Genomic DNA, 144,179 nt, shown 5'->3' on the forward strand with positions numbered 1-144,179 from the left:
AGGATAAATGCACCTCTCACAGATTTCCCATCAGCACTTGACGTACACATTAAGTTGGCCTTCCATCAATATTTCCCTGAAGAGCCTGGAAGGTTGTCCGGAGTTGTTGCTGATCCCTATGTTCCTGCAAAACTTGGAGTGTTGTCCGAAGGCCATCGTGAGTCGGCCTTCCATCAGGGACACCTTGCTAAACCAGGAGGGTTGTCAGGAGGATCTACTGGCTTCTCTGCCCCTGCTTTTGGGTTGAACGCACCCATTTGGAGGTTCCTTGCTGCACCAAATGTACCTGTGGAGTACCCTCTGCCCACTGACAAGCCACCAGAGGTGGGTCACCTTGAGTCGCCATTTCATCAAGGCCTCCGGGAAGAGCCTGGAGGATCGTCCGGAGAACGCTCTTGAGAGGGGGGAGTAATGTCAGGATTGCCTAGACCTCCTGCCTAGCCATAGCTTCCTTGTCCACTGGGTGTGCTGCTGTCTTCTGTTGGCTCTTGGTTCCTCTGTCTGTCTGTCTTCTTGTTGCTCCTGTCTCTGTCCTTTATAGCTTGCTTCCTGTCTGTTGCTTTTGCTTTTGCTTGCTAGTCAGACTCCTACAGTATGCTCATGCCTGTCTTTGATCCTGACCTGTTTCCTGTACCTGTATTGTAGTCTGCTCACAGTAAAGGTCCTTGCTAGTAATCTGGCTTGTCCCTGGTTATTCCTGCTCCCCGGTCTCAGTCCCTGCTCCCTGTTCTTAGTCCCTGTCCTGCCCCGCCTGTCCTGTTCCAGTCTCCTCGTTGCCGACCTCTGCTTGTACCTAACTTCGCTGCCTGCCGCCTGCCTCGGACCCCTGCTTGTACTTGACTTCGCTGCCTGCCGCCTGCCTCGGACCTCTGCTTGTGACCCCTACTACGCTCGTGCTGTTCCGGCCACCGAGATCCTACCCGCCACAGGAGTCTCCCGTGACAACTACACAGTACTGTACGCACACAAGTATGAAATTGTCCGGGACTGACCACTGCCCGGATGGTAGAGTTTCAGAGCCCCTACGCATCACCCATAGTGGTGGTGAGGAAAAAGAACAGATCCGTACGACTGTGTGTCGACTATCGAACCCTGAACAATCGTACGATACCGGACCAGTACAACCTTCCTCGCATTGAAGAGATCCTGAATGCTCTGAACGGAAGCCAATGGTTCAGCGTGCTCGATCTACGATCCGGGTACTATCAGGTACCCATGAATGCAGAGGATCAGGAGAAAACAGCCTTCGTCTGTCCCCTGGGGTTCTACCAATTTACACGTATGCCCCAAGGTATATGTGGGGCCCCTGCTACCTTCCAACGACTGATGGAGAAGACTATCGGGGACATGAACCCTCGGGAGTGTCTCGTCTACCTGGATGACATCATTGTCTTCGGAAGGACCCTGTAAGAGCACGAAGAGAGACTGCTTAAAGTGATATACCATCTTGGGAAAGAAGGGTTGAAATTGTCCCTCGACAAGTGTCGGTTTTGTCACACCTCGGTGACCTACATGGGACACATCGTGTCTGCTCAAGGAATCACCACCGACCCAGCCAAAGTAGAAGCGGTCGTGAACTGGCCGCGTCCCGAGAATGTCACGGAACTACGATCCTTCCTGGGGTTCTGTGGGTATTACCGTCGCTTCGTGAAAGGGTACTCTAGTAGAGCTAAACCCCTGAACAATCTGTTGAAGATATACCCCGAAGATACTGGAAGGAAGACGGTATCGACCCGCCAACCGTTTGGTGATAAATGGACGTCTGAGTGTGAACAGGCCTTCCTGAAATTGAAGAAATGTCTGACCGAAGCGCCGGTGCTTGCGTATGCTGATCCTGAACAACCATACGTTCTGCATGTGGATGCCAGTCTCAATGGCCTATGTGCCGTCCTGCACCAGAAGCACCCCGAGGGCCTTCGGCCTGTAGCCTACATCAGCCGCAGTCTGACACCCAGTGAACAGAAATACCCCGTCCACAAGTTGGAGTTCCTGGCTCTCAAGTGGGCGATCACCGAGAAGCTCCACGATTACCTTTACGGTGTTACATTTGAGGTAAGGACGGATAACAATCCCCTCACGTACATCAATACCTCGGCCAAATTGGATGCAGCAGGACACCGATGGCTGGCAGCTCTGAACAATTACCGATTCTCCCTGAAGTATAAGCCGGGACCCTTGAATGTCGGGGCTGACGCCCTCTCCCGACAGCCAGGGCTAAGTGCTACTCAAGATGATGAGGAATGGGAAGAACTCCCAGGACCCAGGGTGCGAGCTATGTGTAGCACTGCCGCCATCGTCGATGATCAAGTGGCCTTCTCAGAATTATGGGTTGCGGATTCCTTGGGATGCCAGTCGCAGGCTGTCCCAGCCACCTACTGCGATCCAAAAGGGATGAACATAACTCATGACAAAGTGTTACGGTGGAAAGATCTGGTAGACTACCAAATACGAGATCCTGTCATTAGTATCATTAGGCAAGCTGTTGAAAAGAAGAATTCAGCCCTTCTGAAGCGTGCTCCCAAAGACTTGGTGGCCTCGCTCATGCGGAAAGTGGACAAATTCGAAATTGATAACTGCTTACTCTATCGGGTGGTGCAATACCACAACCACCCGGATAGACGACAACTAGTCCTCCCTAAGAACTTGCAATACATGGTGTTTAAGTCCGTACATGATGAGCATGGACATCTCGGTGTAGAGAAGAGCTTTGGGTTGGCCAGAGGCCGCTTTTTCTGGCCCAAGATGTGAGAGGCCGTAGAACGCCACTGTCGCCGTTGTACTCGGTGTATACAGCGCAAGACCCTGCCTACCAGAGCAGCACCCATGGGCCATCTGAAGAGTTCTGGCCCAATGGACCTTGTGTGTATGGACTTTCTGTGCATTGAGCCCGATAGCCGGGGAATATGCAACGTGCTGGTCATCACGGACCATTACACCCGGTATGCCCAGGCCTTCCCCACGAAAGATCAGAAAGCCATCACAGTGGCAAAAATATTATGGGAGAAGTACTTCGTGCACTACGTTCTTCCAAACTGCCTTCACTCAGACCAAGGTCGGGATTTTGAGAGCACTCTGATCCGAGAACTGCTCAAAATGCTGAACATCGCCAAATCACGAACGACCCCGTACCACCCAGAAGGAGATGCGTTGCCAGAACGATTTAATCGAACCTTACTGGACATGCTCGGAAATCTACAGAGTGCTCAGAAGACCGAATGGAGTCGACATGTGGAGGCCCTGGTGCATGCGTACAATTGTACCCGACACGAGTCAACTGGATTCTCCCCATACTTCCTCATGTTTGGGCGAGAGGCGAGACTGCCAGTGGATGTACGTCTTAGAGTCTCGACGGATGGGATACACAATGCTACCCATTTCAAATACGTGCAAAGACTTAAAGACCGTTTGCAGCAGGCCTATCAACAGGCTGAGAAGTCTACAGCTAAGCTGAACGCTGGCAATAAAAGGCGATACGATAATAAGGTCAAATATCGGGAGCTTCGTCCTGGGGACGCTGTGTTGCTTCGAAATCTGGGAGTCCCGGGAAAACACAAATTGGCCGACCGATGGAGAGACGGTGTATATGAAATAGAATCTCAGATGCCTGGCCTCCCGGTCTATCGCATCAAAGACACTGAAGGCCGGGTAAAGGTATGGCACCGTAACCACCTCCTCCCCATTCCACAAGTGGGAGATGAGGAAACGGAAATACTGGCCACACCGCTCAACGGTGAGTCCGACTTATCAGAGATGGGTCAAGAGACTGTCAATAACGAAACCCACTCTGAAACTCCTGAAGACCCTATGGAAGGACCCTCTCAAAAGGAACTACTCCACAGAAGGGGCATCTCCCGGAGGAGCTACGGGAAAGGGCCCGTAGGCCAACGCCTACTAAGGTGGCACCAACAGGCCAGCCTTTGGATGCACAGAGCCCGTGCTTTGTGCCAAACAGAGACTGTTCAGAGACATTTCTCCACTCAAGGGAAGATGCTGAGCCTCAGGACTGTGTTTATTACTCCCCCGAGGGAGTTGCAGAAGAACAGCTCCGCAGGAGCCAAAGAGTCAGTGTGACAGAGTCACTGACTCAGTAGGCTGTGACAGTGAATGGAGAGATGCTGCAGCCAGATCACTGAGTGTTAATCTCCTCAGACAGACAAAGCACAGCTGAGGACTGATTAAACAGGGGCTGAACTCATGAGTGAAACAAGTGCTTTAAAAAGCAGGAAGTTGCTCACACAAGGTGAGCTTGTTTTTCCACAGGAAGGTGGAGAGAACTCTCCCGGCTTGGAAGCCGTAGCAGCTGCTGCTGCTCTGGTCCCCAGTCCTGCGAGGAGCTTTGCTGCTGGGACCAGCTGGGACCCCAACCCAGGATAAAGATAAACATTGCTGCGAGGCTGGACACAGCCTGCTCCCCGGAACCGTGTTCCTGTTTGCTGTTTGGAGCTAAAACAGATAAGACTTTATTCTTATTATGCTTATTGGTTATCGTTTGTGTAGCATGTTTTGGGCATGACCAGATTAGCTGGCTGTCCTGTTAGTAAGGGCTCAAGAAGTGAGTTAGTGTCCCTAACGGGACTAGGCTTTAATTTGCAAGAAAGTAGTTTCTTAAAGGGACAGTGCACCCGTACTTATTTTGGTTGTGGCTAATAAACCACTAGTGTTTAAAGTTTCCCATCGTGTCAAGCGTCTTACTGACCCCGCCGCGAGGCTGTCCTACCACAGGCGGTGTCAGAAGTGGGATGTTACACCTCTGGGGGTCAGTAGATGAAGATGTGTTGAGACACTGAACTCAAGCGGAAAAAAAATTGATTTTTTGCTGAAGCATGGAAGTTACAGCTAGCAAGCGCTGAGTGTAAATTTTGCTCGCCGGGTATGAAAGGATTGCTGTGTAAAGCTAATGCCTTTTGCTGAAGTGAGTGAATTTGCAGCTAGCAAGTGCTGTGAGCAAAGTTTGCCCTGTCTGGTAAGAAAGAAAGTGAAAATGGATTTTTGCAAAGAAGTTGCCCTAAGAAGAACCCAGAAGGTTCAAATATTGTAAAGCAAGTACAAGTTACGTGTGTTGTGCAAAGTCTGCCTCGTCGGGTGTGGAAAAAAAAAACGGGGTTTTAAAATGGCCGCCGTCAAGTGTCAGTTTTTGCAATGTACATAACCATACAAAACAGTGTCCCTTCAGGCCATACGATGATGATGATGATGATGACTCGTATGTGGCCCCTGGAGGAGAGCCGTACCCACAGATGAATTTAGTATGCTGGGCCTGTCATAAAGTAGGTCACATGGAAGATGTGTGCCCCAAAATTTTCAAAGACAAACAGCTGCAAAAGCAAGCAACGCCCTATGAGTGCAAGCAAGATGTGGAAGCTGATACCAGTGAGCGTGTGCCCAGTACCACTGATATCTCTGGAGCTAATAAAGCAAAAAGAAAGAAGAAAAAGAAAACTGTTCCTCAAGTCACAGGGGAAGTGACCAAGCCACTTGAACCTGCGCTGTCAGGACATGCGTCAGAAAGGCGCCGAGATGTGCTGCAGACCGGAGTGACCGGCAGAATTGTCACAGGAACGGTGGCAAAGGAAAAGGAGGAGCAAAGGGAAGCTGAATCCTTGATCCAGGGAAAAGAGGCCTTAATTTCTGCACTCCAAACTGCCCAGCGTGATTATGATGTCTTGCAGGAACAATTGAATAGGGAGCGAGAAGCTAATGCCGAGGTACAGAGGTGTATACTCCCAGCTATACAAGAGTATGCGGCATTAAAGAAAACAGAGCATCTCTTGCGGAGTGAGTTGGAGGAGCTGACGACAAGTTTGAATAAGGCCAACACCGCAATTGCTAACATGGAATCAGAGAGAACAAGTCCTGACTGGAGACTATGCTATCAGATGTCCCAGAGAGATGTGCAAAACTTCATCAAAGACTTAGAAGTTTCTCACCAAGAATCTAGCACGCTCAAAACAGAGCTGGAGCTCTCACGCCAGGAGGGCCACAGTCTAAACACAGAGCTGGGTATGTTGAAGGAAACCCATGAGAATGCCCTGAGGGATTTAGAGACTGTAAAGAAGGAGAATGTAAGTCTGACGCAGAAAAATTCAGACTTGACTGATCAAATCAGTAGAGGTGATAAGAAGCTCCACCAAGCAGGAAAAGTGGAGAAGCAATTGATCCAGGAAAAGCTAGAGGTGCAGGAAGCACTGCAGAATGCAGAGAGGATGCAACGTGTCTCCCTGCAGCAGCACACACAGGCAACGCACTTATGGCAGAGCCAGCTGCAAGAGCTACATGCAAGTCTGCAAGCAGCCAAGGAGAAGCAGCGAGTGCTACAGGAATGGCTGAGTACCCAGTATGTCCCCACAGAACAGCATGAGGAACTAAGGGCCACGCTGTACGCCACAAGAGCATCGCTAGGGGCAGAGCTGGGTACTTTGAAGAAAGCCAAGGAAACGGTCCTAAGGGATATAGAGACTGTGAAAATGGAGAATATAAACCTGAAGGAAGAGGTTTTAAACCTGACTGGTCAGGTCAGTGATGGGACTGAGAAGCTTCACCAAGCGCAGAAAGTGAAGACACAATTGGCGCAAGAAAAAAATGAAGTACAGGCTGCTCTGCAGAATGCAGAAAAAGAATGCCTCGCCCTGGAGCAGCTGAAGATCACGTTGAGCGCCACAGAAGCATCGCTGGAGGCGGAGCTTAGAAGCCAGGTGACCCTGTGTGAGAGGGAACATGAGAAGGTCCAAAGACTGGAGCAAGAGCTGGAGAAGCAACTCCATCTCCATGAGTCAGTATGCCAAGGAGAAAGAAGCCTGGAAGACAGAAGCAACAGCGATACTGGCGACAAGAACTGCAGAGCTCAAAAAGATGGAGGAGGCGTTGATGCAAACCCAGAGTAAGCACCGGGAAGAGGTGAAGGCCCTGAGAGGGGACTGGCAGCATCAGATTGAAGAGCTGCAAACGCAGATGGCTGAGCACGAGATGCAGCGCGCCAAGACGGAGGAGGTGTCCGTCCGTCAGGTGGCCTGCCTGATGTTGCACCATGAAACTGAGATGGCTGATATCCACAAGCGGCTGGACTACACGACCAATGAGGGGGCCCGGCTACAGCTGGAGCTAGACAAGGTCCGGGAGGAGCACCAGCAGCTGCAGGTCCAGAATAAAGAAAGAGAGACAGATTTAAGCCTTGCTCTGAGTCTGCTAGGAGACGTAGAATCGCGACTCAATTCTAACGAAGATGAACTAGCAGCCGCACTGAGTGAAAGAAGAAAGGCAGAATGACTGCTTCAAGACCTGAGGAAGGACCTGGAGTCTGAGCGGGCTGGCCGCAGGATGGCGGAGAAACAAAAGTGTGACCTAGGCAAGGAGCTCGAGTCTCTAAAGTCTGAGCGGGACGCTACGTTGGACTCTACTGCTGCCCAGCAGGCAGTTTCTCAGATGAAGCTGGACGAAAAGCTTACAAGCCCAAGACAGACGTTTGGGTCACTGAAGCAGTCCAAGAAAAAGGTGGCGGTAAAGATAAAGTCAAAGGATGATGAAGGGGAGGCTGCACTGGAACATGTTTTACCAGAGCCCGCTGTCTATGCAGACTATCTCTTAAGTTATCTTCAAAACTCTGCTGTTCTCACAGAAGAACAAAAAGCGGATATGACACAAATTGAAGACATGCTGACTAAAGAATTTATAGGTCAGCAGCTGATTCTTATAGTCGGCTGTCTAGATACCAGTGAAGAAGGAGGCAGGAAACGCCTTCTTGCTGTCCTACAAGAGATGCTTGTGATACCTAATACACCAACTTCCCTTATAACGTGTCTAGTGGAATTATTGCTCCGTATTGTTAAAGATGATGACCGGAGAATTCAGATTGTGGCAGAAATAGTCTCTGAGCTGCGAGAGTCAATTGTTAGCGTGGATATACCAGCGGATGCCGCGAAATCAAGGAAATTACAGTTAAAGATTGCAGATTTAAGAGTGCAGCTTAACAAAGCCAAACAAGCCTTGGAGGACTCCATAGTTTTACAAGATTTCAGTCTTGCATCTGAATTAAAGGAGATAGTGAGGTACCAGTCCTCAGGCCCATATGGCCTGGTAATTACCCCAAAAAGGAAATGCGTAAATTGGAAGGCAAGAAAAAAAAAGGGGGAGGGAAGGGCCGACGTCAGACATTGGCGACAAAGATGCTGGTGCACGGGAATGGTGCACGGGCCGCTCCACAGGACAATGTTTCGCTGGGGAGAGGGATATGTGACAGAGTCACTGACTCAGTAGGCTGTGACAGTGAATGGAGAGATGCTGCAGCCAGATCACTGAGTGTTAATCTCCTCAGACAGAGAAAGCACAGCTGAGGACTGATTAAACAGGGGCTGAACTCATGAGTGAAACAAGTGCTTTAAAAAGCAGGAAGTTGCTCACACAAGGTGAGCTTGTTTTTCCACCGGAAGGTGGAGAGAACTCTCCCGGCTTGGAAGCCGTAGCAGCTGCTGCTGCTCTGGTCCCCAGTCCTGCGAGGAGCTTTTCTGCTGGGACCAGCTGGGACCCCAACCCAGGATAAAGATAAACATTGCTGCGAGGCTGGACACAGCCTGCTCCCCGGAACCGTGTTCCTGTTTGCTGTTTGGAGCTGAAACAGATAAGACTTTATTCTTATTATGCTTATTGGTTATCGTTTGTGTAGCATGTTTTGGGCATGACCAGATTAGCTGGCTGTCCTGTTAGTAAGGGCTCAAGAAGTGAGTTAGTGTCCCTAACGGGACTAGGCTTTAATTTGCAAGAAAGAAGTTTCTTAAAGGGACAGTGCACCCGTACTTATTTTGGTTGTGGCTAATAAACCACTAGTGTTTAAAGTTTCCCATCGTGTCAAGCGTCTTACTGACCCCGCCGCGAGGCCGTCCTACCACATCAGGTACCCTCCAAATCGGGTAACCTATGATCAAATTGGAGCACCCCATTATGAGGCTCAGCAGTGGTCTCGGAGCAAAATCCAATCTGTGATTGTGATGCTCACAGAATTATGCAACATCATATAAAGTCAATGCGAATGTGCGAAGTTATATTTTGAACTGCATTTTTATTATATAATTTCTGTACATGGTTGAGTTGTGTCCCAAGCGAGGACGTTGGGGTTTTTACCAGGGGGAGGATGTAGCCAGGTCTCCCTTTCAGTGCGCAACCCCCCCCCCCCCTCCGGTTACTCACAGCAGCCTCTCTTTGGGAGGCGTGGGGGTGTGTGCGAGCATAGCGCGCCTCTCTTAGGGATGCGACCGGTTGCCAGGGATGCGCGCGGGCTGTTGCTAGGGCCACGGTCGCGTTGCGAAGGTCCTGGCGGCTCGCGGTGCAGGGCGCCGCCATTGCAAGTTGCATTGCGCATGCGCAGGAGCCAGATGTGCCGGGAGGCCCACAGACAGGTCGTGCATGCGCAGTGATTAGCGCGGCAACCCGGACCAATAGGAAGAGGGCTCTTGGAGGGGACTACATGTCCCATGGGCCTCCGCCGCCCCACGTGACCCCAGGGAGCCAATAGGGCTACAGCATCTCCCTGCAGAGGAGAATAGATACATTTCGCAGGCTTTGAGCACGTTAGGCAGTTGGTGACCGGAGCAGCTAGGGGAAGGAGGTAGGGTGCAGGAGTCAGTGACTCCCTGCACTAGGCCAGCAGCCCCCTAGACCACAGATAGCCCTGAGTCACCAGTAGTGTTGTGTTGTTCAGGGACAGGCCCCAGGTTAGGGACCCTGCCCCTTATTATTATCCAGAGTCAGTTAGGGACACAGCGGACGCTGCGCGTCCATCCAGAGGTCTGGGCTCAGACCTTCGCTGTCGCTGCAGCAGCCACCCGGGTGGGATCGCCCCGGACGGTAGTTCCTGTGGTCAGCGGATCCTCTGTGAAGCTCCTTGGCAGGCCCGGGCACTGGAGTGCTCGGCAGGTAACCATCACCAAGTGCACCAACTAAACTCTATTATATTTACATGGGTCTAGTGGCTGCGCAGTCACACATATCAATCTCACGTGAAGGGACATATTGTGTGGGGGTTACTGGACACTGGGTGGGATCACCCGGTGAAAGGAGGTAGCGTCCTGCGAGATGCAGTAGTTAGTGTCTCCTCTAGAGAGGGACACCTGTTGATATATATATGCATAAGTATGGTTGCTACAGTAAAGTTATTGGTTGTTTTACATGCTGTGTGTGTGATATATATATATATATATTGTCCTGCGACGAACCACTCCCCCCTCCGGTGGGAGCCATCACAGGTGGAGGCGCTGCACCGAGTACGAGGTTACTCCTATTATTTGTACGTGCCCCAGGCTCCCCGTGGCGGAGGTTTAGGCCTCCTGTGAGCCTAACAGATAAAGCACCACACCTGGTAACATTAAGTTCCCCGCACACACATACTATATGCTATTGGGTGGGGGAATACCCGTTACAGCAGCAACAACCATGTCTGCCAGAAAAAGTCCATTAGGTACCCAAAGTCCGGTACGTACCCAAAGATGTACAGTACTTGCCATCTCAACATACAGAAAGACACCATTAACATGTTGAAGTTTGAGATGGAATATATGTTCTGTTCATATCAGTCATATCGCATTACAATGTGATGATGCATTTGAGTGATTGGGTCTAGTGATGATGTTGACTGATTATTGAGTGACTGTGGTGAGGATCCTGCTGGCTGACAGGCAGCAAACTCTTCGTGTAGGCTACAGTCTTTGTTGGATCACCAAGGCCCAGACTATTTTTATCCAGTCCTAGAGCTAAGGTCTGTACCTGAGCATTACTTTGCAACACAGTATGGTGAGTGCTGAAGACCACAGTCCCTCAACCCATCAGTGTGTACAAGAGCAAGAGGAGAGGGCACACCCAGCATCACCTGTTAGAGTTCTTGTGAGAATACCATCTGCTTTCTGAAGACTGCAAACAGGGAATGGATGCTGCCCTGGCTCTAGCAATGCTCATATTCACGTACGTCTGGGGAAAAATCGCAAACGTGCAGAAATGTGAGAAAAATATGTAAGTAAAACCCTTCGCAAAACTTTCACCAATATCCGAATTTCATGGGGGGAAAAATGAAAAAAATTGCTCAATGAACTAGAATACATTCGCAAATCTTGACTGATAATTGTAGAAAGGTATAAAGAACATGTTAATAATTGGGACTTCCCAAAGCGGGATATTCTTTGTCTCTACCCAGTACTAATTTACTTGAATTGACTATTAGCAGCAGGAAGAAGAATAGCCACAGAAATCGAGCCACCTAGCCATTCAGAAAATCCATCAAAAAAGCCTTCACAAGGTACTAATAATGTATTTAATCTCAATATTATTCAACACCAAGAAACAAATTTCAGGTTTCAATTAGCAAATTCACATGATTAAGGGAGTGTAAGAGAGACATTAAAGGAGCAGATATCCACTTTTTTGTTTTTGCATATATAGGAAGTAGGGGGTCTCCATAGCGGAACAGTGTACATTTAATCTCCAGAGAAGCCCATGCGTACCGAGATACGTACCGGGGGAGGTGATGCCGATACTGGTGCCCAGGGAAACAAGATGGAAGTTCTAATCTCCTGTCATGTGGGCCAATAGGAAGCCGCAATGTCATCCATGGTGGTTTCCTATTGGCCAGAGATTTGTCGGCCACTTTAGCCGTGACACCGGAGATTTCAATCTTCATGAAGTGCCGGCGACATCTCCACTGGCAGGTATCTCGGAAACTAGGGGTCCCGGAGCAGAAATTAATGCCGTTCAGCTCCGGAGACTCATCGGCTTCCTATATATGTGGGGGGGAAAACGGGGCCCCAGGGGAAACTGCTGCTTAAAGGCCTTTCCAGGAGTCTGAACCAGAATATGTCCGACTACTGTATTTTCCACAATAATCCCTTATTTATACCAATCAATGAATGAGAAGAATTGGAAGACATTCTCCATCTCTACTAATCAGTAACAAGAACATGTTAATGATTAGGACAGCCCAAAGCTGGATATCTGCAACAAAGGAACCATCCAGCGAGTTAAACAATTCCTCAAAACAGGCTTCAAAAAGTACTAGTTTATATACAACGTATTTATCATCTCAATATTATTCTACACTATGAAACACTCCATTTTTAATTAGCAAAGCCACAGGATTAATAGGCGTATTCAACTCAATTGGAGTTTTCGGCTAATGATTGTGTGATCGGCCGCTTCAGAGTATATTACATACCCCGCTAAGAAGTCAAACAAAATGTTTTTCATACAATAGGAATGACCATAGAAATACGTATTTAATTCATTAGAAATGTTCAGAGTAGCAGATTTATACCAATAGGAAATACAAACACAGAGTCAGTTCGCAGTAATTCAGTTTTTAGCTACTTTGCCAAAAGATACATGAATGCCTTTTTATGTCCGTGATGTCACGGAGCTGGTTTGCCCTCATTGGGCAAACCGCCCACGTGACCAGGCCGTCGCGTGAGGAAACTAATGTATTTGTTTCCCCGCGCATCGCGAGCGTCGGCGCTTCTGGTCGCACGCTCTAAAGGCAGCCTCATAGAGGCACATCATTTTGATCACACTTGCTCGCAATAACCATGGATGCAGCCTAAACCAGTATATTTCGGACTTTTTCTTAAAAAGAATCCATACTTTACCATATATCGATCAACTAAAGTCCCCACCAGTTTGTTAATCATGAACTTAAGTTCCTGCAAATCCAGTCAGGAACTTAACTGAAATAGCTCATTACTAGGACTACACTGACAAATGAACTTACAACGGCAACGTTATCATAATTACATTCTTTTGGTCATTTATTTCAAGAATGCACTAGTCGCATAATAATTTATTTTCTCATGGGGGAAGCTGTAATTTCGGTCACTTCCGCAGTTTAGAAAGAACTTTAAATATGTAACATAACCCACAGGTCTAATCCTGTAGTTGCCTCATTTAAATACGTCAAAAGCCTATTTGTTTGTATGGAAATGTGTAGAAAATATCAATTTCTTTCATATTCTGGGCACCAATAATGTTTTCCTATACTCTATTTGTAGCACCTGCAACTACGACACCTGATATTGCTCGAGAAATACAAAGTAAGGATAATTACACCATTTAATTTGTTATTTCTGTACTCATAACAACAATACAAATCTTTTCAATTTTCCTTCAAAAGTATGTGTCACACGGCACCGAGGGGGTTATTCTATATAGTCCGATGCTGCTGTCCAGCACATTTTTTGGCCACAAATCCCTATTGTCTGAATGGCCACATCGAACTCATAGAATAAGACTTTGCAATGTTCAGTCAGCACGGCTCTCCAACGTCAAAAGGCGCGCGTTGCCATGACAACGTGCCGCCACGGCGCGAAGTTGCCATGACAACAAGACGCCTTATGGCGCCAAGACATCACGTGACCTCCGTGGTCACGGCAATGCGGCGCCATTTGACGTTGCGCAGCCATGTTGATGGGATGTGCAGAGTGAGAACAAGCCGGCGCCGACCAGGAGATTTTCCAGGTAAACCCGTAGTCCGGAGATACGCGGATAAAACCCGTAGTCTCCGTGGCAACCCTGCCTGTGTCTGGGCTGCTGCTAGAACTGGAACTCAATAGGGAATTATGCTTCATTTACTGTTTCTATCGGTTTCCAATAATCAGACAGTGATCCAAGAATCACTATAAGCCCCTAGTTGCAAATCTATCAATAGATGAGTAAGACTACATAGTCCCAAAATCCAAATATCTCATGAGTAGGTACAGGCAGACTACACAGTATGATCCCAAACCATGGGCAACTGGGTATTGTAAAAAATGACTTTTTAATGATATACTCAATAAACAAAGACGATTGTTGTTTATTGTCGTTCTGTTATTCCCCTATATGCACCTGTATCTTACCTATGCAATATTATTATGGTGAGCGGGGATCAGTGTGTGTGTGTGTATGTCAGTCAGTTTGTGTGTGTGTCTGTGCCATTCAGTGTGTATGTGTCAGTCAGTGTGTGTGTGTCAGTCAGTCAGTGTGTCTGTGTGTCTCTCTGTATGGTGTGTGTGTTATTCTCAGGGTCCTCTCTCCTGACACTCTTTACCCCCTCCCCCCGGCGGAGCTGCAGACACAGCTGTATGTGCTGGTGCCTTCAGCTGAAGCAGCCCCCCGCAGCGGAGGTACGGAGACACGGGTGGGGGGGAGGGGTCTGTCTGAGTGCCCCGGAGCAGCCCCCTCTCTGTCCCCCGGCGGAGCTGTGTCCTGCTCGGCGGAGGTACGGGGACACGGGGGTGGTTGGCGGCTCACTGGGGAGTTGGGGGGGGGGGGGGACTGCACTGCTATGGGGACGCGGTGCTGCAGGGGATGTGGAGCTGCGGGCGTTACCGGACCAGCCCCCTCCCTCTCTCCTACCCCCGGCGGAGCCACAGTGCCCAGATTTCGGGAAGAGAGAGAGGTGTGTGTGTGTCCAGCGGTGACTCTTCCTGGTGGAAACTGGCAACACCGACGGCCTCTTCTGCCAGGAGTGATGTCACTTCCGTCACCACTGACTTCCGCCTCAACCAACTGCATCACGCTGCTAAAAAAGTCTCACTTCAAAAAAATAACTTTTTTTTGTGAACTAAAAATTATTATTATTCTCATATCACACCTATGTATTTTTTTTTCTCCAATTCAGGGTTGAAGCTTGAAGACCAAATAAAGAGCGAATATGAACCATTATATGTCAATCAAAGAGGATACTTTTGGAAGTACCTCCTCCTCTTCCTAATGTCGATCATTTTGGTAGCTGCAATAATTTCACTGCTGTGTTTCGGTTTCAGGGGCCCTAGTTTAAAATAAAAAACACATATAAATTTTCAAATAAAGATACTTATGCTTATAAATCTGGTTAGAAAAGTTAATCTAGTTTTCCCCCATATGAGATATCATTGGATGATATGACACTGGGGTTTTGTGTTTGCCTTCTTCTGGATCAATACGTATGTAACCCTGTTCCCCCCCCAAACTCCCCCCACCCCACCCCCTTCAATCTCATGTCGGGTACCCTAGGGGAAATGGTGTACTGGTTACTTGGGTGTATGTGGTGCAAACCTGCTGGCAACAGGGGGCCCTGAGTCTCCCGCGGTGGCAAGGGGGATGATATCAGGACTGGCTTTCGAGGTATGGCTGAGTCATACTCACTCTTGGTACAGCGCCTCTATCTCCAACAGGTCCTCAGCGTAGTAGGGAGGAATCTCTGATGGAGAACCTCTGTGTGCAACGCCTCCCTGAATGACTCCAGGCTCAGGCGAGAAGTGTTCTTTAGCAAAGATTTACTTTATTTCCTCCTCCACTGGCAGAGTGCCCATCATGCAGCCCGGTCACTTAGCCGCTCATCACAGGGCTGCCACCCGAAGGAAGTCCCTGGACACCACTCCTAGACACCACATGCTTGTTGTCCGACAAAGCCGGTAAAGGTATATCTGCAGGGGAGCGGCAGCAGGGCTCCAGGTTCTTGCTGGAGGCAAAGACCGCGACACGGTCCTTCTCTGGCACCACCACCATCAGCAGTCATCCCCACTCTCCTGGGTCAGTCTCCTTCTCCATTTTATTCTCCAACCTCAACGGGCCTGCTCCGGAATCCGACTCGGGAACCGGGTCATTCGGTGATGTACTCGAGCTTGAGACTGCAGACGTCTCAATCTTGTCTACCTCCATCAATGCCGCTGGAGAGCCAGCCGGCAGGACGAGGACAGGTAGAAATGACTCCACAGGCCATAGATAATGAATTCCGCCTGCAGTCATCTGGCAGTCGTGCTGATCTCTCTTCCCGTTAATCGGCATTTGAGACAGACACCGGAACGCCTCTCTAGCCCCCACCTCTACTACCAGGAGGCCTCCTGGCAGCTGCTAAGGGTTGATGTGAAACTCCGCCATATCGCGCTTAGTAGTTGCTCGGGTTAGCATGGGAACTCGACAATTCAATCTTGCTTGCTCTCCAGCTCTGTGCAACTGAAGGTGGGGAAGCTCACATCGGCTCCTCCTTCACTCAGGGTAGTGTGCTCTGGTTGGCTCTCACAGTGACCCCTCCCTCTGGGGGAGATTAAAGGAGGGTCACTCGGCTGCACATCAGGACTCATTCTTGCTTCTGAGCCAATCACAGCAAGGGGGCGTGGCCACAGCTTTTGAGCCACTTCTCATGCCAGGGCGGTGTTCTGATTTTCGCGCCAGACTCGGCCAAGTTTCTGCAACTACTTTTCTTGCAACCATTTCATGCGGTCCCCCAGTTTGGCATGAACCGCCATTTTGGATCACACTGCAGTCCATACTCACTACAGGTTCAACTTGCGTAGTTATCACCGTCGGGAGCTCAGGCACATCAATTGCAGGTTCACACATAATCACAATGTTATCACTGTCTGCTCCCTCTGGGGAACCCAGAAGATCCATGCAGGACAAATAGGGCGCGACTTACTCATAGCTTACTTGCAAAGGTCGACTCTGCATTTTGTACCTCCGTTGAGCACACAGCACGTGCGCTACTCAGGCTTGGCGCGAACCGCCATGTTGGATTCTCCGCACAGCGCGGTGCAACATCAAACATAGCCTCCATCTTAATTTCGCCTCTCTCACGTATGGTGCTCCCTGGGTGGGCAGTCGCCATCTTGTGGGGCGAACGGGTAGACCACTTAAGCGACGCTTAGCAGAACATGTATACAACATTAAAAGGGGTTTGGAGACACATAGTGTCTCCAACCACTTTAAATTAAAACATGATCAGAATCCAGCAGGGTTAATCTGTAAAGGAATTGAATGCCCAAAACAAAATTGGAGAGGGGGAGATAAAATAAACCTGATTTCCAGACGCGAAAGCTTCTGGATATATAACCTCAAAACCCTGACCCCAAGAGGTCTCAATATAGAGTTTGATCTGGCTTCATTTCTAAAAGATGGATAGATCAATTCAATATTGTCTGAATTCCTCCACCTCAAAATCTCTTTCCTCTGAGTTCTTTATAGATGTGATAGTGGGTATTTCCATGTGTAACATAGGTCAAGCAACCCCCTCCGAAATCATTCATTTTAATTAGCATGCACATTAACTATTTGTCTCTTGCTGTGTTAGTTTTGTGTAAATGCGGTTTTATTATCTTTTATTATTTGATGTATATGTATTAAGGATCACATTGATTGTACATTGATTATATGTGCAACATAATAAGCAGGGGTTTCCAATTTGGTTACATCCAATGGGAGCCTTGTGTTTATAATCCAATGGGTTTAAATAGCCCCTATTACCTCGGATACTCCATTGCCCCTGAGGAAGTGACGTCAGCAGTCACGAAACGCGCGTAGGGTGGAGTCTCTGTAGCAGTGATACGACGTTTACGTTCACGCATGCGCGGAGGAGAAGGGGAGCTTGGGCAGTGACGTCACCGGAGGGAGACGAGGCGCTCCGAGTCGCGGCCACGAAACCGGGACATACGCCGAATCTCACCTCCATCTGCAGCATCCCGGCATCCTGCCACGCAAGCGGACGGCACGTTGTATCACACACATAGGGACTATAGACATGTGAGTGCACTGTTTTATAGTCTTGTTTTTTATTGCATTAAATTGTGACGGTATCATACCATTGGCCCTATTTCCTTACTTTCCGGTATCACGCTGGTGAGAGGCTTCTTCATAAGTAGAGGAGTCATTTCGCCTGGCAGCATAACAGAATTAAGGCGACGGGGAAGAAGTGAAAGATACCTTTTGAGGCCCTCTTTTATCTATTTTTAAGTAAGTAGCTGGCAACGGTGGGGGAGTTGATGTTTGACCAGAAGTACTGCGCAATGGTTGTTCTGTCTTTTATAACAGATTCGATTCAACTACCTCTAAGGACCTCCAGTACGATTGGATTTCGGATTTAATATCCCTGTCATCAAGGACAAATGGACTTCTTTACTGTCAGGTTATATACCAGATAGTGCACCAAGGACATTCATGTTAATTGTATGTTTGTATTGTTTGTCACACATAATCACAATGTCATCACTGTCTGCTCCCTCTGGGGAACCCAGAAGATCCATGCAGGACAAATAGGGCGCGACTTACTCATAGCTTACTTGCAAAGGTCGACTCTGCATTTTGTACCTCCGTTGAGCACACAGCACGTGCGCTACTCAGGCTTGGCGCGAACCGCCATGTTGGATTCTCCGCACAGCGCGGTGCAACATCAAACATAGCCTCCATCTTAATTTCGCCTCTCTCACGTATGGTGCTCCCTGGGTGGGCAGTCGCCATCTTGGGGAAATAAAGTATTCCAGCTTGCACAACACTTCTGATGGGGTAAGGACACTGTAGGCGGACACTCACAGAGGTATGCAAGGGAGACTGATTATAGTGAAATTAAATAAGCCTTTTATTGCGCCTTTTCCTTAACATCAGGAAACCATCCAAACAAGGGGTAAACAAAGCTTCTATTCACTTGGGAGTATTTCTAGTGAAATACTATGCAGTTCACAACTCCCTTAGATAAGCATGTCTCCCAGCCCCAAACATATAGCATGAAATGAATAGATATAAAAAGTCTTATAAATGAAAGTCTTATCTGTTTGTAGGGGTTTGGAGGGAAAATCTTCTCTGTCCCTTGTTGCTCCCTTTTTCTCAGGGTTTGTGTAAGGAATCCACACCTCAGTTTACTGTTTGCCTTGCCTTACAGACAAGTGCAGCCCTGGGACACTGCTCCTGATATTTACTGCAGCTTCACCCTGGGTTCACTCATTAAAGCAATGCTGTCACACGCCCCTTCTGCTATTGGTTCACTGACCTTTAAAGACAGCCTTCCCACAATGCTCCCCTGCCGAGCATAGTCCTTCCTGGATGTCACAAGTGTTCTGCCACAAGCCCTTGGCTTGTCTGTTATTGTATTAACCTCTCTAGTTGTTATTCCCTAGTTCCTGAGGCCTGCTGCTAGTCTTCATGCAGGGGCCTGTATTTCCTGATTATCCTGTGTATCCTGAGGCCGGCTGCTAGTCTCATGCAGTGGTCTGTTCCTGTGCTGAAGCGGAGTACTCTTCATGTTAACTTCAGATCCCTGTTTCCTGAGGCCGGCTGCTAGTCGCACGCAGCGGTCTGTTCCTGTCTCCTGTGCTGAAGCGGAGGTCTCTCCAGTGTTGACTTCAGCTCCCTGTTTCCTGAGGCCTGCTATCCTTCTACTGCAGAGCCTATCTACTGGTTCCTGGGGCCTGCTGCTCATTCTGCATTGCAGAGGCCGTGTCCGGGTTTCCTGTGCTGAAGCGGAGGATTCTCCAGTGTGTACTTCAGCTTCCAGTTTCCCGAGGCCGGCTGTCCTTCCCTAGTAGAGGCCGGTCTACGAGTCCTGAGGTCTGTAGCTCTCTCTCTCCTTGTACAGACCCGCTCTGGACTCTTGCGCTGAAGCACTGGTTTACCAGTGCTGCCTGGCGGTGTGCCCACTCCGGTCTGCCTATCCCTTCCTGAGAGCAGTACCATGGGCCATGGTCGCCGCACGCGCAGAACCCACGCTCGCGCTCACGCTCCTAAGCTGAAGCGGGGAACTTCTGATTACCTGTTGCCGAACTCCTGCTTGAATAACGGTTACCCTGATCTCTCCTGTCCTGACCATGGCTTGTCCACTGATGATGCTACCTTCTCCAGTCCCGACCCTGCTACGTACGACTACGAACTGCGCAATCTGGATCAGCCTGCACGGTCTAAGTTGGTGCTTATACAACCCCACCTCAGCCACGCGGTCCGACCCAGGTTTGTGGCGAGCACAACCGTGACAGTTTGTCAGCATTCAGGTTTAGAAGTTTCCCCTGTGTCTTGAAAGCAGCTCTGCTGTTTCTTCTGGCAGGGCTCAAGACTGTTTGTCTCCAAGTTCAGCTCAGGTGTGAGCTAAGGAGTCTCACTTCCTGTCTCAAAAGTCAGGCTTTTCTAAGCAATCTAATCAGGCAGGTGGTGTTTGTTAATTGACTACCAGCAGTTAACCACCACACTGCTGGATTAGAGGCACATTACCTGAACAGGGACAACTCCCCTGTTACAGGCACACTCTCTTTAATGTATCTGCAGTGTAAGTTCAATGTACCTCAGGCTAGGCAAAACTCTCTCTGCTGTATACTGCACATGATAAACAGTCCAGTACAAGTGCTCTGTGGCTAATAGTCTGGTTACTGGCTAGAAGTACTTAGGATCTGCCCTGAAGTACTTAGAACGTCACCTACTGTTGGCTACACATAGCGCAGACCCTACCAGAAGTTCTTGACCCAAGTTAACCAGGCTACCCCCTTAGTATCATACAACTATCTGCCTCAAGGTGACTCTAGAACAGCTATAGCCCTTGTCTCCAGATCTATCTCACCCCTAAGGGGCATCTAGGGTGTGCTTTGCGAGTTTGCAGGCTCCTGACTACCCCTAGACTCCCTTCCTTCCTCAGCACTTGCCCTGGAAGCATACATTCTCTCTATCAGCTTTGCTTCGCTGAAAGCCTGTCCTGTTGATCTTACATCTCTCAGCAGCGCCTCCAAATGTAACCCTGTGCTGCGTACCACGCACGATACTGTAATTGTTGTGCTTTGAGTCCTATTGTGAGAAAAGCACATTCTGAAATAAAGTTAGTATTATTTTCTCATTGTATTCTTTGCTATAAGAAAAAGACCACCATGCGTTTTTCATTTTACCCATAATGGTTAACAATTTTTCCATCACTGAGGAGCTTCAGACATACACTGAAATATATTTCTTATTTATGTTGGCAGCAACAACCATGTCTGCCAGAAAACGTTAATTAGGTACCCAAAGTCCGGTAAGTACCCAAAGATGTACAGTACTTGCCATCTCAACATACAGAAAGACACCATTAACATGTTGGAGTTTGGAATAGTTGGTTCTTTGTTCGCAGCTTCACTCGAGTGGTCCGCCGACTGGCGCATCACCACGAGCTGTTGGTCACTGGAATCGCTAAGAGAGGGTGGAGGTAGAGACACCTTACCCTGTGATTCTGGAACCGAGTCTAGAACCGGGGTGCACGGACCCCCTGGAACATCTGCTACAGCATACTGACTCGGTGCGACAACCGCGTCGCAGCTGTCCATTTTGGTCAACGTATCTTGAAAATCTTGCTGTTCTAGAGCAGAATCTAGAACCGTGTTTAGAGCGCACGGGCCTTCCGAAACCTCCGTGGTTCGGGTAGAAAGGTTAATAGCATCGATTCTCCCAGTGGAGGGGCCCATTGCACCTTTCTCTACGGGTTCCGGCTCTAGAACCGGATCTGGAACTGCTGTTAGAGTGCTCAAGCCCACCGAAACTTCTGTGAGGGGGGTAGATTGATTACCTGCATTGACCGGTCCAGTTTTGAAGTCAACCGCTTCTTCCTTGGTGGGTTCCGTAGGCCGCAGCAGCACGGGCTTCAGTAACTGTGCCCTGCAGCAGGCACATTTGGGTTCCCAGGCCAATTCACAAAATCGGTAGTCACATTTGTTACAGACACATTGTATGCACCCCGTTCGCTCACATTTGCCACCTGGTATTCTATCAGTCGCTTCAAGGAGTCAAAGTCCATAGTACCAGACAAACTCAATAATTTTGGTAAGCACTGGCACAAAAGAAAGGATACGCTCCCTCCCTTTGTCTGCCAGACTCCATACAGCAGAGGGTGGGTTTCTCTGACTCCTGTACTTTCTTTAGTGGGAACGGCAGTTACTGGTTGAAGCTCACTGTGCTTGCTCCCCCTGGTGGAATTTAAAGGAGGGGCGACACACTCTTTCAAGTGTTTCTGGCACTCACATTGCGGGGGAGGGGCTCTGGGTTTCCTGCCAGTCCTGGACAGATGATTTTTGCAATACGTTTCTGTGCAGGCTGGCAGTCAGCAGCACATGTGCTCTCCTGATTTGGTGGGAGACGCCATTTTAGGTGGGATTCACTGGATGAGGGAGCCTCCATTTTGATCACAGTTCTGTTAATTTCACTAGGGCTCTTTGCGTATATAAGGGAGTAGCCTTCTGGTGGGGCCTCTGGGCCCTTCAATTTCCAAGGGGCCTTTTCCTGGCATATTTCCTGATCTACCGCCCATAGTATGGTACACCAGTAAAAGGTGGGGTCATACTTTTCTCCTATCGCTCGCACTTTGCCTAAGCCCTAGAAGTTTCCCTAGGGATTCCTGAAGCGCACTCCCCTCCTCATGCATGGGCACGTTCCCTACTGCTACCACGTGACTAGGCAGCGCTCCCATCCTGATGGCCCAGGCATGAACCTCCTGGCTTGTGGGTAGTAACATGGTGGACAATTCAGATGAACAATTTGACACAAAATAGAATAGGGCACCCCAGGTCTGATCTCAGCGGCACCTCCAAATGTAACGGGTATTCCCCCACCCCTAATCGCAGATGTGTGGCAGTGCTGCTCACGTATGTATAGTTGGTGCACTTATAGATACCTGCCCGGGTGTAAAGCTCTTCAAAAAGGGTCTGACGCAGGAACAGGAATCCGCCTCCGCGGTGTCCCACCTCCGTGTGAGGGGTCTCCCTCGTGGAGCGTCTCACCCGCAGAATGTCTCTTGCAGTACAGCCTGTCTGAGCCCAGACGCAGGCCACGATCACCGCATGCAACTGGCACCGGTGATATCACATAACACTGTACTGTAGAAAGCAACCCCCCCCCCTCGCACTGAAGGGGCCTTTCCTGAAACTGCCAAACTAACTGCTGTGGCTGCTCTGCAAAGCCACACTGTCTTTTCTTGTCAGAGCACACAGCACGGCAGCTGTGTCACTGACTAAACTGAATGCCAACAGGGCAAGGTCTCTACCTAAGGGGCCTTCCCTATGAACTTACCCACTAACCTAGTGGGGAGTGGGGCCTACCTGGGGCCTGGGGTTTCTCTGGTCTAGTACAGCAGAGCACTACTCTCTGTACACTACCTTCCCCAATCTCTTCCTGGATCCAACTGACTAGTGTGGTCTCTATGCAACATTGTATCCTCCAACAGGAGAAGATGCAAACTCTATTTGCTGTCTGGCTGCACGTGATGTGGGTGAAAGGGCAGTCCCCAGAGGATGCTGTGAGTTGTAGTCCGTTATGGCCGTCTTTAACATTAGGGCCGTGTGCACTAGTTCTGCAGCGCTTGTGCAACTCTGTAATGGCCGCCACTGCTCTCTTCTGCGAACTTGGGGAGTCCCTGCGCTATGGAGCGCCATCTCTGCCCCTTCGCGCTCACTATATTGGCCGCCGCCGCGCGCGGACATAACAAAGATGGCGGCGCCGTGCCTCTAACGCCACCGAGAGACGCACTCGCCCCCGCAACTGCCTTCTCACTGGTGAAGGTAAAGGGAAGAGGAACCGGGAACCGGGGAGCCAAAGGGGACCTGGCTACACATATATAGGAAGTAGGGGTTCTCCATAGCTGAACAGTGTACATTTAATCTCCAGAGAACCCCCTGCTTACCGAGATACTTACCGGGGAAGGTGATGCCGATACTGGTGCCCGGGGAAACAAGATGGAAGTTCTAATCTACTGTCATGTGGGCCAATAGGAAGCCGCAATTTCATCTGTGGTGGTTTCCTATTGGCCAGAGATTTGTCGGCCACTTTAGCCGTGACACCGGAGATTTCAATCTTCATGAAGTACCGGCGACATCTCTACTGGCAGGTATCTCGGAAACTAGGGGCCCCGGAGCTGAAATGAATGCCGTTCAGTTCCGTAGATTCATCGGCTTCCTATATATGTGGGGGGGAAATACGGGGCCCCAGGGGAAACTGCTGCTTAAAGGCCTTTCCAGGAGTCTGAACCAGAATATGTCCGACTACTGTATTTTCCACAATAATCCCTTATTTATACCAATCAATGAATGAGAAGAATTGGAAGACATTCTCCATCTCTACTAATCAGTAACAAGAACATGATTAGGACAGCCCAAAGCTGGATATCTGCAACAAAGGAACCATCCAGTCAGTTAAACAATTCCTCAAAACAGGCTTCAAAAAGTACTAGTTTTTGATGCCAGTACGGCAATGCGACTTCGAGACTGTATAAAGATTTGAAAACGCTGCTACAGGCCGAAATAAGGGAATTGACTAAAGAAGTGACAGGTCTGGGGGAGAGGACGGGAGCTCTGGAGGTGAAGATGGACCAATCCATAAAAGCCATAAAGCGGCAGGACAGAAAGGCGACAGACATGCAGGAGCAAATAAATGAGCTACGTGAAAGGCAACAAGATGCCGAAAACCGGGACAGGCGCAACAATATCCGGATCAGAGGAGTACCAGAAACGGTCCTGGTCTGCGAGGACTATATATCCCGGTGGATAGAAAGTCTACTCCCAGACACCCCGAAGGAGTACCTGTCCATGGACCGGTGCCACAGGGCCCTACGGGCTAAACCACTACAGTCTGAGCCTGAAAGAGATATTGTTGTGCGAATGCACCATTTCCGCACTAAGGAAGTGGTCCTGCATAAAACGAGGCCACTAACAACAGTGGAGTTTGAAGGGGATAGGCTGCTAATCTTTCAGGACCTGGCACCGGCCACACTCGCCAGGCGGCGAAATCTGATACCCATCACCAGGATCCTGAGAGACAAAGGAGTCCGGTACAGATGAACCTACCCCTTTGGCCTATTGGTGTCTCGTGGCGGCCAAGTGGTAGTGATGAAGGATCCAGACGAGGGACCCTCCTTCCTACACAAACTGGGGCTGGGGGAAGTCCCTAACGGTGCGAGCCCTGAGAAGACAACTCCAGACCCCTTACGGTCTCAAACCTCAAAGTCACCAAAAGCACAAAGAGAGAAGCAGTAAACAAAGCTTACAGAAAAGACATTAAAGTTCCATGTTATCACATCCTTCTGTTTCCCCAGTTTTTGAGTTGGGAAGCATCTTCACAAGTTCCTGGAGTTTCTGGACGTTTCCCCCCAAAAAAGCAACAGAGACGTAGCCGCGTGCCGACAACCCTATCTTTGTCAGCAATGTGAAACAAAAGACTACCCCTTTCTGAAAATAATGTCTACCCTTACCTTAGCCTGAAAGCATGGCCAGGGGAGGAAGATGGCAGCAGCGATGAACTAACCCTAGATCCACGATGACACGCAGAAGCTGGAAGACCCAGAGGCGGGAAACAGGAGCACGAGCACGGACGTCCATCTCGAGGTGAAGTGCGATCCAAAATGGCGGCGGACCGGAAGGACGTCACGGAATGGAGACATTGCAGCGGGCGCCATCTTGGAGGGGGCAAGGCAAGGGAGAAACAGAAGAGAGGCTGACGTCACAATGCGGCGACGGGTGGAAGGCCGCGGAGGTGGCCCAATAGCGCTGGAAAATAAGATAGGGTTGGGGGAAGGAGGGAACGAGGGGTGAACGGGGAGGAGAGAGAGGAGAGCTGCAAGGTAGGGGAGAGGAGGCGCAGAACGGGACAAGGGGTTGGGAGGACGCAGAGGGGAGGGAGGAGCCGGGGTGGCATAGCACGATGGGGGAGGTGCAAAAAGGGAGGGGAAGAAGAGGAGAGGAATAGGGGGAAAGGGGACAAGGCGCAAAACGGGGCGGAGAGGAGAGAACGCAGAACGAGGGGCGGGGGGGAGCGAAGGCGTAAGGGGGGGAATTGGGGGGGGAGACAAAAGAATATTAAGGACGGCATCAGCAGGGGTGAATAGGGGATATAGTAGAATTAGTTGGGTTAACAGGATAAGTAGGTGAGCGCGGGATAGGGTGAAGGAGGTTAGGTCGATCCGCAATAGTCATAAGAGAGGGGGGGGATAGAGGGGTGCATCAGTAGGACTTTAGCTAGGGAAGAGAAGTGCAGGAAGAGAAAGAGAGGTAGATACATAGGAATAGACGAGGGCCGCACAAGAGGCAATTTCAGAGTATCAAAGGTAGAGGAGCCAGAAATAGGGACGAATGTCACAAGCAGCGTACTCAGGGGGAGGAAAAGATTCCAGGTCAACGAAGAAGAAGTTAAAGGGTTTGATAGTTAGGGTTAGCAAGAGAGCGAGGCAGGAGCCTTGGGGAGGGTCAAGCCCCAACATTCGTATGGGCCAGAGGCTGGGGACGGAGAGCAAGGCTCTCCTGTTCATCAGCAAAGTCCTTTGGGCGGTAATATAGGAAGAGGAATCCAAAGGCAAGGAACTGGGCGCCAGCGGTGAAGTGGCAAGGCGTCGAGTGCGGTTAATTCTTGTTATGCAGTATATTTTGTTTCAGTGTTGTGTGTTGATGTACATGTGCCCCCAGGTTTTCCTCGTGTGTGTTCCACCCCTCCCCCCCATGTACCCACAGATGGCCAAGGAAGAAAGCCGGGAAAGAAGAGGGAGGTCGGTGCCGGGTCCCCGCAGGACACTCATCAAATTTCTTCAGAGCAGAGGTGACAAAAATAAAAATGAGTAAGGATATGGTGCTAATTTCACATAACGTTAACGGGTTCAACAGTCCAGGGAAAAGACGGTTAGCCTTCAAAGATTACAAACGTAAGGGCGCAGAAATACTGTCTCTGCAGGAAACACACTTTTCACGAAACAACACCCCGAAATTCCTAGACAAAGATTTCCGAATGAGTTTCTTAGAAACGGCACAGGTGAAAAAAGGGGGTGTGGCCATATTAGTACACAATAGATTACCGTTCATAGCAGACAGCACTTCCTCTGATAAAGAGGGTAGGTACATTATAGTAACGGGATCCATTCGTGACCACCCTATCACGATGGCAGCAATATACGCCCTGAGTGAAAACGCCTAGGATTTCTTGAACAAATTTTTCACGAAATTACATAAGGTAGCCAAAGGACATGTAATAGTGGCTGGAAACCTTAATAGGACACTCAGCCCAGACTTGGACAGATGCACTAAGACTAACTCAGCCCAAGAACAGGACTCACTAACAATAACTAAGGGAATGCAGGAATGTTAACTGCTAGATATTTGGAGGGAACAACATCAGGGTGTGAGGGAATACACGGTCTACTCGCATCCTCATGATAGATACAGCAGGATAGATTACTTCCTGGTCTCAAAGAGAATGGTCCCGGGGGTCTCTCGTACAGAGATACATGACATTTCATGGTCTGACCACGCATCTATAGAGCTGCGATGCACACTAATCCCTCTAGACAGACCTAGAGCGAATTGGAAACTAAATGAGATCTTATTGAAAATACCAGATTTGGAACAAGAGGTGGGAGAAAAAATGAAGTTGTATTTTGAAGAGAATAAAGGTAGTGTGGCGACAACCTCTACACTGTGGGAAGCTCATAAAGCCACCCTTAGGGGCGTGCTGATAAATTTGGCCGCCAAAAGGAAAAGGGAAAAGGAAAAGAAAATTAAAGAGTTGGAAAAGCAACTAGGGGAGCTTTCCACCAAACACAAAGAGCGGAAACAAAATCAAACGTTAAAACAATTATTAGACACTAAATCTAACTTAAATCTCCTTCTATCCTCCCAAGCGGAGGCAGAAATGACGTGGTCTGGCCGAAAGTATTATGAAAAGGCTAACAAGCCAGGTACGCTACTTGCCAATAAGCTCAAAAATAAGCTTCCAAATTATCATAATCACGCTATACGTACGCAGGGGGGTGACCTTACATCTAATCAGGGGCAGATTGTGGAGGAGTTCAGAGCGTACTACGAAAAACTCTACAATGGCGATAAAGTCACTCACAACCTTAAAACAAAAGAGGCATTAAAAACGTTCCTAAAAGAGGCAAATTTGCCCACATTGAGCAGAGGAGAGAGGGAAGCATTATAGGCAAACTTTACATATGATGAACTCTCTGAGGTAATTAAGTCACTGAAGTCAGCTAAAGCGCCAGGACCAGATGGTTTTTCTAATTTATATTACAAAAAATATCTCAAATTCCTGGCACCCCATATGTTAAACATGTTTAATGAAATATTAGCGGGGGCCTCCTTCCCAACGCAAATGCTACAGGCCTCTATATCATTGATCCATAAGCCTGGAAAGGACCCAGCAGACTGTAAGAACTACCGGCCCATATCCCTGATCAATTCAGATATCAAAATCTATTCCAAACTTATAGCAAACAGGGTGGGTAGTGTTCTTCCCAGGCTAATCCATGCGGATCAGGTAGGGTTTATCAGAGGCAGACAGGCGGCAGACAACACAAGGAGGATAATTGATTTGATTGATGTGGCTCAAAAGAAAAATATACCCTCCATGGCATTAAGTTTGGATGCTGAGAAAGCCTTTGATAGGATAGATTGGCCCTACCTAAAAGAAACGCTCGGGGCATTAGGTTTTGAAGAACGCCTATTAGGAGCCATCTTAGCGCTATACGAGGGCCCAACGGCAAGGGTGAAACATCAGGGCTTCCCCTCAGAAAAATTTAAAATTCGCAGCGGAACAAGGCAGGGTTGCCCTTTGTCCCCACTGCTGTTCGCCCTCTGCATAGAACCCCTGGCGGCACACATTCGGCACAGTCCAGACATAGCAGGAATCTCAGTGGAAGACCAGGTACATAAGGTTGCTTTATATGCGGATGATGTGATTTTAACATTATCAAAAACCCTCACCTCTCTGCCTAATGTTTTTGGAATTTTGGGTAAATTCAACCAAATCTCGGGATTCAAAATCAATCAGACCAAATCTGAAGCCCTCAACATAAGTCTACCCAAAGAGGTGGAAAAATTAATAGATATAAAAACTTTAATTTTAAGTGGCAAGCCTCCGCTATCAAATATTTAGGGGTTTACATCACAAGGGATTACAAAACACTTTACAAAGCTAATTACCCCAGATTGATTAAGACTTTGGGGGAGGATCTCAGGACGTCGATGAAGGGGGGGCATCTCCTGGATTGGGAGGATCCACAGCGTGAAGATGAATCTCCTCCCAAGGATGTTATATCTATTCCAAAGTTTGCCCATATCTATAGTACATGCGGACATCCTCTCCCTACAGTCACAAATTATGAAATTTATTTGGAATAAGAAAAGCCCAAGGATTGCAAAGAGTCTCCTGATGAGGCCTACTACGAAAGGGGGACTGGCAGTACCTTGCTTGTTAGCTTATTACAAGGCGGCCCAATTGTGCCAAATCGATCAATGGCACACAGATCCGAAATTAAAGAGGTGGGTGGAATTAGAGAAAAGTTGTTGTGCACCAACAGAGCTACAGAACTTAATCTGGCTCCCCAAAAGAGGACGAAGGAACATGAGGGTTTTGCTGCAGACCACAGTCAACTCCTTACGGATTTGGGAGGCCACTAAATTTAGTTGCAATCTCACCTCCAGGGAATCATTAATGAAGCTGATATTAGGCAATCCAGACTTCGCTCCAGGGATGAATAGAAAGAATTTATTAATCTGGATACAGTTGGGTATTACACAACTGCTAGATCTGGAGGGAAGGAAATGTATTAAAACATTTGAACAAATTAAATCCACAAAGGAGATACCCAACACGGAATTCTTTAGATACCTCCAGATCCGTGATTTCTATAACAAATTCCCAATTAGGCCAGCAAGAACAAATTTTGATCAGCTGTGTTCCATAGGAACGGACACAAGGGGACTCACTTCTCAAATGTACAGGGAAGTGATCTGTCCTGAGACCAAGGAGCAAATAAAACTCAGTTACATCAGACAGTGGGAAACAGACTTAGGGGAGACATTAGAGGACGAGGATTGGGACAGGATCCTGCAGGCTGCAGCCCGGAGCTCAATCTGCACCACATTAAAGGAGAACGCATATAAGGTCCTTATGCAGTGGTATTACACCCCAGCCAGATTAGCTAAATTTGTTAAGGGATACTCCCCGCTGTGCCCAAAGCAGTGCGGGGAAGTAGCAGATCTGAAACATATGCTGTGGTCTTGCCCAAAAGTGGTCCCGATTTGGGAACAAATTAGAGAATGGTTACAGAGGATGCTCGGTTTAGAGATCCCCCTGGACCCGTGGGTGTTCCTGCTGGGCAGACGGGTCCAGGGTCTGTCAAATGATATTTTTATCAAAAAATAATCTCGAATCTGACGACTGCCACAAAATGCGAGATTGCAGCATTGTGGAAGCAAAATGAATTACCAGTTATCCCCAAAATTAGGAATAGAATTTGGCATGTATGCCAGATGGAGCAATTGATGAGTTTAGTCAATGACACCGACTCAAACTTTCTAAAAGTCTGGATGCCTTGGTTGGCGCAAACAGATATCCCAGGGGTAGATAGCGCCGCAATATTACATTGATAGTAACAATTTGCGTTCTCCTCTGATAACACAGGATCGGACACCACATAGTTACGGACAGGTAGGTTCACCGACTACGATGATAGCTAGGACAGAGTAACAACGAGAAATAGGGGTGGAGTTGAAAGAAAGCCCTCGGGGGTCGCTGGCGGTGACCCGAGATCGGTGGACCAGAACCGAGAACCTCGCACAGATCCACCTAAGCCACCCTTCCCCACCTCCCCCCTCCCTTAGTGTGCCCCCCCCCATTGGGTCCTTTGTTTGGTATGTCTTGTAGGTCTTGTCCAGTGTTGTCTGTTGTTTACAATATTGGCCTTCGGTAGGAATGGCGTTTGAGATAAATTGTTGGTATGCAATATAATGGTTGGTGGCACAATGTATGCTTGTTACAAACCAAGAAAAAAAAAGTACTAGTTTATATATAACGTATTTATCATCTCAATATTATTCTACACTATGAAACACTCCATTTTTAATTAGCAAAGCCACAGGATTAATAGGCGTATTCAACTCAAGTCAATTGGAGTTTTCGGCTAATGATTGTGTGATCGGCCGCTTCAGAGTATATTACATACCCCGCTAAGAAGTCAAACAAAATGTTTTTACTGCAATAGGAATGACCATAGAAATATGTATTTAATTCATTAGAAATGTTCAGAGTAGCAGATTTATACCAATATGAAATACAAACACAGAGTCAGTTTGCAGTAATTCAGTTTTTAGCTACTTTGCCAAAAGATACATGAATGCCTTTTTATGTCACTCTAAGGACGTGTCCATGGTGCGAGAGCGCACGCTACCGTGCGCGTGATGCGCGACGCGTGCCTCCACCTGCAACGATCTGTGGCTTGGGTAGACGTGACGGGGAGGCATGTCGGGGGGCGTGGTGATGTCACGGAGCTTCGTGATGTCACAGAGCTGGTTTGCCCTCATTGGGCGGACTGCCCGCGTGACCAGGCCTCCACGCGAGGAAACGAATGTATTTGTTTCTCGGCGCATTGCGAGCGCCGGCGCTTCTGGTCACGCGCTCTAAAGGCAGTCTCATAGAGGCACATCATTGTGATCACACTTGCTCGCAATAACCATGGATGCAGCCTAAACCAGTATATTTCAGACTTTTTCTTAAAAAGAATCCATACTTTACCATATATCGATCAACTAAGGTCCCCCTTTATGTTGTGGTTATTTTGGGGGTTCAATATGAGCTTGCAGGTGTCCTGTATGTTTTACAATTCTTGTTTCTGTCTCTGGTTTTAAATATATATTGCCATGCTCAGTAGCACTCCTCTGTGACACATATGCTTACAGTATATATAATGTGACAACCACATCACTTTGAGGTCCCTTTGATCCCAAATAAGACCGGAAACACAGTACAGGCATACCCCGCATTAACGTACGCAATGGGACTGAAGCATGTATGTAAAGTGAAAATGTACTTAAAGTGAAGCACTGCCTTTTTCCCACTTATCGATGCATGTACTGTACTGCAATCGTCATATACGTGCATAACTGATGTAAATAACGCATGTGTAACAGGCTCTATAGTCTCCCCGCTTGCGCACAGCTTCGGTACAGGTAGGGAGCCAGTTTTGCTGTTCAGGATGTGCTGACAGGCGCATGCGCGAGCTGTCGTTTGCCTATTGAGCGATATGTACTTACTCGCGAGTGTACTTAAAGTGAGTGTACTTAAAGCGGGGTATGCCTGTACTTCTATTTACGTGGGGTTTATTTATAGGGGTTTAAGTAACATATTCGCAGGTCCACCGTCCCGTTAAGAAAACCAAACTAAAATAAAAAGCATAAATAAAAACCTATCCCGGTCAGGGATCTAACTTATTTCTTCAGCCCTGTTTACCAGGCAGCCAGCTAAGCCAGTTCCCACCCCAAAACATGCCCTGGCATAGGCAATAAAGAAACAGCATAGTCTTTTGTCATATTGTAGCAATAGAAAGGGTTTTGTTTATCTTAGTCCATCTGGCGATGTCCCTGCTTCAGCTTTACACTGCTTCAGCACGGCTCTCTTAGCAGCTTCTCTCACAATCTGCCAACTTCTTTAACCAGCCTCTGGTAGCTGGGGAGCCCCTTCTGTCTCCCTACTTCTCTGAGAGAAAAACGGTAAGTCTCTCTCACTGCCTCTCTGGGTTTCTGGGTCAGGCTCAGCCTGTGACCAAACACTTCCTTGTTTTTCAGGAGATCAGCCCAGGCTGATTAATTAGATTTCAGGTGTTCTTGACAACTCCAGGGAGGATTAACTCTTTCCAGCTCCTAGATGCCAGTGCTGGTATCACATATCCCTCCCCCCAGCGAAACATTGTCCTGTGAGCGACCTGTGCACTATTCCCGTGCAGCAACTTCTTTGTCAGACACGTCTGGCATCCACCTCTTCTTTTTCCTTGCCTTCCAATTGAAGAGTCTCTCCTTCGGGGCAAATACTGGGCCTTCTGACTGGTACTTCACTACCTCTTTATCATGTGCCGGCCGGAGTCTAGGGTTAAAGTTCCGCCTTTGTTGTGTCCCCCTTCTGCAAATGTTCCTGAGCATCCTGCTGTCTATTGGCTCTCTCTGTCAGGACTCTACGCCACTCTGTGACCTTGATCTGCAAATCCTGAAGATGCATCTCTGTCTTTTTCCTCTTGTGCTCAGAGTTTCCCTTACTCTGTAGAAGAGCCTTGACCGTGGTCAGCTCATTGCATACACTTGCCAGTGACTATTTGGCCTTCTCTTGTGAAGATAGCAACTCTGTTTTAGCGGTGATGGCTTTTTAACCTTTTTCCATCAGTGTACCTTCAGTGTTGGGTTCCACAATATTTATCTTTAGTACTTCAACTTGGTCGGGATTCTTATTAAACCTAAGTGCACCCCATGGCACCTCTCTTTTACCGTCAGCAGACTCATAGGCTTGAGCCTTTCTGTCTTGATTCTTTAACTTACTCTGTTGGGAGAGTCGCTGGACAATCTGTGCGGTCTTTCGCTTCTTACGATCACGGGCACACTTCCGTCTCATTTGCGACTGCCTCTTCAGTGACAGCCTTCCTGGCAAGGAATCCACTTTGGGTCCCATGGGTACTGCAGTACTACTGGCTTCTTACTGTGCTACTACATCGCACCTTGGTCTTCCCATTCCGTGCCTTATGGAAAGTAGACTGTAGCACTGCAACGGTATTGCAGTCACGCTTCCTGGTGTGCCTCACTTTCTTTCTCTCTACTGCCCTCTTTTCCATGGACTGCTTCTGTGACCCAAGTGTCTGTCTTAGGGTTGTAACCTCTTTCTCCAACTTCAGTTGAGGAACTTCCTGCTGGGCAGCATTAGAGTTCAATGTAGCATCCTGCTCAGTCTTCAGAGCCTCGAGCTCCTTCCCCAGGTCACGCTTTTGTTTCTCTGTCATCTTGTGGCCAGCACACTCAGACTCCAGGTCCTTACTCAAGTTTTGAAGCAGTCCTTCTGTATGTCTTTTCCCACTCAGTGCAGCTGCTAGTTCAGCTTCTTTGAAGTTGAGTCGCGATTCCACATCTATCAGCTGATCCAGAGCAAAGTTTAGCTCTGTTTCCTTTTCTCTATTCTTGACCTGCAGCTGCTGGTGCCCCCCCCCCCCCGGACCTTCTCCAGCTGCAGCCGAGCCCCCTCATTGGCTTTGTGGTCCAGCCACTTGTAGATATTGGCCATCTCTGTTTCATAGCGTAATGTCAGGCACGCCATCTGACAGACGGACACCTCCTCCCTCTCGGCGAGCTGTATCTTGCGCTCAGCAACCTGCGTTTGCAGCTCTTCAATTTGACCCTGCAAGTCCCCTCTCAGGCCCTTCACTTCTTCCCGGTGCTTGCTCTGAGTTTGTGTCAGCGCATCCTTCATATTTAGGAGCTCTGCAGATGTCATCACCAGGGTCGCTGCTGCTTCTGTTTTCCAGGCCTCTTTCTCCTTGGCGTACTGGCTCATGGGAATGGAGCAGCCTTCTCTGCTTCTCCAGCTCTTGCTCCAGGTTCTGGACCTTTTCCTGCTCCCACTCATACAGAGTCACCTGGCATCTAAGCCCTGCCTCCAGCGATGCTTTGGTGGCCTTCAGCTCCTCATGCTGCTCTGTGGGGACATACTGGGTACTCAGCCGTTCCTGTAGCACCTGTACTTGGCTAGCCGCCTGGATACTTTCTTCCTGCAGGACCCACTGCATCTCCTTGGCCGCCTGTAGCTGCGCACGCAGATCTTGCAGCAGGCTCTGCCTTGCTGCCTGTATTTCTAAAATTTCCTGGGACAATTGTTCCTTCATTTTTTCTACTTGGTGAAGCTTCTCCTTTCCTTCACTAGCCTGGTCAGACAAATCTAAATTTTCTTCTTTCAGACTTACATTCTTTTTCTTTACATTCTCTAAATCCCTCAGGGCATTCTCATGGGTTTCCTTCAACATACCCAGCTCTATGTTTAGACTGTGGCCCTCCTGGAGTGAGTGTTCCACCTCTGTGCTGAGAGCGTGAACCTCTTGTAGAGCCTTCCCGTATTTCTGTTTGAGGTTAACAATCAGTTTGTCCGATTTGTTCTGCTTTTCCTCCATGGTAGCAATTGAGGCGTTGGCATTTTCCAGACCAGTCGCCACCTCTTTTAACTCACTCCATAAGAGACAGTCTGTTTCCTTCAAAGCCGTGTACTCTTGTAAAGCTGGGAGTATACACCTCTGTAACTTGGCGTTCACTTCTCGCTCCTTCTTGTGACATTCTCGCTCCTTCACCAATCCCTGCCACAGGACTTCATAATCATGGTGGGCAGTTTGGAGTGCAGAAATTAAAGCCTCTTTATCCTGGATCAAGGATTCAGCATCCCTTTGCTCCTCAATTTCCTTTGCCACCGTTCCCATGACAATTTTGCCCGTCACTCCGGTCTGCAGCACATCTCGGTGCCTTTCTGATGCATATCCTGGTAGCGCAGGTTCAAGTGGCTCGGTCACGTCCTCGGTGACTTGAGGAACAGTTTTCTTTTTTCTTTTCGCTTTATTAGCTCCAGAGACATCAGTAGTACTGGGCACCCACTCACTGGTATCAGTTTCCACATCTTGCTTGCACTCTCAGGGTCTTGTTTGCTTTTGCAGCTGTTTGTCTTTGAACCAGGTGGTTCGGGGTCGGGCTAAGCTTGGTGGCCCATGCGTGGACCTCCTGCCTTGAGGGCACCCACATAGTGGAAAAGTAAATTGGACACTTTGCATGGGAAATAGGACAGGGCACCCCAGGTCTGAGATCTCAGCAGCGCCTCCAAATGTAACACCTTTCCCCCCCCCCCAATCGCAGATAGGGACCATGTGGGGAAAATACACTTGTGTTACTGGGTGTGGTGTGTTACCTGATAGGCTCACAGAAGGCCTGAACTTCCGCCACTGGGAGCCTGGGGTTACCTGATCATTCGTCGAACACAGCGCCTCCACCTGTAAGAGTTCCCACATGAGTGGGATGGTCCTCTTACAGGAACCACAATAATAAAACCTGCACACAGTGTAGGCTAATAACTGTTTACTATTGCTACTAATAATAACTTCGGTACCTGTACCACACAGAATAATGCATATTGCCATACACATGGACGTGCACCGGGTGCAACCATCAACATAGGTATTCCCCAAAGTACCTTATGTCCAAACCCCACCCACGTGTGTTGGAGATAGCGCTATCCCTGGACGTGTTGGTGCACTATTATAGATACCTGCCCGGGGCTCCAGCCCGCGGGTGCCGCTATACACTGAAGTGGATCCGCCTGATCCAACGTGATATCCTCCTACGCGAGGGGTGAATTCCAGCGTGGATAATATCACCACAGCTCCGCACCGTCTGTACCTTGACGGGGATCCGCCTGTAGCCAACAGGCCGCAGTCACTGCTTGACGTGGCCTCCGAGAAGATAGTCTCTTTATAACTCTGGGGGGTCTGAGCCCAAACCCAGTAATCAGGCTGCGCACTACTGAGAGGCTTCTAACTTAACCCAAACAGCTAAAGGGGCAGATCTCCTTCTCTAAGGCCTGTCCCTGAAGCAACCAACAAACTGGGGCAATGATAACCGTTATCTGGGGCCTCTGGGGGTTAACTAGGCCTAGTGCCAGGGGCTACTGCTCCCTGCACACACACCCTAACTCACCCAGCTCCCAGCTCCAACTGACACTCTGAAAAACCCACAAAATGTATCTTTTTCCCGGCTCCCGGGAATCCTTGAGCCTTATTGGCTGTTCTGGGGCACCTGGTGTCTTCCTCCCTAGGCCTCATGGGAATTGTAGTCCCGTGGAGGCCGCTATAACATTGGGGCCGCGTGCGCGATTCCACTGCGCATGCGCGACTTGATTATGGCCGCCGCAACTCCTGCACACCTTCTGCGCATGCGCAACCACTGCGCATGCGCGAGCAGACACAATGGCGGCCCCCGCTAGCCGGGTGCGCCGCAGAGCCTCGGAGCGCTCCCTGCTCTGGCCCCCACCCTTGCAAGCAGCCAGCGGGTCCTTCGCTGGCTCCGGCGGCACTCGCAACCGCGCTGCCCGCGAGGAGGGGATCTCGGGAAGCTCAAGGGGACCGGGGATACAACTACATAGTCCCAAAATCCAAATATCTCATGAGTAGGTACAGGCAGACTACACAGTATGATCCCAAACCATGGGCAACCGGGTATTGTAAAAAAACAACTAAATGGGTAAAAAATTACTTTTTAATGATATACTCAATAAACAAAGATGATTGTTGTTTATTGTAGTTCTGTTATTCCCCTATATGCACCTGTATCTTACCTATGCAATATTATTACGGTGAGCGGTGATCAGTGTGTGTGTGTGTGTATGTCAGTCAGTTTGTGTGTGTGTGTCTGTGCCAGTCAGTGTGTGTGTGTGTCAGTCAGTCAGTGTGTCTGTGTGTCTCTCTGTATGGTGTGTGTGTTATTCTCAGGGTCCTGCCCCCCCTCTCTCCTGACACTCTTTACCCCCTCCCCCCGGCGGAGCTGCAGACACAGCTGTATGTGCTGGTGCCTTCAGCTGAAGCAGCCCCCCGCAGTGGAGGTACTGAGACACGGGGTGGGGGGTCTGTCTGAGTGCCCCGGAGCAGCCCCCTCTCTGTCCCCCGGCGGAGCTGTGTCCTGCTCGGCGGAGGTACGGGGGCACGGGGGTGGTTGGCGGCTCACTGGGGAGTTGAGGGGGGAGGGCTGCAGTGCTATGGGGACGCGGTGCTGCAGGGGATGTGGAGCTGCGGGGGACGCAGTGCGCTCACCCCCCCCCTCCTCCCCGTTACCAGACCGGCCCCCTCCCTCTCTCCTCCCCCCGGCGTAGCCACAGTGCCCAGATTTCGGAGAGAGAGAGGTGTGTGTGTCCAGCGGTGACTCTTCCTGGTGGAAACTAGCAACACCGACGGCCTCTTCTGCCAGGAGTGATGTCACTTCCGTCACCACTGACTTCCGCCTCAACCAACTGCATCACGCTGCTAAAAAAGTCTCACTTCAAAAAAATAAGGTTTTTTTTGTGAACTAAAAATGATTATTATTCTCATTTCACACCTATGTATTTTTTTCCCCTCCAATTCAGGGTTGAAGCTTGAAGACCAATTAAAGAGAGAATATGAACCATTATATGTCAACCAAAAAGGACACTTTTGGAAGTACCTCCTCCTCTCCCTAATGTCGATCCTTTTGCTAGCTGCAATGCTTTCACTGCTGTGTTTCGGTTTCAGGGGCCAGCGTTCAAAATAAAAAACAAATCTACATTTTCAAATAAAGATATTTATGCTTATAAATCTGGTTAGAAAAGTTAATCTAGTTTTCCCCATATGAGATATCATTGGATGATATGACACTGGGGTTTTGTGTTTGCCTTCTTCTGGATCAATACGTATGTAACCCTGTCCCCCCCCCCCCTCCCAATCTCATGTCGGGTACCCTAGGGGAAATGGTGTACTGGTTACTTGGGTGTATGTGGTGCAAACCTGCTGGCAACAGGGGGCCCTGAGTCTCCCGCGGTGGCATGGGGGATGATATCAGGACTGGCTTTCGAGGTATGTCTGAGTAATACTCACTATTGGTACAGCGCCTTCATCTCCAACAGATCCCCAGCGTAGTAGGGAGGAATCTCTGAAGGAAAACCTCTGTGTGCAACTCCTCCCTGAATGACTCCAGGCTCAGATGAGAAGAGTTCTTTAGCAAAGATATATTTTATTTCCTCCTCCACTGGCAGAGTGCCCATCATGCAGCCCGGTCACTTAGCCGCTCATCACAGGGCTGTCACCCGAAGGAAGTCCCTGGACACCACTCCTAGTCAGTGCCCTAGAAACTGTCCTTGCTCTTCCCTTACTCCCTGGTGGAGTAAAAGGAATAGTCTCCCTCACCACTACCAGAGGGAGGGCCACAAAGCCTGCCAGAGCCCTGGCATCTTGCTGTGATCGACTATCCTCTCTCAGGGTGGAGAGGAACTCATAAAGTCAGGAAATCCTATGCAATAAGTAGTTCCAATAGGCACACCCATGTGTCACTGTAATTGTCCCCAGACCAAGTTTTAAGGGTACTGAGTACATTTGCAAATACATTTAAATACATTGTAGCCACCTGGCAACCCCTACGGGTGACTGGTTCTAGAAAGTGCGCTAACGCCGGGAGACCCACTGGATCAGTTAGCTGCAACTCTAGCACCACTAGGTTTGAATTCAGAAATAGACTTTGCAGCTTTTCCCTAATCCAATCATTCCAATCTGCAATATACACCAACAAATTAGAAGATGTCCCTGCATCTATTTATTATTTTTATAGACCTATATGCGATATGTTATGCCTTCCACACTGCTTTTATTTATAGTATATCCAATAGGAATCATCAGGACCATCAAGGTCAACTCCCGGGGTTAGGAGTTTTTATATTGTCACATTAAATAGTATTTATATATTCATTTAAAGCTATTTTTTTTTAATGTAACGCGTTGCATTTTAAAAAAAATTCATTCAAATGATTGTATCATATTTTGATATATTAGGAACGGCAGGTTATGTTATTTATAAGTTATTTAAGCAGACAGAACCACACTGTCAGGTGACTTTTTAGGCCTATATAAACCCAGTCAGAACAGCTAGTCTGCCTGCAGCCCATATTCAAAGTGGCCCATTATAAGTGGCATGACTACTGAACAACTGAAGTTTAAAAGGAAGTTCAAAAGAAGTGAGGAAGAAGTGGACACCCCATCTGGCCCTGATTCCTGCATTTGAACTACGCTGGAAAGGAGGTTATCATCAATACCAGACTGCATCATTACTGCTGTGATGCTGCCTTTACCATTTATATTTGCAGTGACTTCACTTCTTCTCAAATTATGCACTTCTTTTTACCAGCCTCCGTATGTCTCTAACTCCATTCATATATCTCCATCTCGCCTTCCTTCACCACTTCTCTGTTCACATGAACTCCTTTCTTACCTGCGTCCTCTGACACCACACAGCTATATCCCCTGCACTAAAAAACACCCTTACAAATCATCCTCACACATCCTCTTTCTTTCCATGCTTCTCCTCCTTGCTTCTGGGGATATCTCTCCCAATCCTGGTCCCTGTCTTATTCCTACATGCGCTCGTCCTCGCCTGCCAACTGCAACCTCTACTCCTTCTGGTGTCAACCCCTCCAACCTCATACCCATCCCCTGCCACCCTCCCCTCTCCCTTTCTTCTGTGCCCTTTGAATGCTCGCTCCCTCTCTAACAAGTTCCTCTCTGTACATGACTTCTTTCTCTCTCACTCCCTGCTTCTCTTTGCTATAACTGAGACCTGGCTCACTCAGTCTGACTCTGCTCTGGAAGCTGCCCTCTCCTACGGTGGCCTTTCCTTCTCCCACACTCCGCGCACTGATGGCAGGGGTGGAGGCGTGGGGCTCCTGCTCTCCTCTCTCTGTCGTTACCGAACCCTTCCTATTCCTCCCTCTCTTGCTTTTCCCTCCTTTGAGGCTCACACTGTCCAGATTTTCTCTCCTCTCCCTGTTCATGTGGCGGTCATCTATCGCCCACCTACCTCTACTCATCCCCCTTCTGCCTTTCTCTCTCACTTTGAATCCTGGCTCTCTTTCTTCCTCTCCTCAGACTCCCGTTCTTCTCCTTGGGGACTTCAATTGCCACATTGATGACCCCTCTCTCCCTTGGGCTTCCCGCTTTCTTTCTATAACCTCTTCTTTTGGCCTTCAACAGTGGACTGCAGCCAGCACCCACAAGGATGGCCACTACTTAGACCTGGTTTTCACTAAGAACTTCTCTCTCTCCGATTTCTCCATTTCCCCTTTTCCTCTCTCTGACCATCATCTCATCTCATTCTCTCTATCTCGCTTCTCCCCTTCTCCACCTCCATCTACACCCCGGTTCTGCAGAAACCTGCGCTCTATTCACTTACCTGACTTTGAGTCCACTTTACGCTCCTCCCTCTCCTCTCTCAGCTCTGCTACAGACCCCGACAACCTGGTCAGGAACTACAACTCTGTCTTGTCCTCCTCTCTTGATCTACATGCCCCACTTTCTCTCTGCCGCACTCGCCCTTCTAACCCTAGACCCTGGCTAAATTCCCACACACGCATGCTGCGTTCCTCCACTCGTTCCTCTGAACGCCTCTGGAGGAAGTCTCACACTCTCGCAGACTTCCTTCACTACAAATTTATGCTATCCTGCTTCAACTCTGCCCTCTCGCAAGCTAAACAAGCCTACTTTTCTGCACTAATCAACATGCACAAGTCTAACCCACGCCGACTGTTCTCTGTCTTTGATACTCTACTCAAACCACCCTCGGCTGCCTCTCCTTCCTCCATCTCCGCTCAGGACTTTGCTGACTATTTTAAGGAAAAGGTGGAATCCATACGTCCGAACATCCCCTCTGTTTCTTCTTCCCATCCTACACCTCTTCCTAACTCTCCTCCTGCCTTCCTTGACTCTTTTTCCACTGTCTCAGAGGAGGATGTGTCGCTGTTGATCGCCTCTTCTCCCTCTACCACTTGCCCTCTTGACCCCATTCCCTCCCATCTCCTAAAACCTCTTGCTCCTACTATAATCCCTACACTCGCACACATTTTTAACTCCTCCCTCTGCTCTGGAACCTTTCCATCCTCCTTCAAACATGCAACAGTCATACCATTACTCAAAAACAGCAAGCTTGACCCTACCTGTCTTTCTAACTATCGACCTGTCTCCCTCCTGCCTTTTGCCTCTAAACTCCTTGAACGTCTTGTATTCTCTCGCTTGCTCCATTTTCTCAACACCTATTCTCTCCTAGACCCTCTACAATCTGGCTTCCGCACTGCTCACTCCACGGAAACAGCCCTCACTAAAATAACTGACGACCTCCATGCTGCCAAAGACAGAGGTCATTACACTCTGCTCATATTACTCGACCTCTCTGCAGCATTTGACACCGTGGACCATCCTCTTCTCCTTCACATTCTCCATACTCTTGGTATTCGGAACAAAGCTCTATCCTGGATCTCATCTTACCTCTCCCATCGTACTTTCAGTGTCTCTTCTGCTAACACCTCCTCCTCCATTGATCTCTCTGTGGGGGTACCCCAGGGCTCTGTCCTGGGACCTCTTCTCTTTTCTCTGTACACACTCTCTCTAGGTGACCTAATAACATCTTTTGGGTTTAAATATCACCTCTATGCTGACGACACACAAATATACTTTTCAACACCTGACCTTACACCTGCTATACAGACCAAAGTTTCTGAATGTCTCTCTGCTATATCATCCTGGATGGCCCTCCGTCTCCTTAAACTCAACATGGCTAAAACAGAGCTCCTCATACTTCCTCCCAAACCTGGCCCTACTACCTCCTTCCACATTACTGTTGGAACTACGATCATCCACCCAGTAGCCCAAGCACGCTGCCTAGGGGTCACACTCGACTCCTCTCTCACATTCGCCCCTCACATTCAAAACATTTCTAAAACTTGTCGCTTTTTCCTCCGCAATATCACAAAGATACGCCCTTTCCTCTGTTGCTCGACTGCTAAAACTCTGACTCAGGCCCTCATTCTCTCCCGTCTTGATTACTGTAACCTCCTGCTGTCCGGCCTTCCTACCTCTCACCTGTCTCCCCTACAATCTATCCTAAACGCTGCTGCCAGAATCACTCTGCTCTTTCCTAGATCTGTCTCAGCATCTCCCCTCCTGAAATCCCTCTCCTGGCTTCCGATCAAATCCCGCATCTCACACTCCATTCTTCTCCTCACTTTTAAAGCTTTACACTCTTCTGCCCCTCCTTACATCTCAGCCCTAATTTCTCGCTATGCACCATCCCGACTCTTGCGTTCTGCTCAAGGATGTCTTCTTTCTACCCCCTTTTTATCTAAAGCCCTCTCCCGCCTTAAACCTTTTTCACTGACTGCCCCACACCTCTGGAATGCCCTTCCCCTCAGTACCCGACTAGCACCCTCTCTATCCACCTTTAAGACCCACGTTAAGACACACTTGCTTAAAGAAGCATACGAATAGCACTGTGGATATTCTGAACACATGATACATAAAGCTTGGCCCCCTGCAGACGCACTTACCAGAACTCCCTCCTCCTGTCTCTGTACGTTCTCCCTACCTACCAATTAGACTGTAAGCTCCTCGGGGCAGGGACTCCACTTCCTTAATGTTATGTCTGTATAAAGCACTTATTCCCATGATCTGTTATTTATATTATCTGTTATTTATTCGATTACCACATGTATTACTACTGTGAAGCGCTATGTACATTAATGGCGCTATATAAATAAAGACATACAATACTATACAATACAATAAGTGATCTGACCGTTGCGTCACCCCCCCCCCCTATTTTTATTATTAAAAAGAATAATAAAAAAGTATATAAAAATAATATATTATATATAAGGAGAGAGAGATATCTATATATATAAATATATAGAATATGATAATAATTCACCAAGCAACCAAGCATAGCTGTTGCTATGCAGCCTGTCACGTGGATGCTATGCAGTCTGTCACGTGGACGCTGTTGTTTTTGAATCAACGGAAGTCCCCGAGCGGCCATCTTACTACTCTCTTTGCACGCTTGTAACAAGACAGCGCCGCCGCGAATGCCCTCTACCTTTCCCACAGTGAACGTCCTGTCCTGAGCAGTAAAGATATAAATCACAGGGTATATCCACTTAGCGAAGATTGCGTACGCGCGAAACATAATCCCTCCTCTATAGGGTGTGGCAAAATGTCAGACAGGTTGTGAGATCACCGAGTCGGTACATGACGAGTTAAAGTCTTGAAACTTGGAGGGCAGCAGTAGCGAGCGGCTCGTTGGTCTAGGGGTATGATTCTCGCTTCGGGTGCGAGAGGTCCCGGGTTCAAATCCCGGACGAGCCCTCTTTTTTCCCCCCCTCCATCTTCTTTTTTTTTAGCTGTGGATTCATTGCAATGAATGTCATTTACGTACGTCATTTCATTGTATCTCATTTAACTGTTTAGTAAATTGGTGCATTAGTCATGAATTCCATTTTAATGTCCTTGCCTCTTACTCCAATCGTTTTATTTCCTGGATTATTCACTAAAGATTTGCAGTACATATAGCATGGCACTAACTTCTTTTTTTTTATAGCTGTTTCATTATAAAGTGACATTATTCTTACAATGTATTCTTATTTATTTTATCTATTTATATATTTATTTATATATGCTTAATCATTTGTGTCTGTTTTTCTTCTTAATTCATACACTTCCTTTCCATATTACATTTATTTTTTCTTTTACCTCCTGTTATTTTGGCGATATATATATATATATATAAAAAAAAAAAAAAATAGGGCTCGTCCGGGATTTGAACCCGGGACCTCTCGCACCCTAAGCGAGAATCATACCCCTAGACCAACGAGCCGCTTCATACACATCATCGCTCTTTTACTATGTGACGTGTCTGCGGATATAACTGTGCGCGGCAGGGACCTGTGCTCTGACACGAAGCCCCTCCCACTCCTGACATCATGGGCAGTTACTCAAACCCCCCTCCGCCCCTAAACGCTGTTGCGTCATACCCGCCGGCTGCTCTGTATTGGTCGCGCAGCCTCGACCAATGAGCGCTGTGATCTTCCCCCCCGCGCGAGCCAATGGCGCGTTCGCAAGTTCCCTACGTCAAGGAGATGTGATCGACAGGAGCCCTCCCCACCAATCGTCTCCCGCTGCGTCACCAAGGCGGTTCTCGGCCCTAGCCAATGCGCAGGCGTCGTTCCTGAGGGAGAGGGTGTGAGGAGAATGCTCGCGCAGTGAGGATGGCCGCGGTTCGGTGCTGGCGGCGGTGCTGGGTGATAGTGGCGGTGTTGTGCTCGGGTGAGTGTATTCTCCCCCGGCGGCGGGCGGCTCCCGGCGTGTGGCCCCGTGTGATATGAGACTCCGCGCCTCGCGGGTTTCTCCCAGCGCGGCCGGGCCTCACGGGCCCCTTAATAAGATGGCGGCCTGCGGCTCCGCTTGTCTAGCTGGGTGTCAGCGCGAATACACCGCGCTAATACAGCGGGGCCCGCAGTCCCTGCAACTTCTGCGCTAATATAGCGGGGCCCGCAGTCCCTGCAACCTCTGCGCTGCGCTAATGCAGCGGGGCCCGCAGTCCCTGCAACCTCTGCGCTGCGCTAATGCAGCGGGGCCCGAAGTCCCTGCAACCTCTGCACTGCCAAAGCGGGCTGCGCTAATAACACCGCGCTAATACGTATGTATGTTAGTACGTGGGTGTCCTATTTTAACTACTACATATAACGCTAACATGTCTAGTTGTAATGTAAATGGGCGTGTGCTATTTGCCAATAGTAATGCCTTTGCTATTTATAACATATTTATATTATATACAGTGTTGATATCTATTGAACTGTCATGTAAATGGGTGTCTTGTGTTAAGTGGCTTCTTTTGCACTGTTCGCCTATATAATTTCCTTCAGTACTAAGCAATGTGGTGTAGTACACCTGGCTGCTATAAAGAGGTTAATAAGTAGCTGGAATAGGGATAAATGTGTGTGTATATAATGCTCGGGGGGTGGGGGTGAGTGCCTTGATATAACTGGTTTCGGTTGCTTGTCGATGAATGCTATTTCCTCCTCGATGCTAAAAGGCCTTTTGATGGCAGGACATGTTTGTTTCCTGTTATTTAAGCTCCTTGTTCCTGGTTGTGTTTGGGGTACATGGTATATGATTGTCTTGTTGGCCCACCAGTAGAGAAATGGTAAATACCTCCTGTTTTTGATGTACTATTTGGGTGTATGTTGATATGAGGAAAGAAATCCTTGAGGGAGAGTTGCCCTGTGAGCTGCACGCCCTACATATAATCCCACTTTGTTTTGTTCAGTCAGTGATCTCTCGCAATATCTCTCAGGGGTGGCCAACTCCAGTCCTCAAGGGCTGCCAACAGGTCAGGTTTGAAGGATAACTGATTGAGCCACCTGTGCTGAAGCAGGGATATCTCTAATATTGGCCTATTGGTGGCCGTTGAGGGCTAGAGTTGCCCACTCCCTGTATTGCATCCTTCCTTCTGATTAGATTAAGTGACGGCAAATACACCTGAAGAGACCTGCAAGGGTTTCAAAGCTCTGTGTACACCAACATCTGGGAAAATCTAGTGTTGTAGAACAGTGTACGGTGCAAATAAGTATTAGGTGAACTGGTGCAGTGCTAAATTAGTGAAATAAAGCACTCGCAGCCTGTCTGATGCAATCGAAATAAAGCATGGATGTAGATAACTGCAAGCTTGAATCCTCACAATAAACAATGAGATGGACAGGGCATAATACAGTTTAGTACAGCAGCAGAACAGGGAAATGTAGGGGTTGCACTCACATGTTCCCTGTCTATTCAGCGCAATAAGTGTGATAAGGGCACAATTCAGCCTCTCTGGAAAGACAGCTACCGCCGCAGTCTGCCTCCGGTGTTCCGCTCCACTCCTCTTGTTTGGTGCTTTACGTGTCTGCGCGTGCACCCCAATATGGGGTCCCAGTGGAGTCAGGATGGCTGGCCGGTCTGTACGGTGTCCTCCGGGTGGCAAAACCCCTCTTTGACAGCTGTTCACTGTCAATATTTTAAAACCATATATAGATTTATTGCAAAGTGTTAAGATGAAAGCACCATTTGAATATAGTTCTCAATGTTTTCGAGTCAATCTACGTTATTGGATAAAATAATTCAATGTAGATTCACAGTGCAATGTATACAATCTCCAGTATTGGAGTCAATCTGCACCATAGGGCACTTCTGTTTTGAGTATCACACACTGCAGGTGTTTTGATAAAGTGATCCATTATAATAATTGAAAAGCCACCTTCACTCACTGCGTGGCCCTTGTTTTCCTTTGCAGAGCATTAAATAGCTTTGTTTAAACCAGCGATGGCCACCTCCAGTCCTCAAGGGCCACCAACCGGTCAGTTTTTCAGAATATCCCTTATTCAGCACAGGTGACTCAGTTGAAGTCTGAAGCAAGGATATTCTGAAAACCTGACCGGTTGGTGGTCCTTGGTGACTGGAGGTGGCCACCCCTGGTTAAAGTTGTAACTACTTGATTAGTACAACATTTATTTATTTATGAAAACATTTACCAGGAAATAATACATTGAGAGTTACCTCTCGTTTTCAAGTATGTCCTGGGCATAGAGTTTAATGACAAATACATGGTTACAAATACAGTTACATAAGTGAACAGGGTATATATTATATACAAGACATTGCATGCACAGTTAAGATACTATATATTATGGGCGTATGTAACAGTTACAGACCAGATTAAAATGTGAGACCGCTTTGCTTTTGAAAGAACTTAAACTGGTGGTGGATGTGAGACTCCGGTAGGTTGTTCCAGTTTTGGGCTGCATGGTAAGAGGAGGAGCAGCCAGAAACTTTGTTGAATCTTGGGACCATAAACAGTCTTTCTGAGTCAGATCTCAGATAAGTGCTGCATGTGGTAGGGGTGAGAAGTTTGTTCAGATAGATGGGTAGCTTGCCCAGAAATTATTTGAAGGCTAGACAGGAAAGGTGAACTTTGCGCCTAGACTCTAGTGATGACCAATCTAGTTCTTTGAGCCTTTCACAGTGATGTGTGTTGTAGTTGCATTGGAGAACAAAACGGCATATTGAATTGTAGAGGTTGTCAAGTTTGCTATGGTGGATTTGGGGTGCCGAGCCATATACTATGTTTCCATAGTCGATAATTGGCATTAGCATCTGCTGTGTGATACGCTTTCTGACCAGCAGGCTTAGGGAGGATTTGTTCCTGTAAAGTACACCTAGTTTGGCATAGGTTTTGGATGTCAGGGTATCAATGTGTATCCCGAATGTTAAGTGGGAGTCAAACCTTATGCCCAGGTATTTAAAACTAGTAACAGGAGTTAGGGTGGTGTTAGCTTTGGTTCTGATCTTGAGCTCAGTCACTAGAAGCTTTAAGAATTTAGTCTTGGTCCCAAATACCATTGTTACAGTCTTGTCAGTGTTTAAAAATAGTTTGTATTGGGAAATCCAGTTATCGAGTCTCAAAAAGTCAGACTGAAGTATGTGTTCAAGGTCGGAGAGGCTATGGCTGTGTGCATATAGGATTGTGTCATCTGCATACATGTGTATTGAAGCTCCCTTACAAGCTGTGGGAAGATCATTAATGAACACTGAGAAGAGTAGGGTCCCCAGAACAGAGCCTTGCGGGACACCACAGGTGATATCCAGGGGGTTGGAGTTAGAGCCTGAGATGGACACATGTTGGGATCTACCTGATGGGTAAGCTGAAACCAATTTAAAGCATGCTTCCCTATTCCAGAGCACTGGAGTTTAAGCAGGATAGCATGATCAACAGTATCAAAAGTCTTTGCAAAATCTAGGAATACTGCACCAGTGAGTTGTCCCAGTTCCATTCCACACTGGATTTCATTGCAAACTTTTAGCAGGGTAGTTACGGTGGAGTGTTTGGGGAGAAAGCCAGATTGGAATTGGCTAGGGAAATTTGTCTTGGTATAGTAATCGCTTAATTGGGAGTGAACACATTTTCCCATGACTTTGGATAGTATTGGGAGAAGAGAGATTGGCCTGTAGTTTGAGACAGTGTTTTTGTCCCCACTTTTGAAGATTGGGACAACTCTGGCAGTTTTCCAGGTCTTGGGGATATGGCCTGCAGACAGAATAGTTGACTATGGAAGCAATTGGTTTGGCAATGGCTGGGGCACCAAGACTTACGAATCTAGATTGTAGTAAGTCGGGTCCACATTGGCTGCTTAGTTTTAATTTGAGGAGCGCTTGTGTAATCACCTACTTCCAGGATGAGATTCATGTTTGTGGTTTGGGTTGCGTTTTGCTAATAAGTTAGTAGCACACCCCACAAAGTAGTCATTGAATGCATTTGCAATGTCACTGGGATTTGTCAGACTAATATCCCCCCTAATGATATTACTTGGTTGTTGATGGTTAGAAGGCTGGAATATATTGTTGATAACCTTCCAGGAGTTAGCTGGGTTTGATGTATTCTGGAGGAGGTTGTCGAAGTAATATTGTGCTTTTCCATGCCTTGTTTGCCTTGTGCACATATTCCGCAGACATCTGTATTGATTGAGATCCTTGGTAGTGCCAGTTACTTTGTAGCTTTTCCACAAGGCATCCCTGAACTGGTAGATTGCTATAAGGTCAGTTGTAACCCATGGAAGGTGGGCCCCCCGCCCCCTTATTCTGCGTAGTGGAGCATGGGTATCACAGTTTTAAGAACTCGGATTGGAAATAGTCAAGCGCAGCAGAATCAGGGTCGGGAATTAAATCTATTCTGTGCCATGGGCAGTTGGTAAGGTCAGCCAGAAACTGTTGTGGGTTAAAGTTTCTAAATGTTCTAGTGAGGAGAACTTTAGGGCTTGATTGGGATGGTTTAATTTTTCTTACACAGTACACTATTGCATGGTCACTGGTCAATGGTTTGGTGATGACTACCCTGTGAATTCCTTGTCGGCTGGCACCTTTTGGTAGCAAACGTTTTCAACCTTTACTATCTAGCTTTGTGTATGAGTTCCCATATTAGTACTGAGTACCGCATTACTGGGATCCTGTTCTTTTTGTTGCTTGTTCCAAAAGTGATTTAAATTCTAGATTTTGCTGCATCAGCTCTTCTGCCAAATTCCATAAGAGTTGTAAAATAGTTATGATCAGCATCCTATTAACTTACTTTACTAACTTCAAAGTTGCAGGCCCGAGTGATAGAGCAGCGTTTACAAGGTTCTAATTAAAATGAAAATAAAAAGATGTTTTGCTTGCCAGGAAAATGTTATGCAAAAATGTCTCCAAAATAAATCAGGAGAGTAAAAAAAAAAAAGGTCAAACGCCCCTCAATTTTTGATAAATTGAGCAGGATGAAAGACAGGCCGCTGACCGGGAGAGCTCCTTCCTCTGCCGGGTTTACTCTTGTGCGCTCCATCCACAGAATGTCACCCACCCCCGGCCCAACACACAAGTTTTCTCCTTCCTGCTCAACTGGTTGGCAGCAGGAAGGGGGACCTGGCTGGCGGATCCTGAAAGTAGGGTCTCCTTTTTATTTTTTATTTACTATTATTTTCTTCACCCATCTTCTGCTGGGCTCATCCTTGCGTTCTCCGCAGAAAGGCCCCTCAAGTGCAACAGGTCAGTTCTTCCTGCTAAGCTGGTCAGTCCTGGTCTCTGACAGAGCTGTTGGTGGGCCTGAAGAAGGGAAAATAAGGGCAGTTTATAAAGAAAAAGAGTGTTTTGTTTTAGATTGAAGTAGCTGTGTTGGTTCAGTTGCATTAGTGTAAAAAAAAAACAGTACTTCTGTATCAGGCAATACTTTTAGTTTGGACTAATAATTTATATTTTAGGGCAAGCTTCCAAGAGTTTTACTCTTCCACGGGTCAACTAAAACTGATTTTATAAAAGTGTTCTGGGTTTAACACGCATGTTTTGAGACAAAGTGGGACTTGGGATTGCAGTGCTTTTCAGTCATGCCTGATGTGTTGCGTGGAGTGACTCTTTGGTGTGCAGGATGGTGATAGAGGTCTGTAGCTCCATCGCTACTTATCTAGACGTTTGTGCTGCCTTCTCCTGTGTTCTCGCATCCGAAACTGGGATGGTAGGTGGCCCAGACAGATCCTCCTTCAAGGCAGCTACAGAGATCACTTGAACCATGGTCCTCATAGGTGGGGTGCCTCTCTTGGTCATTAGGGGGCAGTTTTAAATACTGATGACTACATTTTAGAGATGGCTCTTTGATTTGGGCCAGATCTGTCAAGACTGGGATAAGTGACCAAGCAACCGTTGGGCTTAACCTATTTGGATACTCTGATACAGTAACGAACAAAATTGCTTTGTGGACTATCATAATTTGTACAATAATTTATACATATCAACATAATTATGACACTGAAATCTACTGATATCCCATTCAAGTTCTGTACATGTAAGGCCTCGGTCCCGCTGCGCTCGGTGGCGCGGGCGGCCACACGCGAGTTCCCCACCAGCAGGGGAATCCTGCGGAGCCGGTCCCGGTCCCCCCTGGCTGCACAGCTTACTACACGCTGTAGCTCGTCAGCCGCTATGGGATACAAGAGAATGGTGTTCCCTAGCGTTGACGCGTCACGTGGTGTGGCTGTGAGCCAATGGGGAGGGGAGGCTCAGTGTCACATGGTACGGCAGCTGCTGGAAAAGACCAATCTTTGTCTTTCCACACAGCTGCCGCGCCAGCGCTGTCGTGCGTGCGTCGGCAGTGGATACACGGTCACGGAGACGGTTAACTTTCATTGCTGCACGTGCTTAGCATAATACAAGCCTTAGGCCCAGGACATAGTGAACTCAGCGTCGCTGAGCCGCGCTGAACAGATGCACAAAGCCCCTGCATCTGTAATCAGCACGGCTATAGTTTCTCCCTCCGCATGCTTGCTGATGCGTGCGGAGGCTGAGAAACTTCCCCGAGACAAGCAAGTTTGAAATTTGCCGCTCTGGGAAGCGGAGGAGCGGTCACGTGACCGCTCCCATCCAATGGGGCTGCAGCTGGTCCGGCATTACTACAGAGCGTGTGCGCGTGTGTGCGTGTGTGTGCGCGTCCCGGTACGATCTGATCAGCGCTGCCACCACACACACCATAAGCCTCACACCGCCTTGCCGAGCCCCTCGCGTCCGCCTCAGGTTTATGGACGGCTACTGGACTCTTCTCTTCTTGGTGATACTTTGTTCTGGCCGCCTTCGTTTCTCTGGGGCCCGCATCCTGCACTTTCTGCCTTCTGATTGGCTACTTGCTGTATGCCACAGCTCTGACTCTGCTGGCCGACAGGTGGAAACCGCACCGGAACTGACCCGAAAAAATAACTATCTCTTGTTTATATTTTTAATGCTTTGGATACTGTCCGTATTTTAATGTAAGATCAACTCTGGCTGAAAATGTTTTGGATTAAATAGTTTCAGGTAAAGATTTCTGTAAATGCTATTTTTGGGTGTGTGGGTGGGGGTGTGTGTGGGGTGTGATTATATTTATCAAAGTTGCACAATGTTAATAAATAATTTATTCTCACAAATTTTTCTTTTTTATTAATTTTTAAAATATTATATAATATACACACACACATATACACACACAGGTTCCCCAGTGACACACAAACACACAGACCACTTCAAAGTGACACACACACACACACTGACAGCTACCAAGTGACACACACACAGTGATACCCGCCTCCCAAGCGCGCTTGCTGTCTCCTCTGCCAGGACAGCAAAAAGCTCCTGGTAGAGCAAGCAGCAGCAAGCAAGAGCGAGCAGCAGCACCTAAGTGCTTACTATGTCCCAGCCCTTAGATTGTAGCATATCATTTATTTCGTTTTTTTACTTTTCTTTTTGATGCATTAGGTGGTGAGTGGGTTGAGGGGCAGAAATACAGAAAGTAAGGTGTGTGTACTGTATATACAAGGAGTACCAGGAAGTATGCAGAGTTACATTGCTTAATATTAAGAATATTCAGACATCGCAAAGATCAGCCAAATACTGTAGTGAGGTTGACATGTAAAGGGGAACACCTTCCCAATGTGTAAATGTACACAAGGGGGAATGATGGGACTGTATTCTATAAGGATTGAGGCCTAATTATTGTTTGGGTGTAAACCCCCAAAGACTATTGTATATCAGCCAGGATTGCCACACCTTTTGATATTTGGAATTAAATCATTGAGGAACGTTGTTAGTTTTTTGTTTGTTTTTTCACTTCTACCAAAATGTGGTATAGTCTCCTTGTGTGAGACAGATGGGAGAGCCTGTTTCAGCCAGCAGGATTTGAACACCTTTCTACACCATGTGTGTGATCAATTTATTGGAGTGTGTGCCTACCTTTGAAATGACTTAAGAAAACAGAACTGGTGAGTGAAAGAGAGGATCTTTCTTGTATACTTTGTCTAAAACCTGGCAGCTCTGGGACCAAACCACCACATATATATATTAGACTAGTTTTGTTGCCAAAAACCCATTGGACATATAGGAAAAACACAGCAGAAGATTGCACTTAACCTGTTGAGCATTAACAATCTGAATAAGACCATATAAGCATTTTCTTTTACAGCGGTGTAAATAGCGCATTTAGGAGTGGCTTCAAAAATGTTCCAAGTCTTCAGCGTTTAAAACACAATTCAGGTCCGATTCCCAAAGAGTCATGTGTTTGCACTGTTCTGGGGAAATATTGAGGAAGGAGGCATTATATAACACAGAAGTAAAAACTTTTTTTGGTTTAAGGTAAAGCTTTTAAAAAAATAAATAGTAAGATGCTGGTTTAGTTTGCGGAAAGACTGTAGCAGTTACACTTTTTCTGTTAAGCCTCCACTTAGCACTGCGCCATGTACATTTTCTAGCTATATATAAAACAAAAATGTATAGATACTGAATTGCATAATATTTTTAAGGTCTGGTAATATCTTTTGTTTCAGATAGAACTTTTCTCCCTGTGGTAATCAAATCGCTTAACAATTACAAAATGGTGCGCAGTACATGCGCCCTGCACGGGGCCAATGCATGCGCCCTGCACGGGGCCGGTGCACGCGCCCTGCACGGGGCAAAATAACACAACATACTACTCCCATTTCTTTAGTAATCACACGTTTGTAATGGTCAGAGCTGCTGCGTTATAAATCAGACATTTTGGTTGCATCCGTATCACTTGTGTATTTGTAGCATTCCAGCTTGTACTTGTGGTGGGTTTTTTTTTGTTTTTTTTAATGTAAAGAAATAAAAATAATTTTTTTAACCATTCTCGTATAGTGAGTGACAAAACGAAGCTGAAGTGGTGCTTCATTTTAAACCCTGTATCTAATTTGCTTACAAAAACACATGCGTGGGGGATATTGACGTTTTTTTACTTGAGGCAAAAACCAGGTTATTTTCATTAAATGGAATACAGAAGTGGAAAGTTTCATGGGAACATGATTGAGTGGGCAATACAATTACCATTGTTCATAAATTTTAGACTGCAAATAAAATGATAACTTGTGAACACACTCGCATGTCTCAGACAGGTCTGCATGTTAGACTGCAACTAGAAACGTCATTTGTGTTGAATGAGACCATTTTTATCTTTAGTATTGTGACAGGCCCCTCAAACAGGAGTCTGTGGGAAGGATGAACACCTCCCACACACACTCCCTTTCTGTGTAGGGACACTGAATTGAGAATCCGTGTATTGCTGAGTTATTGGGCAGAACCCCAGTGTACAAGTGAAATTCATGGGAAATATCAAAGCTCTAGTAACTTGAAAGCACTTGGCTATAACTGTTTCAGTGCTTTTCTGAAGAGTGGCAATAAGCGTACACATGTAGTTTAACAATAACGCAGCTCCTGAAAACCAGCAGTAAGCACTTTTCTATTCGTTCTGAGCAAATACTTTTTTGTGGAATCCTGCCAAGTCGGCACTTTATGGCAAGGCTGGTTGTGCTGGCAGTGAAGAGCTAGGACGAATAGACCTTTTAACTTGCTGTAAAGCAAATGTGGTGAGTTTCTTGCACAGTACAAGGCTGCGGACATAGTAAGTTCTCCCGAGCGGAGGCGCGCGGAGGCTGAGTGAAAGCGGGTGCTTTCCCTGGCCATGGTACACGCACCGTCTGGGGGAGTGCCAGTGACGTCACGGAGCTGGTTCGCCCTCATTGGGCGAACCGCTCACGTGACCGGCCTGTCGCGCCAAGAAATCAGTTTGAAATCAGTTCCGCACGGAAGCGATCACTGCCTTGGGCAGTTTGATTGGTCAGCGTGCACACGCCTCTGCACGGTCCGCCCGACCGTGGACGCAGCCTTGGTTATCAGCTCAAAGTTTTTATCTTGGCAGGATCTTTAGCGGAATTTGAAGTTGGTTCTGGCAGTGTACTCTCTTGTCCCGTGCTAGTGACTTGTGACTTCCTCCTAATGGTACAGGAGAGGTATTCTGAGACCGCAGACTGAGAATCCGCTGGGCTACGCACTGTGCAGGAAGCAGCTGCTGTGCATTGTGCACGAGCTTCCTGAATTGAATACCTTTTGTTGCCAGAGGGGTTATTGGTTATTGATGGTCTCATTTTTGTGAGCAATATACATTATTTTTTTCTTTGTTGCTTAGTTGCCCCTTTCTACACATTATCCTGACATTAGGAATATGGAACATGTGAAGTCCAGTCCCATTTACAAATGTTTTTTTGTTTTCTTTTTCTCTCTGCTTTCTCGATCAGATACATCATTTATAATCGTCCAGTAGTTTATTTCTTGTTTTGTTTTAAACCGACAAAACATAAAATCTTAATTTTTTTTCTTCAAATAGATAAGTAGTGACCAACACTTAATGCCCTTTTTAATGTTTTTTTATTTATTTTTTATTTTAACACATCCTTTGATTTCTATAGCAGACTTTAGCTACCTCCCCAGCAGTGCAAGATATTTGTAACCCTTTCCTGTTTGTGATCATTTGTTGCAATGTTACCAGCAGTTTGAGCTGTAACAATAAATAATGTAACTTAGTAATATAAGGATACATTGTAGCTGCTGAGTTACACTGACTGAAGGATTGAAACTGAAAGGTGATCATTATGTTGGGCACACAATCAGGATTTTGACAGATTTATAACAGGAGCACCAAACTATTTCCAGCTTTGGTAAGAATGTAGAATTACGCATTGTTATGCGTTGCGTATAATATTTAAAAAAAGGGGTGTAGCTGCTTCAATGTAATTAAATATTTAATGTAAAATATATTTTGAGGCTTTTAAAAATGTCTGAATCTGAGACTTCTCCAGTCCAGCTCATGTTGACACACGTCCCCCGTTCTTTCATTGGTTGTTTCTGAGCTTCGTGGTTTTTATTTGCAGTACGTGATGTTGCTGCTGTGGCTGTTTCTACACCTGACGAGTTGTTTGTAGAGAATGGGACCCAGGCCAGACTGTCCTGCACTTTCAAGTCATCAGAGGTAACCAGCAGCTCGACTTCCGTTTCCTGGAGCTTCCAGCCGGAGTCTGGAGGGAGTGCGTTTTCGGTATGGTTCTTTTCTATTTATTCTGGTTTGCTTAAACTGGAGATATTTGACAATATAACAAAGTACGGCTGCGAGAAGCAAGTAGTCTGCAAACTGCCAAAACAAAGCACGAAAGATCTCGAACTGCGCTCTATACCTAAAATAATATAATCTATCGTAAAACATAGCTTTCTATCTTCTAAAATAACTAACTTTTTATATGGCACTCAAAGCGCGTCACAATTATACTATAGGTATGCAGCACATAGTAATTTTCTACAGACACAGTCCCTGTCCAGATGAGTTTACGATCCATGTTCTTTGCGTCTGACGCACAGGGAGACAGTGACTTGCCCAAGGTCACAAGGAATGGGCACCGGGCATTGATCCAGGTTCAATGTCATTGTTTACGGCGCTGTTACTCACTGAGCCGCTCCTTCTTCCCTTTAAAGTTTAAAACAAACACACTACTGATTAAAATAGCAGGCTTAACATTTACTGACTGACATCTGGTTGGATTTTCTAGTTGAGCCCTTTATTAATGCCACTTTTTTTTTTATTTAATTTTTTTTAACCCCACATTTGTCACATCTGTATTTTGTCTGAAGTCTACTAGAAGTGCAAGAGGCTCTGTAGTGTTACATTCTCTAAAACAGAACATATATATATACTCTCAAATGCCTAGCTAAAATAGTGACAGTCTCTGGGTTTTACTGAGTGCTGTGGCTTCTACCTGCCCTCTGCTAATCGGTAGCTCCGCCCCTCAAGGCGGTGTCCGCATTCCTCCACAGTGGTAGCCCGACGCGTTTCATCAAGGGATAGCAAGACTGGGCAGTGCACGGCTAATAAAGCGTGTGGCAACTTGTTCATGGACCGCCCAATTAATGGCTTAGCAAATTACAGATTGTAATACAAGACACACAGGTTATTATCGTGTGTGTACTTTTGTGATGGTGAAGGGGTTAACTTGGCTTATAATAAAGGTCAAGCCCACTTGGTTATCCCTGACCCGTGTGTTGGGGTCTTAGAGTGTCAGCTCTGGAACCCAGATGGCAAAAATTTATTACTGCAACTGTATACTGATTTTGCAACAAAGAATTATGTGTTTTTTGTTGGGATCGGGAGACTTCTAGGCTGTAAGTTTCAGGGTGGGTTTGGCGGAGGAAGTCTCTTCAGAATGTGTCTAATGTTAGGGGATACCCCAAAAGTTGTATCCGGAGATTGAGTGATATCTTCGGATACAGCTAAGTGCATTACTCCGCCAACCTCGGACCCTGGAAACATTCTTGCGACTCACCGACAATCCCCGCTGCAGCATCTTACAGACAAGGTAAACGGGTATGAAGGGGTTAAAATATATCTGCAGGTATACACGGAGTCCTTAGTATAGCAGGGATTCCCCAGTATTGCAGAGGTACCCACATACATGCCCAGGGATCCTGAGCCTAGAGTAGTGGTTCAGGAAGGTGCTTGAGCTAAGGTTAAAAAACTGAGCATGTTTGCAGGGTTTTAAAAAAAAAATGTTACGTTATTTTTCGAATGTGTGCCTAGAATGAGGCTCGTGATGCTAGGTGAATTGTTCTCACTCCATCCCTGACACCAGAACAAAGACTGGTATATTTTACCACACATAAAAGACCGGACAATTTCTATATCCAGTAAATGTACTGTGGGATTTCAAAGTCATGGCTACCAGGTTCGGTGCCTATGCGTCTGGGAGGAAGCCAGGACTTAGAAGCCTATGAGATGCCAGGAGGTGTGAATCCTTTGTTAGCAAGGAGGACTAACTGGAGCACCGATATCCTCAGTTCAAAAGGGCCCTGTGCCTAGCCCAGACTTGGTGGCATTGAGCCGGTGGGGGGGGGGGGGTTGAATTGTGAGTGGGCAAGATGGCGTTTTGTGCACATACTCTCTCACTGTTCTGAAGCCAGAGGTGCCAGCTTTCACAAACCTGGCAAAGTGTGTGAGTGGCTAGGGATGAAATTCCCATGCCACTGGTTGGAGGGCAAGAGGTAGGACGGCCTGTCCCAAAGTGTATGACAGCTAGTCGCCCTCCCAGAACTCTCTCTTGCTGTTCTTTCTTGGGTGTTCCATGTGTTCCCAAGTGATTCCAGAAGTCCAATTTGCTTTAAGTTCGGACCAGGCCCAGAAACGCCTTGCTGCGATTGCAAGGAAAAGGGCTTCAGTACTTTTTAAACCGGAATGTTTTCCAAGTCCCCACTGGACTGTTTTAAAGACTTTATTTCAACTAGGAAAGTCAGTTTGTCAACCCCAGACCCCCCAGTAAGTGTATCTTTTTCTGTCTATTGTAATTCAATGTTTGCCTGTTTCTATGGAATAAATTACAATTTATTTTACTTATTCGCTTTGCTCAATGATATGATCCCAGTATAAAGGTGTATTTAGCCTGGTCTCCCGTGACAACTTTAAAACTTTATCGTTTAAAAACTATATAACAGATTAAGGACTTGGCAATGCAGGATAATGGGTGATTCTTCATATTTTTAAAAACCTTAGGAAAAATACAGAATAAACTTTATTAGGCAATAAAGACACTTAACATAATAGTGGCTACATTGGTACTTTGATGGTTTTAAATCTAAAGGTTTTACATAGATTTTACATCTAAAAATCATTTTTCACTCCTGAATTATGCTGACGTTGATTCCAAAAATTGGATGGCCATTTTACAAGTTGCCATCATACCGCACGCTTTAAATAGCCATGAACTGCCCAATAAATCAGTACACATGGCTTTGTAAATCTGGCCACTAGCCTTTGTTCGTTTACTATGCTTATACTATATCCTGTAGTGTACCTGCGCAATACTGTAGGAAAACGTCACAAATGAAAGTTTTGTTTACATATTTATTTTTTAACTAGGTCTTCTACTACAATAATGGGAAATCATACCCTGGCACAGACGGCCCTTTTAAGGACCGGATTACCTGGGCCGGAGATCTCAATAAGAAAGATGCTTCAATCAAGATAGACAACATGCAGTTCAAAGACTACGGCACCTACGTTTGTGATGTTAAGAATCCACCGGACATCGTGGTCCCCCCTAAGCAAATCAAACTCAGAGTTGTTGAGAAAGGTGAATGTTCTGGGGGTTTCCTACATGTTTGTTTGTTTGTTCAACACAATTTTTAACACTTTCTTTTTGAACTATATTGTTGATCAAAGAAATGCAAAAACCTACACGTATTCTGATTTACACTGGGTGCTCTGAAAAGAAAATGGGGGGTGGAGGAGAAGAGGAGATGGCTAGCTTTACTCTGAATTGTTTTTGATTTGTTATTTAGTTAGTGTCCTTCCACGGACCAACATGAACCAGTGGTATTTTATTCCAACAATGTGTCAGACTGGCAAGCTAAGACCTAGGAGAAGTTTACACTTTTTTTTTTTTTTTTTAAGTTTTATGTTCAAAACACAAGCGATCTTCTCCTCGCCCCCCCCCTTTCCTCCCCCATTACTCTCATACATGACTACCCTCTGACAGGGACACGTGGAACTGCTGGTGGATGGTATGCAGCGCATTTTCTTTCCAAATCTAAAATGTATGCTCTTGAGCATTACCGCTGTATCCTTGACCCCCTGGTTGAAGAGATACGCACCTGGAGTTCTCCAGAGTAAAAAGTTAGGGGGGTGCGCATTGTCTGTCATAATATATGGATTACTTAAACACTATTTAATGACTGGTTAATATATAGGGAAATACATAGTCCTCTTCCCATTATAGTAATCCTTTAAGGAGCAATCAAAGCGGTGTTTTTTTTGTAATACAGGGGCTACCCATGGCTGAACCCCATTAATTTCAGCTCCGGGACCCTGTGCTTCCGGAGATACCTCCAAAGAGGGTGACGGTATCTAGTGCAGTTTTCAGCTTGCTCGTCAATGGGCCAATAGGAAGACGAGCCTATTGGTCTGCAGGGCCCGGCAGCTTTTGAAAAGCACATATAGTGAACCCCTGTAGTGGCTACCAGCACCCCCTACAGAGGCAAGTACCTTTGGAAGCAGGGAGTCCCCAGAGCTGACATTAATGTGGCTCAGCTCCAGAGACCCCCTGCTTAAATTCTGTATCAGGAAAAAATCAAGGGGGAGGGGGGGAAGAAACAAAAACTTATTGGATTGCCTCTTTAAAAACCTGAGGACTGAATCTTTGTTTTGTTTTGTACATGTCCGTGGTGACTGAGCCTTTCTTTCCATAGTCTGAGCTCTGTGTTTCGCAGCGGGTGCTGAAGGGCGCAGTGCCAATGAGATCTAAAGTCATGGCCGTCATGTTTAATAGGTCAACACTTGGTATTTCCTGGTTGTCCCTATGGCAGTCGTCAACAATGGGTTAAATTCCACCCTCCAGCTGAGAACAACTTTTTTGCGCAACAGCCAGAGTTTTTTTTGTTGTTGTTTTTTTGGCCAAGAAGTGGTAGGTCTTCATGTAGTATGACTGGGAAGTTTGCATTAGATCAGGGGAGCACAAACATCTCATGTAGGAGGAAGTCTACGCTAATTTTGGGATGTTTGGTGGCAAACTATTATGAATTCCTGGGTGCTCAACTTGGTCTGCAGAGGGTACTGTCTGGATTTCAAGACAATACTGGGAAGACACAAGATCATAAGTTCCCGATGACCAGGAAACAAACTTGCCAAACAGGCATTAACCAGCAGAATCCAACAGCTCATAGACGGTCGTGCGATCCAACCAGCGAACGAAACATTGCAGTCTATCCTGGACCTAAGAGTGGTAAACAAGCTGCTAAAAGTAAGGAAATTCAAAATTGAGTCCCTCAAGACCATTATTGCCATAGCGGACCAGGAAGAGTGACTTGTATCATAGACCTAAAGGATGCCTACTTCTACGTACCTGTCACAGTATCTGAGATTTGTTATAGGGGTAGCTCACGTAATTCAGAGCTCTTCCCTTGCGGTCTCTCATTCACTGAACTTTCACAAAGGTGACCCTCATCGTCAAAAAAAGGAATACAGATATTCCATTACCTGGACAACCTTTTAGTAAAAGCACAAAGCGGAGTCCAGTTGTTCCCACACCTGTCTAGGGTACTGGAGTTAATTTTGCTGCACGGCTGGTTGGTCAACACAGTTAAGCCCAACCCAAAATCGAAGATTACTGGGGATGGAGTTCCACACTGCAAAGCAAAGAGAAAGTTTGAAAGAAATGGTCAATGCAGCCAAAAGCCAGCAATCCAATAGTTTAGACAATACTTGAGGCTGATAGAATACCCTTCAGCGTCCATACAGATGGTGAAGTGGGCCAGATGACGTAGAATGTTCCAACAGAACTTCTTGGGACACAGGCAGGCGGCAAGCCTAAATCTATGGATTTCCTTTACCGCAAGACGCAAGAGAATACTAAAATAGTGGGATCACGACAAACCTAAAAATAGATTGTCCTATACAAGATTAGCTTTGGCTCTTGCTGGTGTCTGCAAGTGGCACATGCTGAGGTACCCAACTCTGAGCTGAGAGCACAAGGGAAATGGTCTATCGGAAGTCACGAAACGTCAGCAAACATTCTAGAATTAAGAGCAGTAATGGAAGCAATCAAGCACGTCTCACAGTTTACGAGGGTGCAACTTAAAGATCCAGTTAGACAACTGTACAACGGTGACCTACATAAGGGCTTGATCCCGCTGCCTACTACAGCGTCCGCTGTGGCGGACGCTGCACGGACGAGAGCCCTCACCTCAATGGTGCCGGGCCTGCTGCGAGGGGGGGCCGCAGCGCTGAGGCGAGAGCTGCTCCTGCTCTCAACAGAATTGAGAGCAGGACTCGCGTCGAGCGATACGGCACGCCCCCCGGCGGTTCAGCCAATGAGGGCGAACCTGCCGGGTGACGTCAAGACCGCGCCCCCGTCACTCCCCCGCCAGGCCCCCCCCGGTCTCTCTTCCTGCAGCTCCCTGCAGACTAGGTAATCGGCTGCACGCGCCGCCAATCTCGCGGGCGCGTGTTGCAGCTGAGTTACCGGGGCCTTTGCCTAAGGAGGCACAAAGAGCCCCGTGCTCCAACCGGAGCTACAGCCAATTCTGACCTGGGCAAAACGTCCTCTAACAGACCTCCACAGCGATTTTATATCGCTGGGAAAAGGCATCTACAGGCAGACTTCCTTAGCCGGAAGACCCTAGAATCCAGGAGAATGGTCCCTATCAAACACTTTTTTTTTTTTTCTCCCCCCCCCCCCCCCCTTGACCAATTGGGTGCAACGTCAGGAAACCGCAAATTGCAAGGTTTTTGCTTAAGAATGGTTTAATCTGGAGGCTACCCCGGTAGACTCCCTCCTTTCCATGGACATTCCAGCTTCCATAGGTGTTTCCACGAATTCCTCTGATTCCAAGGGTTCTCGGGAAAGTCACAGGATGAAGCAGAGGTGGTGGCAATCCTCCTAAATTGGCTGTGCATGACCTGAGGGAACCAGGCAATTCAACTCTTGGTCGACCAAGCCGTGGCAACTGCCAGTGTTTGAAGGCCTCCCATCACAGTGTCCTATGCAACATCCAGTCCAGGGGATTGGACTTTGACGGAATGAAGGTTGAGTGGGAGCTGCTCCAATCAAGAGGCCTGTGTTACAGACCTTAATGGTGACAAGGAAAAGGACTACTACAATATATAATGGAATCTGGCAGCGATTCCATCTGTGGTGGGAGCTCCAAGGTGTAAGTTTTCTCGAAGCAACTACTCTCGCAATCCTGGAGTTTTTGCCAGAAGGTGACCACTGCCATAGGATAACCAGAAAAATAGAAATTTGCTACCCAACTTACCGTCATTTTATATTCCTGGATAGTCCATCCATGGTAGTGCTCAGGACTCCAGGAAAATACAATTCTGGTATGTTGGGTTTCTATTTTCATATCTTACACAAGATAAATAAGCTGTGGTTTTTGTCTTAGATAATTTTTTTGTTGGAGCTGAAACATTTTTTTAAATTTTTTTTTTTAAATAACCTGCAACAGACTCAAAGGGAGGTGACTGTCCGTCTGTCATCCCAGTGATGAGAGAAGCAGATGTATCCCTGTCGCATGGCTAAAATAGGAAAAAGGAGACATAACAGATGGGCAGGAAAGCAGCACAAAACTGTAGGTTAATGTTTCCAGGATAAACGTGGACATTTCTACTGCCAGAGAAATGGGCAACAATGATTTTACCTGTAAATATCACTGAACAGGATGTAATTACATACATGTTGATCACTAGATCTAGTCTGGAGCTGCTAAATTATCCTGTTCTCCATTTCTAGCAGAATTGTTTTTCTGCTCTGATTACAAAATAAAGGCTGACAATAGTTTGCCAGAAATATAATGAACTAATCACTTTCTAGTTGGAGACTATAGCTCTATCGAGCAAAAAAAGGGTCTCCAGAGCAACGTACGTTTCAGACCAACAAGGTCCTTTCTCAAGAGTTTGAGAGAGGACCTTGTTGGTCTGAAACATACGTTGCTCTGGAGCATGTTGGTTCCCTGATGTTTCATTAAATTACTATTGTCAACCTGAGTTCTGCAGGACCCTCTTTGCTGTGTATCTACTGGACTGAAAAAATGAGGGATATCCCCAGAAGACTGATGCTACAACCTTGCAGGTATTGTGGACAAATGGAGAGAGTCAGTATGGAACCACCGCAGCAACAAGATATGACATTAAATAAATCCTCCAAACATTCAATTGTAGACCCTTATCTTAGATGGGGGGCTTTTGTAGCACGGCTGGTAGAGATACAACGGAGCCCTATCTAGACAGAGCCCAGGAGTAAATCACGGGTCCAGCTACTGCTAGCCTCACCTGCATCTTGTGATCGAAGGGTTAATTCAGCCGGTGCACATCATCCCTTGAACTGTAGAACTGCCGGATGCTGCTGTAAAGGAACGTTGCTATTGTTGCTGTGTGTAGCGGTGGCGTGCTCCTGCTTGTGACATACATATATATATATCATGGAAGAAGGTGACACGGATACAGTTCCTAGTGATGGCGATACCTATGTTTATGTCTGTGGCGATGACACTAAAAGGTCTAAGAAAGCAGCACACTTGTTTGATGAGATTAAGGATATCACATGTGAAGAACCATCAGACTTAACCCATTATTTTGTAAAACTTGAGAGACTGTTAGTCCAAAACATAAAGCTTTGGTGGGAAGTTACATCGTTGGAAAATTATGTTAGATGTAATAGAATTCCCAGAGGTCTACGGATCAAGAAAACGCCCACATTTGGGTTCACCAACAAGCAATTTGAGTTAGTTTGGGTTAAAATCTTGGACCATTGTTCAATTCAATTAATGGAGTTAATAATACAACAGAAACTAACTGAGAAAGCTGTCATTATGTCTGAAATTAACATTTTAAGAGCCAAACTACAACCATTTGCCAAAATGGAACAATTTGTTAAAAATGACAAAACTTTACTATCCAATATAGAAGTTATAGAAGATGTCATTAGCGATAAAAAGCACAATAAGTTTGAGAGGGATAAGGCCGATTACATCAAGGGCCAAGTATATTGTTGGCAAAGGCCACAGTTGGCTAGAGAAGGGTTTGGTTCCAGTACACCAAAGGGAACCTCCAGAAAACGCCCTTATAAAACACCGGGGAAAGCTATCTTAAAAACCAGACATACAGAAACTTCCAGCTTTGACTCGGAAAATTCGGACTATGAAACAAGGTCTCATTCTGTGTCATTTGAGGGCCAGTCAGATAACATAACGGATAACCAGGGAAGAACGAGGAGTGATAGTAGGTCTTCCATTTCGTTAGTCAATATCAGACCTGCTAATTCATCTGTTGTTGTACCCACTTCATCACTTCCATCAGGGTCAAAAAACTACGGAGGACCAGACGATCCAAAAGGAAACGGGGGAGGCAGAGGGAGAACAAAGAGGAAGAAATACACTTGAACACAACGGGTAACAATGTAATCAATCTATCTGGTATTGAACTTTCATATGAACAGCTCACATTGTTGAATAAAGGCTTGGGATTTGCTCCGGTCCAGGACTTTCATCTTTTCCAAACAGTGATTGGCCTCCAAAAATTCACACGAAAATTAACATTGAAAATTTTTTTTTCTTCTAGAGGTCGGTTTGATCATTTGAGGAGTGAGATATCTAAAGGTGATATTGACTGTGCAAACCTGGACTCTGAATCTAATCTTATGATGAATATGAATTCTGATGTTTCTTCCGATGCAGATGTATTAATGAATAATTTCACTTTTCAGGAACAATGTACGGTATCTGATTTGCATAACTTGTTAGAGGTACAAGGTGAATCTACTAACACATTTTCTCAGCCATTTTTTGGTGGTCAGTCATCGGGATTAAAGAGGAAATCCATATTCTGCCCAAATTTTAATCGGGGCCCATTTATTACGACGTTTGAAAGATTAGTAGAACGTGATCTTAAATTACTAGCCCAAGGCTTTTCGCATTCACATGTGAGTTCTGGTAACCTTACCTATGTCGAAACTGTTCAATTAGACTGTTTAAAGAAAAATCACGACATAGTTATACGTAAGGCAGATAAAGGAGGTGCCTTAGTGGTACTCTCTGCCAATCAATACAGAAACGAGGCGCTTAGACAACTGAGCAACGTGGCCCATTATCAATTATTAAAGAGAGATCCTACTCCTGGTTTTCTTGGAGAACTAGCGGAAGTCATTGAATTGGGTAAAATACTATGTGTTATCGATAATAAGGAAGTTGAATTTTTGAGCTGCCCACATCCCGTGATACCGGTATTCCACCATCTCCCGAAGATCCATAAATCGCTGGTGGATCCACCGGGACGCCCTATAGTTGCGAGCATTGGATCTTTGGGAGATGGGTTATCGCGGTATGTGGACAGCTTTCTCCAACCATTGGTCTTCCGTCTGCCCTCGTTCATTAAGGACACGTCGGAACTTATTGTCGCTTTGCAGGATGTGGTCTGGAAAAAGGAGTACAGGTGGGTCACATTAGATGTGGTCTCCCTGTACTCCATCATAAAACATGAGCACGGTTTATCTGCTATACGTCACTTTTTAGATTCATCAGACATTTCTGTCACCCAGGGGGTCTTTCTTCTGGAATCAATCACTTTTTTATTAACACATAATTATTTTATGTTTGATTCACGTTTTTACTTACAATTATTAGGCACTGCAATGGGCACAAGTTTTGCACCTTCATACGCTAATTTATTTATGGGTTTTTGGGAAGCACAATTTATTTATCACATTAATAATTCATTTCGCACCAATATTATTTTCTTTAAGAGGTTTATTGATGATCTTATAATGATTTGGGAGGGTGATGAGGTTTCACTGCTTACTTTTATCAACACACTAAATCAAAATAATTTAAATATTAATTTCACTTTTGAACACAATATACATCACATAAATTACCTTGACCTACTGCTTTATATAGATAACGACATGACCATCCAAACCGAGATTTTCAGGAAGGCAAATTCCAGGAACACGTTGCTCAGGGCCAATAGCAGCCATCCACGTTCTCTTCTAAATAGTATACCGAAAGCCCAATTTATTAGGCTTAAAAGACTCTGTTCTAGTAACGACACATTTATCAAACAATCTGGGGAAATGGCAGCTAGATTTAAGGCTAGAGGTTACAATGAAGAGATTATTAATACTGCATTTAAATATGCTGATTCAATGGATAGGACTAAACTTTTACACAAAAATATTAATAAAATACGGCATACTAAGTCCAATACTTCTATTCATGATGGGTGCCCTATCTTTGTGACAACATATAGTAAGCAATCAAAGTCCATCCGTGACATAATTAATAAACATTGGGCAACAATAAGCCTAGATAGAGACATTTCAGATATTACAAAAAATAGACCAAGATTCAGTTACCGTAAAGCAAAAACGCTAGGGACACTTTTATCACCTAGTCTATTTGACTCCCGTTCTAATTTTAAGATTCGAAACATACCCCAAGGGTTCTTCTCATGTGGCCACTGTTCCATGTGCTGCTATGCTCAGCCCACGAAAGCTATTATGTGTAACTCTAACAAAAAGAAGTTTAAGATCACTAGCTTCATCAACTGCAATAGTAGTTTTGTGATTTACATGCTGTCATGTGGTTGTAAAAAGTCTTATGTGGGTCGAACCACTAGACCTTTAAAGACAAGAATAGCAGAACATGTGAGGCTTATTAAGAAATGTGATAGTGTCCACCCAGTTTCCAGACATTTTAGCCTTTGTCCCAGGGGAGGTATAGTGAATTTCACATTCTCAGCAATTGAACATGTACCGTGTCACCCAAGAGGAGGTGATAGGGTTAACAGACTGAATAGACAAGAGATGTTTTGGATCCACACTTTAAGCACGCTTTATCCCTCTGGTATAAATATAGATTGGGAGCTAAAACATTTTTTAACTACCTAGCTTTTCTTTGAGTGATGCTCAAGACTTGAGACCCCATTACATCATGCGATGGATTTATATTTATATTAATCTATTATGGGGATGCTTAAATGAATAGTGATGTGAGTGGGAAGTTCATGTATGAAGTTTATAACAACATTCTCTGTTTATATATTGTTTTTCATATATCTTAATAGATTTTGAGCCATTCATTATGTTCTGTCCATGGTCTAACCTGTTTTAATGACGTAGTATAGATGGTAACTAATTATGTATTTAGTGTAGATGTTACTTTGGATGTCAGTCCTGGGCACATTAAAAGTTGATTTTACTCCTTTATTATAATCATGAAAACCTTATTGGTTAAATTAGCTGTTGATATAAGTATTATTACATTTAACCACAATTTGTGTCCAGGTTGGATAACCATTGCAGCTACTGCTCTTTAGGGTCCACATATTTTCTTGCTTTTAACTCCGTTTGTTAGTAATTAGTATGTTTCTATTTTTGTGATTTGTTGTATCTGGTATAAGTCTATATCGTCGCATTATCTGTGTATGGTTAGCGCTTCCCTACCCCCCCCCATGTATGCCGATCTGACTCAAATCCTATTGGTACTTAGTTCATTGGTGGGAGTGATTACACGTGATATCGTTTAGCCAATGAGCATCCAGTATGGCCTACTTATGGGGGGGATTACGGAGTGGAAGGCACTCTTTGATAAAGTTCTGTTCCCAGAACGAAACGCGTCAGAGTGTCATAGACATGTGGATGTTCTTTTTGATGCAATAAAGTTTTTTTTGTTTTATACGCCTGGTTGGAGAGTTTTTTCCAGAGGAGCAGTGACCGCCGTTCTTCCACCTTTTACTTACCTATCTACTGGACTGGTTGGTATACTCTGTCCTTCTGCGCGCACCTCTTTCTGCCAAGTACGTCTTTTTCTGTTTTAGTGTTTTAGTGTGTGTCTGTCGTGGTTGTTGTGTTTTTTTTTTTTTTTTTTTTTAAATATATATAGTTTTTGTTTTGTTTTTTGGGCTAACAATTTATCACCCAATACTGAACTCCTTTATTCTGCACTATCACAACTGGACTAACGGCTATTTCCAGTTTTTATATCTATCCTGCAACCCTGCCTTTCACCATTATCACCTAGCATATACAGTGCTTCCACTGCAGCAAGGGATTCTGGAAAATGACATGAAAATGAGCACTCCGTGTCACCTTTTGCCTGAAATCCATTTTTACATGGAACCCCTATACGCTAATGCTCGCTGTTAACACAGCTTTTAAGCACAGCATAGGAATCCGATGCAAAGCCAGAGAAAACACTCAGACATGTTTTGACCTTAATTGGTATCATCAGTGTGAGGTTGGTTGTACTGGCTTTGCAATTTTCAAGACTGAAGGATTTACCATCCTATCTATCTCTATCCCCAAAAAAGAATCACTTGTGAGCACATTCACATGTCTTAGGCCTCGGCCAAGCTTCCCGCTGGCGCGCTGAGGCTCGGGGAAAGTGAGTGCTTTCCCTGGCCTTGCGGGTGCTTTCCCTACGCGCCGTCCAGGGTCGGGCCAGTTACGTCACGGTGCTGGTTCGCCCTCATTGGGCGAACCGCTCACGTGACCGGCCCAGCGCTCCGGCAAGCGCTTGATTTTGAAATTTGCCTAAGACCTACGTTCCGCGTGCTTGCGGAAGCGTAGGCGAGCCCCTACTAAAGTCGCTCTAATTGCAACTGTAGGGGCTCCGTGGCAAGCATGAGCGAGCGTCGGCACGCTTCAGCGAGTAAGCGCTTACCATGGCCAAGGCCTTAGACAGGTCTGCAACACTGTCTTTCACCATTATCACCTAGCATACAGTACTTCCACTGCAGCAATGGATTCTGGGAAATGACATGGAAAAAAAAATTGCCTATGTGCCAACGGTTTTCACCCACCATAAATTAGTGTATGTATGTCATAAAGCAAATGCAATTTGCCTATATAACTACTACGTACATTTATGTGAAATTGAACTAATATACATATTATTATTTTTTCTGATCTCTGAGCCAAACTCATATAAATCTTTGCCATAAATAACCTATAATGGTTTTGTGCGTCAAAACCCTTTTCTTTAAAAATAATTGTGTGTGGCACAGATTTTACTCGAGTTATCAGATCAAAACTTTTTTGATCGTGGAAGGATCTTTAGGGGAATTTGAAAAAAAAAAAAAATAATAATTCTGCAAACCAACGCTCGCTCTTGTCCTGCCCTGACTTCCTCCTAATGGTACAGGAGAGGTATTCTGAGACCGCAGGCTGAGAATCCGCTGGGCTGCGCTCTGTGCAGGAAGCAGCTGCTGTGCATTGTGCACGAGCTTCCTGAATTGGAAGCGGATGGAGGGCGTGCTCTGTAGCTTAACATATAATACCTTTTGTTGCCTGAGAGGTTATTGATTAAAGTCTCTTGTGCGCAATATGTGTTTTTCTTTTTTCCCCTTTTACACATCCTGATTTCAGTAATGTGGAACGTGTGAAGTCCAGTCCCATTTTAACTAACAAATGTTTTGTTTTCTCTGTGCTCCATCAGATACTTTCTCCAGGAGTGAATATTTTGTTTTAAAACCACAAAACCTGAAATCTTTTATTTTAAAAAATCCGTTCTGTTGTATTGGATAATAGTGATGTTTTTTTGTATTCAACTCTTAATGCCATTTTTAATTCGTTTTAAAGCCTCCTTTGATTTCTATGGCAAGTTTTAGCCCACCGCTCCAGCAGTGCAAGATATTTGTAACACTTTCCAGTTTGTGATTTGTTGCCAATGTTCACCCCGGAAGAAGTCGCAAGCAGCGACGAAACATGCTGCATGTCGGGTCTTTGCCGACACACCACTACTTTTGTATTACCTAACAGTACTGCTGAAATGTTTAGTGCTTCTCATGGCATCTTCACTTGATATCTAGATCGTGCACTCCTTGATACACCCACTTAAAGAGGTGTCCAGCACTGCTACAACTTTGACAGTGCTCCCTGTGCTCACCCACAAACTATATATAACATATGCGAGCTGGCAATGATTCCCTCAGTTACAAAGGGTTAGAACTGTAGCTGAGACAGGGTGCACGTATACCTGTATAAGACCACATCTCTATATGGTGATTTGAGCTAATAGAATCATGATACATACACCAGCTGGACCTTCCATCTGATATACAGGGTGACTCTACAATTACAATAGGAAAAAACCTGTCCCGTTTTTCAATGCCAAATCAATAGGAAAAAACCTGTCCCGTTTTTCAATGCCAATTCTTCTGTTTAGTTTTGGACTTTAACCTTTGCATATCAGCACATTACATCAGTGCAGGCAGCTACCATACAACCTAGACTTGCTACACACATTATTAAGATTTGGCTGAGTATCAGTAAACATTTGTATGCATTGATCTTTCACACACTGCCTCAAACACTTCCTATTTTGAGCCATTTGGCATGAGATCACTATCCCACACTGGCACCGACTAGGGATACCCAGTAGTAGTATAGACTTATCCAGTCTATTTTTATCTAAGTGAATTACACCACACAACATTGTAAAATATTTAATAAACTTTTTTTATTTTATCTTGTGCTTTGTACATTTCATTCACCCCTGACCATAGTATATTATAAGGGTCTGCTGTGCGCCAATATAAGGGACCTTTTGTACCTGTCTCAGGTACACTCCCCCATCTCTTGTTGCCAATGTTACCAGCAGGTTGAGCTGCAAACTGTAACTATGTTACCATAGTAATATAAGGATACATTGTAGCTGCTTAGTTACACTGATTGATTGAATCTGAAAGGTGGACATTATGTTGGGCACACAATCAGGATTTAGAACAGGAGCACCAAACTATTGCTACCTTAGGTAAGAATGTAGAATTATTTGTATATGTATGAGAAACAAGAAAAAGGGGGAGGGGAGAGTAATATTTCTGCTTTAATGTAAAGAAATTTCATGTTGAATATTGTCTGAGGCTTTTAAAAATGTCCCATTTTTAATTCTCCAGTCCAGCTCATGTTGACACACGTCCCCCGTTCTTTCATTGGTTGTTTCTGAGCTTCGTGGTTTTTATTCACAGTACGTGATGCAGCTGTGGATGTTTCTACACCAGTCGAATTGTTTGTAGAGAATGGGACCCAGGCCAGACTGTCCTGCACTTTCAAGTCATCAGAGGTAACCAGCAGCTCGACTTCCGTTTCCTGGAGCTTCAAGCCGGAGTCTGGAGGGAGTGCGTTTTCGGTATGGTTCTTTTCTATTTATTCTGGTTTGCTTAAACGGAAGATATTTGGCAATATAACAAAGTACGGCTGCGAGAAGCAAGTAGTCTGCAAACTGCCAAAACAAAGCACGAAATCTCGAACTGCGCTCTATACCTAAAATAATATAATCTATCGTAAAACATAGCTTTCTATCTTCAAATAAAGCCTCTTTAAAATACAAGTTGAAGTTTAAAACAAACTAATGATTAAAATAAAAGATTTAAAATCAACTGACACCTGATTGGATTTTATGGTTGAACCCTTTATTAATGCTGCACATATATCGCTCGCGCGCCACATTTGTTTTTCACATCTAGTAGATCACCAGCTCCACCCTTCAAGACGGTGGTAGCCCGACGCGTTTCATTGCTCGGCAGCTTCATCAAGGGATAGCAAGACGGGGCAGTGTACGGCTAAAGCATGTGGTAACTTGTCCAGGGACCGCCCAATTAATGCTTTAGCATTCAATTACAATTTTTAAAATGTACGTTATCGCAATATTACCTTTTTTATAAAATATTTTACCGGGAAGTAATTGCGTTACCTCTCGTTTTCAAGTATGTCCTGGGCATAGAGTTATGATGACAGATACGTGGTTACAAATACATAGTTGCATAAGTGAAGAGGGTATGACGTGTGTGTGTTTGTATACGTTAAAAACTTTATAGTATAAAAAGATGTATAACAGATTGAGGAATTGGCAATGCGGAATAATGGATGATTCTTCATTTGTTTACAAAAAGTTAGGAAAAATACAGAATAAACTGTTACGAAATAAAGACACTTAAAAAAACAATAGTGGCTACATCAGAACTTTCATGTTTTTACATCTAAAGGTTTTATGTAGATTTTAAATCAAGAAATAATTTTTCACCCCTGAATTAAAAAGATGCTGAAATTGATTCCAAATTATTGGGTGACCCTTTTACAAGTTGCCACACGCTTTGAAAAGCCATGAATTACTTAATAAATCTGTAAGTGCTTTGCAAATCTGACCATTAGTCTTTGTTCATTTAGAATGCTTTATATTATATCCTGATGTGTACCTTTGCAATGCTGTAAAAAAAAAAAAAAAAAAGTTGGAAATTAAAGTTGTTACATTTTAACTAGGTCTTCTACTACAATAATGGGAAATCATACCCTGGCACAGTCGGCCCTTTTAAGGACCGGATTACCTGGGCCGGAGATCTCGATAAGAACGATGCTTCAATCAAGATAGACAACATGCAGTTCAAAGACTACGGCACCTACATTTGTGATGTTAAGAATCCACCGGACATCCTGGTCCCCCCTAAGCAAATCAAACTCAGAGTTGTTGAGAAAGGTGAATGTTCTGGGGGTTTCCTACATGTTTGTTTGTTCAACACCATTTTTAACACTTTCTTTTTTTGAACTATATTATTGATCGGGATACGTGCAGGTTTTTGCATTTCTTTAATTACACTGGGTGCTCTAAAAAGGAAACGGGGGGGGAAGGGAAGAGAGGAGATGGCTAGCTTTACACTGAAATTTTTTTTAAATCATTATTTAGTTGGAGTCCTTCAACATGAACCGGTAGTATTTTGTTATAACAATGTGTGAGATTGACAAGCTGAGAGACCTAGGAGGAGTTTACAACACACACACACCGAACGATCTGGGGTCTCCACCTCCCATCCTTCTTGAAGGGCATTCATGCAGGTTCCCCCGTCGGCTGCGGCACGCCGCGGATCAGAAAAAGGTGCCGATCAGGGGGTTATATTAAATTCTGCTGGCGGAGTGCACGGAGCTTCCCTAGCAAACGTGCATCCGCGTGGACGTCGCGCACACCCCCGCACTGAATGAGTTTTACCTCTATCGTTTCCAGGATAAACGTTAACATTTCTGCTGCCAGAGAAACAGACTGACTGACTGTTTTTTGCAGGTGGTGGTTATGCATGTTTCACCTGTAAAAAGAAAGTGGTGCAGGAAGGAGGGGTTTGGTTTTTTAGAGCACTGGGACTCCTTTTCTGAGCGGTGCCATCTATATTCTAGGGACGGATTGCACCTCAATGAAGAGGGATCTTCTGTGCTAGGGGGGAGAATGCTAAAAAGGTTGGAGGAGATTTTAAACTAGGATGAAGGGGGGGGGGAATGAAACAGAAACTGAACTAAATAGAATATAGGAGGATACAAGGGGGTATGGAGGTAGAATGGGGGCAAGTGCAAGTTGGACAAGCAGTGAGACACCCATAGTAAATATAGATAATACTAGAAAACTTCTAAAGACTAAACCAAGTGGGCGCAGAAAGGAAGGAGCAGATAAGATAATAGTACAGGCTGAAAAAAAACTTCAATGCATGCTTGCTAATGCAAGAAGCCTGACAGATAAAATGGGGGAGCTTGAATTAATAGCTGCCAGGGAGCAGTATGATATCATAGGCATTACTGAAACATGGTGGGATGAAACTCATGACTGGACAGTTAATTTAGAGGGTTATTCCCTTTTTCGGAAGGATCGAACAAATAGAAGGGGAGGTGGAGTAGGTTTATATGTTAAACCGGATCTAAAACCTATTAAAAGGGAAGATGTTTATGAAGGGAATTATGAAAATGTAGAGACCTTGTGGATAGAAATTAGCATTGGAGGTAAAAGTATAAAGAAAATGTTTGTAGGAATATGCTATAAACCACCAAATATCGGTGAGATTGAGGAAGCTAAAATACTTTTGCAAATGGAGAAGGCATCAAAACTGGGTCATGTTTGCATAATGGGGGATTTTAATTATCCAGACATAGACTGGGGAAATGAGATTAGCATTACAACAAAAGGAAACAGGTTTTTGGGGGGTGCTTAAAGACAATTATATGACTCAATTTATTGAGGAGCCAACCAGGAGAGGGGCAGTACTGGATTTGGTAATATCAAACAATGTAGAAGTAATAACAAATATTCAAGTCCTGGAACATTTGGGTTAGGCTGCGAACCTGCTGCGGCCGGCGGGGCGCGCGGCCGCGGACCCCCAGACCCTTGCCCGAATGGTCCCTGCCCCCGCTGCCTCCTTCCGGCAGGGCTGACTACGTACTGTGACGCGTCAGCCGGCCGATGCTGCAAGATCCTAGTGATTTTCGGCGCTGACGCATCACGTGGTACGAGAGTCAGCCAATGGGGAGGAGGGGAGGGAAGAAGCTCCAGATTACTTGGGTTCAACAAAGATCTTCAACTTTAGAAAGGTAGATTTTAATAAACTGAGGTCTAATCTACAAGTAATACAATGGGATGATGTTTTTTGCAGGGAAAAATGTACAAGATAAATGAGCAGTCTTTCAAACATTGTTAGAAAAGCACACTTATCAGTGTATACCCTTCGGTAATAACCAGTGTTCGACAAACCTATACATTTGCACGCCCCGGGCGTGTGGATTTAACATCGTGGCGAGCTCCTAATGGCCCAAGCAGCACACGTGTGGTACTAGGTGGCGAGTAGATTTTTTGGTGATTTGTCGACCACTGGTAATAAGTATAAAAGAAATAAGTCAAAACCAATTTGGCTAAATACACAGGTATGGGGTTGAAATGGACAAGAGGAGGAAGGCGTTTAGATTCTTTAAGTCAGAAGGGACGGAGACATTGTGTCAGAATTATAAGGAATGTAACAAAAACTGCAAAAGGGCAATCAAATTGGCAAAAATGGATAATGGAAAAAGGATTGCAATATAAAGTAAGGTCAACCCTAATAAAAAGTTCTTTACCTTAATAACAAATGTTAAAAGAAAATATAGGACCCTTTCAGTGTGAGATGGGTTGGCAGATTATTGGAGATAAGGAAAAAGCAGAGGTATTACACAAATTATTTGCCTCTGTGTTTACCAGGGAAGAATCAAGTTCAATAGTAGTGCCGCAGGAGGAAGCCACAACCTCCATATTAATGAACAATTGGTTATCTGAGGAAGAAGTTCATAAGCGACTTGAAAAAATGAAAGTAAATGAGGCACCTGGCCCCGATGGCATACATCCAAGAGTTCTCAAGGAGTTAAGCTCAGTAATAACGAAACCATTATATTTAAAGCAGCAGTCCTTGCTGGCGGGGTTTTTTTTTTTTTTTTTTAGGTTGTCCCGTGAATTTCATATCATAGAAAGGATAATCTCCTGTGTCTTGGCCATTTCTGTGTGTGTCTCTGTGTGTGTCTCTGTGTGTCTGTCTACCATACATTCACCAAACAAATGTGTTTCTTTTTCTTTTTGACAGAAAACCTTCCCTTTTCCAATATTCCATTTTGGGTTGGAATAATCTGTGCGGTTATAGGTGTCCTCCTCCTCATCTCTATCATCATATTTGCAATTGTCATCTACAAGAAAAAACACTCGAAAAAAACATACTCTGGGTAAGACCATTTAAACCTTTTATTATTTTTCCTGTAAATTGCACTCCTGATTTTTTTGCCTTGGTTCCTCTTTGAAGTGGGTTAATAATAACTTGCATTTCTGTTGATGCTCCTTTCTAATTAGTTTCAATGAGGGTATTGTTTTTCTACAAAAGCTTATTTACTTAGACTTCACAAGGTTTCAGATCAACTCGCCATGACCATTGTGTTTTCAATTCCGCCATTTAGTTTTTAAAAAGTAGTGAATATTCAGATATTTAATGCCCAATATAAACACACACCATCTTTATCCTACAACTGGAATGAGCGTGTTATGTAGAAACGTGTATCTCCTGTGATTGTGTCACACTGTGTTCTTTTTGCCCTATTTAGATTTGATTGGCAATTCAGAAAATAGCTTTTTTGTTTTACTTATTCCTTTTTATCCCATGTACATTTCTTTCACTCACTGTCCAACTAACTCCTCGCTCCTTTTCTGTCTCTGGTGTTTAAACATTCATCAAACATTCTTTTTCACAGTTAAGAATGTGAACTTGGCATAATGAGAATAAGCAATGAATCTGTTTATAACTTGTGGCGGGGATATTTTTTTTTTTCTGGATTTTGCCCTTCACCCTCCATTGAAGAGATTAGATGTTTCTTGTTTTCAGGACTTGGTAAGCCAGTAAACAGAGAGAGAGTTTTTTGATTTGATGTGTGTTTTGCTTGCATGTGTTGACTCAAGTATGTTTTTTCTAGTTCACCTCAGTTGTTTATTATGCATTTATTTTGTATTTACGGGCTTATTATTTTCTCTGGTATCCTGTTCACAATTTGCACCCCCAATTTGCTTGTGTTTTTTTTTTGTTTAAATGTATATTCATGTGAACCTAAACACTTAGTAAACGCGAGCCTGGCCCATGAAAACAAGATCTAATCTCATAATTCACTTATACTATTAACTCAGGGGTGGGAAACGCCAGTCCTCCAAGGTCGCCAACAGGTCAGGTTTTCAGGATATCCATGCTTCAGCACAGGTGGTGCAGTCTTTGACTGACCAACTGATTGAGCCACTTGTGCTGAAGCGGGGATATCCTGAAAACTTGTTGGTGGCTCTTGCCCACCCCTGGCTATAACTGCATGACTGCTGTAATTGATTACAACACAGGAGCATTTGAATTCCTGCTGTGTGAAGACTTCAATCCAGTGGTGGATTTCCCATTGGGCTCGATAGGCCTGAGCCTTTCCCCCTCCCATATACAGAGGCCCTGCGCTCTCTCCCCCACTGATTACCAGGGGAGGATGTGGGCCTCTGTAAAGGTCTCTTACCGTCTCCCTTTTGCTCCCCTCCTTGCTCTGCAGCACCGCAGCATCATTTGATGCCACGGCGCTGCAGAAGGATGAGGCCTGGGCAGCAAAAAGTTAAGTGCCTATGGGCGATTTGTATTTATTTTTTAAATACGCCACTACTTGGATCAATGTATTAAATATTGCTGCAATCTATATAAATGTTCATACCATTTGGATGCACCATGTATATTTATTTCCAGTCTAAGATTATTTACATTAAAGTCTGCACCCCCCACCCAAACTTAAGATGAGAGGTTTCCATCTGATCTGCATGCTATTTGAAATACTAGAAAAGCACCTGCAGCCTGGGGTCTCTGGAGCGATTTTATTTATTTGTACAGCATCCGGGCATTTGAAAGGCTATTAAATTGGAGGGAGCACTATATACTTGAGTAAGTTAAATTCTATGTTGTCCAAATTTATTAATCTGAAAGACAAAACTGACCTGGTCATTCATAGTACATGAAGTAGTTATAAGCTCAGTCTCGGCCACAAAAGGACTTTTAACAGTCGAACTGGCTTCCTTAAACAATATAACCATGCTGATAGCAACGGTTTGACTGCTTTAATTTGTTGGAAAATTAGTTACAAGTTTAATTTCTTGGGGGTCTCTGAATGGGAAAGGTTTTCTTTATTCCACCCTGTCCTTAGCGGAGAACCAAGCACTTGCTGAACACAAACCAAGCAGCTCCTAAGGATAATTACAAAAGGTATCAATCGCCCTGATGGGACCCTATAAACATGTCACTGGAATTAGTTCACTTTGGTCCCTGGAGGGATTTCCCCTGTAAAAAGGTTTCCATATTTGTTCATCTATAATAAGAAACCCTCTTCTATCCCAGCCTAAGATGAATCTGCAATTCAGAGGCCGTATGGCTACTAGAACTTTGCCACATTTTTAAATGAAAAAGCTTGCTTTAAAAATGACCATTTCTGTTTTTAGATTAAATACAACGAATGTTCTTAAAAGCTCTAAAGATTTGTATCACTGTTTTTGTCTTCTGAAGACCCGACACTAATGGCTGACCACATACTGAGAAGTGCACGCAGTTTTACTGTTAGGGCGTATTTTTGTATGGGTTGGATTAAGGTAGGGAATAATACATGGGGGAAGGGGTGTCACACATTTTAAGGATACATTTTAAAATATCTATCTTCTCCTTTTTGACTTGCATGGTTGGTGTGATTTTGGCACTTTCCCCTCCTTTGAACACATGTTCTAAGCAAATAGCTCCCAATAATGGTATTAATATCGTTGATCTTTGCATGGGATTTCCAGGGGCTCTTTTTCTTTTGAAGTCATCCTATTCTATACACGAGACACCTCTCCTTGCTCTCCTTGCAGACACGTTTTTTGAGGTAGACGATGGATTAAGAACAGCAAAAAGATTGTAGCTGGTGTATGTGACAGTCCTGCTACATATATATCATGGTAACTCGAGAGACTCGTGGTCCATGTCATTTGTGTGCTTTTTTTTATAAATCGCTTCTATCCTATTTCCTGTACTAACTATTAACGGGACAACTTCTACCTTCTTGTGAGTGTTCGCATGCAGTGTGCTTTTAACGCTTATATCCCGTTCCTAACATTCCTGTCATAGTGGTATATGTTCCTCCCAGTTTCCAGTCACACACATTTTGCTCACATGTGTTTATAGATTAGTTAATGTAGTTATAGCATAAATAAGCAAGCGCTTGACTAAACCAGACTAGATACCGAGTGTAAAACAAAGCTAGTTTCATGGATGTAATGGGAGGAAGGGAAACAGAATGAGATCCAATCCATTCGGAGAAGATTTGAGCTTAGTACTACAATGGTATGCACTTAAGGAGTGAAAACATATTCCAAGGGGGGGATTGGAATACAGTAAGGTGTATTGTGAATGAGGCTGAGAATCAGATTTTGAAAGGGTTTGTTCTACCTTTTTTTGACCGTAAAGCCATTACTATCACTGAAACCGTTAACTCATGTTTATAGAACAGAATGCTTCCCAACATACAAGACCATATTGACTGAGGTGCTATTGCATAAGACCTCTTCCTATGCTAGTAGACGCCTTGAGACCCATTGGTCCTAGTCGGCCAAATATTTACTAAGCAGTGCTACTCCTAGAGACCCCTTTAAAGCCCATTCGCATGAAGAATCGGCAGTAAAAGGCTATATTTACCAAGCAGTAGCTGGACGCGTCCGATGGGGTAGCACGGTTTATAAAATAAGGCCCACAGTATTTTGCACCTCATATCCCAACATTCCCATTGGTGTCTGTTGTACTTGTAATGTCTTGAAGCAGCTGTATCGCCAATAAATATGTTAATCTACAACCTCACGCTTCATGTCAAGTGTTAAATGAAAGCCTCCAAGAATTACAGATCTCATAATCCTTCAATATCCATCACGATTTAAAAAGATCCATTTCATTTTAGAGCCCACGCTAAAAAGTTCAAATGAAAAAATTGTCTTTTTAGACATTAATGATAGACCAAAACCGGTCGGTCCAATTTAGTTTTGATTATACTTTGTAGAATCACATGATTTAAATACATTACTTGTAAAACTTTTGGCAGTCAATGGGCCAAAGCCCATGATATTACAGTACCTGTATACTGTTCCAATCTCCGCTCAATGTTTTTGGTTGTTGCGCTTATGCTTTTTTCCTCCATGGCGAATCCCCGGAGAGGAAAATGAATGTTATCCATGTATTGTTTTTGTTACATTCTCAGTCCTGTGTATTTCATAGTAAATGTGTGCTTTCATTATTTGATTCTCATTATTTCATTGTCTGTTTTTTGTTTTTTTTGTTTTGTTTTTATTTGTTTTTCCCCAATCTGTTGCTATATTCTGCCATCCTGTTTTGGATTTACTTGCACCTGTTGACACGTAAACCCTTGCGAATGCGCTGCTTGTGCTCGCGCTCTGCGGCGGCAGCTGCAGCACCACAGAGAGTTTGATGTCTCCGGTTAAGCAGCCACCACGCAAGTCTCCCTCTGACACAGAGGCTTTGGTAAATCACGTGCCCTCTGGATCCATTCAGGTAATTGCATTGAAATGATGAGCATGTGATGTACTATAAGATGGGACTCATGGATGCAAATGGGAACTGGTGGCATTAAGAGAAGGGATGGACACATTGGCTAGTGCTTACTCGTTGTTCCCATTATTTTTCACAAGGATGTGCAAATTCCAGAGCGCATTCCAACTAGGAACTCGTACGTACTGCTCTGGCAATAAATCTTCACAGGCAATACATACAACTTCATAGGGCGGGCTTTTTCTTGGCGTGAGAAACCGTAGATGCTTTCCAAAATTACAGTAGTAAGAATCAGGACACCAAGGCCAAAAAATATATTCAAGTATGAGGTGCAGGGAACCCAAGGGGGCCCTGAACAGTAAGACAGAACACAAGGGGTTACTACCCGCATATTCAGAGAAACACGTTACAACTATGTAAATAAAAAAGGATACGTTTTACTATGAAATCATATAAAAAATAGTCCATATCATGTACATAGAAAGATATGCAGACAGTGAGAACAATATTGTAGCAAAGGCTATGAAGGCGTAATAAATTAAAACAATAACTACTTGGCTTTGGCTCACTGAAGGAGGCTGTGGGACACGGCACCAGGGTACACACACACACACAAAATACTGGCAAGGAGGGCGAGTGTGGGTGGATCACACTTGGAGAGGCAAACCAAAAAGGGAAGGTGGAAAAATACCCCAAAAACAAGGGGGAAATAAATGGGAGGGGCAGCGTTTTGTGACAACCTGTGTTCAGGCCCGTTCCTGCCGGTTCCAATTCACTGCAGAACTCCCCAGGATTGCCTGTGTGGTAGTCCACAAAAAATAAGCACAAGATGTAAACTCCCACAAAAACGGTATCAATAAATGTATTGCGATAAATATTTGCTTAAAAAAAAAGTTCAAGTAAATCGAAATAAAATGTGTTCTTAAGACATACATTTTTGATTAGATTTACTAGAACAAAGGCCCCTTGATTTTCAAACCCTTGGGCATGTCTGCACCTTCATTTTCTCCTCTACACTGTTCCAATCACCTGAACATCCCCCTCATCCCAGCACTCACACTTGCACGCTACCTGGGGAGTTAAGAATTCATTGAAACACTTTACAATTTAAGAAAATGCATTACGATAAGAACACATTTTCTTAAGAATTGTCAAAAAAAAAATCTGTTATTTTTCTAACCTTTTTATAAATTAAATGTGTTTTTAAATGTAGGGAATATCTAAGGGATGTTGGAGTGATGGAAGCAGTGTGAGGTGGGGGGGAGAAGTGCAGACATGAGGGGGGGGGGTGTGGATCCAAGAGCGAGGGTGGAGGTGTTAAGGACCCGAAGGTTTGTGTGTAAGGGGTTAAGTGGCCCAGGGGAAGGAGAGGGACTTGGGGGTTAAGAAGTTGGAGGGTGGAAGGGGTTAACAAAAGGCAACACTTGAGGAGAGGAGTTCCTACCTTACACTGCTGCCTTCAGTATCTTGGCACACAATGCTGGGATTCTGGAAAATAACATGCAAATAATCAGTCACCTTTTTTGCTTCTTATCCATTTTCACATGTACCGCTTTAAGCTTATGCCTGCAGTATTACACCACATTTTCAGTGCAGGCTGATTTAAAGAATGAAACCGTGCATTTCTGTGGCACAGCTGAAGTCGGCTGAAAAAACGACCTCACGTGGCTGGCTGACAAGCTCTGCACTTTTGTTATAGGGAGTTACTTTTTCTCAACCTCAGTGACTGTTCACAAGTGCAGCCACCTTCATAGCCAGCAACACAGAGAAATACATCTCACAATATCAGCGCGTTTGAGGGTGATTTCTTGTATGCATATGTATAAAAAGTCTCAAATAGGAGAGGACAATGATCTAGTAACCAGTGAGTTAGAAGGAAAATTGGTTGCAGGGCTCATTGAAGGGGTGAAGGAAATGCCTTGGGTGGAATATTTAAAGAACCAGCAGATGTCCTAGATGAATAACAACTGTGCTTCAGTATATCGTATGAATAGGCAAGTCCCCCTAGAGCATATGTAGTCCTCTTCATTTATAAGATAAAAGTACTCACAATTGTGATTAGTAGTATCCTATGAGGCGTGCATCCAAACTAAAAGATTCAGAAGCAGTACCAAAAAATCTAGGACTTAGGCCGTAAGTATGATTAAAAAATAACTTGTTCTCAGGCAGACATCAAGGTGGTAACAAGCAAACTCTAACGCGTTTCGTGCTGAAAATAGCGCTTTATCAAAGAGTGTCTTGGGCCACCTTCATATGTTGGGAGGTTTCATGGAAAAATTATCACTTGAACATGGTTTATATCAGGGCTGTGCAAACTGGAGGCGGGCGTGAAATTTTCTGGGGGGTGGGGGAGGGTGCGGCGCTTAGAGGCTCTGCGCTCTTCCCCACAACATTGAAATTTAGTGACGCCGTGGGGGAAAATGTGCCGTTGCGTTGCCATGGTGCTGTCAGAAACCGTCGGAGGAAAGGTAGGGGGGGGGGGGTGGGAGCAGGCTGGGGAGTGTAGACTAAAGTTTGTCCACTCCTGGTTTAAATAATGGGGATTTCTGTTTGCCAAGTCATTAGTTGATGGAAAGTGCACATTGCAGTTCAGCAATAGACTTCATATTGACTGTTCCCATTTTTTGTTTTGCAATACATGTTTTACATGTACGTTATATACTGTTATCTGATAAGAAAGGGTAAGTGTTCCATAGACTGGTACCAGCTATCGACTACTAAACCATTCATTTATACACTCTTCCTTGGAGCATAAATTATAGATATGTTTGCTTCTGAGGTTGCTTAGTGAGTGGTATTATAAAAATGTTCTCTGAAATGCATTATCAGCTTTTAGCCATGTAAACCTGTAGGGACTGAAAGTCTGGTTTGTACACTGCTGCAGAAGGGAAATTTCTTATACAGCTTGAGGTTCAGTAGGTAAAGTACAGACCAGCTCCTAAAAAGTCATTTTAACTATGCAGTCCTACGTGGAGGCTCTTGTGTTTAATAGGTTCAATAACTATGAAAGTCTTTAACTCATCTGTGAACCATACAAAAATATAGTTTTTCTTCCACCAGCATCAAAATGTATGTGTGCTTTGTTGACCAATTAGACGCCCTAAAAGTTATTGGGTGTCCCGTACGGCAGGGGTGGGTAAGATTTTTCTGGGGGGGGGGGGGGGGGGGACGGGCGCCCAAGTGCACATAAAGTTTTAGTGTGGGTCGTGGGCAGGCAGTCTGCAGCCACCCCCACTGATGTCAGTACATCCTATGCCGACGTACGTTTCGCAAGTGGCTTTGTCATGGCCGAGACTGCCTGCCCACGACCCACACTAAAACTTTTTATGCGCACTTAGGCATTATACCTCCACACTTGGAGGATTGCTTTTTAGAAGCCCCAGTGTCTTCATAGGGGGGTTTCTTTTAGCTTATGGGGCTTTTGTTATATTGATTTTTATGACCACAAGTGTACCGATAAGGCTAGCGTAAGACGTGATCAGGGAGATTGTCAGACGATAACAGTCCGTCACTCTGTCCAGACACGCAGCAACATGGAAGCTATACATCTGCTTTTTAAGTTAACATAGTTTATCATCACTACGGAGTGCCGAAACAGCCGACACTGTTCTTTTAAGTAGGGTATGGTGCACTTTTTATACCTACTGGCTGGCGTAAGACGTAATCAGGGAGACATTGTGTCAGACGATAGTCTGTCACTCGGTCCAGACACGCAGCTCTATTGAAGCTATACATCTGCTTTGAAGCTAATATATAGTGTACTGATACCACGCAGCGTTGAAACAGCTGATACTGTGTTTGAAGTGGGGTAAGGTGCCCTTTGACCGCTTATACTTAACGGCGTAAGACTTGATCAGAGAGACATTGTCAGACGATGAGTCTGTCATTCGATCCAGACACGCGGCTACATTGAAGCTATACGTTTTGCTTCAAAGTAAACATACTGATACCACGCAGTGCCGAAACAGCTGATACTGTGTTTGAAGTGGGGTAAGGTGCACTTTCACCGCCTAGAATTATCGGCTTAAGACGTGATCAGGGAGACATTGTGCCAGACGATATTAGTCTGCCACTCTGTCCAGACAAGCAGCTTTATTAAAGTTATACATCTTCTATACACAAACTATTTGCTGCTATATAGCGGTTAACGGTACATTCTAGTGCTTCAGCTTATAATACTGATAGCGCGAGCATCTAAGACACGGGAGTAACAGAAGCTTGGCTGCCCCAATGTCCAGACACGCAATGTGCTATATACAGCAGCGATCCGCTGATACGGCGGCACCGAGAAGGGGGCCGCCATGTTGAATTTTAAATCGCGCATGCGTAGAACGGGTGGGTGCGCCCGGCACGCATGCGCAGACCGCAGGTTGTGCGCGCAGCGTATAGATTGCACATGCGCAGACTGGCGAAAATGCCGGTTTGCGCATGCGCAGCACTGAAAATCGCCGGATCCGCTTTCCGGCGATTTTCACTATACGGCGGGCCTCTGGAACGGAACCCGCCGTATACCCGGGGCCCTGCTGTACACCGATCTTGCAGGAATTCGCTGTGGGTTGCTAAAGACTACAGCATCTACCATCCATAACGGCTCACTGTGAAATATTATTTATGGGTTCTATACCAGCAGTCTGACGATCGGACACACATACCAAGCCATAGACAGGCTATCCCAGCACATAGGCACGTGTCTTATGATTATACCATTATTTTGCTCCACATTAGTCATTATATAGTGTTCATTTCTTGCTATCCCCCATGTGAGTAGTAATTATTATATCTACACTCACTATCACGCTGTACCACCTAGACCATTTGGGTCTTGATTTAACATTGGCTCTTTCATATCCTATTTCTCCCTTGATAGGATATACAGCTATCTAGAGGGATTTATGCTTGGTAGCCCAAGCATCGAGACGCACCACTATTGTTCACTTTTTTGTTTTCAGGCTTTGCCTTAGATTAGGCTGTAGGTCCGTTGACCAGAGTTCACCTATTTTATATTTGAGTATTTCTCTTAATAAAGGTTTTTTAATTAATTCACCATTTCATTTCAATTTAGCTGTCACCCATTCAGTTTTAGGCATCCTCTTGGTGTTATATTAGTTTCACATCCTTATTAGCCAGCCTTGAGTGCTCATTATAGGGGATTATTTCTGTTTTGTGCTATTGATGCCAATTTGCCCCTGATTGTAGCACCTTCGGTGTGGCTGTAGCAAGGGTTTCCCTCCCCTCCCTTTCCCCCTTATCCTTGTTTGATATATCCTGTTGGAATTACACCCAGCATCTTGTATGACTGAACGTCTTTTATCGTTTTGCTCCCTTTTACAATACATTATACTCGTGCAATATCTCCCCAAACTTTTTTTTTCTTCTTTTCTGCCAGTATAGTTTTTGCATTCGCATGATGTGCCACCAAAACGCTTTTATATGACCACAGAGTAGGCCCCCACTAGTTGTGTAAACAGTTGCTGGTCATGATTACTTGCTTCCTGTACAAGCCTGCCTGGGTATAAACGTGCTCCATGCAGAGGAGGCCATTGCATACTTGAATACATGGAGTCCCCGCTGGCGCTGAGCGTGCTCATGCTTGGAGAGCGCTCCAAGCATGAGCGCCGGGTGTCCTGCATGTACGCGCACGTGGGTGTGGGGGAGAATTGCGGGTAGTTGAGCGCGCTGGTAGTATAGTTTTTTGTTTTTGTTTACTTAAGCGCTGTGCCCGCGCACACAGCGTGAGCAGCGTGAGCAGGGACTTGAGTATAGCTATATATGTAAGTAAGCGCCGTCCGCTCAGCGCTAGCGGGGACGCAGCCTTAACGTTCATCTTCAAGAAAGGGCAGGTTAGATTGTAATCTGATGCCATGGGTTTTCATTGGAATAAAACAACCTAAATAGATAAAGAAGCAGGGCTTTCAAGTTTGAAGCTCCCGCATCACATGACCAATAGGAATCCACACCGATGACGTCACGGCTTCCTATTGGGCCTCAGGTCAAGAAATATCTCAACAGCGGCCATTACGAGACCCCTGCTTGCTGAGGAGGGGCTACCGGCACCTAATTCGCAGGGAAGTACCTCCGGAAGCAGAGGAAGTATCTCCAGAGCTGAAATTAGCAGGGTTCAGCTCTGGAGTCCCCTTGCTTCAACCCTATATATTAAAAAATGAATTAGCAAAAACCCACCCCTTGGATTGCCTTTTTAAAGCTGTATGTGGATATACATTTGGGGATCTGATTGAAAGGGATGATCAATGTTCTAAATGGGAAATATTTGACTAGTCTGAAGACACCTATGACCTACTGTGACCGTTTAGTACAGGGGCGGCCAACTCCAGTCAAGCTTCCAATAGGTCAGGTTTTAAGGATATCTCTGCTCCAGCAGTTGTGGCGGTCTTTGACTTAGCCACCTGTGCTGAAGCAGGGATATCCTGAAAACCTGACATGGTGGTGGCCCTTGAGCACTGGAGTTGGCCATCCCTAGTTCAGAAAAAAACAAAATAGTGAAGCAAGTTCATGCAACTCTTCAAAGATTAGCTGCTGAGGTATGCACTTGTATGCAGGTGCCTGAACCCAGGCACTGAAAGGTTTCTTTTTCCCCCTCCCATACAGAAACAGATGAGTTCCGAATCCTTTTTTCTTTAAAAGTCCCAATTTTATATAAAATTCAGGTTTACACTCACATATAGTAATGAGTATTAGAATGAGGGACCAGCTACAAGCACTTGAATCTTCTCCGTCGCCCGCAACTCGTCATTCCAGCCGGCGCTCTGCGTCACTTCCGGTAATTCACTGCGCTCCTGACACTGATCCCTGGCATCCCTATGCGTTTCGAAGGGCGTTCCTTCTTTCTATTGGGTATTTTTGGTAATACCAGGATAATGTGGTAACTTTTATTTCACAATTCAATATAGAACATAGAAAAAATAGAAAGGATTCTGAAGAAGAACCTCTTCTAAAATGTTGTTTTAATAGAAAGACATAGAATGATTTATATGAAAGCAGAAAATATTAAAAAGAATATCACCAAAGGATGAAAATAATAGAAGGTAATTGGCTACACAAAAAACTGCCTGGAGGTTTCTTTAAATGTGGGAACTGCAAATATTGCAAAAATGGAAAAGAATTTATCAAAACAAACAGGAGAAAAATTTAAAATTAAGAAATTTACAAAATGTGTCTGCAAGGGGTCATTTATTTACATGCCCCTGCGACCAACAATATGTTGATCGCATGAAAAAATGCCTTAAACCATGCATTGGAGAGCATTGGCTTAATATCTTGAAAGGGCTTGTATTCTGGACCCAGACTGACTTGTGTTAGGTGAGAAGATCCATGTAGCTTAACTTATCCCCCCCCCCCCCCTTTTTTTTTTTTTTTGCGCACACGGTCCTTTTCTATTTTCTTCAAATTTAGTGAGAGGAGTTATCAAAAATCTAAGGGCTCGCTCAGGCAGACCGCTGAAGTAGCGTGCTTGCGGGGTCGCGCCTCCGCCGCATGCTCATTGCAGCCCAGCGATCTCTGCTCAAACTGCAGGAATTCGCGGCGCGGCGTTCGGGGGGCGTGGCGGGGGGGCGTAACGCATACGTCACGGAGCTGGTTCGCCTTTATTGGCTGAAGCAGCTCACGTCACGACAGTAGCAACAAATGTCAATTTTGGTAGTGGCGGAAAAAGGTCGCAGCGACAACGCTGCAGTTTGCCGCAGGTGGAATTTTCAGTTTGAAAACTCCCACCGACCAACCAGAAATTGCGACGGACGTGTGCGCGCACGTTGCAACGCGGCCTGTCTGAGCGAGGCCTAAAAGTTTTTGTATTTGGATTGTGATAGCAGATTTCTCTTGTCAGGAGAATAACCTGAGAGGACGGTGCTCTGCCATGGGAGGTGCTTCTATGAGGGGAAGGTTAAAAGGATTTCCTTTCTGAAGGAGCAGTGGAAGATGTCTTCTTTGGCTGCTGTTGGAACGAGAGCATACTTGCCTGTCGGACAGGAACAATCTAAGGCCACGCTTATAGTGCATGCCGATGACGTCAGCCGTCGCCATTAGCGAAAGTTATAATTTGGTTTTAAGCGACGTCGCTGGCGACAAGGCCAGTGATGCCACGAAGGGGGAGGGCAGCACAATCTGATTGGTTTAGAGACGGTCACATGTGGCAACTATCTTTAAAAAATCAAATTTACCCGGCTTCAAAATTTTTGGTCGCTCCGTCGTGCTTACTATAAGCACTTGCGACGGAGTCAATGTATTTGTTTCGGAGCGACATCGCAAGGCACTATAAGTGCAGCCCAAGAGTCATAACAATATGCAGATAAAGGCAGGGGGAGATGACTAAACCAATCTCAAATATGAGCATTGGGAGGTTGCATGGGCAACTGACTAGTGGCTGTGTAAAGGGGATTACTTGTAACAATAACGTTGCAATATACACAGGTACTGGCTGTTTCAGAGCAGGGAAAAGCATGTAACTGAACTGGGGAGAGCTGGTAGCCTGAGCTGCAAAGGTACACAGAAAATAAACAATCCTGTCCCAGGACAGCCTGAGACAGTGTCTCGTCATTTCAAGAAATACCATAGTAGTAACCCAGAAGGATTAACTTTTATGGGAATAGACAAAATTGAATTAGATAAAAAGGGGAGGGGATCTAGTGCAGAAGATCTCGCAAAAATAAACTGGATCTACAAATTAAAATCCCTGACCCACGGGGATTAAATATAAATATTGATTTTAGGATGTTTCCTGACATAAAAAAATCTAAATCTAAATTCGTCTCCTCTCTGGATTTATAACAAAACATTCTTGGGAATTATTCTATCAATATCTATCCATATATGGAATTTTGCTGTATTCGAAACTAGTTTTTGTAGTAAGCATGGAATAGGTATTCTAAAAAATAGTTTTCAACTTCAATTAGAATCATTTGAAATCTCAACTCGGTAATATTTTATATCTATACCATGTCAAAAACTATTAAGCTAATGTTAGCTGATACAAGAGATATGGACCAGATATGAATTGGGTGTCCGATAATACCTTATAGCGATCTTCATTATTATACATTAAAAAAAACTCGACTTTAGCAGTGGTGTAATCAAACCACTGTACAAACCAATTCCAGCCAATCTCATGATCAGCAGATCTATGTAACCAATCAATATATACATAAAATGTTATGAATATTTTTATGATATATATTTTTTAAAGTGTGTGTACACGCTTTTCCATGTACCTGTATTTACATTTACCTCTAGTATACATGTCATGTCTTTCTACCTGTAAAGCATATTATTAAAGTTAATTGCAGAGTATTGGCAGACTGTGATATAGTAGGTGGTAACACAAGGACTTACCACACATACCCCCAAGGAACGCCCTTCGAAACGCGTAGTGTTGCCAGTGGACCAGTATCAGGAGCGCAGTGTATCACCGGAAGTGAAGCAGGGCGCCGGCTGGAACGGCGAGAGTTGTGGTCGACAAAGATTCAAGGGCTTGTAGCTGGTCCCCTGTTCTAATACTCATTACTATATGTGAGTGTAAACCTGAATTTTAGATAAAGTTGGCTTTTAAAGAAAAAAGGCTTCGGAACTCTTCTTTCTGTATGGAAGGAGTAAAAAGAAACCGTTCAGTGCCTGACTTACATGCAAGTGCATACCTCACCGCTAATCTTGGAAGAGTTGCATGATCTTGCTTCACTATTTTTTGTTATTTTTCTTGGAAGTGCTCTGATTTCCCCTGAATATCTCGACAACAAGAACTGGGAACAGTTCTTTCTTCAAGCAGCACCCTTTTTCTTTTACTAGTTTATTTAGTTTACACTTCATCCTTCTGAACGCTTCCTTTTTTTGTGTCATCCCTAGTTTAGTAAATGTATTTGAGTAGTGCCAAGGGTTGTGCTAGTTTTTTCATCAAAGTTGAGTGATGGTCGGTTTCAAATTGTTCCATCTATGTTCAGGTGTCTCAGAAACCGCTGACAGTCCATATCAGTTATCCACGTCAATGCTAGGGGAGTCTATAAAACATAGGCTTCTCTAAAAGGATTGCAATACCATTTTTGGTGTCAGAATAAGACTAAAAGCAGATCATATAATCTGTTGTATGCATCACTCTTGCTACATGAGGTGGAAGAGGCTGCCCTAGATCTCCGCTCTGATGGTAGGAGACGACATGGTGAAAGGATAGTTCATTTAGTGCTGATTATTATTCACGTATCTGCCAACAATGTACTCGCACAGGACTGGCAACATTTAAAGTTACTTACTTTTTTTTTTTTTTTTCTGTCCTCAGGGCCCAGTAATATACGCTCAACTGGATCACTCCGGAAAATCGTGCAACCAGATAAACAAATCGGATACAGTCGTATATGCTGACATTCAAAGAAACTGCTGAGTTTCCTGTTTCGAAGAAGGAAATGACAAAACACTAAACTTTTTTTTATGGAACTGGAATCGCTTGAAGCGAGTCAAACCAGAAACCATGTGCGGCCTTGATGCCCAGGATCAATCCATGTGACTATGGGAATGTTAATTTTATGTCTAAAAGTACAGCATTATGCAAGGTGCATCAGGGAGTGTAATTATAAAGGAATAATTGCACTATTTAGGTGTTAAATGAGTCTTAAGCAGTGGTCCTATAAAAGGTGCCTTTACTCTTATAAAGATGTTAAAATATCTTGTATACATTTTTCCATCTTTCTGTCATAGCCTAATACAACGCACGGTTTGGTCAAAGCCTATTTGACTTAAATGTCCATACTTTCTACATATCTTTTAAACGGAAATTCGGAGTGCCTAGTCGAGGTGTTAATGTAGTTCTCCTGCTCTGACCCAGAACAAAGAGGAAAGATGCAGATTTCTATTTACTGCAAAACCCAACTAGACCAGGGATTCTGAAACAGAAGTGTTTTTATAAAGGAGCGAGGGAAAATATCATAAGGCAGACGGTTTAAATATGTACACAGAAAGGGCAGATTGCGCTTTTATTTTAGTGTAGCAATTGAAGACCATTGGTAATAAATAATAAACCGTGGGGGGGCAGTGCATTAAAGGTCCGTGCAAAGAGTAGGTAATGAATACAGTCCCAGTGCTGGGGTTCTGAAGACCATGTTGGAGAGGGCCAATCTTTTCGCCTTTTATACGCACTATAGAGTTCTGCAATGTATTTATTAATTTGATGTGTTGAGCACCGTATTCAATGAATTCCTGAAAAAATGAAGACTGGAAATTTAATATACTTTTTTGTTTAGAAAATGATGTGTTTTTTACCACGGAGACCAAATCTTTCTTTGAACATTAAGCAGAGTGCAATTATTCTCTATAGTAACACATTCCTGAAGTGTCTGTTTTTACATTAGGAGAAAGCAATCCTCTATTGCAAGGGTGGCCAGTGCTCAAGGGCCGCCAGCCATGTTTTCAGGATATCCCTGCTTCAGCACAGGTGGCTCAGTTGTTGACAGCCAGCTATGCTGAAGCAGGGATAGCCTGAAAACCTGACCGGTTGGTGTCTCCCTTGAGCACGGGGGTTGGCCACCCCTGCTCTATTGTATATATGAAACTTCTTGCCGTCTAAGTCATTTGAACACTTTGGGGACTGAAGACGCCCCTTTTGCACATTAAAACGTTTAGCTCCTTTTTAGGTTCTACAAATTTAAGGGAGTTTTTCAGTACATAAACTGGGCTGATTAACTTGTCCAACGGATAATGAAGAACGTTTTCACCTTAGCAGGACATTTTAATTGTGTTGGTTAGGGGCGGTCCTTCAGTAGCAGAGGGGGCAGACTTGTCAAATGTAAAATTCAATCTTTGCTACCCTTTCCCCAGTAGCTATCAGGAGAATCAGCCTATCGCCATCCTGGGGCACTTATATACTGGAAGAGCATTGTAAGGAGTCCTGTGGTGTTGACTTGCTCTCATTAACAATGCTGGTTTCTCCCAACAATCAGAGGATTGACATGTTTAACCATGTATTATAGATGAATATATACATTAAATGCTTGTAAATCAGGAGGGGCGACTCCTGTCCTCAAGGGCCACCAATGGGTCAGGTTTTCAGGACATCCCTGCTGTAGCACAGGTGGCTCAGTCGAAGACTCGGGCACTGATTGAGCCACCTGTGCTGAAGCAGGGATATCCTGAAAACCTGACTCGTTGCTGGCCCTGGAGGACTGGATTTACCCACCCCATTTGTAAATACTTTAATCTTACTCAGACCAATGCTGCATGCCTGAGTGCGCTTTTGCCATATTTTTATAATATATTTAAAGAAAACTGGAAAATTTGAATGCAGGACAGTGGTTACTTGCAGGGCAGGACTAGAATTCACCTCCGAGTCGTCTAGCTGCCTGATTTAATTAAGCCAAGTAATGTCTGTAATGGGAGGCCTAGTTATTGCTACTTTAGAAGCAAAGAGGCCGATTTTGATGGCAGTTAATGGACCGGAGTGCCTAATTATACAAAATATTGGCTTCTGGTTTGTCCCCTCACCCAATTCATGCATCAATGTTACATTTAAAGGGACACGCAATATTGCAAAAGGTTTCAGGTGATGAGCTAGTCTTGAACATTTCCACAATGGAGACATTACTGTAATTATATAGTTATGAACCTGGCTTCCGCTGTGTAACTTAGTATATAGTACATTTTAATATCCAAGTTTATTAACTTGGTATTCTCCAGAATGGTACACCTGTAACTGTGGCTCTGTCGGATATATAGCTAGTGATAATTCTCCGGTCAGATTATCTTAGTTTTTGGGTTTCTTGAATTTGTTGGAGTCAGTATTTTATAGATACTTCTAAACGAATGAATGAATTGAGCCCGTAGAAGCCTCCAACATGTATCTCCGTTATGATGTAAAGACATGGTTACAATGCAAAGCTGTTAATTTAAGAAAAGTCTCACTTTTTGGTAACTTGTATTGTCAAATAGCATTTTGGGGGGGGGGGGGAAAGGGGGGCGCAAGTGGCCTCAGTGGTTTTACAGGCGTAATATGGGGTTATCGCCATTATTCTTCACGTCACTCCTAATTCTCCCTCTTATTATTGATTGTAAGATAAGAGTTGGATATTGTGTGATGTAGTTCATATCTAGAAACTGGAACGTAAATTTTAATTTGCATTACATTAATAAATTGTCCATTCTCAACAGTTTAAGTGGGTTACTAACCGTTTTTTTCCCCCCCCTCAGATATACAAACCATATTTTATCCGGCATTGACTGTGGGGAAAACACGTTGATGCATTTACACTTCTGCCACGGATAAATTTCATATAAATGTATATTTCTGTGAAATTATATTTGATGTATTTATTGCTACAATTAAACTGAATACTGGAATAAACCCACTAATATTTTAATATCCTGTTCAGCATGCTGCACTCAATGAATCAATTTAAATCCACAACCTAATTAAACGCAGAGTTTGTTTCTATAAGCTGCTTTTGTATGTAGTCCATTTGACTTATGAATATAGTATATGCCTTAATGTCTCTTAACATTCGAAACAAGACAGAGAACCCACATGCAACATGACAACATATGAGAAAAGAACAGATGAGTATTTGAGTAAGAGGGTCACTTACATTAATTGGCCCAAGCATTGTAAGCTTGCAGATCACGTCATGGCGTGCCTCTTTCTGCAAGTCCTAACGCTATCTCTGCGCACGTTCTCTGTACCACTCTAATATGCGGAAGGAGTCTTAATAGACAGGTCATGCACAGCTGCATCTCAGGACTTGCTGTTTAAAGGTTAGCAGGGCGAGCTTGGAAACAGGGAGGAGTGGGGGGGGGGGGGGGGTTACAGACCTCCAAACAATTGTTTAGCAGTTAAAATCTACAGTGCATTGTAAGGTCCTCCTAACAGACTGTTTTCTACCTAATGGTAGAATAAGGATCACCCTTCTCTGCCAGTATATACAGTAGCATATCACCAGTATAAGATCATTCTGTCCTGACCGTGGCAAATGAAGGCATTTAAACACAAACACATACTGTTATGTGCAATAAGAATGTGTAGGTTTGTTATGTTACAACCTTTTAATTTCTGACCATGCTTTTGGTTATTCATTTGGATTGTTCATCTGAAAAAGGCTTCCTGAGTCTCCTATCTTATTGTGTAAAACCACATGATGCTTTCTCGTGTTTACAACAATGTATCACAGCTTGTGCTAAATCCAGGCACACAGGACTGCAGGACTAACTTCCCTTCAAATGTAATCAAGATGCACTGTACAGAGCTGGGCATGTTAATTACAGGAGAGGGGTGGTGACCGGGAGATAAGCATGTTGATATGCTGCAATCTTTAGTACGGTTTCTTTAAAGCAACATTTGTTGTGCTGATGTCTTGCTGTCTGCATTTGATTCAATTAATTGTAGCCCCCAAGTCAAAGGTAATGAACTTGGCATAATGTTGCCAGGCTAAAAATAAAATGTAAAGAACAAAGCAGGAGCACAGCTCTTGTGGGATATGTGAAGAGAAGAAAAAACACACAATAGTGCAGCACAGTATAACAACATGTAGTGGAAGATCAATTAACTTAACCAGCGTCAAATGCCCTCACACACAATTCTTTTCAGCATTAGGACCCAATGGTAGAATACAAGATGATGGTCTGTGTATAGGCAAGGATCAAGATGTAGCTCCAGGATAACGCCGATATGAAAAAGAGAGAATGCCAACATAGCATAATTCTATAACGGCTATATAGAGAGGGAATAAAATCCATGTACTCACACTGTACATTAGAATAAAGCGTTCTGAGCTCACAGGCTTCACCAGCAGCAAATGCACAAGTAATCTCCCCACTCCGCAGCCTCCAGCAAAGAATCAGGCACTGGAACAGCTCTCGGGATGTGGGTGCAGGCTGGACAGGGTCCTCACAGGCTCAGAAGTGCAAAATATGGCCGCCATACGCGTTTCACCGGATAACCAGCTTCCTCAGGGGCTCAATACTCAAATGTCACAAAAAAAAAAAGTGCATTTTAAGGCTAGAAATGTGCGCACTGTTGTGCCGAACATGACGTCGTGTGCTGCATGCGTCAATGTCAAACGCGCCACGACGACTATTGGCATAATTCATCGTGACCCATCTGACGTCATGACGTGGCGCGCGATGACGTCACGTTCTGTACAACGGCGCACAAATTTCTAGCCTTTTATAATGGACTTATTAGACATTTGAGTTTTGAGCCCTGAGGAAGGCGCTCGTAGGGTGGCCATTATTGCGCTTCTGAGTTGTATTTACTCACCTCGATTAGATGGCCCAAAGCGCCATTTGTGTTTGTATGTTCCAGTTCCCTTTCACTGATTTATTGAAGGATGATAGTAGCCGTATTGGTCTCATAGTGCACAAGAAAACCTTGCACGATTGATATGTTGGTTAATTAAAAGGTTATCATAGCCTACAAACTATCTTTCCTTGTTTTACCTATGGTTTCCTGTAATTGTATTATCCAGCTATAGAAAGCCCAGTGTGCAACAGTTTGCCATTTCCCTCTTTCATGCTACTTGGCAAGACGCATCATAAATCAAATGTCAAGAAACCAACTTGCACATCCTTCTCCATCGCCTTAGAGCGACGCGACGCAGTGTAAATGCTGAATCTTTAAGACACTTTTTCTTTGTATTAAATGTGCCTGTTTTATATTTCCGTCGTAGCTTTAATTGAATTTAATGTTGCAGGGTACTTTCAAAATACTTGGCCTGCCTGACACAAGTCATCTCTTGTTTTATGTTCGATGGGGCCGTGTACAGAGATTGTAATGTTGATGGGTCCTATTCTTCAATTCAGTTAGGCTAAAGGAGGATAAGAAAGTGTTGGTTTTTATTTTTGTGTTCACTTTTTGTTGCTGCTTGGGTGACAATTGAAATTGGGACTATGTTTCTGTTGTCCATTGTATTGTAATGATGTCAATATTTCATTAAAGGGGGTGTTGGGGGGGTTCCATCACTTGTGTGCCATTTTTAGTTTTATCCTTTTATTTTACTGAAACTGGTAGGGAAAATGAAAAACGCTGGTTTCTTTGTAACATCTGGTGGATGTCATCACGTTTGATCGTTTTTATTGGAAAATCGCATTTTCAGTTCTCAGAGTGGTCAGAGAAGGATTTTTTTTTTTTGTACTGGACCAGACATCGGACATCGGGGTACAAATCGTAGCCATGTCATTGCTAAACAAGCAGTCGTATAGTCAGAACCATAGGGAACGTCAGAAATAGTAAGTTATGAAATGATAACGATTAACAAAACCCAAAACCCCAGCAAGCTCTTTTTGGGAACCCCTGAGCCACCACAAAATATATATAATGTATATAAGTGTCAAAAAGGAGAGCAATTGGGCGTGGCATATGTATACAACAGACAGAAGCCCAATGCTACATCCAACATGATAAAATACTTATATATTCTCTTGAAAGGGGATCATTTAACCCTTTGGCCAAAGAATTGTAAGCTTGCGAGCCACGACAAGGCAGACCCTGTTTGCAAGTCCTAACACTACCAGATAAAATACTAATATACCTCTATTAGGAGGGAGAAAGACCACATTGGATCTATATCCAGTAGAACTTGCTGGGGTTTTGGGTTTTGTTAACCTATTCTCAGCTGTTGGAGGTTAGTGGCTCCTCCTTCCCAGGTTTTAAGCCCGCCCCTCCCCACTTCCCAAGTTAGTAGGTCCTTTCATTCTACTGGATACAGATCCAATGTGGTCTTTCTCCCTCCTAATAGAGGTAAATGAGAATTTTAATCCTAATGGAGGTATATTAGTATTTTATCTGGTAGTGTTAGGACTTGCGAACAGGTGTCTGCCTTGACGTGGCTCACAGGCTTACAATGCTTTGGCCAAAGGGTTAAACTAAATGACCCTTTTTCAAGAGAATATATAAGTATTTTACTGTGTATTTTTGTCATGTTGGATGTAGCATTGGGCTTCTCTGTCATCTGATGAAATGATAAAGAACACTTATATTTTGGGCAGGTCCCATTAAACATTTTTGTAAAGTTTTTCTGAAGTATGTGTAAATCTAGAGTTAGCTAAATAGCAATTTACAGATCTAAAATGTAAATATTTTGATGACCTTTTTTCCATAGACTTGATTATTTTTCCAGATCGTTTTAATTCAATCAGATTTCTGAAGTGCTACAGCCAAAGTGTAACTTTTTTTTTTAATAGAATATTTTCAGGTAGGAAGAGTTTGTGGTATGCGATTTAACATTTATTTTGCTTTTGAGAAGCATCTTTTAATGGTATAAACGGTCTTTTAAATCTTACCCTTCATTATGATGTTTCCTGGATCAACTGCTGTGTTAACGTAACATGGAAATACATTTGACAATTTATAAACCACAAACATTTTCACCAATGTTGACATGCAAAATGGTTTCTCTTAACTTGAGTTTTTTCATTTTTAGAAAGTGAAATTGAATACATGTTTTGAGTCATGGGCAATTGACCTATACATATTTTTTATACTCCTTATTCAGTATAATCCAAATGTTTTATACCATTGCAACCACTTTACTGCATGTTAATAATAACCACACAATGACAAATATAACAAAACTCTTAAAATCAAAGATACACAAGTAGAAAAAAATAGGGGATGGAAAGATAATTTTAGCATGATTTACCACAATACATTTTCTGTTTCTTATTAATTTAAAGTTAACTATTCTGATCACAATAAATAAGAAGTTAGAAAGTACTTTTGTTGTAGGTCTTGCACACCTGACTCACAACAACGCTCCATGGCTCCATTTTGGTAAACAATTGCTGGACGCTGTTGATCAGCAGCTGCTGTGGGCTGCTCGCACAAAGTACTTATACAATTGTTTAAAGAGAACACACCCCAGACTTTTTTTTATAAAAATAGTCATTTTATTGGTCAATGTTTCGGTGCTATAACCACACCTTTGTCAGGGCATAAGTGATATATGTGCTTTTATATAGAGGCCAACAAACTGCCTATAGATCTGCCAAAGAGCAAGCTCCTCCCCCATCTGAGATCAGAGGTCATGAGTGACACCATAGGAAGAAAGGAATCCGGCGCTAAAGCATGTAACAAACTCCAGGGCACTTCCGGGTTAGAACAAAAACTTTATTGGACCTCACGAACACACAGCTACACCAGTCTCCCCCTCAACGCGTTTCACGCTAGAATCAGCGCTTCGTCTTGGAGTGGAGAGATGTGGTATGAGCCTGAATATCTACTATATATTTGTGAAATCACTGTATGTCTGCGTCCCAAGGGTCAATCGCATTGGACCTTGGGCCTGTCACTCCTGCTCAGGCCATGCCCGCCCCCGCACACCTCTCATTGGCCTACGTCCAACACCAATGCCACACTGTCCCACCCCTCACTGACTCTCATTGGCCTGCGTCCAATGCCCGCCCCCGCACACCTCTCATTGGCCTGCGTCCAATGTCCGCCCCCGCACACCTCTCATTGGCCTGCGTCCCACCCCTCACTGACTCTCATTGGCCTGCGTCCAATGCCCGCCCCCGCACACCTCTCATTGGCCTGCGTCCAACACCAATGCCCTAATACTTCCACACTGTCCCACCCCTCCACTGAGTTTTGGGAACGCTCAACCTGCTCTGGGGCCACGCTTCACAGCTATCAAAACCTTCACGTCTGCTACCACAGACTGCCGAATCAGGTACAGCAGTGTTTCCCAAACTGTGCGCCGCGGCTTGGCTAGAGGGGCGCCGCGATCAGGGCCGCCAGCAGCGGGAAACAAGGGCTGCTAGCTCATTTAAAAAAAAAAAAAAAAACCTCTGAGGGGAAGCAGAGGAGCGGTCAAGTGACCGCTCCCATCCAATGGGGCTGCAGCCTGCCCGGCATTGCAACTGCAGAGCCACCAGACAGCACCAAGGTGTGTGTGTGTGTGTGTGTGTGTGTGTGTGTGTGTGTGTGTGTGTGTGTGTGTGTGTGTGTGTGTGTGTGTGTGTATACAGGGTGCTGTGCCAGTGTGTGTGTGTGTGTGTATACAGGGTGCTGTGCCAGTGTGTGTGTGTGTGTGTGTGTAAAACGGGCTGCAGGGTGTGTGTGAAAAACGGGCTGCATGGTGTGTGTGTGTGTGTGTGTGTGTGTGAAAAACGGGCTGCAGGGTGTGTGTGTGTGTGTGTGTGTGTGTGTGTGTGTGTGTGTGAGAAAAACGGGCTGCAGGGTGTGTGTGTGTGTGTGTGTGTGTGTGTGTGTGTGTGTGTGTGTGTGTGTGTGTGTAAAACGGGCTGCAGGGTGTGTGTGTGTGTGTGTGTATACAGGGTGTGTGTGTGTGTGTGTGTGTGTGTGTGTGTGTGTGTAAAAAACGGGCTGCAGGGTGTGTGTGAAAAACGGGCTGCAGGGTGTGTGTGTGTGTGTGTGTGTGTGTGTGTGTGTGTGTGTGTGTGTGTGTGTGTGTGTGTGTGAAAAACGGGCTGCAGTGTGTGTGTGTGTGTGAGAGAAAAACGGTCTGCAGGGTGTGTGTGTGTATATATATATAATGTGTATGTGTGGTGTATATATGTGTGTGTGTATATATATGTGTGTGTATGTGTGGTGTGTGTATATATATATGTGTATGTGTGGTGTATATATATGTGTGGTGTGTGTGTATGTATGTATGTATGTATGTATGTATATATATATATATATATGTATGTGTGATATATATGTGTGTGTGTGTATATATGTATGTGTGGTGTATATGGATGTGTGTGTGTGTGAATATATTTATCAAAGTTGCACTATGTTAATAAATAATTTATTCTCACATGTCTTTTTTTTTTTTCATTTTTAAATATTATATAATGTACACACACACACACACATACACACACACACACACATACACACACACACACACACATACACACACTGACAGCTACCAAGTGACAAACACACACAGTGATACCCGCCTACCAAGCGCGCTTGCTGTCTCCTCTGCCAGGACAGCGAAAAGCTCCTGGTAGAGCGAGCGGCAGCAAGCAAGAGCGAGCAGCAGCACCTAAGCGCTTACTATGTCCCAGGCCAGAGGAACTATAGCAGCGCTGATTACAGATGCAGGGGCTTTGTGCATCTGTTCAGCCCGGCTCAGCGACGCTGAGAGAGGGAGGCCCGGCGCGCACGCTGGAGGAGCAGCACCGGGAGACTGAGAGAGAGAGTGAGGTCAGAGAGAGAGAGAGGTCAGAGAGAGAGAGGTCAGAGAGAGAGGTCAGAGAGAGAGAGTGAGGTCAGAGAGAGAGTGAGGTCAGAGAGAGAGAGAGAGTGAGGTCAGAGAGAGAGAGAGGTCAGAGAGAGAGAGAGAGAGAGGTCAGAGAGAGAGAGAGAGAGAGGTCAGAGAGAGAGAGAGAGAGAGGTCAGAGAGAGAGAGAGAGGTCAGAGAGAGAGAGAGAGAGAGGTCAGAGAGAGAGTGAGGTCAGAGAGAGAGTGAGGTCAGAGAGAGAGAGTGAGGTCAGAGAGAGAGAGGGAGGTCAGAGAGAGTGTGAGGTCAGAGAGAGAGAGGTCTGAGAGAGAGAGAGTGAGGTCAGAGAGAGAGTGAGGTCAGAGAGCGTGAGGTCAGAGAGAGTGAGGTCAGAGAGAGTGAGGTCAGAGAGAGTGAGAGTGTGTGAGAGAGACACCAACTGCGCACTGCAACTGTTAGGTATGTATATACACCTTTGTTTTTACTTTGGGCGCCGCGTAAAAATCCTGATCGCCTTGGGGAGCTTTGAAAAAATTCTGATTGCCTTGGGGAGCCTTGAACCGAAAAAGTTTGGGAACCAGTGAGGTACAGAATCTACACACAACGCACAAACACAGCACACACACACACATTCACACAACACCAAACACTGCAGACTGCCTCTTCAAACCCCCCCTCCCCTCCACGCCACACATCTCCCTCCCGCAACCGGACCGCGAGGCCCCCTACCCCGCTACACCATGCCACCAATGTCCCTCCCCCTATCCCGCTACCTCACACAGTGTAGCTCCCGCGGACCGCACAGCACGCCTCACATCTCCTGCACCTCACACATCTCCCTACCGCAACCGGACCGCGAGGCCCCCTACCCCGCTACACCATGCCACCAATGTCCCTCCCCCTATCCCGCTACCTCACACAGTGTAGCTCCCGCGGACCGCACAGCACGCCTCACATCTCCTGCACCTCACACATCTCCCTCCGCAACCGGACCGCGAGGCCCCCTACCCCGCTACACCATGCCACCAATGTCCCTCCCCCTATCCCGCTACCTCACACAGTGTAGCTCCCGCGAACCGCACAGCACGCCTCACATCTCCTGCACCTCACACATCTCCCTACCGCAACCGGACCGCGAGGCCCCCTACCCCGCTACACCATGCCACCAATGTCCCTCCCCCTATCCCGCTACCTCACACAGTGTAGCTCCCGCGGACCGCACAGCACGCCTCACATCTCCTGCACCTCACACATCTCCCTCCGCAACCGGACCGCGAGGCTCCCTACCCCGCTACACCATGCCACCAATGTCCCTCCCCCTATCCCGCTACCTCACACAGTGTAGCTCCCGCGGACCGCACAGCACGCCTCACATCTCCTGCACCTCACACATCTCCCTACCGCAACCGGACCGCGAGGCCCCCTACCCCGCTACACCATGCCACCAATGTCCCTTCCCCTATCCCGCTACCTCACACAGTGTAGCTCCCGCGGACCGCACAGCACGCCTCACATCTCCTGCACCTCACACATCTCCCTCCGCAACCGGACCGCGAGGCCCCCTACCCCGCTACACCATGCCACCAATGTCCCTCCCCCTATCCCGCTACCTCACACAGTGTAGCTCCCGCGAACCGCACAGCACGCCTCATCTCCTGCACCTCACACAGCTCCCTACCGCAACCAGACCGCGAGGCCCCCTACCCCGCTACACCATGCCACCAATGTCCCTCCCCCTATCCCGCTAGCTCACACAGTGTAGCTCCCGCGAAGCGCACAGCACGCCTCACATCTCCTGCACCTCACACATCTCCCTACCGCAACCGGACCGCGAGGCCCCCTACCCCGCTACACCATGCCACCAATGTCCCTCCCCCTATCCCGCTACCTCACACAGTGTAGCTCCCGCGGACCGCACAGCACGCCTCACATCTCCTGCACCTCACACATCTCCCTACCGCAACCGGACCGCGAGGCCGCGGCCTACACTCACACACCATGGCAACGATGTCCCTCCCCCTATCCTGCTACCTCACACAGTGTAGCTCCCGCGGACCGCACAGCACGCCACATCTCCTGCACCTCACACAGCTCCCTACCGCAACCGGACCGCGAGGCCGCGGCCTACACTCACACACCATGGCAACGATGTCCCTCCCCCTATCCCGCTACCTCACACAGTGTAGCTCCCGCGGACCGCACAGCACGCCTCATCTCCTGCACCTCACACAGCTCCCTACCGCAACCGGACCGCGAGGCCGCGGCCTACACTCACACACCATGGCAACGATGTCCCTCCCCCTATCCTGCTACCTCACACAGTGTAGCTCCCGCGGACCGCACAGCACGCCACATCTCCTGCACCTCACACAGCTCCCTACCGCAACCGGACCGCGAGGCCGCGGCCTACACTCACACACCATGGCAACGATGTCCCTCCCCCTATCCCGCTACCTCACACAGTGTAGCTCCCGCGGACCGCACAGCACGCCTCATCTCCTGCACCTCACACAGCTCCCTACCGCAACCGGACCGCGAGGCCGCGGCCTACACTCACACACCATGCCACCAATGTTCCTCCCCCTATCCCGCTACCTCACACAGTGTATGACAACACCTACCACTGGAAATCAGATGTTCGTTGAAATAAAATATGTTTTCCTAACTATTTTACTGTCTGTATAATGTACACAACACTCACCCACACAAAACCCCCTCATACACACACACACACACACACACACACACACGCAAACATCCTGTCATTCTATGCCACACACTACACTCAAAAACATGCCATTTTTAACATGTGTATGACCAACAACACTCACTCACACACGTCACACACACAACATGCCTCATACACACACACGCCATCACACACCAGCAACACACACACATGCTCTCACACACACCACACACCATGCCACCGATGTCACTCCCGCTATCCCGCTACCTCACACACTCTACCTCCCGCGGAACAACCAGCATGCCTGACATCTCCTGCACCTCACACATCTCCCTCCGCAACCGGACCGCGACGCCGCAGACTACAGTCAAACAGCATGCCACCAATGTCACTCCCGCTACCTCACACACTCTATGACAACACCTACCACTGAAACTCAGCTGTTCCTTACAATAAAATATGTTTTCCTAACAATTTCACTGTCTGTATAATCTACTATATATTTCTGAAACTACTTAATTTACAATGTTTTGAACAAGTTTAACTTTTCTCTATTTGTTAGTTATAATAACATTGAGATATGGCTGACATGATAAGAAAATATTATGTTTGCAGTTCAATATTAATTATAATAGTCCTAGATACCAGGTTCATTGGGAAATATTGCATAGAGGTTGTTTTTATAGTATCCCTGTTTATATTACATTCAAAATATCATATCTGGCATTTAGAAAACCAAAAAAATATATATAACTATACAATGAGAGCTATATGTGGTGCTTAAACATGATTTATTGTGAGCTGGATATGATTAAAGCAATTTTGGTATATCAGGGGTTAAATTTAAGTCCATTTTTGCTGGCTTTTTTATGTTTAAATATTCAGGCTCATACCACATCTCCCCACTCCAAGACAAAGCGCTGATTCTAGCGTGAAACGCGTTGAGGGGGAGACACTGGTGTAGCTGGGTGTTCGTGAGGTCCAATAAAGTTTTTGTTCTAACACGGAAGTGCCCTGGAGTTTGTTACATGCTGTAGCGCCGGATTCCTTTCTTCTTATGCCAATTTCTTCAGAAGGCTGCACGCCCAGACATCGGAGAACAGAGGAGAGCAGGATCAGGTTTATGAGCCTACATACAATAGGTAAGGTTTTTCCTTCCCGGCTTTGACTTTACTTTGGCCCATGCATACTCTCAAGCTCCATTCTATGACACACACTTGCACCTGGTGTGCTTTTACCAAGCTGCCTGCGCACAGGACAGATTTCTTTCACTGCATGAGTGACACTATGCCCACAAACGTGTGGAAAGTTAATATATAAACCCCCATGTGAAAAACGGAAGCAACGAATACATAAAAGAAATGATTTAATATAATCAGACACAAGATCTATAAAATACTTAAATACAAGTATAAATACAGCATTAGCCATATGTCTAGAATATCTCTAAGAAATTGTATTATAAAGGCAAGTCTCTGTATCTAACAAGAAAGCCCAATCGTATCACAGAGGAACACACATTTGGGTACAATGTATCATCTCGCATACACCGTTTTATAGCAATCCTCAACCCCTAGAGATAGCAATGCTCTAAATATCCCAAAGCACCATTAGACCGCACGGTCATGTATCTAAACTAAGGGTCATACAATATTCAGATTTCAGATACAAATTTCACCTTTGAAAAAATAACTTGAACAAAATACAGAGAATTGTCTCTTGGTTTTACCAATGTAAATATTACTGCATGGGTATTTCAGCATATACATACTGGAAGAAAATACAATGACTGCCGTAGCACTTTTTGTGTGTGCGTATGCTGAAATGCCCATGCAGTAACTTTTACATTGGTAAAACCAAGGGACAATTTACATGGCGCATTATAGAACATAAAAGTAGCATTAAATGTATTAAGGAGAGTGCACAAAGGGGAACGCTGAGGGAGAACCCACTGCACTTCATTTTCTGTGGGAGAACCACCCCGTATATACTTTGTGAGGATGGTAATTCAGGTGATACAGCCATTTTGGTGTAGAGGTATTCATGTTACTCAGGGATACATGTGTTTCCTTGATATAAGGTAACAACATGTTGTCCTTTGAACAGACTACACTTAATCTGGTGCTTTTGACATTTAATGGATATTTAAACCAATATATATGTTTGGAGTTGGTATGATATATAATCTCCACCAGCAGATTATTCTGCATAATGGGTGCAACTGTCATATGGCCATGAACTAGGGTTGTAATAGTCTCAGAGATTTGTGTATTGTATTGTATGTCTTTATTTATATAGCGCCATTAATGTACATAGTGCTTCACAGCAGTAATACATGTGGTAATCAAATAAATAACAGATCATGGGAATAAGTGCTTTAGACATTAAGGAAGAGGAGTCCCTGCTCCGAGGAGCTTACAGTCTAATTGGTAGTTAGGGAGAACGTGCAGAGACAGTAGGAGGGAGTTCTGGTAAGTGCGTCTGCAGGGGGCCAAGCTTTATGTATCATGTGTTCAGAATAGCCACAGTGCTATTCATATGCTTCTTTAAGCAAGTGTGTCTTAAGGTGGGTCTTAAAGGTGGATAGAGAGGGTGCTAGTCGGGTACTGAGGGGAAGGGCATTCCAGAGGTGTGGGGCAGTCAGTGAAAAAGGTTTAAGGCGGGAGAGGGCTTTAGATACAAAGGGGGTAGAAAGAAGACATCCTTGAGAAGAACGCAAGAGTCTGGATGGTGCATAACGAGAAATTAGGGCTGAGATGTAAGGAGGGGCAGAAGAGTGTAAAGCTTTAAAAGTGAGGAGAAGAATGGAGTGTGAGATGCGGGATTTGATCGGAAGCCAGGAGAGGGATTTCATGAGGGGAGATGCTGAGACAGAACTCGGAGAGAGTAGAGTGATTCTGGCTGCAGCGTTTAGGATAGATTGTAGGGGAGACAGGTGAGAGGCAGGAAGGCCGGACAGCAGGAGGTTACAGTAATCAAGACGGGAGAGAATGAGCGCCTGAGTCAGAGTTTTAGCAGTCGAGCAACAGAGGAAAGGGCGTATCTTAGTTATATTGCGGAGGAAAAAGCGACAGGTTTTAGAAATGTTTTGAATGTGAGGGGCGAATGTGAGAGAGGAGTCGAGTGTGACCCCAAGGCAGTGTGCTTGGGCTACTGGGTGAATGATCGTAGTTCCAACAGTAATGTGGAAGGAGGTAGTAGGGCCAGGTTTGGGAGGAAGTATGAGGAGCTCTGTTTTAGCCATGTTGAGTTTAAGGCGGCGGAGGGCCATCCAGGATGATATAGCAGAGACACATTCAGAAACTTTGGTTTGTACAGCAGGTGTAAGGTCGGGTGTTGAGAAATATATTTGTGTGTCGTCAGCATAGAGGTTATAATTAAACCCAAAAGATGTTATTAGGTCACCTAGAGAGAGTGTATACAGAGAAAAGAGAAGAGGTCCCAGGACAGAGCCCTGGGGTACCCCCACAGAGAGATCAATAGAGGAGGAGGAGGTGTTAGCAGAAGAGACACTGAAAGTACGATGGGAGAGGTAAGATGAGATCCAGGATAGACCTTTGTTCCGAATACCAAGAGTATGGAGAATGTGAAGGAGAAGAGGGTGGTCCACGGTGTCAAATGCTGCAGAGAGGTCAAGTAATATGAGCAGAGTGTAAATGACCTCTGTCTTTGGCAGCATGGAGGTCGTCAGTTATTTTAGTGAGGGCTGTTTCCGTGGAGTGAGCAGTGCGGAAGCCAGATAGTAGAGGGTCTAAGAGAGAATAGGTGTTGAGAAAATGGAGCAAGCGAGATAATACAAGACGTTCAAGGAGTTTGGAGGCAAAAGGCAGGAGGGAGACAGGTCAATAGTTAGAAAGACAGGTAGGGTCAAGCTTGCTGTTTTTGAGTAATGGTATGACTGTTGCATGTTTGAAGGAGGATGGAAATGTTCCATAGCAGAGGGAGGAGTTAAAAATGTGTGAGCGTAGGGATTATAGTAGGAGCAAGAGGTTTTAGGAGATGGGTGGGAATGGGGTCAAGAGGGCAAGTGGTAGAGGGAGAAGAGGCGATCAACAGCGACACATCCTCCTCTGAGACAGTGGAAAAAGAGTCAAGGAAGGCAGGAGGAGAGTTAGGAAGAGGTGTAGGATGGGAGGAAGAAACAGAGGGGATGTTCTGACGTATGGATTCCACCTTTTCCTTAAAATAGTCTGCAAAGTCCTGAGCGGAGATGGAGGAAGGAGAGGCCGCTGAGGGTGGTTTGAGTAGAGTATCAAAGACAGAGAACAGTTGGCGTGGGTTAGACTTGTGCATGTTGATTAGTGAAGAAAAGTAGGCTTGTTTAGCTTGCGAGAGGGCAGAGTTGAAAAAGGATAGCATAAATTTGTAGTGAAGGAAGTCTGCGAGAGTATGAGATTTCCTCCAGAGGCGTTCAGAGGAACGAGTGGAGGAACGCAGCATGCGTGTGTGGGAATTTTAACCAGGGTCTAGGGTTAGAAGGGCGAGAGAAAGCGGGGCATGTAGATCAAGAGAGGAGGACAAGGCAGAGTTGTAGTTCCTGACCAGGTTGTCAGGGTCTGTAGCAGAGCTGAGGGAGGAGTGTAAAGTGGACTCAAAGTCAGGTAAGTGAATAGAGCACAGGTTTCTGCAAAACCAGGGGGTAGACGGAGGTGGAGAAGGGGAGAAGCGAGATAGAGATGAGGTGATGGTCAGAGAGAGGAAATGGAGAAATCGGAGAGAGAGAAGTTTTTAGTGAAAACCAGGTCTAAGTAGTGGCCATCCTTGTGGGTGCTGGCTGCAGTCCACTGTTGAAGGCCAAAAGAAGAGGTTAGAAAAAGAAAGCGGGAAGCCCAAGGGAGAGAGGGGTCATCAATGTGGCAATTGAAGTCCCCAAGGAGAAGAACAGGGGAGTCTGAGGAGTGAAAGAAAGAGAGCCAGGATTTAAAGTGAGAGAGAAAGGCAGAAGGGGGTGAGTAGAGGTAGGTGGGCGATAGATGACCGCCACGTGGACAGGGAGAGGAGAGAAGATCTGGACTGTGAACCTCAAAGGAGGGAAAAGCAAGAGAGGGGGGAATAGGAAGAGTTCGGTAACGGCAGAGAGAGGAGAGCAGGAGCCCCACGCCTCCACCCCTTCCATCAGGGCGCGGAGTGTGGGAGAAGGAAAGGCCACCATAGGAGAGGGCAGCTTCCAGAGCAGAGTCAGACTGAGTGTGCTCTGGAATTTTCTCTCTATTGATATTCCGGTATATCTCCTTGAATCCTATTCAGTTTAAAATTATTATATTGAATTTGTCCATTTTATTATTATCCAGCTCTTTGTATTTATCTCCCTCTGAGAGCAGGATACAATATGGGCAATGGTTACAAATGTCCTCCTTGGCAGTCTGTACTGTAATACGATTCCTCTGAGACTGTTGGTTTAAGTCCCTTTTGAAATGTATTTATTCGCTGTATTCTTTGTATGTCTTTATTTATATAGCGCTATTAATGTACATATCGCTTCACAGTAGTAATACACATGACAATCATATAAATAACACCAGTAACAGATCAGGGGAATAAGTGCTTCCGACATAGTAACATTTAGGAAGGGAAGTCCCTGCTCCGAAGAGCTTACAATCTAATTGGTACGGTGAACGGACAAAGACAGTAGGAGGGCATTCTGGTAAATGCGTCTGCAAAGGGCCAAGCTTTATGTATCGTGTATAGTATTAGCCACGTTGCTACTCGTATGCTTCTTTAAGCGAGTGTGATTTAAGGTGGGTCTTTGAATTTTTTCAAGTTAATTTTCAAAGGTGAGCCGGGCTATGAATATTACATGTCCCTTAGTTTAGATACCTGGACCGTGAGGTCTAATGGTGCTTTGGGATATTTATAGCATTGCTATCACTAGATGTTGAGGATCGCTATGGAACTGTTTATATGTGATGATACTGTACCTAAATGTGTTCTTCTGTGATACGATTGGGCTTTCTTGTTGGATACGGAGACTTACCTTTTTAATACAATTTGTTAAAAATATATTCTATAGACATATGGCTAACGCTGTATTTCTATTTATACTTGTAATTATGTATTTTATATATCATGTCTGATTATATTCACTCCTTTTTTTTAATGTATTTGTCTCTTCTATTTTTCACATCGGGTTTGTATATTCATTTTTGTATTTGTTTCACATGTTTGTTGTCATGGTGTCACTCGACCTCGGATGGGGGAGGAGCGTTCTCTTTGGCGTTCTCTTTGGCGTTCTCTTTGGCGGGGGTCTATGGGCAGTTGTCCTCTATATGAAGCACAGCATGTATCACTGTTGGGTCCTGACTACCGTGTGGTTATAGCACCGAAACATTGACTTGAATACAACGACATTTTTTATTTTTATAAACAAGCCTGGAGTACGTTATCTTCAAATAATTACAGAATATATGTTAGCATGTTAGGTAGTTTACTTAAAACCAGAGGAATTGCCTTTAAAATAATCAAGAAAGGGCATGCAAAATGTTTTGTACATGTCATTTTAGAAATTCAAAAATTACATAGCTGATCTACAGAAAAAAAAATCCTGGAGCTAGTATCTAAACACTGCTCATTAAAAGCTGACGAACATGTTTATCTGATTACCAGCAAGTCCTGTCCAGACCACAACACCTGAATCAACACGAAAGCAATGTAAAAAAAAAAAAAACAAGCAAACCACATTCAGAAAAGGCCTTAAATGAAAAAAAAACAAAAAACCTTTCTGGCTCAAATTAATCTTCTCACCCTGCAATCCCCTTACAATGCAAGTTCACCCGTCCACATGTAAGTAGTGTTTCGGTAGGAAGTCCTATTACTCATACGTTTCAACAATTATTATTTTTGTGTCAGTTAGGTAAAACTGCTCCAATAACATGATTTAATGCCCATAATTATACTACTGGGAGAAAAGCAGCTGGGGTAAGAGGCAGCCAGGAATGCAGATAACCTGACACTTGTGAGCCCACATTAAAGACGTTGGTGTTGCCATTAACTAGTGCTAGGCACAGGAGGAGACATTTCATGCCCAACAACAAGCGTATTTTACTTATTGTAGAGAACCGCAAAAAAAAATATCCTTTGTGAGCATATACACGTCTGACAGGTCTGCAATCCTGCCTTTCCTCATTATCTCTTGGCATACAGTGCTTTCACTGCAGCCAAGGATTCTGGGTAATGACATGCAAATGAGCACCGGCAATATATAACTATTATAGAGAAGCACAAAGGCATCCTGAGCACCTCAAGTCTACCTCCCAACGCGGTTTAGAGGAACCCAACACAATACTAATGCAGCATTGTAACTTGAGCAGACCATGCAGGTACTTTTTTTTATTAGATGCGAAAACAAAACACAGAACCCCAAATTTATCAATTCTTAAGAAATTACATTTTTTTTTTTTTTTGTAAATCTGGTACAGCTTTTTTCCACTGGTTTTGCCTTGGTTTTTAGTTTGTCTTGAGGGAGATTGTAATATATAACCCTTTAAATTTGACCAGTGAATAAAGTGAAGTTCACCAAGCACTGCAATAATGCCCTCCTGATCAAAGTATAGAGGCAAAATTAAAACTTAAGCTTTTAACTTATTTAGTTAAAAGAAAGGTGAAAACATAGCACAATACATATACAATCTATACTATAATTCTAAGTTGGATTTCGTATTTGACAAAGCGCCCGAATCGCGTCGGAGTACTTTTTGCTAATTCATCTGTTACCTGATGTCACCCATTTAATAAATTGTTTTAATCAATTTTTTGATGTGCTGAGCGCCATCCTTCCGCGGCTGTGCACCACTTCCCCGGCTTTGGGACCATACACCTGATATCAACTTGCCGGTAGCACGCCATGGCGTCAAGTAGGTCTCGTCCCCACTGCTAGCGCTGCGCAAACAAGATACGGCCATCTATGGGACCGGCCCCAGTCACTGGCGCCATGTGCCTGCAGAAAGCGCGATGAACGACCACCTTTGCCAAAGACATGATTTTTGGCGCGACGGCCGAGCATTGGCCATGTTTCACAGGCGAATACAATACGGTCAGAAACAAACTAGACACCCCACCCTCCCCCCCTATATCTCCAGAGATGTTCAAAAGAGACATGAGGGTAATGCAGATGTACTGCTCTTTCAGGGCATAGACCCCATACCTCATGATAGAAGAGGAGGAAACTGAGATAAGAAAAAGATTGCAAAAAAAAAAAAAAAAAGTCAAAATGGATATATAATTTACATACCATAAGCGCTAATGACTCAAATGAGGGCTTTGTTTTCTCCCCTTTTATTTAGAAAGCATATATTTTTATTGCTTAGGTTTTTTATTAATCATTTTTCAAAAGTGGGAGGGGAACAGTACAACAGTATAATAATTCACAAAGTCTGATTACACATTAGGGGGAAGGGGGGTATGGGAATGGGGAAGGGGGACAGCATTTGAAATCATGTAACATATTAAATAAAAGGTTAAGTACAACATAAATTATACATCATGGATCACTCTGTTCGGAATAATCTAGTCTAAATATGGGGATATACCTGCATGTCTAAACCAAGGAGCCCATGTCTCTGAGAATTGAGAAGTGGAACCTGTTAGGTAGGCAGTGAGTTTTTCCATGTAGACTATGTGCCAGATTTTATTATTGATTTGGTTTAAGGATGGGGGAGTAGATTGTTTCCAGTTTTTGGCGATGGTGCATCTAGTAGCATTTAGGATTTGGGAGATAACTTTAATTTCTTTTTTGTTATAATTGGCCATTGGCTTTCCCAAGACTGTATATATCGGGTCCTGTGGGACAGTGATGACCAAAACCCTGTGTATTAAAGCAAACACTTCCCTCCATGTTTGCTGAATTTTTGGACACGACCAGAATATGTGCAGTATATTCCCCATTTCGCCACAACCACGCCAACATAAGGGAGAGACACCTGGGAGAAAAGAGTTCAACCTAGTGGGAGGCATATACCATCTATATATTAGCTTGTAAATATTCTCCTTAATCACCACACAAGAAGAATTTTTGGAGGCAGCCTCCCAGACATCCTTCCAAACATCAAGGTTAGAAATCTAAATCTAGGTTAGAAGGAGGCTTAGCACTTCCAAACCTACAAAAGTACTATAGAGCGGCACAGCTAGGGCAACTAGTTAGTTGGCATTCAAACCCAGCCGAAAAAAGATGGGTCGAACTAGAAGAATTGATCTGCTCCCCATACGAAATTAAGACTCTCCTCTGGCTTAATAGAAAATCCAGACCAGCTGCGGTTTACACAAACCCGGTGCTATCTTTCGCATGTAATCTTTGGGACTCCCTTAAAGCTAGGTTCCAACTTACTGGGACCCCATCCCTCATGCAACCCCTGTTTTCAGATCCCTCCCTCCCTTTTTACACTAATAACCGACAATCCAACCTTTGGGTCCAAAAAGGACTCCTAAGAGTTAATGATATTCTCATCAAAGGTAAAGTCCCTCCGTTCACCTCGTTACAAACGAGCCACGACATTCCCTCCTCTGAATTTTTCAGATTTCTCCAAGTTCGGCACTATATCCAATCCATCTACAAGCCAAACCAACCACAGGTGTTGACGCTATATGAAGACTGGTGTGTACGTCAGCCTCTTATGAAGGGCATTACTTCCAGACTATACCATAGCTTGACTCCCGTCAAAAATAGCCAAACCCCTGATAAATATATGGTGTCCTGGGAGGAGGAGTTAAATACCAATTTGGACCTTGATGTTTGGAAGAAAGCATATATTTTATGCATCCAATAAATCACAGACTACCAATAGCTGCCAGGCAATATCTCTTTTTTTTTTTATATACAAAATCATCATGATTTCCTTTTGCAATAACAGCTGCTGGAGGAACTTGTGACCATGACTGTAATAATGAATTGATTGAATATATCCTATCTCTAAGTTCTGTATTGAAACCAGCTTCTATAGTCAACATTACCCTGTGTTATACAGCTGTTATTATCAATCTTTATAGTAATTGGTATTAAACAAATATAAGATATGGGTATCCTCAATAGAAATGGAAAATGTATACTTTATACCCACTACAAGGTCCTGTGTTATTAACACTTCTTCATAGCATAAAATTATTACTTGTGTATCATCAGAAGAAAAAGTAATGGAGATGTGAATAATGTATCCTAGGGGAGGCCAACTCCAATCCATAGGCCATGAACAGGTCAGGTTTTCAGGTTATCCCTGCTTCAGCACAGGGGGCTCAATCAGTGGTATAGTCAGTGTAAGACCAGGGTGGGCAACCCTGTCGCCATTCGCCACTTGTGGCGAATTGGCACTGAAACTGGCGAAAAGGGCCGCCGGGAATTCCTGTGCGCCTCCTCCCCTGGTAGGGAAGGAGCACGCTCCAGCGGTGTGACGCGCTCCCCTCCCTCACCCCCGGCCGCTCCAGCACGTGAAGCGCGCGCCCACTCCAGGGCTCAAAATGCGTGCGTCTCCCCTCCGAGCCGGCTCCAGCTGAAGTTGATGCGCTACCGCGCTTCCCTCCCCCCCGCCGCCACTGCCTCTGTGTCGCGATCTGGTAGGAATGAAAGGGGGGGACTGATGATGAGGGGGACTGCTGAAAGGGGCTGGGGGAGGACAAGGGTGCTGGGGGGAGGACGACAAGGGGTGCTGGGGGGAGGACAAGGGGTGCCGGGGGGGAGGACAAGGGGTGCCGGGGGGGGAGGACAAGGGGTGCCGGGGGGGGAGGACAAGGGGTGCCGGGGGGGAGGACAAGGGGTGCCGGGGGGGAGGACAAGGGTGCTGAGGGAGATAATGAGGGGGGGTTAAATGAGATGATGATGATGATGATGATGATGATGTGATGAGGGTAGTGGTGGTGGCGTGAGAAGAGGATGAAGGGGGGTGAGAGGATGAGGGGGTTTGCGGTCTGAGGGCCATTCTATACTGCGTGCGCGTGGCATTTATAGTTGGCTGAGGTTAGTCAGCCTTTCTATAATGGTGCCGCGCGCGCGGCAGTGAGCGTGTAACCAGCTGAGGAAAATAAATATTTTGCGCTGCTACCGCCGCTGAAGTGTGTGTGTGTGTATGTGTGTGTGTGTGTGTGTGTGTGTGTGTGTGTGTGTGTGTGTGTGTGTGTGTGTGTGTGTGTGTGTGTGTACACGCATGTACAATGTTAATAAATAATTTATTAAAGTATTTATTTATTTCAAATGTTTTTATAACACACACATAAAGGAAAAGGGGAGTGATGTATAATAGCGCTAATGGGGATTACAAACAATTGACCCTTCTCTAAGGGTGAGCCCTATGGTCGCAAGGCAGCCTGGTGGTAACCTGACAGTACAATCAGAATAAACAGCAAATAAACAAAAGAGATACCGGCGCCTAATGAGTCCAAAATTAATGGAATCCTGGATATCCAGTAGAAATAGTTCCAGTCCCAAGGAAATCAACAGTCTCTGTATCTTGGGGTATTCAGATATGACTTGATGCAGTGGAAGTGGAACATGCAATGAAAAAAGAAATATTTAGTGCAACACAGTTTAAACAATTTATACAGACATAATTGCAACTGGCTGGCATAAACAGACAAAACAAACAGACACAACTAGACAAACAACACTTAAGCAAAGCTAATGATAAAAGTTGATTTATTAAACTAGAAGATAATAAGGACAAATGGCTGACAGACCGCTCCGGTGGGTTAAAACCTAGATAACACTCACAGAACGGCTGCTGGTAATTCGCATAGTACCAATGGAGGCTGGTGACCGCGTGTGGGGGATCCGCTGGGTGCCTCAGACGCCTTGTATTCCTTCTGCGTCTCTCTACTGGCAAAAACCGGAAGTGACGCCGTCCTCGTGGCGGACCGGAAATGACGTTGCCGGATGTGACGTCAGAACCTGCCAATCTCCAGTTGAAGATACAGGAAACGGCGATCTGTACCTCCTTGCCCCACAGTTGTTGGAAAAATGCACTCAGCACTTGTACTGCTTGTAGATATAAGCCACTAAATGTCCTATATATGGATAAAAAATGCCCTACGCGTTTCGTGTGTCTCGACACACTTCCTCAGGGGATATGAAGTGATGGCAGTGATGCTGGTTTATATACCCTCAAACTTTGCTCCGATTGGTCTGTCAATCAGTGCAATCATGGGGTAATCCAATCTATCAAAAAGAGAATAGAGCTATGATAGACAAAGGTTTTTTTAAATGTTCCAAGTGTACGGCATGTATGTACAGTAATAATGTAAAAAGTTTTAAATCAAACGTCACTAAAAAGGAATATCCTATCAAGTCACATATTGACTGTCATATGTGTTATGTCATATACCTACTCCAGTGTCCTTGTGGCCTGCAGTATGTGGGAAGGACAGGAAGAACGTATCAAAGGAGAGTGTATGAACACATATACAACATTAAAAGAGGACTGATCACCCATAGCGTATCCCACCACTTCCTCACACATCACAACACAAATCCTAGCGGTCTCAAGTGTCAGGCCATTGAGACAATCCCTGCTAGCACAAGAGGTGGTGATAGATTACAAAAATGCAGTATGCGTGAGGCATACTGGATATATGAGTTAAAAACATTATCCCCTAGAGGGTTAAATATTGACTTTGAGCTAGGAGTGTTCCTATAAACATCAGGTGAAAGTTTTTTATTCAGCACTTTATCTTTTTATGTTCCCACTATGGGTTTTTTTATATTTTTTACTGTGGACTGACAAATATCATTGGTATAATATACATTGCCAAATAGTCACTATTTTTATTGTTTTTATGTTATGTTAAATGTTGTGTTAGGTCATTTTTATGTAAGCAAAGCTGAATCAAATGGCAGTGATTTAATATGCTAATTGGATTACCCCATGATTGCACTGATTGACAGACCAATCGGAGCAAAGTTTGAGGGTATATAAACCAGCATCACTGCCATCACTTCATATCCCCTGAGGAAGTGTGTTGAGACACACGAAACGCGTAGGGCATTTTTTATCCATATATAGCACATTTAGTGGCTTATATCTACAAGCAGTACAAGTGCTGAGTGCATTTTTCCAACAACTGTGGGGCAAGGAGGTGCAGATCGCCGTTTCCTGTATCTTCAACTGGAGATTGCCAGGTTCTGACGTCACATCCGGCAACGTCATTTCCGGTCCGCCACGAGGACGGCGTCACTTCCGGTTTTTGCCAGTAGAGAGACGCAGAAGGAATACAAGGCGTCTGAGGCACCCAGCGGATCCCCCACACGCGGTCACCAGCCTCCATTGGTACTATGCGAATTACCAGCAGCCGTCTTGTGAGTGTTATCTAGGTTTTAACCCACCGGAGCGGTCTGTCAGCCATTTGTCCTTATTATCTTCTAGTTTAATAAATCAACTTTTATCATTAGCTTTGCTTAAGTGTTGTTTGTCTAGTTGTGTCTGTTTGTTTTGTCTGTTTATGCCAGCCAGTTGCAATTATGTCTGTATAAATTGTTTAAACTGTGTTGCACTAAATATTTCTTTTTTCATTGCATGTTCCACTTCCACTGCATCAAGTCATATCTGAATACCCCAGGATACAGAGACTGTTGATTTCCTTGGGACTGGAACTATTTCTACTGGATATCCAGGATTCCATTATTTTTGGACTCATTAGGCGCCGGTATCTCTTTTGTTTATTTACACACATACATACACTAACTCACTCGCTCACAGCATACACACAAAAAGCATGTGTCACGTGCATGCGCGTTCGCACAGGCACGCGCGCGCACACTATAGAAGGGCCCTGAGAATTTATAAACTTGTTCAAACAGTGTGTGTTTTAAAATTTTTGACATGCGCAACATAATACCTCAATTTTTACATGGTGTGGCTATTTTCACTTCTAATTCGCCACACCTGTGGCTACATTGAAAAATAGGTTGCCCACCCCTGGTGTAAGATATGTGTGCAGAGGTTTGCAAATAGAGACCATTTAGGGTGAAATTAACATGGCTTTATTGAGCCTGTCCCTTTAAACAGCCCAGCAAACAAAAATATACAAACACAACTAACACCTATCCCTGTGTGAGGGCTAACTTACTTCCCCCAGTCCCTCTCTTACAAGACTGGGAGGATAAGCCCCTTTCCAGCCTAACACCCCAACGTCTCAGCAGTACCTTAAAGCAGGCGGCCCTTCAGGTCAGTGGTGTCTTGGTGTACTTGAGGGTTTAGCCTCTGGCAGGTTCCTGGGTCCTCTGTGTCCAGAAAAAGACCCCTCTCCTCATGTCAGCACCCTCGTGTGATGAGGAAAATCTCTCGGTTTCTCACATTAGGCTTTTTCTCAAGAGTCCTAATTAGCCAGGTTGGGTCTGGTTAATTGCCTGGCTGCAATTAACTCGCTCCCTGCTGGATTTAGAGGCAATTTCTTAAACAGGGATAAGTCCCTGATACAGTCATTATGACTGAGCCACCTGTGCTGAAGCAGGGATGTATTGGAAACCTGACCTGTTGGTGGCCCTTGGGGACTGGAGTTGGCCACCCTAATGGTGACATGTGCAAGTGTCTATCTGCATCCATAGTAATGCGGTGGCTATTTAACACCCCGTTAGACACAAAAGACTCCACCCCCAATCAAGCCGTCTTGCGAAATGCGTGTCGGGTGCGTCTGAGGTTACAAACGAGTGACATCATTACTAAGTGGGTGTGCGCGCTACACAGCACTGTATCGCATTGTGGGTCTCGCTGGACGCTGTGGTGCTTAAGCAAAAATATAGGAAGGTAGGAGGGGGTTAAAATGATAGCATTGCTACTTAGAAATAGATTCAACTTACATAGCCGGCGGGTCTCAGGACCAAGGCACTGAGATGCAGTTTCCAATGAATATGTTGGTTGAGATCATTACATACAATGGATTACAGTGGACACAATTATATTTAGCAGTAATTATCTCAATGGTTTCCATTGGACAGATTATACTAATGGATATGGAGCACGATTTGTTGCCAATGTGTACAGTATCTCTATAGACTTAAGACTCTTTCCCCAGTAAGAGGAAGCAATATAATTAATAAAGATGAAGCTAGCAGCTAAATGTAACATTGATGCCAATACTCTAATATCCAAGTTCTCTTTTGACAGGCTTGATCTTCCCCTTGCTTCCTCCTTATCTACTCTGTTTATTATTATAATTAATGGGTCTTTGAGTAGGTTTACTGGACATGCAATATTATAACCCACACAACATATAAAAGAAAGGAGCGCAAGAAAAAACAAAATCAATGTAACAATAATAACTGTATGTATTCAATTATTAAAAAATGTTTACAGCACATGAAGTAAACACGGCTGCCTTGAAAAACAGCACGTTCCCACATCACCCCTTCCTAAGAATGTAATTATATACATTCAGTGTATGAAACTATCCCCTCCAGAAGGCTATGATGTTTAGCCACGATCATTTCCTCTGCACCCTTTCCTCTGTTGCTCGACTGCTAAAACTCTGACTCAGGCCCTCATTCTCTCCCGTCTCGATTACTGTAACCTGCTCTCCGGCCTTCCTGCCTCAAGACGTGGTAGGTAGACCACCTGTCTCCCCTACAATCTATACTAAACGCTGCGCCAGAATCACTTTACTCTTCCCTAAATCTGTCTCAGCGTCTCCCCTGCTGAAATCCCTCTCCTGGCTTCCTGTCAAATCCCGCATCTCACACTTAATTCTCCTCACTTTTAAGGCTTTACATTCTTCTGTACCTCCTTACATCTCAGCCCTAATTTCTCACTATGCACCATCCCGACTCTCACGGTCTGCTCAAGGATGTCTTCTCTCTACCTACCCCCTTTGTATCTAAAGCCCTCTCCCACCTTAAACCTTTCTCACTGACTGCCCCACATCACTGGAATGCCCATCCCTTCAATACCTGACTAGCACTTACTCAATCTACTTTTAAGACACACTTGCTTAAAGAAGCATATGAGTAGCACAGTGGCTAATACTATACACATAAAGCTTAGCCCCCTGCAGACGCATTTACCAGAATGCCCTCCTACTGTCTCTATACGTTCTTCCTAACTTCCAATTAGATTGTAAGCTCTTCGGAACAGGGACTCCTCTTCTTAAATGCTATTTTTATGTCTGAAGCACTTATTCACATGATCTGTTATTTGTATTATTTTTTATTTATATGATTGTCACATGTATTACTAATGTGAAGCGCTATGTACAGTACATTAATGACACTATATAAATAAAGACATACATACATAATTTCGCCCGAGTTGGCAGCGAAGCTCAAGCTGCACGACCGCTACTGAGTAAGTGAAGGGGGAAGGTGGGGATTCCAGCCGCGTCCTGCGTCTGACGTGACTCCTGGATACCTCAACGCGTTTCGCGTTTGGCAACACTTTGTCAGGGGCTGTATCCTAGCGCTCTAAGGAAACCCCTTATATAGGGGATGCATCTGGCAATTAATATCCTATTGGCGCTTATAATTAATTTAATCTTTTAAAAATGACCTCCAGGAGGGCAAGCAGGTACCGCGGCATTCAGCGTCCTCCTCAGCAAATCGGGACTCCTAATGAAACGGGTAGACCCGGAGAAACGCGCAGAGTGGAAAGAGATTTGCTGAGGAGGACGCTGAATGCCGCGCTACCTGCCTGCCCTCCTGCAGATCATCCGGGAACCCACCCCGGAAGTGCGGGACTAGAGACGAGCGACGCGAGCCCTGCTGAGGAGGAGAGTTGAGAGAACCCCCAACGCCCCAGCTGGTCGCGTTCTTATACTTGCTCGATTGCGCATTTCTGTGTGACACCATGTGCGTGTATTTGATCTTTGCATCTACAGATAAAACATGTTTATCAGTCCACGCTATCTGGTTCTTCCCCTTATTTTACAAGGGCTGCTGTACCTGGGGACTCAAAAACACAGACAGAAAGACACCTCAAAGACACAGATTTTGCCACAGTTTGGGATATGCACAAAAGATTTGAGCGTTTGTGAGTACACACTGTTGGATTTTAACCAATCAAGTTCACACTTCTATGTAGATACTGTATATTGCACTATATTTTGTATGTTTTTTATTTCATATACTTGCGCTCCCCAAAATGTCCGGACCATGCAGCAGAAGCATTGTATGTTAAGAGATGATAGTCAAAAGCAGAGTGCAGACCTGTCTGAGACATGTGAATGTGATATTTTTTATTTATTATGTAACGCTATTTCCCCCACCCTGTGGGAGATGTGGTGGCTACTGTGTGTGTGTGTGTGTGACAACCGGGGAGTCACGCCGCCCTCGGCGTGCTCCCCACTCACCTGCAACTTAGCCAGGACCTCCCGCGCCGCGCAACCCTCCTCCCTCCAGGACGCCGATCGCCGCCACACCAAGGCGTGCGCACGCCGGCATCCGACAAGCCCGCTGGGCGTTATTCTTCTCCCGGTTCAATTATTTAATCTCCTTCGTTCCAGGCTCCAAAAACCTGAAGGTAGATGCCCTGTCACTGCAGTTTCTTGCAGTTTCACGGCAGGTCAGAAGAGCGGCTAGAAACGATAATTCCATACAAATTTATCGTATCCGCCAACTCCTTTGACGTCATGGACAAGATCCGATCCGACCAATCACAGGCTCCTATGGGTCTCAACACCGCACCGCAACATTGCAAGAGAGTCCTCGAGTGGTGCCATTCCTCTAAATCTGCAGGACACCCAGGGATGCAGAAAACCAACGACCTCATCCAACGAACCTTCTGGTGGCCAGGGATGTCTAAAGATGTGGATGAATTTGTTAAGGGGAGTGGCATATGTGCTCACAACAAAGTGCCCCGGGTCAAACCAGCGGGTCTTCTTCTTCCATTACCCATCCCAGATCGGCCTTGGAACCATATTTCTATGGATTTTATAGTGGATCTTCCAACTTCCAAGGGGATGAATAATATATTTGTCGTCATTGACCGCTTTTCCAAGCAGACTCCCCTTGTCCCCTTGAGGGGTCTTCCAAATTCCCCCAAGCTCGCGGATGTCTTCATCCAGGAAATCTTCCGTCTCCATGGAGTGCCGTCGACCATCGTCTCGGACAGGGGCTCTCAATTCGTTTCAAAATGTTGGCGAGCTTTTTCACTAAAGTTTGGCATTTCGTTACAATGCTCTTCTGGATACCACCCACAAACCAATGAGCAGACGGAGAGAGCCAACCAAAACCTGGAACAATACCTACGATGCTTCATAACCGATACACAGGACGATTGGGTGGATCTGCTGCCTTTTTGCTCTCAACTCCCTACGTAATGACTCCACTCAAGAATCGCCCTTTTTTGTAAATTTCGGGATCCACCCATCCCTGTTACCCTCCTCCCCCCCTATCCTCAGGGGTACCAGCTGTTGACAAACGTATCACCCGGCTCAAAGACTTATGGAAGAAGATTCAGGAGAACCTAAGAGTGGCCACTGTAAGACAGAAACTCAAGGCAGATCGCCATCGATGCCAGTTTCCGGAATTCTCTCCAGGAGACAGGGTGTGGCTATCATCAAGGAATATATGACTAATAGTCCCCACAATGAAGCTGGCACCCAAGTTCCTCTGCCCCTTTCCCGTGGTTAGTAAGATCAATCCGGTGGCATATCGCCTGCGTCTTCCACCCTCAATGAGGATTCCTCCGGTCTTTCACGTATCCTTGCTAAAACCAGCATTTCAGAGTCCTCGTTTATCCAAGACCACTTCTCCTCCACTCCCCCTTCTGATCCAAGGTCAACAGGAGTACGAGGTCCAGTCCATCCTGGATTCTAGGATCTCCAGAGGAGGAGTACAATACCTGGTTCACTGGAGGGGGTTCAGACCAGAGGAACGCTCTTGGGTTCCCCACCGACACCTCCACGCTCCCCGACTCATCCAAGCATTCCATCGTAGGAATCCCTCCAAACCGTGCCATGGATGCCCGGAGGTCACCCCTGAAGGGGGGGTACTGTAACAACCGTGGACTCACGCCGCCCTCGGTGTGCTCCCCCCTCACCTGCAACCTCGCCGGGTCCTCCCGCGCCGCGCAACCTGCCTCCCTCTAGGACGCCTATCACCGCCACACCAAGACGCGCGCGCCGGCGTCCCCTATATAGTGTCGGCTCTGGGAGCGCACCCGGTCATGCGCTCGCAGGCGCGGCCACACGGAGGCGCTCCAGCCTCTTAAAGGCACACTACTGCTACGAAATGCTGCAATCAAATGCAGCCTTACTACTGTGCTCTCTAGCTCCTCCCCAGGGAGCCGTTCTGGACCTATCCCTGTCGCAGCCTGGCCCATCCACAACCCCCCACCTTGCTACCCTGCCATTGGATCCTCTCACCTATATATGCTCCACGGTGTCACTGGCTCGTCGGCTGAGCATAGAACCAGTTGTTCTCATTACTCTCTGCCTCCCTAGTCCTGTCTTGTCTTGCAGTCCCGTCCTCGTGTACCGAACCGGCTTCCTCTTCGACTTCTCCACACCTCTGGCATCCCGACCTTGGCATACGGCAATCGACTTCTCCACACCTCTGGCATCCCGACCTTGGCATACGGCAATACGACTCCTCCGCTCCCGATCTTGGCATACGGTAATACGACTACATCTCTCTCTCTACCCCGGACTTGGCTAACAGTACCCACTACAATCCGTACCTCTCCAGCCCCGGCTCTGACACCCAGACCATTCTACACTCAAGACGTGCCCTCGTGGCTGTGGGTGGCGTTATATCCTTTCCCACCTCAGCACCGTGGTCCTGCCTCGTTTGTGGTGAGCACAGCCTGATTGTGTGTGTGTGTGTGTTGCTTTACCTGCGGCTCACAGGAGGCCTGAACCTCTGCTGCTAGGAGTCTGGGCTGTACCAAATCCGTCCGGTGACAGCGCCTCCACCTGTGTGTGTAAATCTGCACCCCAGTGAGTGTCCCCCAACGTACTGAGGTGTCCTGGGCACCTAACCAACCTGGTGTCCACAGTAGCCAACCCACCCTGAAGTGTATGACAGTGCTCCCCACAGTGTGTATGGTATAGTTGGTGCACTTGATGACTTGTCTTATACCTGCCAGGTGCTCCAGCACCTGGTACCACTTACTATAGAAAGAGCTCTTCTGTCCCACGCTGTTGCCGTCAGCGAAGTCATCCGCCTCCACGTGGGGTGGTATCCAGCTGGAGGGTCCCACCACGAAGAGAGTCTCTATCAGTGGGGTGGTCTGGTCCCAGACCACAGGCCGCTGATACTGCGTGGCGTCTACAAGCCCTTGTGCATTATGGGGCTTGTAGTTCCCCTGCGCCGCTCCGCATGTAATGGCCACCGTGCTTATACCCTCCTGTGCATGCACGCGCCTCTTCTGTAATGGCCACCGCACCTGGGGCCTATTTGCGCATCCGCAAGCCTTCAGTGCGCATTCAAAGTGGCAGTGCCCTATTGGTGTCCCATTGCGGAGCCTCTGGAGCACTCCCTACATATTCCCCGCACCTCCTCTACCTAACCGACGGGTCCGCCACTCACTCCAGCAGCGCCCACATGCACCGCAGTTCCCCGGTCGCATTGGAGGTAAGGGGGAGCTAAGAGGAAGCCCAGAGGGGGACATGGCTATACTTATAATTAGAAATGAAATCCAGCACAAGTGAATAAGATAAGAGGTATCCGCTGTTGAGTGAAGATCACACCCCATGCACTCAATTTGAAGTGGTTGAAATAATTTGTCAAATTAGGGTTTCTTGATATATTTCCATGTTATTAGAATGCATTAAAAGTTCATTTTTATTATAACTTCATCGTACCCTGAGGTCTATATATAGAGTGCTGCAGTAAACAAACTCTTCTTCTCTTTATAACCCTTGTTTGATTCATTTTCTCATTGCTAGCCCTACACCTACATTTATACATATACAGTATACAAGTAAACGGATGTTAACCTAGTACAGCAGGATTTATTAAATTGTGAAAGTGCTAATAAATAAATCTTTCCCCCACCCTCTGGGAAATGTGCTGCTAGCGGTGTGTTCTGTGGCGGCTGTATCATGCCTGGTTGGTAAACAGGAGGCAGGAGATCTCCTTGGTGGTGTGGGGAGGACATCAGGACAGACTCACGGTGGTTCTTTAGTGGTCAGCGCCTCCAGTTCAAGAGGATCCTGAGGTTTCAGAATGCACCTCATGGACACTTATTTAACAGCCATGCTTCAAGGACTACACCAGGTGTTGGTTTGACTGAGGTTTATTTATTAATGAGGTACATCCACTGGATCACATATCAGCTGCACCCTAACCACTAGGGACTAGGCCTTAGTCACTTCTCTAGCAGAAGAAATATCGTGTGTCTGCACACTCTGGCATCTCTTCCAGAAGAACCTCACTCTCTGATGGCTATCCCAGACTCAACTCTATAGGGAAAAACACCCCCTCCTTCCCTGGGGAGTGACTTGTAACCCAGCCTATTCTTGTCATAGAAACCCCTCCTTACAATGAGAGCTACTCATGAACTTTATTGCTCATACCTTCTGCACAATATAACATTACACACTGAACGTCAGAGCAGACCCCATATGTATCATGCCCACACTTTATGAGGACTTACAGTGGAACCAAGGCCAGGGAATATTAGTCCAAGGAGATATAAAAGAAACAAGTCTAAACCAGTGTGGCTAAATAAACATGTAGGGGAGGTAATGGTAAAGAAGAGGCAGGTTGTTTCGATTCTTACAGTCAGAAGGGACGGGAATTAAGGAGGAGATGAGCGGAGACTGTTTTGGGGAAAAGTGAAATTATTCTAGCAGCAGAAATTTGGATAGATTCCAAAGGAGAAAGTTGTGTGACAGGGAGGCCTGTTAGTAGTCAGTATGTTACAATAATCTAGATGGGAGAGAATAAGGACATGCATTTGCGTTTTAGCAGTCAGTTAGTAGAGGAAAGGGCGGATCTTGTCGATATTACCGAGGAAGAAGCAACACATTTTTGGCAAGGCATGAATGTGAATGAAGAACAAAAGGGAGGAGTCAAATGTCACTCCTAGGTAATGTGCTTTGGTGATAGGATAGATGGTAGAACCATTTACTGTGATGGAAAAAAGTGGATATAGTTCAGGCTTAGGGGGAAATATGAGGAGCTCAGTTTAAGCCATATTAAGTTTAAGGAGGCGGAGCACCAACCAGAAGGATATATCCAGGAGGCAATTAGAGATTTGGGATGGAATTGCAGGTGTGAGGGTAAGGGTGTAATCTCTCTCTAGAAGGACTTGGTAAGACTGGAAAACTTGGGCAGGTAAATGGCAGATGAGGTTTAATACAGATAAATGTAAGGTTATACATTTGGGAAACAAGAATAAACAGCGTACTTACAAATGATATGGGGCAAAATTAGTTCAATCCTTGATGAGATTAAGAATGAGATGAGAAGGATTTAGGAGTTCGAGTAGACAGCAAGCTTAGTAATAGTACCCAATGTCAGGCAGTAGCTGCAAAGGCAACTTAGATCTTACTGTGCATTAAACGAGGTATGGATGGAAGGGAAGTAAGCATAGTTATGCTACAGTATAAAGCACACCTTGAATATGGAGTACAGTTTACGCGCAACGCCATAAAAAAAGAGATTATTGAACTAGACAAAGTGCAGAGAAGAGCCACCAAATTAATAAAGGGTCTGGATTTTATCTGGATTTTAATCATATGAGGAGTTGCAGAGACCATACAAGAGCGCATGCTTGAGAATGGGCTCGGTGCAGCCCAAAAAGTTGCATGTTCTCGGCAAATTCCTGAGTATGATGAAAAAAAAGATTTGCGCGATTGAAGCTTTTTCAATAGAGGGGATACAGGTAGCTACTGTTTTTTGCTTTTTCGTTTCTTCATATCTTCCTTAACCTCTCCATAAAAAAGACATTATGGAACTACAAAAAGTGCTGAGAAGAGCCTCCAAATTAATAAAGGGGATGGATAATATGATTTATTTGATAGAGGCTAACTAAATTAGATTTGTTTATGTAAGGGGGTACCCCCGGTTCCCCTGATCTTCCTTTGCCCCCCTGCCTTACCCCTGTGGCAGTGGGGGAAGGGGACGGCGACTTCTCCCGGCTGGAGCCGCCATCTAGGCCGGCGCCGTCGGGGTCCTGATGCTCGCGCATGCATGAAGGGTTGCGCATGCGCAGATAGCCGCGGCGGCCATGTTGTGGTTGGCGCGAGGTTGGCGCAATACGCTGAGGTTGGCAAGGGTAGCAGTGGCCATTATAAGTGTGCAGGAGCTCTGGGAGGTTGCGCAGGCGCAGTTAAGCGTAGCGGCGGCCATTACAGCTTCGCACAGGCGCAATAGAAATCGCGCACGCGGTCCCCATAGGAAAGAGGTCCTGAGTGGACTACATCTCCCAGCAGCCTCTGGGGAATGCCCTATGATTCCTGTCACCTGCAGCCAGCCACTGGGACTTGCAGATTCTCTGCAGCAGGAAATTTGATACAATGTTGTGTGCAGAATCAGGAAGCAGACTGTGAAGCACATGAGTCAGTTGGATCCAGGAAGAGATTGGGGAAGGTAGTAAACAGAGAGCAGTGCTTTGCTCTACTAGGCCAGAGAAACCCCAGGCCCCAGGTAGGCCCCACTCCCCACTAGGTTTAGTGGGTAAGTTCATAGGGAAGGCCCTAAGGTAGGGACCCTGCCCCATTATATCTGTTGTAGTCAGGGAAACAGCTGCAGTGCTATGTTCTCTGACAAGAAGAGACAGTGACACAGCTGCAGTGCTGTATGCTCTGACAAGAAGAGACAGTGACACAGCTGCAGTGCTGTGTTCTCTGACAAGAAGAGACAGTGACACAGCTGCAGTGCTATGTTCTCTGACAAGAAGAGACAGTGACACGGCTGCAGTGCTGTGTGCTCTGACAAGAAGAGACAGTGACACAGCTGCAGTGCTGTGTGCTCTGACAAGAAGAGACAGTGACACAGCTGCAGTGCTGTGCGCTCTGACAAGGAGAGACAGTGACACAGCTGCAGTGCTGTGCGCTCTGACAAGGAGAGACAGTGACACGGCTGCAGTGCTGTGTGCTGTGACAAGAAGAGACAGTGACACAGCTGCAGTGCTGTGTGCTGTGACAAGAAGAGACAGTGACACAGCTGCAGTGCTGTGTGCTGTGACAAGAAGAGACAGTGACACAGCTGCAGTGCTGTGGGCTCTGACAAGGAGAGACAGTGACACAGCTGCAGTGCTGTGGGCTCTGACAAGGAGAGACAGTGACACAGCTGCAGTGCTGTGTGCTGTGACAAGAGACAGTGACACAGCTGCAGTGCTGTGTGCTCTGACAAGAAGAGACAGTGACACGGCTGCAGTGCTGTGTGCTGTGACAAGAAGAGACAGTGACACAGCTGCAGTGCTGTGGGCTCTGACAAGGAGAGACAGTGACACAGCTTCAGTGCTGTGGGCTCTGACAAGGAGAGACAGTGACACAGCTGCAGTGCTGTGTGCTGTGACAAGAGACAGTGACACAGCTGCAGTGCTGTGTGCTCTGACAAGAAGAGACAGTGACACGGCTGCAGTGCTGTGTGCTGTGACAAGAAGAGACAGTGACACAGCTGCAGTGCTGTGTGCTGTGACAAGAAGAGACAGTGACACAGCTGCAGTGCTGTGTGCTCTGACAAGAAGAGACAGTGACACAGCTGCAGTGCTGTGTGCTCTGACAAGGAGAGACAGTGACACAGCTGCAGTGCTGTGTGCTCTGACAAGAAGAGACAGTGACACAGCTGCAGTGCTGTGTGCTGTGACAAGAAGAGACAGTGACACAGCTGCAGTGCTGTGGGCTCTGACAAGAAGAGACAGTGACACAGCTGCAGTGCTGTGCGCTCTGACAAGAAGAGACAGTGACACAGCTGCAGTGCTGTGTGCTCTGACAAGAAGAGACAGTGACACAGCTGCAGTGCTGTGTGCTGTGACAAGAAGAGACAGTGACACAGCTGCAGTGCTGTGTGCTCTGACAAGAAGAGACAGTGACACAGCTGCAGTGCTGTGTGCTGTGACAAGAAGAGACAGTGACACCGCTGCAGTGCTGTGCGCTCTGACAAGAAGAGACAGTGACACAGCTGCAGTGCTGTGTGCTGTGACAAGAAGAGACAGTGACACAGCTGCAGTGCTGTGCGCTCTGACAAGAAGAGACAGTGACACAGCTGCAGTGCTGTGCGCTCTGACAAGAAGAGACAGTGACACAGCTGCAGTGCTGTGCGCTCTGACAAGAAGAGACAGTGACACAGCTGCAGTGCTGTGCGCTCTGACAAGAAGAGACAGTGACACAGCTGCAGTGCTGTGCGCTCTGACAAGAAGAGACAGTGACACAGCTGCAGTGCTGTGCGCTCTGACAAGAAGAGACAGTGACACAGCTGCAGTGCTGTGCGCTCTGACAAGGAGAGACAGTGACACAGCTGCAGTGCTGTGCGCTCTGACAAGAAGAGACAGTGACACAGCTGCAGTGCTGTGCGCTCTGACAAGAAGAGACAGTGACACAGCTGCAGTGCTGTGCGCTCTGACAAGAAGAGACAGTGACACAGCTGCAGTGCTGTGCGCTCTGACAAGAAGAGACAGTGACACAGCTGCAGTGCTGTGCGCTCTGACAAGAAGAGACAGTGACACAGCTGCAGTGCTGTGCGCTCTGACAAGAAGAGACAGTGACACAGCTGCAGTGCTGTGCGCTCTGACAAGAAGAGACAGTGACACGGCTGCAGTGCTGTGCGCTCTGACAAGAAGAGACAGTGACACGGCTGCAGTGCTGTGTGCTGTGACAAGAAGAGACAGTGACACAGCTGCAGTGCTGTGTGCTCTGACAAGAAGAGACAGTGACACAGCTGCAGTGCTGTGCGCTCTGACAAGAAGAGACAGTGACACAGCTGCAGTGCTGTGTGCTGTGACAAGAAGAGACAGTGACACAGCTGCAGTGCTGTGCGCTCTGACAAGAAGAGACAGTGACACAGCTGCAGTGCTGTGCGCTCTGACAAGAAGAGACAGTGACACAGCTGCAGTGCTGTGTGCTGTGACAAGAAGAGACAGTGACACAGCTGCAGTGCTGTGCGCTCTGACAAGAAGAGACAGTGACACGGCTGCAGTGCTGTGTGCTGTGACAAGAAGAGACAGTGACACGGCTGCAGTGCTGTGCGCTCTGACAAGAAGAGACAGTGACACAGCTGCAGTGCTGTGCGCTCTGACAAGAAGAGACAGTGACACAGCTGCAGTGCTGTGTGCTCTGACAAGAAGAGACAGTGACACAGCTGCAGTGCTGTGCGCTCTGACAAGAAGAGACAGTGACACAGCTGCAGTGCTGTGTGCTGTGACAAGAAGAGACAGTGACACAGCTGCAGTGCTGTGCGCTCTGACAAGAAGAGACAGTGACACAGCTGCAGTGCTGTGCGCTCTGACAAGAAGAGACAGTGACACAGCTGCAGTGCTGTGTGCTGTGACAAGAAGAGACAGTGACACAGCTGCAGTGCTGTGCGCTCTGACAAGAAGAGACAGTGACACGGCTGCAGTGCTGTGTGCTGTGACAAGAAGAGACAGTGACACGGCTGCAGTGCTGTGCGCTCTGACAAGAAGAGACAGTGACACAGCTGCAGTGCTGTGCGCTCTGACAAGAAGAGACAGTGACACAGCTGCAGTGCTGTGTGCTCTGACAAGAAGAGACAGTGACACAGCTGCAGTGCTGTGCGCTCTGACAAGAAGAGACAGTGACACAGCTGCAGTGCTGTGTGCTCTGACAAGAAGAGACAGTGACACAGCTGCAGTGCTGTGCGCTCTGACAAGAAGAGACAGTGACACAGCTGCAGTGCTGTGTGCTGTGACAAGAAGAGACAGTGACACAGCTGCAGTGCTGTGTGCTGTGACAAGAAGAGACAGTGACACAGCTGCAGTGCTGTGTGCTGTGACAAGAAGAGACAGTGACACAGCTGCAGTGCTTTGTGCTGTGACAAGAAGAGACAGTGACACAGCTGCAGTGCTGTATGCTCTGACAAGAAGAGACAGTGACACAGCTGCAGTGCTGTGTGCTGTGACAAGAAGTGACAGTGACACAGCTGCAGTGCTGTGTGCTGTGACAAGAAGAGACAGTGACACAGCTGCAGTGCTGTGTGCTGTGACAAGAAGTGACAGTGACACAGCTGCAGTGCTGTGCGCTCTGACAAGAAGAGACAGTGACACAGCTGCAGTGCTGTGCGCTCTGACAAGAAGAGACAGTGACACAGCTGCAGTGCTGTGTGCTCTGACAAGAAGAGACAGTGACACAGCTGCAGTGCTGTGCGCTCTGACAAGAAGAGACAGTGACACAGCTGCAGTGCTGTGAGCTCTGACAAGAAGAGACAGTGACACGGCTGCAGTGCTGTGTGCTCTGACAAGAAGAGACAGTGACACGGCTGCAGTGCTGTGGGCTCTGACAAGAAGAGACAGTGACACGGCTGCAGTGCTGTGCGCTCTGACAAGAAGAGACAGTGACACAGCTGCAGTGCTGTGTGCTCTGACAAGAAGAGACAGTGACACCGCTGCAGTGCTGTGTGCTCTGACAAGAAGAGACAGTGACACAGCTGCAGTGCTGTGTGCTGTGACAAGGAGAGACAGTGACACAGCTGCAGTGCTGTGCGCTCTGACAAGAAGAGACAGTGACACAGCTGCAGTGCTGTGTGCTCTGACAAGAAGAGACAGTGACACAGCTGCAGTGCTGTGTGCTCTGACAAGAAGAGACAGTGACACCGCTGCAGTGCTGTGTGCTCTGACAAGAAGAGACAGTGACACAGCTGCAGTGCTGTGTGCTCTGACAAGAAGAGACAGTGACACAGCTGCAGTGCTGTGTGCTGTGACAAGGAGAGACAGTGACACAGCTGCAGTGCTGTGCGCTCTGACAAGAAGAGACAGTGACACAGCTGCAGTGCTGTGCGCTCTGACAAGAAGAGACAGTGACACAGCTGCAGTGCTGTGTGCTGTGACAAGAAGAGACAGTGACACAGCTGCAGTGCTGTGTGCTGTGACAAGAAGAGACAGTGACACAGCTGCAGTGCTGTGTGCTCTGACAAGAAGAGACAGTGACACAGCTGCAGTGCTGTGCGCTCTGACAAGAAGAGACAGTGACACAGCTGCAGTGCTGTGTGCTCTGACAAGAAGAGACAGTGACACAGCTGCAGTGCTGTGTGCTGTGACAAGAAGAGACAGTGACACAGCTGCAGTGCTGTGTGCTCTGACAAGGAGAGACAGTGACACGGCTGCAGTGCTGTGTGCTGTGACAAGAAGAGACAGTGACACGGCTGCAGTGCTGTGTGCTCTGACAAGAAGAGACAGTGACACAGCTGCAGTGCTGTGTGCTCTGACAAGAAGAGACAGTGACACAGCTGCAGTGCTGTGTGCTCTGACAAGAAGAGACAGTGACACAGCTGCAGTGCTGTGTGCTGTGACAAGAAGAGACAGTGACACGGCTGCAGTGCTGTGTGCTGTGACAAGAAGAGACAGTGACACGGCTGCAGTGCTGTGTGCTCTGACAAGAAGAGACAGTGACACAGCTGCAGTGCTGTGTGCTCTGACAAGAAGAGACAGTGACACAGCTGCAGTGCTGTGTGCTCTGACAAGAAGAGACAGTGACACAGCTGCAGTGCTGTGCGCTCTGACAAGAAGAGACAGTGACACAGCTGCAGTGCTGTGTGCTGTGACAAGAAGATACAGTGACACAGCTGCAGTGCTGTGTGCTGTGACAAGAAGAGACAGTGACACAGCTGCAGTGCTGTGTGCTGTGACAAGGAGAGACAGTGACACAGCTGCAGTGCTGTGTGCCCTGACAAGAAGAGACAGTGACACAGCTGCAGTGCTGTGTGCTCTGACAAGAAGAGACAGTGACACAGCTGCAGTGCTGTGCGCTCTGACAAGAAGAGACAGTGACACAGCTGCAGTGCTGTGTGCTGTGACAAGAGACAGTGACACAGCTGCAGTGCTGTGCGCTCTGACAAGAAGAGACAGTGACACGGCTGCAGTGCTGTGTGCTGTGACAAGAAGAGACAGTGACACGGCTGCAGTGCTGTGTGCTGTGACAAGAAGAGACAGTGACACAGCTGCAGTGCTGTGTGCTGTGACAAGAAGAGACAGTGACACAGCTGCAGTGCTGTGTGCTCTGACAAGAAGAGACAGTGACACAGCTGCAGTGCTGTGTGCTGTGACAAGAAGAGACAGTGACACGGCTGCAGTGCTGTGTGCTGTGACAAGAAGAGACAGTGACACAGCTGCAGTGCTGTGTGCTGTGACAAGAAGAGACAGTGACACAGCTGCAGTGCTGTGCGCTCTGACAAGAAGACAGTGACACAGCTGCAGTGCTGTGCGCTCTGACAAGAAGAGACAGTGACACAGCTGCAGGGCTGTGTGCTGTGACAAGAAGAGACAGTGACACAGCTGCAGTGCTGTGTGCTGTGACAAGAAGAGACAGTGACACAGCTGCAGTGCTGTGTGCTGTGACAAGAAGAGACAGTGACACAGCTGCAGTGCTGTGGGCTCTGACAAGGAGAGACAGTGACACAGCTGCAGTGCTGTGTGCTCTGACAAGGAGAGACAGTGACACGGCTGCAGTGCTGTGTGCTGTGACAAGAAGAGACAGTGACACGGCTGCAGTGCTGTGTGCTCTGACAAGAAGAGACAGTGACACGGCTGCAGTGCTGTGCGCTCTGACAAGAAGAGACAGTGACACAGCTGCAGTGCTGTGCGCTCTGACAAGAAGAGACAGTGACACAGCTGCAGTGCTGTGCGCTCTGACAAGAAGAGACAGTGACACAGCTGCAGTGCTGTGCGCTCTGACAAGAAGAGACAGTGACACAGCTGCAGTGCTGTGCGCTCTGACAAGAAGAGACAGTGACACAGCTGCAGTGCTGTGCGCTCTGACAAGAAGAGACAGTGACACAGCTGCAGTGCTGTGCGCTCTGACAAGAAGAGACAGTGACACAGCTGCAGTGCTGTGGGCTCTGACAAGAAGAGACAGTGACACAGCTGCAGTGCTGTGCGCTCTGACAAGAAGAGACAGTGACACAGCTGCAGTGCTGTGCGCTCTGACAAGAAGAGACAGTGACACAGCTGCAGTGCTGTGCGCTCTGACAAGAAGAGACAGTGACACAGCTGCAGTGCTGTGCGCTCTGACAAGAAGAGACAGTGACACAGCTGCAGTGCTGTGCGCTCTGACAAGAAGAGACAGTGACACAGCTGCAGTGCTGTGCGCTCTGACAAGGAGAGACAGTGACACAGCTGCAGTGCTGTGTGCTCTGACAAGAAGAGACAGTGACACAGCTGCAGTGCTGTGTGCTCTGACAAGAAGAGACAGTGACACAGCTGCAGTGCTGTGTGCTCTGACAAGAAGAGACAGTGACACAGCTGCAGTGCTGTGTGCTCTGACAAGGAGAGACAGTGACACAGCTGCAGTGCTGTGTGCTCTGACAAGGAGAGACAGTGACACAGCTGCAGTGCTGTGTGCTCTGACAAGGAGAGACAGTGACACAGCTGCAGTGCTGTGTGCTCTGACAAGGAGAGACAGTGACACAGCTGCAGTGCTGTGTGCTGTGACAAGAAGAGACAGTGACACAGCTGCAGTGCTGTGTGCTCTGACAAGGAGAGACAGTGTTGCTTTGCAGAGCAGCCACAGCAGTTAGTTTGGCAGTTTCAGGAAAGGCCCTTTCAGTGCGAGGGGGGGTTGCTTTCTACATTACAGTGTTATGTGATATCACCGGTGCCAGTTGCATGCGGTGATCGTGGCCAGGCTCTACTATAAGAGACATTCTGTGGGTGCGACGCTCCACGAGGGAGACACCTCACGCGGAGGCGGATTCCTGTTCCTGTGTCAGACCCTTTTTGAAGAGCTTTACACCCGGGCACGGACGTGTGCCCGGGCAGGTATCTATAAGTGCACCAACTATACACACGTGAGCAGCGCTGCCACACATCTGGGTGGGGGTCCAGGACACTGGGACACTGGTGCCGAGCACCCGATTATTGTGGGCACTGTATGGTTGGGTTACTGTTGGGCGGAGAGGCCAAGGGCCTGTACAAGGGGATATTGGTGCCATTGCACCCAATGTATGTTTGTTATGCATAGAGCTGTTGCTACTCTATATTATGATACTGTGTTATGTTACTAATCCCTATAGTAAACCCTTTTAGCCATAACCTTTGGTGTGGGCTGGTGACTATGTGAGGGCCATTCTACACTCCTAGAATCTCACCTAGGTGGAGGCGCTGATTGAAGAAACGTTCCAGAGAAGCACCCCAGGTTCCCAGCAAGCGGAGGCTCAGGCCTCCTGTGAACCTGCAGGTATACGCACCACACCTGGTAACATATAGGTTCCCCCTCACATGCACTCTATCTGCGATTGGGTGGGGGAACACCCGTTACATTTACATTAGAAAAGTGGCACCTAAGAGGGGATAATTAATTATATGATCACTATATACACACAGGGCTGCAGACAGATTTCCCGGGGACCAGGACTAAAGTTATGACCGCCCCTGCCCCCCCCCCCCCCCGTGTTGGTCTTGCGAACCCCCCCCCCCTCCCATTTCACATCTTGTGAGTCCCTCTATTTCCACCCCTTTTCCCATGTGTTTCTCTTCTCACTCTCCCCCCCTTCCATCAATTTCCTCAGTCTCGCTCCCCCCGCCTCACACTCATTCTCTCTCCTCCCCCCCCACCTGGCCCCACACACACAATTCCCTCCACAAAATACATACAACCCCCCCCCCCCCCATTAATACATTTTAAAAAAACACCCCCCACAAATACAAACAACCCTCCCTCAAATACATATAACTCCCTCCACCCCCCAAATACATACAACAAAAACCTCCCACCCCCCAAATGCATACTAAAACACCCCCCCACCCCATATATGCATTTCAAATACAAGGCTTTTCAGCACACATGGGTTGACCTGCACCAAATACGAAAGTGCTTACTCAGCACGCGCACCTGTGTTGCACTACGCCACCGACATGAAATCTCTTGAAGAGACATCATCTTCTGCCTGACCCGTTCCAGGTCAACACCCACCGAGGAAAAAGTGGGAAGGCGAGGCGGATCATCCCACCATCGTGGCCCAGTGGGGCAGACGCCACTGACACAGAGGACGAGAGAGGATTGTGCACTTATGACAAGAGGCGTTTATTGAGCTTATATAAGCTATCTCCGGATCATTTTGGAAGACCAGTCTCCTCCTGACCGTCTTGAAACAAGACTTCACCCCATATGTTATATGTATAAGTGCCTTTTCTTAAAACCTTTTGGGATTGATAGTCATGCTCGTTAATACACCGCTGTTTTCTCTTTCTGCTCTGCATACCCGCTTGGTCCACGGGCCAGCGGATGTCCACTCTTTCCATTTTCCTGTTTTCTTGGAGGCACATGGACATCCCTCCTCCTAGGACTCCGGCAGCGGGACTTAAGTATCATATTATATTATTGTGATTCTACTTTGAGATCAAAACTCTGTGGATTTTGATTACCACCTGGGACTGTACATTTTGAATCTGCAATTGTATGTGTACTTTGTCACGTTAATATTTGCGACGGTATTATTGTTATTATAATTATCATTATTATTTACATTTTATATTCTAGATGGGGATTAGTGCTTCTTTTTCTTTTTTTTCGCATATATAGAACTGCACAGAATTGTAGCAACAAGATCTAACGGCATAAGGTATAAGATACCCATATACTGTAGATAAACAAATATACAGTGGTGTGAAAAAGAAAGTACACCCTCTATGAATTTTATGGTTTTACATGTCAGGACATAATAACAATCATCTGTTCCTTAGCAGGTCTTAAAATTAGGTAAATGCAACCTCAGATGAACAACAACACATGACATATTACACCGTGTCATGATTTATTTAACAAAACTAAAGCCAAAATGGAGAAGCTATGTGTGAAAAACTAAGTACACCCTTACTGCTTCCATAGGAATTAAGATGCTAAGTAGCAGACAGGTGCTGCTAATCAAATGCCCTTGATTAATTGATCATCAGCAAGTGTGACCACCTCTATAAAAGCCGAAGTTTTAGCAGTTTGTTGGTCTGGAGCATTCAGGCGTTGGTGCGTTTGTTTCTTTCATCCTTATTGTGACATGATGAATTAAACCTCTTGATTTTTTACCTGGAGTTGCCCTCAATTTATTCTTCTTTGGAATACTATTTCTGCTGTGTTCCTTTGCTCCACATCGCCTGTTGCTGACTCTACCCTGCAGGATTGCACGCTCTGGAACTCTGGAAAATCGGACTCACTCTGGATACCCCTATGGGCAGGTAATGGGCTTTAGCCCTTATATGCTTACCTCTGACCCTATATTTTGGGGATGTTTATACCTAATGGGGGGTTAATACACAAAGGCCCTTGGTTGCGGTAGTCAAGTGGACACCGCTAGGTCATTTGTCCCCATGGATACTTTCATGGACATGGTTACTATGGACAGTTCCAGCATGGTTATTATTGCCTTGACTATTGTTGTGTGATACACTATATTCCGAGCACACACCTATATGTGAGCACCATTTCCCCACAACATCTGTGGGGACCATCAAGACTCACTGCCCCCTACTACCGGGTACGCACGCTCCAGAAGTCTGGGACTTTGGAGATCACCATCTATGCTGCAATGAAGTACCCTGTTCAATATACCTCTGCTTGGGTGTCAGTTCCTGGGCAGGAGGGGTAAGAGGTGTTGTGCTGGGAGCTGATGTCCTGAACCCCGGGAGCCCATCACAACTGGAGGCGCTGAAGTACCAGCAAAAGAACCCAGAGATCACCATAAGCCTGTCCCGGTCTCACTACCATCATGCAGATGACTCAGTAATTCCTGGAGCCTAACAGGTACTGCACCACACACAGTAACAGCAGTGGATCTCCCGGAGAGGGGGGAAACAGTGTTACACATAAATAACAGGGAGTCGGGTATCATGATTACACGGTACATGGGTAACAGTTACACACAGGGATGTGGGGTTTAGTGGGTGTCTCAGCCTGTGAAAGATGCTGATACAGTATAGTGTGCAGCCAGTCCTGCTGTGGTTTCATCTTCTCTGAGGAGGATCGCTATTCTTTGGTTCTCTATTTATGATGAGTTGGCACTTCCTCAGTCCACACCTTTACTATTATTTATTTAGTTACAAAAATATGTTACCAGGAAGTAAGACATTGAGAGATACCTCTCGTTTTCAAGTATGTCCTGAGCACATGGCTACATAAAAGAACAGGGTGATACATTCAATTCACAGAAATTTCATGGCCAGATAGTGTTGGAAAATTGGGTACAGGGGATAAAGGGCTGGTGAGTTTCAGATTGAAATAGAGAAGCTTTAACATCACCAAACATCGGCAAATGGCTCACACCCTTTAGCTGCCCTTCGCCTGCACCAAAGGCTGTCCGCCTTTGGGGCAACGCAGATGTACACTGAAGGGGTTCAGGTTGAATGCAGCTGTGAATACAAAGTTCTTTGTGTCCTCTTGGCTCATTAACATTCCAGTGGGTGGGGTTGACATTCCACAAAGTACAAGCAAATGTTAACACTTAGCACGCTGGTCCTGTGCAGAGGGGAACAGCTCTTGGGGAGCCCCATCAGGCGCCCAACTTTTGGGGCGATGCAGATGTACACTGAAGGGTTTAAGATCGAATGCAGCTGTGAATACAAAGTTCAACCAGTTGTATCTCTCTCAATGGGCATCAGGTACCCACAATGGGATAATGGGGAATTACCATTATCCCCTAGTCATCTTTGTCCCTAATGTGACACCTAAATAAAATGTTTTATTAAGAGTTAATCCTGCCTTTCACGAGGTTCAATGGTGAATCAATATCCCCTGTACTACCATATTATGTTGTAACACCACCCACAGTATTTGCAGAGTCTAATTATGTGAATTTAATTTTACTACCATTCACATTGTTACACACTGCCAGGGGTTTTAGTCTGTATCACCCTCCAGCTGTCGTTACAGAGTTATTCTAACTGGAACATGCCTTACCCGCTTGGGTGAGGTGCAGAAGGGGTTAACTCCAACAGCAGGGACTTCGCTATGTGGCTATAAAAACCATAACCGTTCCAATAGGAGTCTAGGTGCAAAGTTCATCTTTCCTTCAAATACTTTCTGGGCAAGCTGCCCGTCTATCTGAACAAGCTCCTCAACCCTAACACATGCAGCACTTATCATCTGAGATCTGATCTGAAAAGACTGTTCATGGTCCCAAGGCTCAACAAAGTATCCAGCCGTTCCTCCTTCTCTTACCGTGCACCCCAAAACTGGAACAACCTACCGGGGACTCTCACATCCACCACCAGTCTAAGGTTTTCAAAACTAACGCTGTCTCACATTTTAATCAGGTCTGTAACTGTTTCATACGCCCATAATATATATTTTCTCTAACTGTGCATGCAATGTTCTGTATAGAATGTATACCCTGCTCACTTAATGTAACTATGTATTTGTAACCATGTATTATTTGTCATCTTAACTATGTGCCCCGCACATACGTGAAAACAAGAGGTAACTCTCACTGTATTAATTCCTGGTAACACCTTTTATAAATAAATACAGTAAATAATTAGGACACTCCCCCTAAACATACCTTGAAGCGTCATTACGCGAAACGCGCGCATTGGCTAGTGACATGCACGAGCAGAAAATGTACTGAGAACGCACAGAGTATTATACCGCTGCAAGATTGTTGCGATATGCTGCCTGTCTCAGATTACGCTCACTCACCAGACCGCACACTCTGCTCGAACGCTCTCAGGGGCTTCCATACCCTACTTTGATTGAGAGAGTGAAGAGTACTGGTTGGCTATGTATTATAGACTAGTTTAGTGGTGTCACGACTAGCATCCTGGCGGTCTGTTACATTGTTACACCACTCATTGCAGCCTTTTATTCTGCAGTTCATTTTCATTGCAGCACTCACTACAGTATGTACTGTGGGAATATTGGAGGAATATTTACTCTACCATTCTGGTGAACTCCTGAGATCTACTGAACGGTGGATCTCCATCTACTACCTCCAATACTTATAGGGTATTTAACCATTACTACCAATTAACCCTGTTAGCAGTTCATTCCCGAACTCTATTGGGGACATTGTGGCTGTTTTGCTACTTGTATAATTACCTACTTGTTACTAATGTAGAGCTATGAGCCATGGTTTAATCATACAACCGGTATTGTCCTACTACCATCAGGTTACCTATTGTCTCATTCACTACTCATTCACTACTCTATATACCACTAGCCTACCACTCAAGCTTATAAGTGGCATTTAATGAGCCTAGACAGCAGGTGGTTTCTATCCTCCAGCAGCATATTAAATGTACATTAGTCTGTATTAAGTGCCTCCATTGTCCGTATACAGCCCGTACACTACCTTGGGTATATGGACCATGTGACAATATATAGCTATTGGTACACAATGGGCCCTATCCCTGTGTACTGACTGTGAGGTGTATATTATTGGTTGTATCCACATTAGTATTAGTACCATTACTGGCCACCACCCTATCATACTATAAAACATAGGGAATTGGTTAGTGGTTTTCCGTGGAGCTCAGTAAGTGTTCCCTACATGCTGCGAACAGATTTATTTATTATAATGATTTCACTCTCTCATTGATGGTGACAGACACACTCTAGTCACCGTATGTATGTGTCCTGGATCCAGAGTCTCACCGCAGAACTCTTACTAGGATCACAGCTGCATCTATGTTGTTTTAATACCCTTTATTTTATTTATTAACTATTAAAAAAATATATATATAATTTTTTTTTCACTATTGCACTAATCAACTCGTCAGGCGAGTGCCCAAACTAGGTTCCCTTTCTTGCTTCAGGTCTAATACAAATGTCTTTGTCCTCTTGGCTCCTTAACATTTCAGTGGGTCGGCTTGACGTTCCACATTATTGGTGCTACAGAACTTGAATAACAAGACGTCCTGGGTTTCGTGTCCATCTGGGCTGCTGGGTTCATTGTCCAGTAATTCTGCTGTGACATGGAGCTGTGCGGGGCTACACTCTTCCTGCTGCTGATTCTGACTGCCAGCCTTTTCAGCTACCTGGGATGCATCCGCCGTTCTCCGAGTGTATGCTTCCGCCTGGGAAAGGCCGAGACCCAGCCCAGCCGAATAGAAGTGAGTCCTGCAACAGAAGTGGCATCACTTCCAGTAGATCCATGGTGGCCAACGCTTGTTCTCAAAGGGCCACCAGCAGGTCAGGTTTTCAGGATATCCCTGCTGCAGGATATAGAAGAAAAAAAGATCCCTCACTTATGTACTCAACCTTCACTTTAAATTGAAAATTCTAACCACAAATACAGGTAAGAGATGGCGTCCCTTTTTCCGGGGTTCCCCATCTCCACTACATGTAAATAATATTTAATGGTGTCACACAGAAAACACAATTTATAAAACCTAAGTTCGTGCTTGAATACAGCAACTCACTCATAAGCAGCATAGGGTTAATGCCCTTACTGCAACTTAATGGTACATATATTTATCTGACTAGTAGAACTCTGATTTTAGTCAATGTCAGAGATACTAATGAAGATAGTAACACTTTATACCTAAGTAACAGCATTGTTCCTACAGTATTGAGCCACGTGCTAAAGCTGGGATATCCTGAAAACCTGACCGGGGGGGGGGGAGGACTGGAGTTAAGCACCCCTGTTCTAGACCGTTAGCAACCCTAAATGAAGGTCTTTAATCTGTTTAGCAGTGATTAGTAAATGTGGCCCTTCATCCCTGAATGGGGAGATACTGACTGTACCCCCTCCTTTGCGGGGTGAACGTGGATTGCTTCACAATGCATTGCCGACCTTCCCTTATTTATGAAGGTTAATACACGTGACGTAATAATAATATAGCACATAGTGGGAATACGCGCTTCAGGCATGAAAGTAACAATAGGAAAGGGGAGTCCCTGACCCAAAGCGCTTACAATCTAAGTGGTAAGTAGGAAGAACGTACAGAGATAGTGGGAGGGTGTTCTGGTAACTGCGTCTGCGAGGGGTCATGGTCCTGTATGAGATGTATAGTTGTAACATTTACATTCAGGACCCTACATGTCACTTTGCACAGTGGGTATGATCTATCAATGTCTTCGTGCTGCAAGACTGATAGCAGGGCCCAGGGATTTGTTTGGTTTGAGGGTTTTGCTCATATCTAGCAATTCCAGTTGTGTGATCTTTTTATTTAAATTGATTTTTTTTCTATACTGGCCACTTACGGGAGTCTAGATATTTCGAAATGGCTTCAGAGTTTGAGGGATGAAGGAGCCTTCTGACGAGTTCAGATCATATAGTTCCACATAGACCCAAGAGTCCCCACCCACCCAAGTGTGAGACAGCGCTGCCCACTAGGTGTGGTGTACTGGATGGTGCACGTGTAGGGATGATGGTACCTGCCGGGTGTGTCCACACCCGGGTGCGCAGATGAGCTGAACTTGAGATCCCTTGCTCCAGAAGGATGATCCCACGTTGTGATCCGCCTCTGCGATGGATGGCTCCCGCCTGGAGTGATCCACCTTCTGAATGTCTCTTATCTCTGCTAGCCAGCAGAGGGTGATTCAGTCTTATCACCAGTGACCAGAATATCCATGCTTCCTGGCTGTGACCCTCACTTATGCTGGCTCTACAGGACCCTGTCCCTATCCTAGGGGCGTCCCTGTAGCAGCCATAAGCTGAGAGTGAGTTGGGGCCTAGCTGGGGCCTAAGGGGGGATCTCTGACCTAGTGCAGGGACTACTTGCCTTCCTGCACATACACACCTTCCCCTATCTGTGTCCCAGCTCCAACTAACTCTCCTTCCCCAGCGTGCCAAATGTACCTCTTTCCTCAGGGGAAGCTCTGCCATTCGATTGGCTTCTGTGGGTCACATGTATAGCAGCCCCAATGGCTGCTGGGTGTTGTAGTTTCTTGTGGACCTCTTTATCATTGCCACTGTGTGCGCGATCTCGACTGCGCATGCTCAATATTGTAATGGCTCCCGCTGCACTCATCTGCACACGTGAACTTGTAATGGCCGCCGCGTCACGCGAACTTCTGCGCATAAACACTAATGCCAACCCCAACATGGCCGCCGTAAGTCCTGAGGCTACACTGCACATGCGCAAGCTCCCGCGCATGCGCGAACACATTGAACATGGCGGCGCCCTGTCGCAGATGCTGCCGGGAGCCCCTAGCAAAGCGCTCGCCCCCGCATCTCCCCGACATGCCCCCGCTACTGAGCGGAGGGAGGGGGAGTGAAAACGGAGGTCTGGGGAGCCAGAGGGGATCTGGCTACATTCTCCCCATGTTAAAAATACCAACGGCCCCGTACAACTGATCACATGCATGTTATCATCAACAGTACATAAATTATTAACCACAGTGATACACGAGGCCAGCTGAGTGTTAGCTGTTTGCTGAGACCTATAGTGGGGTGCCCCTAACTGATCATGTGAGGGCCTCACTTTGACTCCTGTGAGTCTCCTTTACTGAAACTGGAGTCTCTGTAGACTCTTTGAACTCATGGTCGGGTGCTACAGTCTCTGGATCCAAGCCACTTCCTCCCCCTGGTGGAAGGAACAGCTAGGGGCCTCTTGGCCAGACCTTTATCCGGCCATCCGCATCACATATGCGGTAGACAGGGAGGCCCTGACTTTTTTCCTCTGTCCACTTCATGGTGAATAGACCGCTCCATGTTGCGCATGAAGGAGGCAATAATTACCAGAGCAGTCACAGCACAGTCCTGGTTTGCTCTAGCAATCGCTTCAGAAATGACGTCTTCAGGGGACATCATGAGATCTGGATGCAGATCCAGGTCTGGATACGGACGTGCGTGGAGATCCTTCGCGTAGAAGTAAGCACCGAGCAGGGCACCTTCACTGGGTACCTCCATCACAGCCTGCAAGGAGTAAAAGGTTGGTGCCTCACCGCTCCGCTGGCTGCTGACGAATGTCATGTCATCCCGAACACTATCAGGTACCGCCTCCGCTGCACTAGGCACCGCAATGGGGCTGAATTTTCTCTCCGCTTGGCAGGTAGTCGGTGGGCACTGATCAACACGTACCGCCTGGTAGCAATCTTCTAGGGGGGACACCTCCGCCAGCATGCGATGCCGAGGCGAGTCAATCGCCCGGGCGACCATGCTTAAGGAGCTACCATGCTCCGTGGTCACCTGGGGACTCACACCCGACACCCCTGGGGCAGTCAACTCACCCCTGTTGTTGGTAGGTACTGGTCCCCAGCCTGGGCCCGATGGTACCATCGTTGTGGGCCGGAACGGCCGTGGTAGGGCCCACGGGCCCACAGCAGGGTCCGCAGCAGATGAGGTACTTTGTCCTCAGCTTCACTTGGGTGGCCTGCCGGTTGGCGCATCACCACGGCTGATTGGCTACTGTCATCAGTAGAAGTGTAAGGAATCAGGGGTCATGGCGGTCGCAGCGTGACCCTCCCTTACCACCCGCGGCCCCCGTTGTCTCCGCTCCACTCCCCCGCAGTGGGTAAACATGCGCCTCCCATTAGACCTGCACGCTTGCTCACCAGCCTTACAGAGCATGCGTCAGGCACTCATAATTTATTCACCCCTCTGGGGCTTAGACCACGCCTCCGGCAATCACACGGCTCACGAGCACACTCCCCTGCCTCTCAGCTGTTCTCAACATACCCTCATCAGCACAACCTATCCTGTACTGCTCCACACACTCCTCCAGCCCTGCCTCCACCTTCCATTGGTCAGCCCACCTTTGTAATCCCTATTCTCCCTGCTGCACATCGCTCTGCATAGTCTTTGCTAGTGGATGTGTACTTTGATTGTCTCTTCATTACAGTGCTACTCAGGTTCTGACCCCGGCTTCCTCCTGACTACACTGCTTCTCTCGTCCCTCGAACTCGGCTTGTACCTCGACCTACTGGATCTCTCTACTCCCTGACAATGGCAACACTACGGCTCTTCTATCCTCCGGAACTGGCAAGTAGTATAGCTATAGTCTCCTGGCCTGGCAACGCAAATACCACACTCCGGACACACTCCTTCTGCTGCGGGAGCGTGTATACTTACGTCCCACATCAGTGGTAGGGACGGGTCTGGTATGCGGGCAGCACTGCCGTAACATTATGCAGAGCCCACAAGACGCAGACCAGACTAAACCAGGCCACGTACTTACGGCCCTGCTTCAGCAAAAAACAGGCCATGGCTAACCGGACGGTTGCTCTCACACAACAGGCAGCCACTCTTTTATTACAGGCATCTTCGGAGGTCGCGCCTTCCGCGCCGGTCGAATCTGTAGGTGCTACAGCACCTGTTCCAGAGATTCCGGCAGCCAGGCCCTACGCTGGGGACCCACACGCCTGCCGTGGATTTCTCAACCAGTGTGAGATACAATTTGAGATGGTATGTATATTGTCTACTTACAGGTGATGCCCTGGCATGGGCCTCTCCGATTTGGGAGCTGCGCCACGAGATAACCCAGGACTATACCTCATCTAGACGGGAGTTTCAACAGGTGTTCGACACCCCCGCACGCCAGGAGACAGCCGCCTCCTCTCTGCTCCAGCTATCACAGGGATGGCGACCCG

At 46.0% G+C, this 144,179-nt stretch overlaps 3 protein-coding genes, 1 long non-coding RNA gene and 2 other non-coding genes across 8 annotated transcripts in view; 5 read left to right on the top strand and 1 right to left on the bottom strand.

The window, feature by feature from the left end:
* The window catches only part of LOC142490866 (uncharacterized), a 165,535-nt gene extending 150,748 nt beyond the window's left edge, over positions 1-14,787 (top strand). Inside the window, exons 32-34 of the mRNA XM_075593284.1 lie at positions 11,201-11,275; positions 13,014-13,055; positions 14,624-14,787. Of these exons, the coding sequence (XP_075449399.1) occupies positions 11,201-11,275; positions 13,014-13,055; positions 14,624-14,787 (281 nt within the window). The remainder of the gene's footprint in view (positions 1-11,200; positions 11,276-13,013; positions 13,056-14,623) is intronic.
* Positions 14,788-43,351: 28,564 nt separating this feature from the next.
* TRNAP-CGG (transfer RNA proline (anticodon CGG)) lies at positions 43,352-43,423 on the top strand. The gene has a single exon. It is a non-coding gene; the product is annotated as a tRNA-Pro (tRNA).
* A 436-nt stretch (positions 43,424-43,859) lies between these two features.
* Positions 43,860-43,931, bottom strand: TRNAP-AGG (transfer RNA proline (anticodon AGG)). Its single transcript has one exon. It is a non-coding gene; the product is annotated as a tRNA-Pro (tRNA).
* Positions 43,932-44,219: 288 nt separating this feature from the next.
* Positions 44,220-93,189, top strand: MPZL1 (myelin protein zero like 1). Of its 3 annotated transcripts, none has more exons than XR_012800362.1 (8): positions 44,220-44,380; positions 55,354-55,517; positions 58,380-58,593; positions 70,980-71,140; positions 72,271-72,484; positions 75,369-75,504; positions 78,179-78,265; positions 79,760-79,865. XR_012800362.1 is itself a non-coding variant. In XM_075593621.1 (8 exons), exons 1-8 carry the CDS (start codon positions 44,323-44,325, stop codon positions 90,238-90,240), a joined length of 1,155 nt encoding a protein of 384 aa, XP_075449736.1. In that variant the 5' UTR covers positions 44,220-44,322; the 3' UTR covers positions 90,241-93,189. The 3 variants fall into 3 exon arrangements, 2 of the variants coding, with proteins under 2 accessions (XP_075449736.1, XP_075449737.1); XM_075593621.1 differs by lacking the exon at positions 78,179-78,265 and adding an exon at positions 90,139-93,189; XM_075593622.1 differs by lacking the exons at positions 78,179-78,265; positions 79,760-79,865 and adding an exon at positions 90,139-93,189.
* Positions 58,603-67,689, top strand: LOC142491286 (uncharacterized). Its single transcript, XR_012800363.1, has 2 exons — positions 58,603-64,405; positions 64,575-67,689. It is a non-coding gene; the product is annotated as an uncharacterized LOC142491286 (long non-coding RNA).
* Positions 93,190-103,716: 10,527 nt separating the features above from the next.
* The window catches only part of LOC142491288 (uncharacterized), a 113,195-nt gene continuing 72,732 nt past the window's right edge, over positions 103,717-144,179 (top strand). The window contains exon 1 of the mRNA XM_075593625.1: positions 103,717-103,843. The gene's annotated coding sequence lies outside the window, so the exon portion shown is untranslated. The remainder of the gene's footprint in view (positions 103,844-144,179) is intronic.

The sequence above is a fragment of the Ascaphus truei genome, chromosome 3 (genome assembly GCF_040206685.1).
Source record: "Ascaphus truei isolate aAscTru1 chromosome 3, aAscTru1.hap1, whole genome shotgun sequence".
In the NCBI taxonomy this organism is placed as follows: Eukaryota; Metazoa; Chordata; class Amphibia; order Anura; family Ascaphidae; genus Ascaphus; species Ascaphus truei.

Coding starts and splice junctions, on each gene's coding strand:
- MPZL1 (XM_075593621.1), top strand. CDS start 44,323: ATGGCCGCGGTTCGGTGCTGGCGGCGGTGCTGGGTGATAGTGGCGGTG. Junction 58,594..70,979: donor ACTCAGAGTTGTTGAGAAAG/GTGAATGTTCTG, acceptor TTTTATTCACAG/TACGTGATGCAGCTGTGGAT. Junction 71,141..72,270: donor CTGGAGGGAGTGCGTTTTCG/GTATGGTTCTTT, acceptor CATTTTAACTAG/GTCTTCTACTACAATAATGG.